Here is a 103959-nt window from a genome sequence, read left to right on the forward strand (position 1 = left end):
ATTCTATTGATAAAATAATGTGAATAATTCAAGGGACGTTCTTGGTCTCTGCCTACTGCTACGGGAAAAAGACGCGATTTTATTTAAATATGTATAAGTAAAATATGATATGTAGAGCATAATATAATATTATGCTCTACATGTTAAAAAAATAGACATCTTGGATTAAATTTACTTAACGTTTAAGGCAAACTAACAGGAGAAGCAATAAAAGTAGTCTGTGATAGCAGTCGACAAAAAAATAAGGCTGTACAGTAATCGTAACGTAAAATTTTGGGTCTACAACTACTACTTTTGAATAAGTATTGGTTAACTTTTCAGCTGGAATTTTGACACTAATCAACACTAGTCAGTTTACTTATTGGACAGGTCTAGATCTAGAACTTACACATATTAACAAACTAGCGAAATTAGCCCTAGATAATAAAGATGTGCTATGAGTTTAGTTGCTGTCATGTTTAATACAAAAAGTTTTACTAACGGTGAATAGAACCTATAAATGAGCAAAGAACTAAAGTAATAAGACAACGGTCCTTAATAATTAACCCTTTACTTACAAATATAATATCACGCCTGATATACCTGAAGGTATGGACAAAGGTGTATGAATACACCTTTTGCCATTAACAATCTCAGTTTGGTAACGTTCCCGGTATATAGCAATTGAGCCTATTGCCATATACCAGGCACCAAACTCCGGGCTACTGTTGAGAAAAATCATCAAATTAGAAAGATCAATAGCACTTTGCCCAGGAATCGAACCCGAGACCTCATGATCAGCAGTTTAACACTACCGACCAACATAGAGGCAGTTAAGCTCATTAATTTTATTAAATGTTAGGTACTACACTCAGCGTAGTTTTTAATTTTCACTCATTTATTTTTCTAATTAAAAGACAACTCCCGCACTTACTTTTGTGTCGCGCGGACTTTTTCAAACATACAAACAACAGGCACAAAGTACAATGAGGCCTAAAACAAATATGTGTATATTGTACAAATAGAGGGTTGTTGGAATCGAACCCACGACCTCCCGACGCACTGGCGTGGCGTGACCACCATCTTAACTACTGTGCCACGAAGGCCGTCAATCTACATTTGTTAAAATTATTTATTAAAATTAATTGCAAACTATTTCAGCTATCCATTCAACTGCAACACTACTAAAAGAATGTGACCAACCGTTAATGATGAACAGAGAAATGATTAATGAACTGACCACAAACCTTCTTAATAGTTCAAACTAACTAACTAAGCTCTACTTTCACATTTAAGACGTTCAAACACGTTACATTATTGGTACAAGCAGAAGTACGTGGTTATGTACCGATGTCGGACAGATAACACTGCCACGATTTGAGAAATCAACATTTTTTGAATACTTTTGTTCTTGATAATCATCTACATGCATATATTCTAGTTTCGTTATTTAACAAGGTTAGAGTACGTTTTTTATAGTTTTACTTTGGTCTTTATATAATGTTAGTTATTATTCGCTTTGTGAATGTATAAAGTTAAGTAACTAGTCTAAGTATTGTGGCTTATGGGTTGTTTTAATGTTCATATATCATTAAGAGTATGTAAATATTGTGAAGAATTGTCTTAGTTCAAATTCTATGCCATCAAAAACATTCTGTAAAAACCTCAAGTCTCGCCGTAAAAAGTTGTGAGATCTATATAAAACCAAGTCGATTAATCTATTTAGTCTCTACTTAAAGGACCTTCTGTCTTAAGTTATTACGTATGTTATCATGCCAATAAAAAAAAAAATACCTTTAAAACAAATAGACCGACCTGGTCATCGCATGGTTTGATTATTAGTATATATCACACTACACAGCACGACAAGAAGTTCATTAACTTCTTGTCGTGTCGCTCCTGAAATGTTAATGGCGAATTTGTGTTTTCTTGCGATGACCAAGTCGATCTATTTGTTTTAAAGGTATTTTTTTTTATTGGCATGATAACATACGTAATAACTTAAGACAGAAGGTCCTTTAAGTAGAGACTAAATAGATTAATCGACTTGGTTTTATATAGATCTCACAACTTTTTACGGCGAGACTTGAGGTTTTTACAGAATGTTTTTGATGGCATCTCACTTCTTTTTGTAGAGCGAACATAAGTCCAATTTGTATGGAAAGACGTTTTTTTTTCATAATTCAACATATTTTCCTATGGGAATGTTGTTCAGTTTCATGCGCTAAACACCCTTACCCACCTTATACCCCCTCCTGTTATGCCTCATATAGTAGGTACCTATTTACACCTATTTATTTTATTTTCTACAGTAATAATAATTCATTAACTGCAAATGTAACCTTGTAATCTTATACATTTATATAGGATTACAAAGTTATTGTTGCAGTTAATGTATTTAGAAAACTGGACCGAAATTAGAAAATATAGAAATTTTCCCATGATTAAGACACTAAACCCTATTTGTATTCTAAATTTTAAGCTTCTAAGTCTGCTAGAAGTACCTTAGACTTTTGATGATCGGTGAGTCAGTGAGTCAGTGAGTCAGTGAATCAGTGAGTGACAAAATTCAAAATTTTAACAAGTTGTCATTCTTAAACTACTGGTTCAAATTGACTGAAATTTTAAATATACCGTGTTTATACAATGACTGATTAGTTGCTGAAAATCCAGGCTTCTTGTTTTATCCACAACGAAATTATAGGGGTGTCAAAAATAGCCCGAATTGCTTCGAGAAAAGGATGTTACGGCCGTGCCGCTTTTTTTTGCTCGACTTGCGGGGGCACTTCCGTGCCCCCAGATCTAATTTTCAAAGTTTTTCAGTTGCTGTAAGGTTTTGCAGTAATGAATAACTTTTTTACAGATTTATGCCTTCAACTAGATTTATTGCCTAATTTTTCAATAAATATTTACTTTAGTGTGACCAAATAAATTTAACCATATTATCCAAACTATAGCTATAATTTAGATCACAATATTTAGATAGTACGGCAAGTAAAGGCTGTTACGTTACTCCCACACATCGTTACTTACATGTACGACTAATGTACAAGGCGGAGGCGCGCAAAACATGGCGTCTTATAAAATATAGTTAATGCAATGTTAACGAGATCTTGGTTATGTAAAGCTGCAATATTTTGCATTTAATAAGGGCCGTACATAGCGGGGCCGCGTGGCCGTCGGCGAGAGATGGATCCGAAGATACTAAGGCACTTCGATCGAGACTCGTTCACTATGAAATTATTGGGAAACTCGATTCGTGCTCGATGCATCTGCCCGCGAAGAAGGCGCGCGCCTTGCTAATGTTCCTTGAAAACGATCCGAGAAAGCCGAGTAGGTTTTAAAGATAAATCTGAGAGATAGGAAAAAGACTTTCTTACTTCTCCGTTGCATATACTTAGGAAGTTTTGCCGAGATATTTATTTGAATTTTAAAAGTTAAGTTTTTATTCGAAGACTTGTTTCTAAATGCGAATGTTTTTGTAATAAGTACATGGGATCCATAAATTAATAAAAGAGTATTGAAGGTAACATTGGGGCTGACACGTAAGTGTGTAGGCCTGCGGGTGGGGCGGGCCGTGGCACCTGTACCGATCGTTTGAATATTCCTCCCAAATCGATATTTCATGTGATCGCGGCTCATCTGTAATTAACGTTTGGATTAAAGTCCGATTCTCGAGTGGCCGCGGCTAGGCGTTATTATCGTCACTTTTGAATACGATTGTGTTGTTTGTTTTTTACACAGTGACAACTTAAATTCTGGGTGGTAGTGTCTATCGGTTTATAATACGCTGTTTATTTTAGTTGTCAATAAACAATTGATAAAAACAAGATAAATATACAAAACTTTTACGCTCTGTTTATTATCCAGTGGCTTACGGAATATGTAAGAAATTAAAATTAACATACTGAACCTTGGGCTTCAGCTTTAACAACATAACGATATTTCTCCAGCAGCAAAAACTTTTGAAAATACCTTTATATGTGAAACAGCGCTGAAACACAGGCCACAGGAATGGCAGAGGCACGTCGCATACAATAAACATTCTCATAAATAAATAAATAAGGCCGAATTTAATAACAAGCCTGGACCTAAGTAATGACCGCCAGAAGGCAACGGTACATATATTATGACCCACCATTTTATAACTTTTACGCACATTTCTTAGCGATGTATTAAAATGTTTGAACACTATAATTTGGGAACGAAGGCTTAACAACTTTTTTTAGACGAATCAAATATTTGGGGAGTTTGTGAGACGATCGATAAGAGTTGGCGTTTTAAAGTAAATATAGAATAACATGAATCTTATGATCTCTATTGCTAAGGTTTATTATAAAAGAAAAACCTCCGTAAATATTTAAGCTTCTAGAAAAAGGTATGCATATTTAATTTTTTCAGCGGCAAAAATGCATGCATATCCCGAAAAAAGGATTTGACGTTTTTCAATTAATAGTGACAGAGAATTAAAAGAACTGACCGATTACGCAAACTTCGATAAGGTGGCAATTGTTCCAAGGTATCGGCAGTGTATCGAAACACCATACGTGTTAAGCCCCCTGTTGCGTTAAACTCAAATTTATACGATAAAGAATTCACATCAATTTGGAAATTCGTGTAAACATAAACGGAGAATTCACACTAAACAGCTTCATAATGAAAGCACACAAGAAATCGATCTTTAAGCAGATACATCGATTCGACAAATTGCTTATCCGCGAATACGAATCGATAAAATTACAATACAGTCGCATGCTATGCGTACAGCGTTTAACAGCAGGATGTGTGGGAGAAAAACGAGGAATGTCTTAGCACTGGCCATCTTGTGCCATATTCGACACGTCTGGTGACGAATCCTGGCCAAATTAAAAACGGTTATAGCATTCCGATGGAAACAATTGGACTTCTTACCGTTGTGGAGCCGTTTGGGAATAATTTTAGAGCATCGTGTAACCCTGAATGCTTTCTTTACACAGATAAAATGTTGTAGGTTGTACGTGAGAGAAATGAATGAGAGCCGCGAGAAGTGTGAGAAAAACTTATACCAGTGTTATATGAACGATTGTTTGATTATGATTAAAGTTTTAAACGTGTTACGTAATTGTTGCTAATGGATTTAAGCTCGTGTTAGCATTTCAGGCCCGCTAAAGGAATGTAATTTTAATCCTACAGCTCGCTTAGTTTTAGTTGTGTTCGGGTTATACGTGTAATGTTAAGGAGAAATATTTTTAGGAAATCCTGTTTTGCAAAATAGGCTTCAAGGATGGCACAAAACATAAAGATATTAAAATGTCATTGTAATTTTTTATCATAGCAATATAATACATATTGGTATAGTCGTTTATATTTCTTCAGACTATACGGTTTCGTATGGGAATAAACTGAATTAACACAAAACGCAGTAATAATATTGTAAGTTTAACTTAAACTTTCGTCACAAGAACAATATATTGTAACGCTAAGATCAAAAGGTGTTTTCTATTCCCACGGAGAGGTTGTCGCAATGATTACAAATCTAACATGCTTTATTACCGTATCAAGGCGCGTTCGAGTAAAACAAATGCGGTGTGCAGTAAATTAAGCCATCGACAGTGTCGCGATCTCACTAGGATGCCATCACGAGCGCTGCGCTGAATAGTTTGCGATTGCGCTGCGTTTTTCAAAGGCATACCTGGCGCGGGTGCGTATGTCGCATGTGACGACTTTATCCGTCGAGTGCACGTCTTTGGTGTGCGGACGCCGCGATCTAGATCCCCGGCGCCGGCGACCGGCGGCACGATGGTATCGCAAAACACTCGCGACAATTGCTAACACCGGCGCCGTAGAACAACGCGAATTATTCAAGCCGATGAGGCATCCCTGTGTGTCGCCGACTGACCCGCCGCACCATTGTTGACATACCGATTTCTAAGAACGCATTATTTACCGCTTCACTCGCGTACACGTTTCATTGGCGTTCTTCTATATGATGTATGATTTATTGAGCTCTGAAACCATTTGCAGCTGGTTCTATCATACTAACTTTAAATTAACTGTTGCCTAGTGTTGTGCGTATAAGAATGCCAAAGACAGGGTTCATTTTCCATGTCATAAAAATCCTAATGATGTTGATCTTACTTTTTTATTGTTGATTGTTGAGCTTATCTATTCGTTTCAGTGTAGGCAGGCTGTATATGGAAAAGCAAATCTGCACCTAACCCAAACAAATCATCACAGCCAATTCTAGAATAGATTTGTTCTTTCGGCGGATATTCGATGCTGCTACGATTTTCTTTTGGTTTTGCACACTAACGGTCCACAGTAATCGTCAACTCGCCAAGTCTCCACCAAAACCAAGTCAACTCATAGTATGTGGATAGTTTAAGACTACAATCTGCATGTATACAACTATTATACAAGTAAAGACAAAACATTCATATTCCAGCTCCAATTGTCGACCTCCCAACAAGGCAAGCTTTTATCCAACAGGTATATTTGATAAACCTTATTAAGCTTATTCACGGAATAGCTCGTAAAAATGCCAACAGTCACATCTAGGCGAGATAAAGTAGAACCGCTCGGAACGACTCACGCACGAACCATTGCCGGCCAACGTTAGACTTGAATTAGACGTGGAGACACGCAGCCGGAGACGACTAGATACCGGAGATGCTGTTTGACTGTTCTCTGAAGCTGTATTTCGTGGAAGGAGGGTGTTAGAGGGGTGTGGTAGGGTTGTGCGGGTTGCGGGGCGAGGGGGAGGAGGGGAGCGGGATGCCGTCACGTGCGCATTCGCATCAGATAGAGCGACGCCGCCGCAGGGAATGTTGCACGTTCGCGGACAAGCCCCGACACGCAAATGCTGTGCCGACTGCTCAGATCTTTTAGTTGCGAAATTGTAATACCTACTCTAAGAGATCTAGGGACTAATACATAGAAAGCTCTCGGTTAGTGAACTGTTGAGGAATTTAGAAAGGATGGTACTGGTCACGTCTTCTTTGATGTGAGGATGGGAATGTTAAATGCTGCTATAAAGTTACCTTGGAATAAAGGAAAATATAAGACGAAATAGATCTCTTTATCAACAATGCTGTATGCGCTTTTGCAATACGAAATTTTGACTGCAGGTGGAGTTTATATCCATCATAAATTAACATAGTTTTACAGGTTCGCTAATGAATTAAGATAGGAATCTTAAGATCTGCACCAAAAAGTTTCTTCGACACTCAATTATCCCGGTGATCATAATTTAACATTACGTTGGAAAACTGCAAAATCGTATTATAACAATACTATTATACAAAAGAAAATAGAAAGGCATCAAAATATGAGTGGAGTGATGGAAAAAGTTAGAAGACATGGTGCACGCATGCGCAGACCGCCGGGCGCGCTCGCGACACATTCCCAAGTTTTTACCCTTCATCGCCAGACGTATTTATTGCAACATTGATTATTATAATGAGGGACGAATTTTAGATATTGACAATATACGAATATCAGCAGTTAAACGGTTCAACGATATGAATATCATATAGTTGGATAATCAGATAGTATAGGTCTTCTACACGTTAAAAGTTTACTTTAAAATTAAGTTCTATAAAAATAAGGACCAAAAAATAAACTTAATTGTAGATTTTTTAAGTTCTTCCAATTGTATCTAATAGATTTTATCTTTCTTAATGTTCTCAAGTAGACTTCAGATTTAGTCCTGTATTATACCTAATTATAACTTAAAAAAAAAGTTTTTAAAAATATAGTTTTTTTGAAGTACTTTTGACATCAATCAAAAGGGAGGCTGTTGAATAATCTACTTACACGCGCACATGTAATCTAAGCTTTAAGCATCTTATCATAAAACATTCTCAAAAGCTAACAGCTTACAATTTTTTCAAAGACACAATACCATAATAATATCCAACACAAATCCTTTGAACATAAAGCTCGCGAGCTCAACCTGTCATCCCAAAACCGTCCAGTGGCGGAGAGCCTCAATATGAATAAATTGCATAAATATTTATCGGCGCGGTTTATGCCATCGGCGGCGTCTACAAGGGACACACACAATACAAAACGAAGCCTTAGAATAACATAATTGTTTTTGCAGATTGCTCGGGAATGTTATCAGGTTGGTGGACACCGTTAGTGCCATTTCTGAGACGTATAGATTCATATCTCGTTAGCTTTTAGATGGACGACATTTTTTTGGTTTTAGGCTACTCTTATGAATATGAAATGTGTAGTGTTTTTTTAGTTTTCTATTATGTTGAGTGTAAGCAATTCTGTAGTACCTAGTAGTATTTAGCTGTAGTATTTAGTTAAAGCTTAATGCATTTATTTACAGCAAAACAACTGTAAGTAAGTATAAGTACGATTTTTACTGTTGACTAAAATGTTTACCAGACATCTTACTAGGAATATATGAATGTTTTTTTCCGTAGTTTATTTATATTTTGTTACTATTGTTTGTGGAAAGCGTCGAAGGGGATGTTAATGAAGGCTAGACAACCGATCAAGCCGCTAAATATAAAAACCGAAGATAAACAGACTATTACCCATATTCCCAATCATTGAAATATGAAAGTCCATAAGTCAATGCAAACAATCGTCATGATTGTCATGTGTTGAGAGGAACAAATACATCAGGTGCGTCATGTTCAGCGTGCTTATTTCAATAAATCAGTTGTTCTATGCGCTTGCGCCGTCCTTCAGCCTCAATACGGCGTCCTGCTGTTAAACCTCACAAATTTACGATCGCTCCTACCACTACAGATGCCAATCGTTCTCTCAGCGTTATTTCAACAAAATGTGCGTGATTTATATGAAACTGTGCGCGTACGAAGCGCTTGTATATCTTTTATGACGTAAAATTCGAATTGCGCGCAACTGAAGTGGACTGTGTTCGCAGATCTGCGGAAAGGCTTTTATTTATAGAGCATATTAAACTGAGCAACCATTAATTTATACAGAATTTAAGTTGTATCCATCTTCATAGTAGTTTGGTGTCAGGGAACTTTTGGTATGTAAAGAAGAGATTGCTGAAAAAAACTGCATTATCAGTTTTATTACTAAACGCAAGGAAACAAATAGTACCTACGATATATAATATATTATGTGAGTGTTTATATTAGCGTGGTGAACATGCAACAAAAGGTCAGTGTCGTGTCTACCTTGCGTCTACAGAATACGTGAATATATCAAGGAATCGCAAAATCCCCACGTCAAGGCCCCACGATTTCCAACACGAATAAATATTCCTTTTATTCCAATTTGTCAGCTAAGCCACTCTCAGCGGCGACTTATCTCCGTATTCAACGGTAAGCTCCCGCCAAAACAATACGGCAGTATCGTTAAAAAACGTGCTTGAATACAGCATTTATCATCGTTGATTAAATACCATTGTTTTGTATCGGCAGAGTCGGGCTCCCCGTGCGTCGTGCTCCTTTTGCGTCTCCCTCCGTGTCTCGCATTGTAGCCGCACGGAGACAATAAGTCTGTTAAATTGGCCTCCTATACTCGTTATATTATGTGCCCGGCCAGTTCGTATTTATGTTCGCAGCGGACGCGTGCGAGCCGGCTCGCTCGCCTGCGTCTTGTAAATTCTTGCGAACCGACAAAATTTGTTTTCGCTGCAATTTTATTATGATTTGTTCTAATATCGCGAGCTTCGAGCATTTTTTACGACACATAACCGTCGTATCTTTGTTGCTCCCTAGAATACAGGAGGTATTAACTTTACTCTGTACAATTTGCTTATCATATTAGACGCGAGTATAAAAAGTTCTCAGAAGACAAAGACGGTATCAAAATAGTCGTACGCCCACACAGCGTCGCAGTCGCTGAATCACGTACTGCAATTTCCAAATCTAGATTTAGGAAGGAACGAGCCGTGTCGTGTTCTTGAAAATGAATGCATTTCGAAGAAAAAACATTAGTCCAATACGTGACGACTTACTCGGTGGCGGCAAGCTTCAATGGTCGACGCGCGTGCCACTCCGTTTTTCCAGTTTTTCCAGCGACCACTGTACATGTCGTATTATATGTCACTATACTACACATCCACGCGTACTTCACATAAAAAATACTTGAAACACTATTAAGACATGTAACTACTCTTCCGGACGAAGGAATCGCAGCAAGAAGACGTTCCACAGAGCCTCTTTGCTTATCTTAACGACGCAACTCTATGGAACTCAGTACAAAACCTCGTCAGCGACGCGTCTCTCATTAATTATTGTGAAAACAAATGAGAAAATATGACATAAATTATGATCAAATGCCGCACCGGTTCAATCATTAAAACATGAATGACTGTCATAACAGGCTCCTTATAAGGAGCGCGTGGTTCATGGCGAAGCACATACCTAATTAATTTCAATAAATTAATATCGAAATATGAACATGGTCACATAACGAGATCGTGCCGTATCGAGAGCGTCTAACATAACAAAAAGGGAGAACGTTGTGGTCGCAATAAAAATGAACCTCGGACAAATGCGAACGTGGCACATGAAAAACTGGAATCTCTCAAGCGTAGTATTAACATGGTTAATTAATTTATTAATTAGCATCAATTAATCTGTAATACGGCGGCAAGACGGACCCCTGGACACGCCCGGATAGCTTTTCCGGCGAAGTTTAGTTTTTAGACGACTATTAGCATGATGTCTACGTAATAATAAACGCCGGTTCCCGTAGTTGCCGACAACTTTGTTATGAAATGTTAATGTTATTGACTATTCCATAGGAAAAACTCAATGCGACCGATACGAGCAAAGAAACCAGCGGGATTTCGTTTGATTTTCTTACTGTGAACTTCTATGAACAATAATGGGTGTACGCTACTTCGAGCCGAAGTTGTGAAAGCGAAGCGTGTGCTCATTGAATACTAATTCAAATATTTGCATCGGATGATGCCTGGGCCCGAGTCAAGTAGACATTGATAAATAAACAGCTGTCAATAGTCTGTCCGGGCGGCGGCGAAATTCGAAAATGGTTCGAGTTCATTAATAACCGGAATGGATCGTAAGTCGCGAGCGAGATGATGGTGATACGCTACCTGTGTTCGTGATTAGCCGCCGATACCCGCCACCATACTTATGTAACGAATGCATCAATAATATGTGATTGTACCGAATATGTTACAAAATCTACTCTGTAGGTAGATGTGTAGCGATTAATGAATTCTATTCGCGTATCATGTTTCATGTTTAAGGAAGGCGATAAATCAATAGGGCGACTCGCTCATGCGGTGTCAAATTCTCAACGATTTATGTGTCGTTTAACTCACGATGACAGATTTTAGGAGTCATGTAGGCATACATTGTGTGGTTAAGAACAGCACCTCCAGTAACTGGCTGGCAGGAACGCGACGCGTCCACCAAGGTCACACTTTTATTATATTTTTAGTGCCGATTAGCATAAACTTTTGCGTCGACGCATTTCGTTTTATTGTGGTATTTTATGTTTAGCCTTATAAATATTGGCAGTTTCTTCCTCGTGGGTATTTGCACGGCCGATTAGGGTTTCAGCGCCGCCACTTGTCGACTCATTTATGGATCGTATACTTGGTTTACAGACGCCGTTCTAGATAACGGTATATTGATGGCTTTCGGATTAGCCCTTCAGCGTAACGTCTTAAGGCGCTGTCTCGTCATAAAATTAGCGCAGCGTGTTTGCTTTGTCGCGGGAGGCTCGTATACGCTTTTATATGTGAATCGAATTGTTCTGGCGGGCCGAGATGTCGATCGGTCATTAGAATGGAATTCAATAAAGTAAATGTTGTATGGTATGAGTGAGTGTTCGGCGGGCTACCGTGGCGTATCAGATTCGGTAGCGGCCGCTCTATCTCGGCCATTACTTTATCATCTGTTATCGGCGCAGCGGCAATGTTCCGAGCGTCCCAGATGTATCTGTCGATACTTAAATATCATAGGCGGTTATGGTAGTTTTATGTGACCAAAAAAAGTTAAACAACGCCTATCTCATGATCTGTTTGAGTCTGTAACTAGAGGTTAGAATTCGAAGATTCCGTATAAAAAATAAGAGATCGTTAAAGAAATACTTTGCATGTTTCGTCTGAGATATGAACACCAAGTGTTTTGGGCAGGTAACCTTCATTAGAGCTTCTAAGTATACTGATAATAAAGCTCATTTTACAATAGTTTGCCAATGTTCTAAGTTTTCAATGATATTTTATTACAATCTCTACCATTGACCTGTTAAACATTGTTTAACCAAATGATTTATTTTCTATAAAACCATTAACATTTTTTATACTTGATACATTATGGAGTTCTAAGATGAATGTCACCATTAATGATGTTTTGACCTTACCAACCGACAACAATAACAATATGATATACCTACTGCTGATTAACAAACTATTCATATTTGCAAACTTATTATTCTCATAATATTTGTAAATAACTCGTAATGTGTACTTCTCTACGAAAAAACTAAAAGGCGTGAAACAATATTACCGAAAACAAACCGTATCCTTGCTCATAACTCCGAAACCCCAAATCTGGGTATAAATTAATTTATAATAATTACAACTAATCATAATTAAATATTAGTGTGGTAAGTGGCAAGCCGGCGGGGTGCTCCGCTGGCGCTACCGCAGTCCCCGGCCCCCAGGGAGCACCCGACGTGACCAACTGTCCCACGGTCCTTCGTAGCCTCAAAAATTCCTGTATTGGATGAAAATAAAATATTTTTTGCTTCGAATTCCGAACGGAAGTGAGGCAAAGATTTTTATCATAGTTTTATGGGACGATATCTGTTATTGGTTTGTTTTAAATATATTTATGTTTTTGGAAACAAAAGATTTTGTTTTTAATTTGCTAGATAAGATAACATTTAAGATGGTGGAAAAAAATAAAACAGACAAGGTGGATTGCAAAATATTGGGCACCTGCAAAATGTATCATGAAAAAATCGACTCTACAAATACCATACAAACATTTAATTCAAATATTGCAAGATCGAGCTAATTATAGTATAGTACTATGTCTATATGTAAGGGTATGTGTATAACACGTGAAAACGCTACATAGCGTCTATTACCACAAACTCTACAACCAAACTCAAAACAAATAGATGCCTCAATTTTCCTAGAAGCGCCTCCCATAACGAGCGTACTCAAAGACGATCAGTCACAGCTTTTCACTTATAATGATGTTAAAACGTTACCTAACAGGCTCTTGTCCACCCATTGTACTCAATAACAAACAAAAAAACCTCCCGAAATGACTCCCAATTTATTTGGAGTATAAAAAGTCACATTTCCCATGATACGGTCTTAGCGTCGTGCTCTCCCATCGTTCTTACATGTTTCTTTCTCGTTTTTTATATGAAACGCTTTGACATTTGGAAGTCGGGTCACTTATTAAATTAGTCTTTGTATTTAAATGAACGATTAATTTGTGTCCAAGTGCTTCTGGTTTGTCTTTTAGGTGATTGTTCTTTTCTGAATGTGATGTTATCTGTTTATGTAGCTGGTCTATGTCTAACGCGTTACCATATTGTGTCTAGAGTGAAAATAGGAAAAGTTATTTTGTTTATACTGTACCTTATGATTTGGATGATTCCATCATCCCCAAATAATAGTACTAAATACAGTTTAGTTTGAGTAGGTTTAGCAGTTTTTTTAGTTTTAGTACAGTTTGTGGTTCCCTAGGAAGTCGACATAACTTTTCGTTGACTAAAGTCCTTGCCAATAAATTGAAAAAAAAACTACAGCTTTTAGATGCATTTCATTTAATTAATTTACTCGTTTCATGTATTCTTTTTTTTTGCTGCGAACGTTTAGCTAAAATGTAACAACTTATTTTTAAGAATGTTGATAAACAGCTACACCTTATATTAAGGTTAGTTTAGTCACACAAAGTCACACTCAGGACAAACACATAAAAGGCTAGGCTGTATAATTTTGTATAAAAGGTTGTTAACATTTAATACGATACTTGGACATGTGTCATGCAACAATATTGGTATAATTTAAAGGTATTTTTTATTTCTTCACAACTGCCCGTAACAATAAACTTACAGATATATTTGTTAAGGAATTATTGCTACAAATCACGCGATTTCAACCAGTGTTTTGTTACGTGGTATAATTTAAAAATTACCACTAAGTACTCGAATTTTGATCAAATGACTTACGGAGCATGAAACTGTATGAAAAGATTTTAGTTTTTGCTGTCGGTAATATGGAACGTATGTTATATTGTTAAATATGTTGTTTTTTATTTTTTTATCGATCGTCGCTGATGTTATATGGCATACTAATAGTAGATGTTTACAACAAATAACTAACGGAACACAGCAAAAATCAATATTGCAAGTATGATTAAGTAGAGATTGAACTGGATAAGCTGCAATCCGTAGTTTTTATCTTCGTCTTTAAAAAGAGTAAAGCTATAAATGGACAAACAAACAGCCAGATCCATCACAAAAAGATACAGTAGCCGTAATGGAAATAAGATCCAAATGAACCTCATATTTTTCAAAGCGAACATTACAGCGTAACAATGGACATTCTATACAAAATCGCGTGAGAACAATTGTACATACAGGCATACATTCAAAATTCTCGGTAACAGTACCTACTTGTTAAATAAGTGATGTCCAACATTAATCCTAATGTACGTATCTAAACGTCGTTTGATCTCGACAAAAATATTTGAATGCGCCCAATAAAACTACGGTGTGGAGAAAAAAGTCAGTTCGAATGTGGCACGGAGCTCGTAAGGTACCAGGCCACTTCTGGGAAACCACCGTCCGCTGTCATATCACGACTGTAGGGATGCTCGACGCATTTCGTAATCGATATCGATGTTATTGTGATGCATTTGTGCATTTGAAAGTTTGGTAGAGATGTAATTGTACCGGTAAATACGATCTCGATGGCTGCTTGTATTTTGCGAAGTAATTGCTATCTCGTATTCGTCTAACCGGAATCTACCAAAGGTTCGATTCATACCTGCCTCAATTCCTGCCTATATATTTTTCAAAGTAATCGAATAGGTGTACTATGCCTATTTTGATTAATATTTCTCGTATTTTATGCATAAAAAAAGCATTGGAATATCGACAGGCACGTGAGCGATCACCTCTTCCATCACTAAACGGGCATAGAGGCGCAGGCGCACGACAGATGATCAGTCATGCGCGAGATGCTGCGCGATAAGCCAGCGGTAGCCGCTCATTAATCTACCCACTCCCCCCTCCGCGGATGCCCACCACTTTACCAATTAACCGGACACGACGATACATAGGTAGTTCCTAGAACCAACAAACAGTTATCCTAAAATATCTCAGTCGATGTGACAATATTAATAACATTCAAAGATTTATTACATCTATTAACTCACTAATATTTCAAGCGACATTTCGGACAAAAAATTGCTACTTGAATTATAATCATAAAACATGAAATGTTCGTATATTTGCTTAAGATATTGCACAGATCTAGCCTCTAAAGAATGCGCGATACATTTCGCGTTAAAGGTCACAGTTGATATGATTGATAGTATGCATGCAAATGTAAACCCAAAATTAAATAAGAAAGAAATACCATCTCGGTAGTAGGTACTACCGGCGATTTATTATTTCTGATATCATAAACATATTTTATTGACTTTCGTCACTTGTGTTCAAGACGGCAATAAAGTAAAATTATGACCTCGTATTACGTAAAATGGTCATACGATATTATTGATATGGTACGAGAGGAACGTTGAAAAGGCTCTGACACGTAACGGTACTGCAGTGGTACTTGCGGCGTGAATTCCCTGTAAGCAGTACCTAATGAATATAAGCGTCCGCTCGTTCGGAAGCTATAAGCCTTCATAACATTCGCAACTTACTGATATTGCCAAGTTTAAGTGGCCTACTTTATATTATAACTATGTTGGTGCATTACATGCTCGCTGCGATTTTAATGTCGTTCGGTAGCCATCATAACCCGGCCGACGCTCCGGCAGTTACTGAAGAGAATTTATCAATCAAGTGGCGAGTTTACGAGTACTGTCGACTTAATGTCTCAGCAGTAAAACTCAGCGTTTGTTTAATGGAATTCATTCGGGGCATAATTGAGGGAGTAAGCCTCACTGCGGGCGGCCGCTGCCGAATTTGAACCTACAACTGTTTTATGTCCTTTGTTGACTACCGAATGCATAAATTTATGAATATTCACAATGATAATTAGATGCAAAATTGAGTATGATTTGGCGGAATCGGAAACATGGAAAGACGTCACATGTACAATGCAAACAAACGCACCTTAGCTTCAAATAAAAGTTGGTCGATATAACTTTAAATTATGATAATCTCTGTAACTTTCTAGACTATCGTAAAATGCTATGCTGTTTACAAATATATTCTGGTAATAGAAAAAGTACTTAGTTTTACTTTTGTATTCCACACGAGATTCATACAGCGGGCTATGATTTATTAAAAGAACACCAATCCATCACTCTTCACGCTAGCACGAGTAGAATGAAATGTTATTTAGTAGGTTGTTACAATGGTTACTACAGATTGGTTAGTTTTTACAATGATTTAGCAAGTTATATAGCTACGAATTATTTATCTACGAAAAAAGGTAATTATATTGATTTATTGCAATTAAAACTCACTTATTGTGATTACTTCTTGTAGGAATATATATTTTTTTTGCTAGAAGAAGCTTTGCTTTAAGCTTAGCGTAAAAAGTCTAATTCATATAATGATTTATTTTCAAAAAAAATTGTTCGCTTTTTCTTTTTCATTTTTTTATTATTTAATATACTGATCCCAACAATATAGAGTATGTAATCCCTAAATACAATTAATGCAACTTTTTTATAACAATAACTTCTGTTCCGCCAAAAATGATTTTACGAGAAAATAGAGCTGTTAGTAAAACCTATCCGGTAAAAACAGAAAAAAGATATATGAGTACTTTGAATAGTTTTGCTATTTAAGTATGTCATTTCCTTAAGAAAATGTAGAGTAGGAAGTTCAATAACCTCTCACATTATCATAATAAATTAACATAGCATCACATTTATATTTTACATAATCCGCCCACGTTACGCCAGTTACGTTAGGTCCAATGTAATCGGAGATCAGTCTATTGCCATTTACCGGGCACGCTTCCAAACTCCGGGTTGCTACTGAGAATTTGTAATATACATAAACGTTTAAATAATGCATTATGCAATGTCACCGCCCTATCCTTTTCATAATCAAATGTAGATACGATCCAGTCAAACCACCAATTAACACAAGATCTTTCAACTCCTTTCCATAATTATCATTAAATATAAAAAGGTCCACAATAAAACATGGCGGGGCTAACACAAATTAATACACATCTCATATTAATAAATACAAGTCAGGCATGGTCACAATGTACTTAATTTAGACGATTTACCGTTTTTAGGATAGCGTCGTGGACACTCGGGTACCTTCGGTGTTTCTCGGAAGTCGTAAACGGCCGGCGTGGCTGCGCAGGCGCTTCGTTTGTACATATCATCCAGCTTTCTACGTATATTATGTCGTTGGATGTTGACATTTTGGTCGTTTACCCGAAAATCTGGGTGGAAAATGATTATTTATGGTTTCATTTGTTTTTATGTAGGAGCTGCAACTTGTGGTGCTGATTAAAAGATGATGAATTCCTGAAGAATAAACGGTTTTAATCTGCATGTAGTTAACAAATTGTATAACACCATTATGTTTTACTTACCTTCAATCGGTATGATGATTGATAAATTAAAATGAAGATACTTGAATCATAGGCTATTGGTATTTCTACATGTTTTATATTAAAAACAAAGTAGCATATCCGTTTTAATTTACTCATATTATTACTTCATTCGGCATCAGTGAGTTCTAACATACCAACATTCTTTTACATGTGAAGCTTTTAAGCAAACATTAAAAGTATGTTTTCTTGTAATACCCATTTCATGAATACTTACTTTTTCCACTTACTTCTAGTTAAAAGAATGCCGCAGTAATTCATTCGATCTAAATAATAACTGGACTCATACGTGCTCAGTGTCTTAGTGTACGATTAGAATTACAATTGCAAGAAAAGAAAATAATTGTGTTCCGAGTACTATCAACAGTTTCATTGCCAATAAAATCGCATACCACGAATCGGTTTAATGGACTATGGTGGAAATCAATATCCTAATAAGGAAGTGAACTTTAGAATACAATATCCAGACAAAGTAAGGTAAATCTATGTAGGTAAGTACTTATATAAAACTCTTCCGTTACTGAGTGACTGATGGACAACGCACAGCCAAAACTATTAAGCGAAGAAATTTGTAATTTGGTATAAAGATTCCTTAGGTGTAGAGAAGCACTAAGAAAGGATTTTTGGAAATTCGCCTCCCGAAGAGGGTGGAATTCTACGCATGCAAAGATGCGGGCGGAAAACTTGCAATGATAATTTTATGTGTGACGAACCTTGGCATACCTATTAGAATAGAATTTATTCAACAGCCCGGTCCCAGTGAGACAACCGCGTGAAGTAAGTGTCTATCAATTTCATTTTTAAAGATTGAATGTAGTGGCAATATAATAAAAAAAAATACAGACTAGTTAGAACTGTAATTTAGACGTAAGTATACTTATAGGTACTTACATCTTACTAAGACATTTTTGGTGTATTTTCATGTTGCAAGTTAAGCATTTTTCAGGCATTTCCCTTCAGAGTTCTATGTAGGTACATCATAACGACTTGTAACGATTATTATTCAACAATGAGTAAATATGCCTCACACGAAAAAGAATGACATAGCCAAGCTATTTCTCAAAATGACAGATTTATAGAATGGTTAGGCACATTCCAACATTGGGTAAAGTACACAAGAATTATGTTTTATTCATAAGCCACAATAATGTACCTACGTCGCGAATGTTTGCGCAATGTTGCGAAAATGTTATAAATCTTACGATGGCAACAATAATAAGCTCATATTTGACTATCTAGTGGCCGAGACATTATGAGACATTGCATTATAAGCTTATGCCGATGTACGTTCCAACATTTGTCATGGTACTAGAAATATATCTAAAGTATACGGGGTCATGTTCTTGTATGGATTTACTGTTGACGTTTTTACCAGATCTTGATATTTTGCATTGAACACAAACTTAGGACTAAAAACAAAATTCTAACTCCTATATTCCCACGGCAGAAAAGAACCTTTATTTTCCAAGCACAGACAAGTGTACTTTCCTACGCTCGATTAATTCTAAGCAGACTCCACCGAGTAGAACTACTTAGTTTAAATACAAAGCTGTAGAGCGCCCAAACATACAATACTGTCCATTCAAATAAACGATGTCAGAAATCAATGGAGTCAACGAGGGCTTACGGCCGAGTCTATCTCCATGTCATTAAAGCGAGCGAGCGAGTGTCGAACAACTCTTATTAATATCGTACAGCGGTCAAAAGTTAATCGGGTTTAAGTCGTTCGCATCGCCCACGAAGATTCATCACAATCGTCATTATTCACACACAAATTATGTAATTTCAATAAATGGAGCTTATTGAATAGTGATGAGCGTCGGTAGGCCCAAGTGGAACCCCTGTGGAGCGCCTCCACAACGAGCCACAGTGCTCACTGCACCGTATCACGTATCAACAATGGTGTAACTTCCAATGCTGCTTTTCTTAAACTATTAAAACGATTGACTATTAAAATACAGCAGTGTATTAATATCCTATATGATTGTCGATGTATGAGGATGGTGTATGTAGATAACTTTCCCAATAAACACTTAGATCCTCATTGTCTAAAATAAATGCATTTTGTTTGAACGTATCGTGCGGTCGTATTGAGGTCGTCGCTAGTGTTAATGAATCTCTATACGTGGTCGAAAAAAGCGACTTAAATGGAGAAGAATATGATGATTCAGGGGTCAGGTGCATAGAACTTGTAACTGAAGTTCATGCGGTTTAATGTGCAAAGCTGATGTATGTACCTATCTAGCTATCGGTATGACGTAATTGTTGCAATCGGTTGTTGTATTGATTTCACTATTGAAGGAAAACAACATTTAGGAAGCTGGTTGACGAAATTATAAACAAAATATTACATTCAAACAACATTTAATGAACACAATCAAACTTATTTTTCAAAGATAACATTTCAGTAACACACTAGCCTCAGACTGTACAAGTGTTCAGCCTATAGGTAGAGCAAAAACCATTTGAACACCACAACAGTACACAACTAATTGTAAAGCGATCAAGTAATTTATCATAGAGTCGTTTAAGAGAGCACAATAATAGAGCGTTAAATGGTAAGCGACTCCCCACACGTAAGTAATTGATTTATAGGCAAATATTAAATCTGTTCTCACCGAGGAACTATGACTAATGACCAACGTACAGACAGCTAGAGTTTTGTTTTTCACCTTTCATCTCTTCACTCGTGTCAAGATTTGATTGACGCACTATTCTGTGCCAGGTTAGTATGAATGTAAGCCTAGATGTTGCTATTAATGGATTTCAAGTAGGGCTGCAAAGATCTTGTTTATAATATGGTTTAATTTATCTTCAGTAGTGTCCTACAATATTTAATTTGCGCTGCAGCAAAGCTAAAGCTAACTCAAAAGCTGTTATGATTAAAATAAAGTACTTTCGGCAATGAAACGGTTCGAATTCCAAAGAGCACAACATGAAAAAATAACCACTTGCCAAGCTGCAAGCTTTACGTAACCTAAATAAGAAGAATGCAGTATAAAAGTGAGCGCAATTAATTTTGACAGAGACTTATCAATCACATGTGTATGGAGAATATAAAATGTCAACAAAACGTCGCAGCGCAAGCGCATCACACTTATCAAAACAATACAAAACGCGGGTTGTTGTCGATAATGATCGCGGCCACGACAACCCTCTAACTCCATTTTTTGTGGGTTGACATCGCGCTAATAATACTCATGAGAAAAATGCGCGCCGGACCCCCGTCATCTTCCTTTTGTTTTTAATTTCTACCTCAGTGGCACCGATTTAATTGGGCTCAACTCGAGCGAGCGCACCTTCGTATTTCACCTCGGCTCGCTTCATTTGAATATTTAAAGCATTTCGGGTCCCCGCCGTATTATTTTCTTTATTTACACAATATTTATATATTTATTTCAGTGCCGGCGTCATTTATTCGGTGACGTGACTTACCGATGTCGCGTCCTTCCCAGTATCGACATAGTTAACGCGGTGAATTCTCTCGCGTTCCATTTAAAAGTTTGGAGTTCTTTCTTTGGTTTGTCTTTTTGTGAGCGAGCGTCGCAGCCGCGTGTGGCGAGCGCTGCTCTTCGTTGTTTTCTCGCCAGCCCTTATCTCCGACAAGATTGCTCGTTTTTAAATGAAGTTATATCGTCCCGATTGAACACCGGACCACGAAGGCGAGGCGAATTTTTAATTAGTTTCCGAAGATAGAGAATTTTAAGGAGGAATGCGGGAGCCGTGTTGGCAGTGCGCGCGGATATCTTAATTGAGACGAACGCACCGTTTCGAACACCGACTGGCGATTTGTTAAATACTGCGAGATTAATTATGAATTAAAGACTTAAATCGACGTCCGTGCAGCGGAGTACGCTAACTGAATGTGCCGGTATTCGCTAATGAAGAGAATTAATGAACACCATTTTTCGTAGTGCCATATTGAAGGATCGCGTGTTGCCGCTGCGCACTCTGCGCGAGCGCGTCACGTCACTGCTACGCGATTATTTCATTAGCGATGATACTCGTAGCAAAAAGAATATGACTCACATTAACTCTACATGTCCGTAAACGACCGTCTGACAATGTAATTAATATGTATTTAAAATAAACGAATTGAGAGGCTCAATTAGATAAATGGGAAAATATTACTGGGCAGGAACAAGAGCCACTACATTGAAGCCGATGTTATCTGGTTCTCTAGCGATAAATTCACGGCACACCTTCGCCGCATCTTCGAGGAGACGTTCAGGAGAGGTAGGGCCATGGTTTATGGGGAATGCCTTGCGTCCGTCCAACTCGAACAACACTCCATCCTTGTGGATAAAAGTGACAAAGTGATTGTTCACGATCTCTTCGGCTTCGGTGGCTTCTTGACCTCCCGAGCGGACTATTTCTCTATATGCTTCCAAGATGGCGGAAGAGTTTTCAAGGAGCGCTCCTTTTGCAGCAGCGTCAAGACCCTTGGCGTCATGCAAATATTTCTTGAGAAGTCCATCATCAATTTCAATACTGTTCATGTTATTAGCAATGCTGTGTACCAAGGCTATAGTTCCACATACATTGCTTAGGACTTGTTTTAGATGAAATACATCCTTGGGAGGTTGTAGACCTTTACGCTCGAGTTCCTGTTCTTGGTCGGAGCGGTGCTTTTCATAAGCGTCGGAAAGAGGGAAAAGCAGGACAACAGCTAAGACAGGACGGGGCACCCAGTTCAAAGCATCCTCTTCTAATCCCACGACGTCAGCCATGCGCCATTTATCCGACACACCGAGTTTTTGCAAGTACTTGTTCATAGTTTCTGGGTTGGACTCCATGGGTAAAGCGACTGCCATTTTGAGATATTATTCGTTATTATTTCACGTTTAAAGCAAAATGTAACAACAATTCTTTCACAAATCGCCTTTCGACATTGATGTATGACAGTTCTTTATTCTTTTTTGTGTATATTTTTTAAATCATAGAAAAGTTATGATATGAATAATATTCACAGGTGGATAGTCATACGAAAGCGTGCCAGGTATATGATAAAACAGGAGATTGAATCAAATTAAATTACAACAATGCATTGTAATAAAAGGGAAAAATTTACTTTACCAACCTACTTTTCTAAGATTTTTTTATAAACAGCCCAATAAACGTAATTAATTAATGACTTCCCCACGTACTTAACTAAAAGAACAACAGCTATCTGCTAATACATCGTACTCGCTATAAACACATACTTGAATACAAGTACAACTCCATTACATCCATGCACATTAACGTGCATTTTAAGTTAATCCGTGGTACAAAAAGTTCCCCTTGCGTTACTTAAGCTATGGAGTGTATAATTACGTTACTATTGTATTTAATTGCACTAATAGTTGGCAGACTATCTTTAATAATTTAAACGAGCTTCACACTTCACTTAGGTATTTGTGATTATCGTTTATCGATGTATATGTTATGGATGATACCTGCTATAAGCTTCAACAGCTGTTCGGTCTAATAAAGAGTAAAGAAAACAAGATACTTAGGTCATAATAAGCATGTATTGAACTTTTCATGGTTTTTATTATGTAGTTTTAAATTACTTTTGGCATCATGTATATTTTTTATTGCGTACTAGTTTTTGCTGTGCTGCTTTGTTTGAACTCCGTTTGAAAAAGTAGGGATTTTAAAAAACTGGTGTTTGTCAAACTAAAATTTCCATTTGGCCTAAGGTCAATGAAGCCGGACTCTCTGTACCTGGAAATAGACTCGTGCCTAACAATGGGATAGTAGTAAACAAGTTGTTATTCTAGAAAAGTATAATTAAAGCATTATGTAGAGTTACTCTCTGTTAACTCAATCGCTCTCTCGAAGCAGATTAAGTTTTTCTATAAGGAAATTATCCATCTAGCGGGAATTAAAGAAAAAAAAATAGACTTTCTCTTTCACAACCGTATGCACTCATCAATTAATTATACATAGAACTAACGGTAAAGTACTAACAACTGTTCGATTTGACACTACATACATTGTATGATAAGCAGTCATCATTAAGTCATTATTTTATACATATTCCGTCCTTACAATTCTTCACAATGGACATTTCATAACTGCCTACATAATTTTATTAAGTCCATAATATTGCATCAGTATTGAATGCATTCGCAACGAGTTGAATGGGTGTCGTAACGCGGGTCAGATGTACGTTCCCTCTTATTAAGGTGTCAAATTTTGTCAAATATACCGGCGTCCATTAAGAGTAGGCGGTCCTATTGAGAAGTTATCGGTTGTGGTTTACGTGGTGTTTGTGTAGTGGCGATAGGTCTTAAGACATAGCTTGGAATAAACAAATATCAAACGATTTGCTAGGTAACTCCTCTTTAAAAACTCAGGTGATTGTTGAATAGAAATTTTAAAGACTACTTATTTGAATAGGTATCTCTCTTCAGGTGCAAAGATATTATGAACCATCAAATTATATCAACAGTATAAAATTATTTGCATTATTTACTTTAGATTTCTTCGAATCGAATTGTTTTTTGTTAAGATTCCAGTAGCTGTTGTACCTATACTAGAAGCTTAAACAAAAACTATACCTCTTAAAGTATACATATTATAATCTACATACTTATAAGTACATTCAACTGTACCGACCATCGCCACACCCATGTATCTATAAACAATTCGCATAAACGATCTTTGACAAGGCGCACATTATCTCGGAAATCTTCGGATTTGTCTGCGGTCGGTCACCGTGTGTATAGCCGGTGGGGCGGTGACCGTATTGACTACCTTCAATTATTGGCCTAAGAGCACTCATTATGAAGAAAATCGGTAAATACAATAATCGTTTCGCATGACAACGCGTAGCCGACGGTGCTGAAACCACTCTTAGTTTTATTGTGAGTTAATTGCGTAAATAAGGATTAATAGGCCATAAAATAGGCGAGTCCAGATAGTCGGTGAATAGTTACTTCTTAGGGCGTTTTGTTAAGTGCTATTAACGCACTCGGCCACGTTATTTTTATATCCCTGAATTAAATAAGAACTTTTGCTATTTTTTATTTTGATGATCAGCTTAGGCATTGCAGCATAAAATATAACATGGATATAACATTTTGAAATCATATTACTTTAGGTTAAAATATAATAAGTTCTTGTAATTCGTTTCTATCACTGAGTTGCTGGTATTTAGCTTAGTCAATAAGTAAAGTCTATTGTACATAGGTATTGTTAAATAAAAAACAAATTCATGCATCCAACTAAATATTTATTCCGCCCATTTACATATAAATCGATAAGAAATGGCTACGTTTCATCACTAGTCAGCGCATTTCGCTCACAAATCATAACTACGCTTTGTACTGATTAATTTCATTTGGCGATCTCTTCTACACACCTAATTATATTGTATTCGATTCCTATACCAATTCACGAACAGTACAATCGTATGTTACAAAATAAAACATAATAAATACCAATGCGTAGACATTAAATTATTTATAAAAATATCTGAAAGTTTTTTTTGGTACGATACAAATGAGTTTTTCTACAATTAGTTTTTAAATACGAATCTAAGCTACTGAGAAAAATATGTAACATTAACATAAGGAATATAAATCACACATAACCGTATATACTGTAACTAGTTGCACATCAGTCGACAAACATTCAGCTTAGGTAACTCAATACTTGTTTTACATAACTATAATAGAAACATGAATATTCGAAGTATATGTATTCGAAAATGTCTGCTTTTCGCGTTTCACAACTCCGAGGGAATATCCTGTATTAGTATAAAAATTGACGATGATTTATGATATTAATCAGGGTGGTGAAACGTGATAATAACTGTATATTTATTAATAAGATTGTATAAAACTTAAAGTAACATTGAACATTATTGCATTGTAAGAGAACTAACCGTTATAAGTTTTAAGCTATCGCGTTGCATGGACAACACGTCACGAGAATAAAAGCGATCAATACATTATGCCGGGTACAGACGAATAAAATGCGTAATGTAACGTGAATTCTGCGTGTGGTCGGCACTGAGTGCGTTACATGGAACGTTCGTAGTGCCGTCTACACGTAGAATTCACGTTACATTACACGGTGCATTTCACTCTACGTTAATCTCGCCATGGCCCGGTTTTACGTAGTTATAGACTTCTATAGTTCGGTCTCACTGACTAAAACTTTAAGTAAATCTAATCATAATTACTTTTGTTCCCGTGACGTATTACTAATCCTTAAAGATTGTGCGGATTTTTTTCTATAATCATCAACATTATAAAAGTTAGGCTTATTTAGGCAGTATTCTTTTCGAGACCTTCTAAATACTATTACGCCGACGCAACAAAACTGCTACATATGAAATGATGCAATTAGGTTCAACTTTTTATCATAAGTTGTTTGTCAAAGCTGTGAATACAATATCAAACTAGAAAACGATTGTCCTTGCATATCCCAAATATTTTCTTTTGTAAATCGAACTCTGACATCCAGTACAATGTTAGTGTCTTAGCAATCGCTAACAATTGAATGGATGTTACGTTTACACCTTCCATTAAAGATAAAATATAATATTGATGATTACAGAAAAAAATAATTCAACAGTATTGCCGTAAAACTAGATAATACAATAGTAAAATATAAATTGAACAATACACGATTACACGAGTAAACACATTAACAGATGTAAAAACCTTTATGAAATTGTTCGTTGGAAATATAAACCTTATGTACTAAAACTTAGAGGCTATATTTTAAAAAATCTAGCGCGTATAAAGTATGAAAAATATCACTTGGTTATCGGAAAGACTTGTAGAAGACTTGTTTTGGAATAAAAGTTGCGATTTTTATGTACTTATTCATTTTTTTGGTATTAATATTGCGTATATGGTAAGTATGTATGTTTTATAAATTGTATTAAAGTACAAAAGTAGTAATTGCAGACAGTATAATAATGTAATGCGAAATTGTCGTTAGATTGATTAAGAAATTAACTTGCATTGCTTAAACCATTACTTAATTATTATTTGTGTTAAGAATTTTATTAATTTTAAGTAAATATTTCGGACCACTTGACTCTTCAAACAACTTGCGGAATCAGTTCAAATAATTAGTAGGTTGCATATTTGTTTGATAAAGGTCCAAGTTATAAGCATTGAGAACTATTTTGAATGCAAGTATTTTTGAAAATAGCCTGTATTTCTGCACACAATTACATACATACTTAAATTAGTAATAAAAAGTTGATACAAACGTCCGTGATTTTATAAAAAAATCAGAGATCAAATATATTTAAAGCATTATAATAATAATCCATACAGTATCAAAATCACAATAATAATTATTTAAAAAGATTAATTTCACGATTATAAATGTATAAGAAGAAAAAAGTAGTATAATAATTTATAATTTTGTTTTTTTTTTAAATAGCATATGAAATCTTATTTATCAAAATACATTATAAAGAGACTAAAAGAAAATTGCACCGTTTGGGAAAATAATTGCATTCGCGCGGTTGCATCAAATTTATAGGACGTGGAAATCGGGCGTACAAAATTTAAGAATTTCAAAATACATTTTACTCATTACATAATTTCAAAATACTTTAGAAATTGTAAATGTTATATGAATTGATACTTCGATTTGACGGTATTGGTAAAAATTTAATTATATTTTTTAAATATATTTTATAAAGACGGACTACATGAAATTAACTACTTATTGAGCAAATGAATAATAGAATCGAAATTGTTATAATCTAAGGAAATAGCTGCTCATAATGAGCTTTCATAAATATATGAAAAAATGAGAAATAATTAGGTTCCTTTTTATGAATATTTTGCGTTAAAAAGTAAATACCAAAGATTTGCTGCAATTGCATTAATAAGTGTAAGTAAACTTAAAGCCAAAATTTATCTGAAATCTTACATATACTGTAGATGACACTTGTGCAAAAGCAATACTGTATTATGGCTCACCTACGATAAATAACTCAAAAAAATACCATACAAAAATAATATTTTACTAAAATACGTAAATTGTTATTCATTACATAGTCCGGTCAAATTAGACCAAAAAATCAGTAAACCCACGACAAATTCAGGGGAAGCTGAAAATTCTTAAAATTGTTTAAATTATAATTATAAACATTGTCTTAAAAGTCCCAACCGATCCCATGTAAGGAAAAAATTTTAGCGGGGTAATAAGGTCCAAAAAATGAGTTTTTCGCGATGTTCTTGAAAACGGTAAGTTTTATCGCAAAATTACCCCAGACATAATTTGTAGATCATGTCCATAATTTCCTATAAAAAAGGTATCAATAATTTTTTCCCTAAAAGCCACCGCTTCTGAGATATAACGATGCAAAAAATTGCGAGCGTCATAATACACTCATACACTACTTCAACTTGCTTTAGCAATTATAATATTAAAAGAAGTTGAAATCGATGACATCATGGATGCTGATTTAATAATTAATATCGAAAATATAGTAGATAAAATTTTTTCATACAATGAGAAAATACAATATTGAAAATGATGAAATATCTGGAGCTTTACTTAATAAACTGAATCAAAAACTTAAGGATTATGAGGAACGAGGACCAATAGCGAAACTTTGGATTCAATATTTTTATATGGTTTCAATTCTTAAAGAGTTTTTAAGAGCTGAACGTATGGGGGATTGGAAAGCTCATTTAAACTGCGTCAAAGAAATGCTTCCTTACTTTCACGCGTCTGGACATTTTCCGTATGCTAAGTCTGCACACCTATACTTGCAGGATATGCTACAATTAGAGAATTTCATAGATCCTGAAGTCTATAAAAAAATTTCAGAAGGATTCTTCACTGTGAGACGTTCAGACAAATTAAGCTGTGGCACTTCAACGGACATGGTAATTGAGCAGTCTATGATGAAAGCTATGAAGACAGATGGAGGTATTGCTCGAGGAAGAAGCACAAAACAGAGTGTCATAAGTAAATGGGTTTATAGTATGCATGCAATGAATACAGTTTGTGAAAAATTAAAAGATCTGGCTAATGTTAGGATGGATACGACCGAGTAGCATGTTGATGCAAGTGATTCACGAGTAAAAAAAGATGCTAAAGACTTACGAAAACTTTTGGAATGGTTCTCAATACATAATCCTTTTCCAGAGGTTTTGCATCGTTATATCTCAGAAGCGGTGGCTTTTAGGGAAAAAATTATTGATACCTTTTTTATAGGAAATTCCCTGATCTACAAATTATGTCTGGGGTAATTTTGCGATAAAACTTACCGTTTTCAAGAACATCGCGAAAAACTCATTTTTTGGACCTTATTACCCCGCTAAAATTTTTTCCTTACATTGGACCGGTTGGGACTTTTAAGACAATGTTTATAATTATAATTTAAACAATTTTAAGAATTTTCAGCTTCCCCTGAATTTGTCGTGGGTCAAATGTCTAAATTGACCGGAGTATACAATAATGTTTTCTAACTGCGCCAAATAATACTTTTTTTAGGAATTTTCATCGAAAAATAATCACAATAATTTAACGTTATCTGATGAGAATAAGTCAAAATTTCATTAAAACGTTTAAGGAATTTTACATTAGACACTACCATATAAAAATAATAAACATTTGATTAATTATAATTTGCTTGTAATAAAAAATTGTCAAGTACTTATTATAAATTGCATTTTTTCTGCATATTTAATATTCAAAAGAAAAACTGACCATTCTATTACAGTAGGTTTATAAGCTGTAAAATAATAATAAAATATATCACCTGTTATATGGCCCCGACATATAAAACTAAATGCATTGTGTCAAAGCAAAATAAACGTATTAATCACATGAAATTATAATTAAGTCTAATAATTTTATTCCACACGAGGAATGATATGCATATAATATAATAACATATTAAATTAATCAATAATATGCTTACTTGCATTGTATTGCCGCTCCTAAGCAATGAACGAGAGCAATAGGATCGAGAATAATGTGCTATGAATATTTTCGCAGGCGTTATTATTTTTTATTCAACAGCAACTAGCCTGATTATTTTCGTCATAGAAAAACGTATGTTTTCTATTAATACAAGTACTAATCTCGAGCCATTAGCGTATAATAAAAGAATTAAATGAATTTATCAAAAAATCCGATATTCTCGCGTACGTTGTCAATACTTTCTAATATAATTTCAGCCAGCTTATTTTGAGACCTTGAACCGCCTCGGTCTAAGCTGCTATTTATTTACGAATACCCTTTTGTGATAGACGATAGAGAACATGTCTAATATGTATCTGCCGCAATGCGATATACGAAAGATGAAACGACGATGAGAATACACTTTCTTAGTAAATGTTCTTCAGTATATCAATTCCTTATTTTAGGCGAACTATTCCCGTTCTGTACTTTATTATAGTTCCCAATCATTAAAAAGTTATCTCTTTATTTCATAGTAATACAATTTCTCGTATCTTCTCTGTCGCCTATCACTGTAATACTCGAAAGATGTATAAAATTGCTTTAACAATGTGACTCGCCGTTCTCGTGGTGTCCCGAGTCAAAGGAGCTGAGGTGTCCGAGGCCCTTGGGCGGGATCGGCGGAGGCTTCTCACCTTCGTCCACGCGCAGCGGCTCCGACATCATTGAGATTATTTCCTCGTATCTTAGTGAGTCTACTGTTAAGTCGAGATCTGGAAAGTTAGAGCAGGAAATTAGTGATTACCCAACAGCATAAATAAACCATAATGTTTATAATGTTTAATCATATTCTTATTCTATTTTGTCGACCTTTTCCCTTCTCTTTGCTAGGTAAGGTATAAGTTTGCTGACGTATCTCGCTTATAACACCGGATAATACTTCAAAGGGAAACTTCGAACGCTTGAGTTCTTTAAAACAGTTCTATCTGTTTCGGAATCCATCTCTTTAACAAAGGGAGCCTAACCTTTATTTAGTCCAAACCTAATACAAAATAAGTAGGTTAACAGTAATGGCTGTAAGACTTGTAGGTAACATACCTTTGTGCATATGCCTATGATCATCAGCATTAGTATAGGCGTGTACGTCTACGCTAACACCGGAATCACGTGCATCGTCTGCTGTTTCAATAGAACGGGCGCCGCGACGCGGGATCGCAGGAGGAGCTTCTATCCATGATCGCTTGTCACCTGAGAATGGAATATATAGATAAAATTGCAATCTTGTGTTTGTCTCTTACTGAGGTAAAACTTAAGAGTAAATTACTCATTAAAAAGTTTGCAACCAGTTGCCAAATTTTGGCCTGATTTATCTTCAAGCTGCCAATTTTGTAAATTTGTTAAGCCCGATAGCACGAGCTTTGATTTTTTAACTCAACCGCACATTGCTTGACACCTCGTGATCAGCAGTCATATGCATTAGCTCCCAGACCACAAACGCAGTATTTTATATGAGCAACTCTGTATTTAATAATATCTACCTGAAACTCGAGGAGGTAGTGGCGGTGCATCGCCTGGTTCACTCCAAGACGCTCGGCTGTTGTGACGGCATGCTTCAACTAAATCACCATCGATCGAATCCCTGAAACGAAATAACGTTACAAAGCGCTGCACAACACGCATGTTTACAGCTACTTCCTCAAAAATGGTAGTCAAGATAAAGGTTTAGAAAAACATGTCATTATTTTGCTTTATATGCATTTCCGTAATGAGACTTCAATAAATTACAACAAATTGTAAACTACACAATAATGTTAGCAAATGTTACTCTTTCAATTTTTTTTTATGTAATTTTACTTACCGATATTTCTCCAGTGGAGGTCTTGTAGGACTCCTAGGGTCTCCCGACTTAGGTCTGATAGGTAGCGGTGGCGCTGACTTGATCATGGAGTTATCATCGGGACAGTCGCGGTTGTCTATCGGCATGCTACACGACATTATGCTTTGTTGCTCCAGTGGATCTTCTACCGATTGCTGTAAGGTGACAATAGGTGGCGTTGTTATAAATAAAGGTTTTAATAGAAGCTCATAGATGGCGTTATTAGTATGTAATGATGATATTGACTGTATTCTTTCCGCTACTTTCAACAACTTATTTTTTAGAAGGCTATATGCATTTATAATTTTATACTGAAAATATTAATTGAATTGAATGCAATAGAAATGATTACAAGATAAATCAGACAACTCAACTATGTTAGAAGACAAGTTTACTGGTAAATTTTAACAACTCACCGGTTTATCGTAAAGGTGTCCATCATCATAATAGTTATCACTTTGTTGAATACTCTGAGATCGTTTATCTAAAGCTGGTACTGGAGGTAATGGCGTGCTGAAAATATAATTATTATCTCTATTAACACAGTCATGTTTTTCTTATCTTTGGTATAATTTAATAAATGTCTATAGGATTACTTACTTGACAATGCTTTCAGACAGTTGTCGGCGAGCACGAGCAAGTCCTGGTCCGAGATTTTGACGAAGTTGATTGAACCGCTCAACGAGTCGCCTGAAGGGACATAATATGAGTTAGTTTCACAACGAACAGTAAAGTTAGAACCAATTTTATAGTATAACACAAGATTTTCAGAGGGGGCTTCTTGCGCCAAGTACTAATGCTTATAGCAATACTTCTAAGGCTTCTTTCGACACCATTTCAAAATGAGTTGTAAAAAGTCAATAACAGCCCAATTTCGTAAGAATCAGTGCGACACAGCAACATAGGAACATTGATATTAACTGAATGTAAGTATTTATAATAGTTTGTTGCAAATCTGTAGTTTCCGTGTCCTAAAATTGTTCACCCAAGATTTAAAATCTCAAAATAGTGCTCACCTATGCAACGGCTTCACCTCCTCAGGAGCTAATCTTCCATGCAGCGTGAGTCCAGCATCGACCACAGCCAACTGCGAGGCCACAAGTCTCCTCAACTTGGCCGCAGCGGCCGCCTCTCTCGGGCCCGCGTTCCTCGCGAACTCCGCCGAAAGGAACGCCTGTTCATACTTAGTGATACCACCTTGTACGTTCGCATCGATCGTGCCTTGTAGACGCATAGAGAATGGGTTGATGTTTAACGTGGGGTCGGCTGTGTACTGAGATATTAGGCTGCGGAGTTCCCGTTCTGTTGATTCCATTGTTTCGCACGCGTACTGGAAAGTAGAATATTGTTAGTAAATAGTACTATAGTGCAAGTATTTGAATAGTATTTATAAGTCAAAACTTAAGTTAGTAACACCTGATTGGATGTCTTTGGTGTAATTTTGTTAATGAAATTCTAAACTTCAGTGTAAGAAACCTCAATATAACATGGTTATCTATTAGTTCAATTAAGAATGATTGGAGTCATTGAACTTACTTCAACGGGCGGAATTTCTTCGACTGATCTGGATACTACTTCAGACCATCGTAATATACCGGGTAGTGCATTTTCTGTTACTAGCGTTGTCCTTTCAATCCAGAGGCTCTGTAAACATAAAAATAAGTTTCAAAACATACCGCATTGTACCAAAATCAACACAATCTAATTGCTTTTAATTAATTATAATGTAAAAGATACCTACTATAAAATTGTGTTCGTACCTTGAACTCATTGTCTTTGTCAATGGGTGGTTTCTGTAGTGGCCGGTCACATAGGAAGGTGTCAACTTCATTGCATGCGTAGAAACGTTTCACTTGCTCCGGAGTACCCGACGGCCAAACACGACGTGACGCCACGGGTTTTACGTTGCAGATTTGTATGTCTGTTAACAAGATTATACATTTACATTGTAAGAATACTAATGAACATCAAAACTTTCAACAATATTAATGTTTGAAGATTGCGATGGTCTTATGTTTATTTGTTAAAAGATGGTTCCTTTTTTTATAAAATTCCTTTTCAGCCAGAGTTACATTTAATAATTTGGTATTTTTGACATTAAATTGTAAAAAAAAAGGCAGGAGATATAGAGTTATTCTCTATTCTCTATTCCAACTTCTTTTGAATACTGGATAGATAGTCTAAGTTTACTAGCACATATCGAAGAGGTAATCGATAGTAACAAATGAATGTCATGAGTTAACACGTACACTGTCCGTCGTTGGCGATGATGGAGTCGTCGGGCGGCGTGTTCCGCATGAGGATGTGCGCGGCCACGTACTCGGCCTGCAGGCGCTGCGTGAACGCGCCGATGCGCTCGTAGTCGTGCCCGCGGTACACGAACTGCTTGTTCTGGACCACACTCACGCACCGTTAGTATTATACTTTTACATTATATCACTTACATAGAGGAACAAATAGTTAAAGAAGTGTATGATTGGATTGAATTGTTAAAGACGTGTCAAATATAAGTGGAGTCTTGTTTATGTGATATATTTTTGGATCGTTCTTTGCTGACCAACAAACCAAATAAAGTCTTGCAAGATTCATAACAAGAACATATAAACCTAGATTTTATATTGCGTAACAAGTAAGTACTACTTACCCTAACAAACAACGGACATCCTTTCCCGTAGAAGCCGACTCTGAAGTATTCCGGCTCCGGTCTGAGCTGTTCCATCACAGAGTCGAGGAACGTTGCGTGTGTGCGTAGACAGTGAGCAAGACGCGGGTAGTCGCATAACTTCACTTCGTACAAAGTTGCTAGCTCACGAAGTAGGGGAAGACCTTTCTCCCAACACTAGAAAATAACAACGAACTCTATTGAATTAAATAGAGGGATTAACCGTAGAATTGACATCGTGAACTATTTGATATCTTTTCGGAACTTTAAAAGTAACTCAGACTCAGCTTCTTCGTTCGTACAACGAATAATATATTAAAATACATGGAAAATGAGATACTTCAGTATCATATAAATATTGTCTCATAATAAGAAAAATACTACATGAAAAAATTAATCGATACGTTAAATAATTGGAAGAAGAAGTGTGTACCTTCCCGCGATCAAAATACTGCAACACTTGATTGTATATCGCTTCTTTACGTTTCCACTCCGGTGTTTCTGGATGTTCGGGGTCTACGCCCACTAGGTCACTTTCCCAGCTTAACGTTTCTGCGTACAGCTGAAAAGACAAGAAAAACGCTATAAACTTGTACCGATCTTGTTTTACTACTAGAAGATGGAATTATAAGACTTTTCTGACAAACTTACCAACAGAGTACAACCTGCTTCGATGAAGTTGTCGGACGCAATATGCAGATCGTGTAGTTTGTATACGTATCTCAGGTACATTTCCTTACGGTCAATCTCATTCTTGTAGAAGTTCTGAAATAAAAATTGTTTAAATAGTACTTAGCTTTAACAAAATAAACTGTTAAATCAACATAAAGTCGTAACCGACTTTAAATATGCAAATCCGAGAACACCTACGTTCCCAGATACACTTAGATATATTTTTGTGCGAAAATTATTTGTTTTCACAGGTTGGCGTATTATTCAACGCATATATCACCCTCTTTATACTAAAGATAGCCAAAGAAAAATACTCACAAGTAAATTGACAGTGGCCGCCATTCTTTTATCCCTATGCTCGGCTCCTTGCATCACAGCTCTATAGTCCAACAGTCTTTCTAACAACCGAGTAACACACGCCACGAAAGCAGCACCCGCTTCACGCCATCCTTCCGTTGATACGCGTTCCATTAACCTATATCAAAAGAAAACAATATAGAAATACGTCGAAAAATGTAACTAAAATTATAATTTAGTTTCCAAAATACTTAATTCCATATGGATGAAAATATATCGTTAATAAGGTTATGTAAATTGATACAAGAAATCATTTTCTGTATACTGATCCATGCAGTATTTACAATAATGAAGTTGTCAATATCAATTAGTTGTTCCAATAAATGTAACAGTGAAGAAACAAGTTTTTCTTGATTGTGGTTTTAGTGATTATACTTTATTTTATATTGGTAGTGTTGGTAATTGATTAATTAGTTTGTTACTTACACTGAGCTCAAATGTTCCCTGAGTAGCGTGAACAGTAGAATAGGTTGTAAAATTGGCAATACATATTATACAGATAAATATAATAAAAGGCAGGTTAGTAGAAAAAGATTTAGCAGTAACTAGTTACTGTTTAGTTTGATTCAGATTTTTCTGTGACCAAAATGTTTGTGATCATAATGCTACGTTTTGTAGGGCGAATCGGTAAGAGTGGATCCTCCTAGTTGTTTGGGAGGAAACAGTGGGATGGTAATGGACAAAATTATTTAAATTCAGGCTCACACACTGAGAGGGCAGAGGCAGCGGAGCTGCGAGCACTTTCAGTGTTAAATAGTTCTATACATTGTCGACATCATATTACAGAGACCAAATCGCTTGAGGAGCACGAGGTGGGCACGCGGCTATCCGCGTCTTTGATCAGTACTAACCTGCCCGCTGTTGTTGGTCTTTACATTTTTTGTATGAATTGAAATTTGTTTTTGATAAAAAAAAAAATTTTTCTTAAGTGCGTGCATTTCGCCCGTTCGCGTGTTCTCGTGACTGCCATTGGCGCCACCAGCGTGATAGTTGTAGGATGGTATAGACGATGTACGTACACAGTGTCGAACAGTCTCCGGTAGTGGTCGTCGGCCTTGTTGTCGGCGACGAGCGAGTCCAGCTTGTCGACGAGCGCGGCCTCGGTGCGGCGCGCCTCGCCCGTGTGAGCGCGCTCGGCCGCCATCAGCGCCACCAGCGTGATACTTGTAGGATGATATACGTACACAGTGTCGAACAGTCTCCGGTAGTGGTCGTCGGCCTTGTTGTCGGCGACGAGCGAGTCCAGCTTGTCGACGAGCGCGGCCTCGGTGCGGCGCGCCTCGCCCGTGTGAGCGCGCTCGGCCGCCATCAGCGCCACCAGCGTGATACTTGTAGGATGATATACGTACACAGTGTCGAACAGTCTCCGGTAGTGGTCGTCGGCCTTGTTGTCGGCGACGAGCGAGTCCAGCTTGTCGACGAGCGCGGCCTCGGTGCGGCGCGCCTCGCCCGTGTGAGCGCGCTCGGCCGCCATCAGCGCCACCAGCGTGATACTTGTAGGATGATATACGTACACAGTGTCGAACAGTCTCCGGTAGTGGTCGTCGGCCTTGTTGTCGGCGACGAGCGAGTCCAGCTTGTCGACGAGCGCGGCCTCGGTGCGGCGCGCCTCGCCCGTGTGAGCGCGCTCGGCCGCCATCAGCGCCACCAGCGTGATACTTGTAGGATGATATACGTACACAGTGTCGAACAGTCTCCGGTAGTGGTCGTCGGCCTTGTTGTCGGCGACGAGCGAGTCCAGCTTGTCGACGAGCGCGGCCTCGGTGCGGCGCGCCTCGCCCGTGTGAGCGCGCTCGGCCGCCATCAGCGCCACCAGCGTGATACTTGTAGGATGATATACGTACACAGTGTCGAACAGTCTCCGGTAGTGGTCGTCGGCCTTGTTGTCGGCGACGAGCGAGTCCAGCTTGTCGACGAGCGCGGCCTCGGTGCGGCGCGCCTCGCCCGTGTGAGCGCGCTCGGCCGCCATCAGCGCCACCAGCGTGATACTTGTAGGATGATATACGTACACAGTGTCGAACAGTCTCCGGTAGTGGTCGTCGGCCTTGTTGTCGGCGACGAGCGAGTCCAGCTTGTCGACGAGCGCGGCCTCGGTGCGGCGCGCCTCGCCCGTGTGAGCGCGCTCGGCCGCCATCAGCGCCACCAGCGTGATACTTGTAGGATGATATACGTACACAGTGTCGAACAGTCTCCGGTAGTGGTCGTCGGCCTTGTTGTCGGCGACGAGCGAGTCCAGCTTGTCGACGAGCGCGGCCTCGGTGCGGCGCGCCTCGCCCGTGTGAGCGCGCTCGGCCGCCATCAGCGCCACCAGCGTGATACTTGTAGGATGATATACGTACACAGTGTCGAACAGTCTCCGGTAGTGGTCGTCGGCCTTGTTGTCGGCGACGAGCGAGTCCAGCTTGTCGACGAGCGCGGCCTCGGTGCGGCGCGCCTCGCCCGTGTGAGCGCGCTCGGCCGCCATCAGCGCCACCAGCGTGATACTTGTAGGATGATATACGTACACAGTGTCGAACAGTCTCCGGTAGTGGTCGTCGGCCTTGTTGTCGGCGACGAGCGAGTCCAGCTTGTCGACGAGCGCGGCCTCGGTGCGGCGCGCCTCGCCCGTGTGAGCGCGCTCGGCCGCCATCAGCGCCACCAGCGTGATACTTGTAGGATGATATACGTACACAGTGTCGAACAGTCTCCGGTAGTGGTCGTCGGCCTTGTTGTCGGCGACGAGCGAGTCCAGCTTGTCGACGAGCGCGGCCTCGGTGCGGCGCGCCTCGCCCGTGTGAGCGCGCTCGGCCGCCATCAGCGCCACCAGCGTGATACTTGTAGGATGATATACGTACACAGTGTCGAACAGTCTCCGGTAGTGGTCGTCGGCCTTGTTGTCGGCGACGAGCGAGTCCAGCTTGTCGACGAGCGCGGCCTCGGTGCGGCGCGCCTCGCCCGTGTGAGCGCGCTCGGCCGCCATCAGCGCCACCAGCGTGATACTTGTAGGATGATATACGTACACAGTGTCGAACAGTCTCCGGTAGTGGTCGTCGGCCTTGTTGTCGGCGACGAGCGAGTCCAGCTTGTCGACGAGCGCGGCCTCGGTGCGGCGCGCCTCGCCCGTGTGAGCGCGCTCGGCCGCCATCAGCGCCACCAGCGTGATACTTGTAGGATGATATACGTACACAGTGTCGAACAGTCTCCGGTAGTGGTCGTCGGCCTTGTTGTCGGCGACGAGCGAGTCCAGCTTGTCGACGAGCGCGGCCTCGGTGCGGCGCGCCTCGCCCGTGTGAGCGCGCTCGGCCGCCATCAGCGCCACCAGCGTGATACTTGTAGGATGATATACGTACACAGTGTCGAACAGTCTCCGGTAGTGGTCGTCGGCCTTGTTGTCGGCGACGAGCGAGTCCAGCTTGTCGACGAGCGCGGCCTCGGTGCGGCGCGCCTCGCCCGTGTGAGCGCGCTCGGCCGCCATCAGCGCCACCAGCGTGATACTTGTAGGATGATATACGTACACAGTGTCGAACAGTCTCCGGTAGTGGTCGTCGGCCTTGTTGTCGGCGACGAGCGAGTCCAGCTTGTCGACGAGCGCGGCCTCGGTGCGGCGCGCCTCGCCCGTGTGAGCGCGCTCGGCCGCCATCAGCGCCACCAGCGTGATACTTGTAGGATGATATACGTACACAGTGTCGAACAGTCTCCGGTAGTGGTCGTCGGCCTTGTTGTCGGCGACGAGCGAGTCCAGCTTGTCGACGAGCGCGGCCTCGGTGCGGCGCGCCTCGCCCGTGTGAGCGCGCTCGGCCGCCATCAGCGCCACCAGCGTGATACTTGTAGGATGATATACGTACACAGTGTCGAACAGTCTCCGGTAGTGGTCGTCGGCCTTGTTGTCGGCGACGAGCGAGTCCAGCTTGTCGACGAGCGCGGCCTCGGTGCGGCGCGCCTCGCCCGTGTGAGCGCGCTCGGCCGCCATCAGCGCCACCAGCGTGATACTTGTAGGATGATATACGTACACAGTGTCGAACAGTCTCCGGTAGTGGTCGTCGGCCTTGTTGTCGGCGACGAGCGAGTCCAGCTTGTCGACGAGCGCGGCCTCGGTGCGGCGCGCCTCGCCCGTGTGAGCGCGCTCGGCCGCCATCAGCGCCACCAGCGTGATACTTGTAGGATGATATACGTACACAGTGTCGAACAGTCTCCGGTAGTGGTCGTCGGCCTTGTTGTCGGCGACGAGCGAGTCCAGCTTGTCGACGAGCGCGGCCTCGGTGCGGCGCGCCTCGCCCGTGTGAGCGCGCTCGGCCGCCATCAGCGCCACCAGCGTGATACTTGTAGGATGATATACGTACACAGTGTCGAACAGTCTCCGGTAGTGGTCGTCGGCCTTGTTGTCGGCGACGAGCGAGTCCAGCTTGTCGACGAGCGCGGCCTCGGTGCGGCGCGCCTCGCCCGTGTGAGCGCGCTCGGCCGCCATCAGCGCCACCAGCGTGATACTTGTAGGATGATATACGTACACAGTGTCGAACAGTCTCCGGTAGTGGTCGTCGGCCTTGTTGTCGGCGACGAGCGAGTCCAGCTTGTCGACGAGCGCGGCCTCGGTGCGGCGCGCCTCGCCCGTGTGAGCGCGCTCGGCCGCCATCAGCGCCACCAGCGTGATACTTGTAGGATGATATACGTACACAGTGTCGAACAGTCTCCGGTAGTGGTCGTCGGCCTTGTTGTCGGCGACGAGCGAGTCCAGCTTGTCGACGAGCGCGGCCTCGGTGCGGCGCGCCTCGCCCGTGTGAGCGCGCTCGGCCGCCATCAGCGCCACCAGGGCGCCCAGCGCCGCGCGACGGAGAGAGCTCACTAGGGTGATCTCTAGTAGCGCGCCCACTGCACCCGGCACTAGGTGCAGCTGGGCCGGACCTGGGGGGAAAAATTGGATCATTTAATGTATAGTTCAACAAGAAGTGCGTGTTTCTCGGGCGTGTGCGAAGATCAGATGTCGCGTTTTGCTGCCACGTCACATGCGTGGAGATGGAGAGTGCACACGGCGCAGGCGTCTCGCACACGTCATAGGGCGCCAACGACGCTTTAGCAGCGTGCTTGTGACGCTTTGAAACGGGAATGCCTAACGTGAGGTGTGGAAGAGGCATATAGCCGAACTAGGAGAAGACTGATACTATGGTCGAAGATGGGTGCGATGCGAGCACAAGTAACGAACTTACGACGACAACCGCGTCTGGCGTGACTAGTGGCTCTATGCGCAGACGCTTTGTCACTACACTTAATACAACAAATAAAATTATGCGATAAAGACATTGCACAAACATCTTAACATGCTACATTACCTAACATATTCCAAGTGGCGAGTACTCTCATCCCAGCGGCAGCACGCATACGCGGACGATCAGGCCCACGTCCTGACCAACGCTCAGGTTGAAGAGCGCTTGAAGTCACTAGAGCCACACCTAATTCCATGTAACCCGACCAGAGCTGTTCAAAACAAATAGGACACTTGTAATCATACACATATTAAATTTTCATGTAGTATTTAAATAGGTAACACCAAACTTTGAACTATTTGTACACTTTAATAATTTAACACATAAGTAATATAGATCGAAAATAATGAGATAGCGACATACCTGTGAGTCAAACTGAGGTGGTTCATCACCCAGGAATCTTTCAAGAAGCGGTTGCGCGAGATCTTGCAGCGCAGATAACAATACTTTACAGCTTTGCACTCGTAATACCATCCAGTCAGATGGGAATACCTATAAAAATACAAATTGCTTCAATACATTTGGAAAGTGTTGTTACAGTCTACAATGGACATTAACGTAGTCATAAAACACATTGTAATATGCCGCAATGTCATCTAGCAGCTCACAACTATTTAATTTTTTACACATGAAATTGAAATGGCTTTATTAGCATAACATATCACGTTATTTATGTGGAATGGTGATTACATATAAAATTAGTCACATATTATGATCAGTACTTACATCTTGTTCAATGAGGTGTCTGAATACAAGGAATGCTCGCATAAGGAAGTCTTTTAGCGGCTTGCGGTCGTGTGGATGCGGGGCGAGGTGACTCCACAGTCGTTGGTAGTGCACTGGTTTTAGCAGTTCCATAACGCCAAGTAAGCCTGCTACCATTGAGCCCTGTAGAATTAAAGAAAAGTTTTCAGTTTCAGTTAGTAATTACTTAATTTACCAGATGACGGAATGTATTAAAATTAAATCTAGATAGAAGAGTGTTAAATTAGGTGCGCCAAGTTTTATAAGGAATAGATTCACGGCGAATTTAAGCACAATAGTAAACAAACTTAAAGTCAACAAACATCTGAGTCTTTAGGCGCTCAGGAACTACTGCACTTAAAACTACGTTATAATTCAAAGAAACAGACATGCTGATCCCTAAGACAAGGGATAATGTAGAGTATAAAAACTACACGAACTAAACTACAAATCGTTACAAAAAGTAGAGCTAAACCTGAAAAAAACGCTATCAATGATTGAATTACTCACAAGTACTGGAGAATTCCCTCCAATCAAATGCAGCACAGTCTCCACCAGTACATCTAAAGTGTTCAAACACAGAACATCAACATCTGGGTCTAGTTCGTCATCGTCTATGGGACTATCGTTGTCCTGCTTCTTCCACAGTAGAGTGACGAGTTCGCCGATCATTTCAGCGCATTGGGCGAGCTCGTCGCGACGGGCGAGGTGGATGCGGAGGTGGTGACATGCGGTCGTGAGGATTATGTTTCTTGCCTCTGGAATATAAAAAGAAACAATGAGGTTTAGGACATAACGATGAGTTATTAATGTCAACGAAATATAACTTAGTGCGTTACGTAATAAGAATACTCATACAGCTGAGAACAATATGGCGCAGCTGTCGTTGTAACTGATTTAGCATTACAAAAATACATTTTTTTACACGAGTTTATGACCAATATAACCGTTTATATTGTAAAGCAATGAGCCTAAGTATGAGTATTTTTAGGACGTCTTCGGTCCCCCAAAAGTATAATATTCATTAACGCATTCAGTGCCCCCGATGCGTCTGTGCGTTTCGTAATGCGATTACACTAGGTGTTAAGTAGCATTTATGGATTTTATAGCCATTCATATAACGTTTTTCTATATGGTTCATTGAACTAAGTTTAGTGAGGGACGGTTTAAGTCTTGAACTAACGTTTGCGTTTTTTTTTTAAATTAATGCTTGTCACGAGTAAGTAAAGATGTAATGCTTAGTTACCCGGATCTTCTCCCAACGGTCCTTTAAGTATATCCTGCGCAGCATTTAACCTCGCTCTTGCTAACGGCGGGTGTTGATGTGGATGATGGTGCGGCGCGTCCAGTACATGTGCGGCGGCACGAGCTGCCTCAGCCGCCCCCAGCGCTAGGCACACTTCACGAGTCACTTCAGCCCAGGACGACATCAACGCCACCTAGAGGAGTAAACAAGTTATATTTTAGTGTTGCTAGAGTAGTTGTGTTTTGGTCATAATTCGATTAGCAGTACGTAAGTCCGTATGTGAGACTTTTAAGTTAAGATTAAATTGTAATGATATGGTGGTAGTTATTTTCTTGTCTTCGGGCGTTAGTTATGTATCTTAGGATTACGTTTTTATGACAAATATAAACAACTTATTAAGATACTTTAACAACGAAGCAATCTTTTCACAAGTAAATACTACTAACAACTCAAACAAAACTACCAATAAAATCAAAAACTTTTCAATTACCTGCGCAGGCGCCAAATGTTCCTTATACGGGTGTTGTGCAAACGACTTCAGGGCATGTAACGCAGCCCTAACATCTCTCCTAAAGCTGTCTTCGTACTGTCCGCCCGTCGCTCGCGCGAACAATCGTCGCGAACGTACGGCCAGGCGGAACACGGCGCCGAGGGAACGGAGACATTTGCGGATCGCTTCTTGGCCTTCCGCACTAGCTGCCCATTCGGCACAGTGTTGGACTGATGATAATAGGCCCCTGGGAAATAAATTGTTAGTTGGAAATTAACTTAAGCGGTAAATAAATACCAAAAACTGGTTTTTAGTAGAAATTAACTCTTTTTTTGCAATCTGTTTACTTTGATATAAAAAGAATTTTGTTACTTTATTGTAGTCAAAGATTGTTTATTAGATATATTGATCATTACGTTGTAAATTGGGTTCAATACTAATCACCTCGCTGAGAATGCATATATGCAACGCGGGTCGTTCAAATAATCACAATAATAACTTACTTGTAGACTAACGCAGCTGAGAAATGTTCTTCAATATACACGTCAAGTACCGGCCGGAAATGTTGGAAGCGACTTTCGTCTAGCAAGCTGCATATCGATATGAGGACTAGGAACACCGTGCCCGAATGTGGAGTGCTAAAATAAATTATCATATTAAAATGACAATTAAGTGAAAACATTGTCTGGCTACTGACCATAAATCTCACTGCGTTATGGTATTATTACTTTTAATACAAACACTCTATAGTACGCAAAATTACCATAAAAAAATCATACAAACTGCGAAATAACTATAAAAAATCAGGTTGCCTTGAGCTGGACTTATGCGTGTGTCCATAAATCTTTATACAAAATTCTCAACCTTTACCTGTTGCCATCTTCAGTAGAGAACAAAGCGAATAATGCATCCAGCACATCTCTAAGGAACTTGATGAGCTCTTCACAGCTCAATCCGTCACCCAGTCTTAGCACACGTAGTAACGTTTCTTGAACTTTCTCCGGGTGAGCGCGCCATTGAAGTAAAGCTAGGAGATCCTCTGCGGACGGACATGAATGTGAATAAATGTTGGTAAATATAAATATCAATCTAAATAGGAACCTAAGAAAATGCTATAAATAAGAAAGGTAGTGTCGCAAATGACCAATCACGGCGCCTTGATCGGCGACTAGGCGACACGTACCTACGTCATAATACGTACATAAATTGTATTTAGATCAATATAGATTCAGGTCAGAGGTTGTCAGTCTCGTTACGTTTCTTTTTAGGTAATGTGTAATGAGAATAATACGTCGTCAATTTTGACATCTAAGTACATCACATCGGACCCACCCACATTTCATACCAGCAAAAGTTTTCGAATACCTAATAGTATAAAATAGCTCTTAATAACGAGGTTAACTTACCGTTTTGTGTTAATTTAGTAGAACATAACAAGGTACTAATAGTACAATTTTCTTTGGAACTTCTTTGGAAGGTTGGCACGATGCCGTTTGCAGGCGCCGAGCGAACATCGTTGGCGCATGATGGTAAAGACAAGTAGCTAGCTGCAGTCAATCTGAAAACAAGATTTACATTAATGTGTGGTTCTTTACAGATATTATAACGAGGAAAGAAGTGCATGAAATAAATATTATTATTATTTTATCATAAAAATATTATTATTTTATTTTTATTCACATATATGTGTCACTCTTTCACGCAAAAAGTAGTTAACGGATTTTCTTACATAGATTTACCCCGGGGATGTACTCACACGGACGAAGTCGCTGGCAGAAGCTTGTATTGTTTAATTTAACAAAAAAAATTGTATTAGAATAGATAAAGTTTAGACTTACTTGGCAGGATCGTCGCACTTATAAACATACAGTTCGTGTGCACCGTCCCGCAAGGTGGCGCCACTTGCCTCCATCAGTCGGGCGAAAGCGAAACCGAATAGCTTTCGTTCTGTTTTGTCTCTTGCTGCAATTGAAAAATAAGACCTATGAATAAATGTAAATTAAAATGAAATACTCGACTCGTATTATCAACTCAAGGGTAAACCCCTCCCTAGTTGGGGTGGAGATACTTGACTAGCATTGGGACAACCAAGGGTAAAAAAGAAATATATTACCAAGTGATTGTAAAAACAAGTTGTAAGAAGCGCGTCGTGACATCTCGAACTTTGTCATGCGGCTAACAAAGATACTCTAAAGCTAAGCATACAGAAATTATTTATTTATTTAGCTCTTAGACGTAGACTTTTAGACTCCTCGAATGACTTGAAATATTCTCGTAGCAGATAAAGTAATTAAAGGTGTACTTACACGAACAATGTCTGAACTCCAGTCGTACGTGTGCATTAGTAAAAGTCTCTAGAGGTACAGTGAGTCGAAGGTGTTCGCCCCACGCGGGACTGTTGTTGTGGTACAGCACTAGAGACTCGTATGACGTTGAACCTGTACCGCTTGCACCCCACACGCACTCCTGTAAAACAATAATACGGTAATATTCTAGAATGTTTAAAGATCATTATTGAGTAAACTTTTGATAAGAATATGTTTAAGAAATTAATCTATTGGTAGATCTTAAGGAATGTATGTCCTGCATTTAAAAAAAAAATCTGGTTATATCGACAAGGACATCGACAATGACAAACATAAAAAAACAACACATGTTCCACCGAAGGTCTCGAAAAAAGTAAGTATATGTGTATTTTTTAAAACAAAAACGATGAGTTAAACAAGTGACAAAGGAACGGACTTTATAACTCATAATGATAAAAGTGGAACATACTATGCCTCGAAAGAACCCCATCTGATATATCTGTGTAAATTCTACTTTATTTTTTAAAAACTGTACTGGGAGAACTACAAAACACGTAGTTCCTAAAATGACACTCACATTAATAACTTGTCCCGTACTATCATGTACAGTGACAGTCGCGAGTACATTCTTCGCAGTACTCTTGCCGCCTCGTTCGAACTCTGCTTTCTCTAGCGTGAGATAGAGGTCGTTGCGCACGTCTCCGGGCATGATGACGTCAGGGAAGCCTCTCTTAGCTGTGACTGTGGCACCGGAGGCCACTGCTTCCGTGATGCTCCCCGCGTTTGAGAGGAGACGGAGAGCTACTACAATACCTGGAAAAGATAAAGCATTTTTGAGGAAAATGTCGAGTAAATGTCTGATATATGTATTTTGTTTGCTCTATCTGGTTGCGATATAATTTGATTTGTCGGAATTTTGTGTTCAGTTTCCTTTTAGTTTATTGTAGGTGAAAAAGGAAAAAATAAAATGTTTTGTCTTAATGAGGAAGAAGAAACAATTAATTGCAGCTAAAAGTGCCTAACTACAGTTTTTGACATCAATGTCTTAAAAGGTTATTGACTGAATGATATAGGCACGCAAAAACATAGAAAAAAACATCATCTAGCCTTCTAGTCTCACCGGATGCATCTGAATACCAATATGTTACATGGAGCAACTACCTATTGGGCCTCCACAACCCAGTTGCCTGGGTTATAGCCCACAGAATAAATAAATAAGACAATATTATCTTCAATATATTTTCAATTGAACTTGACTTATATAAAAGGGGCGAGTGTTGATATCAATGTAAATAAGATTTAATGAGACATGCATAATTGCATCGTTTACGACATTATCATATTGAAGAGGAGGGTGGGCTTAGAGCGTAAAATGTTCCTGTCATTGACCTCAACGACCTTGTACAGGTGGAAAGAAATATAGGGGACACCTGGCTTGTTCCTCGAAGCATATAAATGCGAAGAGCAGTTCGTCTTTGATCAGTGCTATTGTTTTAGATGAAAATATTATAACCTTACTAGGTGACCCGGCAAACGTTGCTTTGCCATAGAAAAAAATTGTTTCACTTAGGTGTATGAAAAATAGATGTTAGCCGAATCTCAGACCTAGTCAATATGCTCACAAAATTTCATGAGAATCGGTCAAGCCGTTTCGGAGGAGTATGGCAACGAAAACTGTGACGCGAGAATTTTATATATTAGATTAGAGAACTATGAAATGGGGGAAACGTTGTTTTTTGCATTTAATGGACAAATATGGTATTTTGTCTGTTACGTTGCTGTTTTAATAAAACTGACATATTACTGAGAAATATTTTCTATCATTAGGAGAATTAGCTGTCATTATTATTATTTTGTTTTTAATAGAGACAGTAGCTGATGATGCTGTACATAATGCTGATGAAGAAGGCATGATTTTATTTATGTATGTACGTATGTAGCTGATGGTTTAAAAATAGAAATGACTTCTACACTTCGAACGACGACTTAAAAAATAAATGACGATACATTTATGGCTGACTACTAAAAGTAACAAAAAATAATAGTATAACAGCTGCCATAGAGCAAAAACCAGATAATAATAATCGGTATTGGTAATCAAGTGTCATTATTAAATCACCGGCTAAATGTTAATATTAGACAACGATTACGCCTATAACCGGTCTTACACTGAATATGTAGACAAGTGAATGTTATATGAATATTTATTGCTAATATCATTTTGTTCGTCTTGCGGTGTTATTACTAATATTTTGGAACTCCTTATTTTTTATTTTTTTAACAAAACATAAAGTCTTTTTAATAAAATATAAAGTTAACCTAGAAGATTTGAGACGCAAATTGTAGCAGATATAAAGGCAATCGTTATCCTACTGGTCAATAAAAGAAAATTGTGTGTTTTTGGCGTAGGTGGTTTTGATGGTCAAATGTTGGTATTTCGACAAATTCGCCTAGCCAAAACTATATTATCGAGTATTATAGTTCCGTATAATCCTTATTTTTAAGACTTTCTTGTAAAGTTTAAACAAACTTACGTACCCACTAGGGACAACACACTATTTGCTTTTTACAATTCCAATGTACCTTATTAATTAAAACAATAGGAGGCAAGAACATGTTTTAGATTACTATCGTTACAGCCGTTAGGTGCAAAAGACTTACCGTAATTAGGTTGTCCAGGTAGAATATTGCATTTGTTTGTTTGCTTTCTTATTAGCATGTCGGGTAGTTGATGGAAGTCCTTCTCTTCACATTGATAAACCTGTAACCAAAACGTATTTAGTATGATTCATCGAACTTGAGCCAAAACCACAAAAAAGACATGAAAGATGATGGAATGTCGAAACGGACATTGCATATTGAAAAACAAGTAGGATGGTTTCTCCAAATCGTTTTAATAAATATTATTTCGACTGCCGAGGTAACCTGATTAAGTAAGGCTACTATTGCGTCAGGAGGTCGTGGGTTCAATTCCCATAGAATAGTTCGGGTCTGGTAGTACTTTGTGCCCGTAGTTTATATGTTTGTAAAAGTCCCCGCGACACAATAGCAATTCTTAGCGCGCGAGTTATTCTTTATATGAAAAAAAAGTGTTGCATAACCTGGAGGTAAAAAAAAAGTAATATATTTATCGATGCAACTGAAGGCGCGTATGAAACAATTGTTAGATTAGCGGTAACCTTTATTCCGCTATATATACCAAAATCTTTATTTCCAACAAATTATTTACAATAATTCGTCTCTTGTATTAGTAAAATTCCCTATTCGTAACCATTACAATCAAAAATAAGTTTTTTGTTTTGCCTGTCATATAATTCGCGTCATTTTGAGGTTAACAAAAACATGTCATCGGATTTCCATATAATACTTGTTTTCCTTGGCTAAAGGACCTAGGTTACTCTCTATTTAGGTCATTTGCATCTATACTTGAGCGTAGATTAAACATTTTCCTACATTATGATGTTATTCACATTATTTACATCACAATATTAATAATCTCTAATCTCAGTTGACTCAAAAAATATAGGTACAGTTAGCTGACAGAAAGTATAACCAAACCCGAAACAAACTATAAACCTCATATCAGTCTTGTTAAATAAACTAAGCATAAGAGTCTCTGTTGTGAAATTCTCCCGCAGCTTATGAGATGGAATTTTAACAGTATTTTAAAACATTTGCTGTAGCCTTTATCAACCTATCTGGTTGTACTTATTTATAGGCTGTGAAACTGGCCCACAGTATAATAACAGCCCCTTACTAAATTGGCTGTATGTTTCTTGCTAGCTCTTTTCATAAGGCTCTACCCCGTTTCTGAGCTAATGGTAGATACAGTAATAGTAACGACTACTTTATTTGTCTACCTTGAACGTGTACTCCTTCTCTCCAGGATGCTGTCCAGGTTGCCTTAGGAACTCAGCTAAAGGTAGGACTCCGGCGCCTAGTGGCCTCCTCGCTACAGGACCTTTACGTTCGCCAGTACCGGTGCCGCTGCTGCCTGCGCCCGCCCATCGACCGACGCGTATCACCCACGCGACCAGCCATAGTTCACGGGTTAAGTCTGTTGTGGAGAGGTCCTGAAATTGGAGGCATTAATAAGATTAATTGCTTTTTAATGGAGTATCATCTGGCTGCTTAGCTTATTCTTTTGTTATATTTTGAATAAACGTTGATTAAGATCTTCTTACATACTAGTTTTTATATGAAGAATGTAACAATATATGAAATTCTAGCATCAGCTGCCATAACCCACTCTGAAGGACGATGCAAACCGTCCACTGTGTCACCGAATACTATAAAATATAGCACTGCTTTAACAAGATTCGGCTATATTATATTTTCATTTCCTTAAAAATAAACATCTAATAAAACAAATAAAGTGTTTAATTCGCCTTATCCAATATTAAATACATAAATAAAATATTTGTTTCATGAATTGCATCTATTGACAGAGTGTTTGACGCCAGTTGCAGTTTCTTGTTTGGAACTGCAATATTTGTCTTCAAAGTTACTAACTATGTGTTCAAACGTTACGATAGGTGAGGATAATACTCAAGAGTGTTCAACCACTTAGAGGAAATTACTTCGGAAGACTTGTTTGTGTAATTAACTGTTACTATGTATCTAATTGTTCGGAGCATTTATCGAAAGCGGCAATCTTATGTTAAAATTTCTACAGATATTTAGTTAGTAGGTAAAAAAAATAACTCCCCGTTAAATTATACTATCAATTATTTTTTGAGTGCAAATAATTAACTTGAACAGTCACGGATAAAAAAAGTTTGTCCTATTCAGTTAGAACAAGTGATAATTGATATGAGATGAGTCTGTATGTCTGTCTAAACAGTCTTCATCTACGTATGGGTCTCATCTCAGAATGACATAGGCCTAAGTCCATAACACAAACAAATTGATGGTGATTTCAAGAAGTCTTAAAATATCTCAGACAATATTTCCTCAAAATGGTTTCCTTTGCTTTGTGGTGATACCTAATTAATTTATACATGAATATTATTGGTTTATTGTAGCTTGCTACTAATTATTATAATATTAAACAATGCCTTTACCGTTGCTGTATTAGGCCAATAGAACAATAGAGGCATTGAATTGAATTTACTTTATTAATCATATTAATTTAGCATTAACTATTCATTGGATTTTACATCGCAGTTTAAGGTGAATAAATAAGATTAAAATATTTATTTTATTTAGATTTCATGCTAGCATAAAATATTATTTCCAAGGCCGATGGTTGACGTTAGGCGGCCGGTTTTAAAAACATCAGCCAAATACCCCAAATAACAGCAAGTTTTGAATCAAAGCATGTTAAGTCGATCACACGGAATAAGGACAAAGAAAAAAAAGAGTAATAAAAATGATTATTTTTATTAGTCTTTTTTTGCTTACTGGTTTTGTACTCGTGCGTCGATACGGAGAATTTCTTAAAATTTAATTTTATTACGTAGTACTTGCAAACATAGGTCTTTTTTTGATAACTATGTAGGGGTTTCTCACTTTCTGTGTTTGGAAATTTCGCCTAGATTTAGGTTAGGTAGGTATTTAGTGAGAAACCCCTACATAGTTAACAAAAAAAAAGACCTATGTTTGCAAGTACTACGTAATAACATTTAAGTTTAAGATAACAATATTCTCGGTACCGAAGTACAAAACCAGTAACTTTTACCTTAACCCAAATGACGTATAATAACAGATCGAGTTACAATAAAAAAGAAAACGAGAGCGTTGTTTACATTAAAGGGGACTAAGAATGACAAGTCAGCGGTCTCTTGACAACTAATTGAGGCTAAAACGATGACCGTATATAGACAAGATTATGTAGCCGATATCGTTTTATATTTATCATTTACTAGCAACCGCCCGCGACTTCGTCAGCGTGGACTTTAGTTTTCTCGAATTCGGAACACTTTTCATTGATGCAATTTGATATTATTAGTCATAGCGTAGTGTTAAACAGCGTTTAGCCGTCAACAATAAATGGACTTCAACACAAAAATATTTCTTCAATTCGAACCAGTTGTTCCTGAGATTTTTGCATTCAAACAAACAAACTCTTCAGCCTTATATTATTAGTATAGATATAGCATGTTCTACAATCATCTAGTTTACAGTAAAAACTTAAAGAACACATTTATCAAAACTTTTATGTTGCATGATTATAATTTACGCGATCATCTTTATTTATGACGTTGTGATTGACGTTTCGATAAAACTGGTAAATCATCTCACTCAAGCACGTTATTGCAATAATTAATATGATTTAGTACAAAGATCGAAAAGAGGGGAACACGACAAGGGATGCAGCAGCACATGACAGGGGGAATGAAGCGCAATGCAGTAATTATCTACAATTGGTGTAGATTCTGATAAATTAATTCAATCAAGACTTTATTTTTTCATATACCTCGCCTGCCCGCAAGAAGAAGCTAATAAAAGCTTTAAACAAGCGTGTGAAGGATATAGATACAACTATCGTTATTGTTTATAGGGAATAAGCGATTATGAACTCAATTCAAAACGTAGAATATTCTTTAAGCTTAACTGTATCCTTAGGTTAGTGGCAAATTTTTATACGATACTGTATTCATCTGGACAGGCGATCAGTTTGTTATTTACTACAAACATTTATTAGTATTATGAAACACCCCGTATGTTTAAGATGCAATGATACAGAGATCAAAGATTACGGTCACGGCGTATCGGTAACGCGTTGCATTCGTCGTTTCATAACATCGATTCTTTATGAAAGTTTCTTATGGACAGTGACGTCTATATCTGCAGAATGTTATTGCTATTGATAAAGTCGTATGATTACTTTGCCGTATAAGACTTTCTTTTTTGCTTCCTGTTTTATGGGCTTAGGTTGAATATAGGTCTCAAATTGTTGTACCTACTTTTATTTAATAGTTAAAAATGAACTACATTAGTCGTAAATACTTCTTAGTGTCGTTTGTAGTTAATTACGAGTATTTTACTCAGTTCAAAGATGCTTTACTAGACCATTCTTAGGCAGGATTATTTTTATGAACCTAGTGCTCATTTATGATTAAAGTTAAAATCCTTTTATAGACGCTCCTTTAATAGAAAAGAAAGACGAGAATACTTACCGCGAATAAAGTACTATTGGCATGTAATCGATCCACATAATTCGAGAACCCGTCTCTTGCTATCCGTATCCTGAACCTTTCGGAAAGTGGTTGAGCTCTTCTCGCATCGTGAAGCCAGAGCAGGAGTTCTGCTTCGTCGCCTCCCGCTGTATGTCCGAAGTCTCTCATACTGCACATGAGATGGTGAGATTGGACGGTAGTAGTGGCTGTGGTGGAACTATTGGACAATGTGCCTGAGTTGAAGCTGCTCCCGGAGCCGCCAGCACGACGTAGTGTGCCCCGCCACTGTGAAACAACAATTGTTTAATATAAATGTTGCTGTAATCATGTGTTTTGCTGTGTAGTTATTATAACATCTCGATAATACAGATTTCTACTGGCTGCGATTAAACGCGTTGGAGACGCAAAAAGGAATGAGTTTTACTTTCTTAGTTAAAGTATTGCAATAACATAAGATACTGGTTTAAAGCGAGGTAGCCACTAACATTAGAAGTCTTCTGGAAATCTAAACCATTTTATGAATTGATGTTAAGTACCATAGTTTTGGAAAACGTAGCTTTAGAGAGATTAGTGTTTTGAACACCTAGTCGGTTTATCAATTTACTTCGAAAACTTAGAAAAGATACTTCATGTGTTTCGATTCAACATTACATAAGTATCTAAAGACACATAAATGCGACATACGCGCAAGTGCAACTCGACCCGTTCAATTACTCAGCAAAGTCCGGTCCATGTAAGGACAGTTTATACTTAACGAGAGGTTCGCAAGCACAGATTTGCTGAGCTTGTATAAAAAGATACCAGACCGTATTTGAGATATTAATATGTTCTTGTACCTACGCGGTAAGGTACTGTAAGTCTGTGATTTCTAAAGCGGTTTTCCTGCCAGTACTCCAGACATCAATTTCTTAGAATATAGAGCAGACTTTACCTTATTTACATCATCTTAAACATGACTTTTGTTTATTGCAGGTAGCGTAACAGCCAGGAGTTTAAAGCTAGTTTTCCTTACGACTTTTTCCATGTACTCGGGGGACTTTTGTGTATCAGAATTGACAGCTGTTTGATAGCCAGTGGTCTACACATTGTTTTTTTCTAAAATGATAGTGTGAAACACCTATATATTTATGTAAAAATGTATTGTTTGCGTAGGTACTATAAATTGACGTACACTTGTTGCTAACTGAGATACACAATACGCATGCAGGACAGGATAGGTATAGGTAGGTATTCACTATTGAATTATTGGTGATTCGAATTTTATTTCGAAACCACATTTGACGTCAAATTAAATACGGAAATTTCTTAGTAATGCGTAAGCTAGTGATAATGTGAAACAATGTAATATAATGACTAATATAAGTTAATATGAACTAACCTATATATAATTTTGTAACTATAAATAATATGTGTAAAAATTGTTAGGTAATAAATCAAATATAGGTACTAATATACATACACGCGTATAATACAAAATTTGTGGTTTACGCTATATTAAGTCAAATATTTCAAATTAGTGGTTATTTTTGTGGCTTCATTCAATTCTTACTATAAATACAAGGTTAAATCGGATTCCACAATAATCAGTACAGGTACCGCCATTATGTATTACTGCCACTAACATTATGTGAAAGTGAATATGATTATTATTTTTCCTTCTTCTTTCACACCAAGATCGCTAAACGGATTTCGTAACAATTCAGTGATAGATGACAGGTAGGGCTACTTAAAAAAAATCAAAAGAGATGAAAAACCTTATGATCGTCTGTAGTGATAATAAAAACATTAAAAAAATACGTGAACCCTTACAGTTTCCTTTAGTACTTGAAGTGCGATAATAACTCGAAGTGCTTAATTTGCAAGTCGTAAGTGTCATTACTTAGGATCGAGATTTGATTTCACGTTTTGCAGTGTCATGTAATATGCATAGGTTCTTATCTGCCATAATAAACATAGCCTCCTGTGGGAAGCTTGGGTTTCTAGGCAATAGAATGTACTATTTGAAATATATAGCTGTCTGACAATACACAGCAGGAACTGCCTTATCTCTGCCCTTCATTATAAACATTGAAAGAGACATTTCATTCTAGGATGTGGAGTTAAAATATAATTATAATATAAAATTAAGGCTTAAAACCATAAATATCAATGTACACAGTAGTTACACCTGCTTATACATACAACTAACACAAATAGTTATTTGTAAAGATATAATCACTATATATTTAGAAAAAAATACAAAACAGAGAGAAATTGTCCGTTTACGCTAAAAACTATAACTATCCCTAGTACAAAATTGAATAATACATGAATAATATATTGTCTCGCGAAAAGGTGGACAGGTGGTACATTTAATTAAGTTTTTCACAACGACAAGTGTCACTTATCCTATCATAGATTATTGTAACTACTATCTGGTTCAACCAGTAGAACCTGAATGAAGCCCTTATAATTACAACTGTGGATGGATCTCGTTTATGAACAGTTGACTTACGCTATTTAAAACTAAACAGATGTGTTGTATTGATAGTATTGTATCTATCTCTACTTATAGTTTATCGAAATGAGGGTAAATTGAATTAGGTGTACAATGCTCATATATTTGCCAGGGTGTAAAGAACCTATGTACTGATCCACATAGTCCCGTATCACACCGCAAAGTTCAAATAAAATATTTTGTAACGCAGTTTTTTTTTGTAGACAAAGGCCAAAAATCATGTGGGTACACATACATTTACCTTATTTTAGTTTCAAAAACATGTCATGTAGTATAAAGGAGAAAAGATAAACTTAAATTGGTCGGAGTGAACAATTGGAAAGATATCGTAGCAATTGTGACCCGAGTAACAAGTGGGAAGAAAAATCCCAGTTTATATTCCGGTGGCAATGCAAGAGGGGACAACTGGGAAAATACTAAGGGACTAATGGGAATATACGTTATTTAATATCTGAGTAGCAAATTTTATCAACATCCGTTCAGAAGTTTTGCGCTCGATTGAGTACCAAACCTCCAAACATTCACATTTATAATATAAATAAATGTAAATACTATATTAATAAAAAAATATAGCACTAATTGAGGTGTTTTAAAATCAATCAGCAATACTCAATAGTAGCTTAAACCAGTACTTTCTTGTAACAACATCGACAGGAGAGAAAACAGCTTTCTTATTCATATTATTAGACGAAGACAGAACACATAACTAGGGAACTAATTACACTCATTCAAGATGATAGAGACGTTTATGAACAAACCTGAATAGAAACAAGCATCTATACAAAACTGTTTATGTATCACCTACACATGAGCACCATAGCTGATACATAAGATTCGCGATTCTATACCACTATTGACCTTAGCTACCGAAAAATGTTGTATGAAAATCTAATCAGCGCCGCTAGCGAGTGTCGTAGCAACTATTTTTGGAGTACATTTTAAATGTCAACTCTTGATATTTTTGTACCGACTGTAGAGAGGTGCGCTATAAGTGATAATGGTCAAAAACTAAAGGGAATTCTAGTTTGTTTACATAAACTATTTACTTGATAAGACGACCTAGAAAGCAACGGGGTTAAACCACGAGATTGTCGCAGATTATAGAATAATGGAACAAAAGGAAGTTGATTATTACTGCAGCCACAGAGCATATTGTTACGTCTGACGTTACGTCATTGCGAATCCTGCACTCCCTCGGAAATGTCAATGCATGAACAGTCATACTTGACACCACGTGTTGTTGATCAGGAAAGTTGTTATCTCATCATTTTATACCTACTTATGTGTGTAAAGGTCGGATATTCCGTCAGAAGTTAAAACGCAAATTGTATTTCTATTCCGAATTTAGTTTGTGTCTGTGCTTGATGTTAAGACGTTCATATTTAAAGATAGACAAAATACGGTGTCCTATCAACAAAATAAAACATAGGTTAATTGGACCCCGCTAGCATAAGCAATATTGGCAAAATATTTACTGAAAAACTTCAGAAATGGACATAATATTTCAGAACACGCTTATCTATATCTTTAAGCTTATCTAAATATAGTTTTGATCTTTGCAAATCGTGTAGTGGTTGTGATCTGACGGTCAACGTGTCCCCTCCCGTACGGAACTCGTGCGCATTGATAGCGCGAACGGAACGCAGATACGGAAATTGCGATAAGCGACAATCACTTGCACAGTGAAATGATTTTGTTATATCTGTTTGAACTCATCTGTACGTCTGATTGACTGAAGAGCAATATATGAAAGGTATATCGGAAATCCAAATGGGACGGATCTTTCGGGGATTCTGGGTGAAGAAAAATGTCTCAGGCTTTTTAAACTGAAAACTGGAAAAAAGGAGTATGAAATCAAAGGGGGTAAATTAATGTTCTCAAATAATCGTAGGATATTATTATGTATCTACTCAATGTAAACGTGAGGACAATAAGGTGTCCACATACTAGACGATTCATACTATTGAATTGATAGTATTCAAATTCGTGTACCTACGCACGATTTACCCGTGTTTGTCGCAAATATGCTCCCAATTCCATCATCAATATTTTAAAATAAATTACGTGCGGTTTAGCTGGTATGTAACAAACACTTCAATAAACAGGACAATTGATTGTAGGTAAATAATTTAGAAGAAAATGGTCTGAGGAATTACCGCTATATTTTACGATTCATCGAACGGTCATGTCAATGTACTAAGGTTCTTGTAATGAATATTGTAAATCCAGGATACCTAAGTATTTGGTTTTACCGGTGACAAACTATTTTTCACTGCTGTTTACCTATTCACCCGCGTGAAGCCTAAACTAATGTTTAAATCCGATCAGTTGTACTTTGTGTCCGTTGTTTGTTTGTTTGTAAAAGTCATTGCAACACAAGAGCAATTCTCAGAGATTTAAAATAAACTAAACTTATGCAGCGTTCATATTGAATCTTTTATTATTATTTTTCTTAGATATACAAGTTTATATGTCAATATTCAACCGTAAGAAGCAATTGATCATAAAGATCATCGGCTGGAGTACAGTCTTATTATGCAAAAGCAAGTGGGCGCCATTAGAATTAACGTAATGCTGCAGTAGCTGATATTATTCTTCACCCGCCTCCTGTAACACCCACTAGAATAACTCCAGTTTTAGCTGAATACGTAACACTAATTTTACAATAAACGTGCCGTTATACATTATTTTTTTTTTTTAAAAGTCAACTCCCGCTCTAGGAACTCCTCTTGTGTCGCGGGGACTTTAACAAACATACAAACAACGGACACAATACAACCAGACCCGAAACAATTATTTGCGGCAGGCGAGTAAACTGTTGAGTAAAAATCCAAAGAAACGAAAATAGTACTAACGTATACTTATGTCAAGAAATTTTACGTAGGATATGCTGGTGTTCTCATTTAAGTACGAAGTCTTTTCTCTATACTTACCGCTGCAGCCCTTTCTGCGCTTTCAACGTGTACTCTATACAGTTGTACGAGGCTCATATCTTCAGGGTCTACTGCTTCAGCCCCGCGACGAGGCACCAGCTCCAAGCCTAGCTTCCTGAAAAGAGAAACAAGAAATTTTGTACAATAATTTAGTTTTGGGTACATTTACATAGGATTAGTTTGTTGAATAGTAGATACTAAGAAGACCGGGAATATAAAAGTATATTTTCTTCTAATATACTTAATATTATTTGCCAGCGTGGTGGACTCAAGGCCTAACACCTTCCTCATTTCGGGAGGAGATCTTTGCCCAGCATTTGGAAATTAATGAGTTACATTTATTATTATAATATTATATAAATTCAGCATAGAATTTGGCATAAAAAAGTACTGGTCAATTAAACATAATTAAAATTAAGTTAATGTCCGGAAAATATTAATTATCATATGTTACGCAACAGCCGGCCGCAGATTAACCGAGTCTCCAATGTATCTCATAGTATCACACCTACAATATTATCAAGATCATGGCCACTGAGATGACGTAGGAGTCAGGTAATATATTTTTCTTTAATATTTGATAACAGCTGGTATTTTAGGTATAGACCTATAAGTAATTCGGAAAACTAAAGGTCACCCGCGACTTCTTCTGCGTGGAAACCCTTCCCGTGTAAATCCCGATCCCACGGGAATTCCGGGATAAAAAGCCTATGTGTTATTCTGGGTCTTCAGCTACCTATATACCAAATTTCATCGTAATCGGTAAAGTAGTATTTGCGTGAAAGAGTAACAATCATCCATACTTCGGACAGTGTATTTCTGTTTTAGATAAACGTGCTCAGCTTCAGAATTATTACGGTCATAAATATTCACATGTATATGACAAGATGTATATCTTAACGAGATACGCCTCATGGTCTCTGCCGACCCTTATGGGGAAAAGGCGTGATTTTATGTATGTTATCATATCAACAATGCAGCAACATGTACTCCACGTGGTCAGTTATCACCATTCCTAACACCTATGATTTATACAATAAACCTAATAAACCAATAAACAATCATAAGTACAATCGACACGCAATATTTGGACCATAACGATTATAAAATACCAACAACAGGTATTTGTCCAGCCATTTCAATATAAAATAATAAACCAGCCGCCTAAGTCTAAATGCCTACAAAAGTATGCAAATATCGATTGAATGACGACACCATAATAAGAAACCGGTACGGCGAAACCAATTTCCTCTTATAAAAACCCCTGTACGTGCATTCTCCGACGTGCGAACAATATGAATCACCGAAAAGGGACTCTTTGAATTCAAATAAGGCTTTTAAGTAAGTCAAAAACAAAATGTAGTTACAACTGTTTAAATAATGCTGTATCCTTTTTTGTTAAGCTTATTGTTATTAAAATTTCATACAAACATGATCCACTTGTCAATTTGTTTGTGCCTTTCTGAGCGATTTCCCGTTTGAGAGGGCCTTGATAGTGTCTGATGGCGTCAAATATCTTCAATTAATAACTAATTGAACTACAGCTCCACTGGTACTGTGACCTAAATACTCGTATTTTATTACTGTAATAGGACTAAAAAATTAGGAACGAGATTGACAATGTGCAAAGGGTATATAAAAGTGATGCAACATGAACGAATGTTGAAAGATTTTTGTACAATTCTTCAAAACTAGTAAAGAGCTATTAAAATTTAACCACACGTGAACACGGATCTTCTCTTGGAAGAGGGAAGGAGTTTAGGTTTCTATTAAAAGCATAAAATCCAAAGAAATATTAAACAAAGTCATCTGAAAATCAGGCATACAATGAAGACGTTGAACCAATTTAAAGAGTAACGGTATTAGTGATTAAGATTTTAAAGGCCAATTTTATTTAAACGTCTCTAATTCGAATGGCCGTGCAGTTAATTGGAGCGACGGAGATTGCAAATAAATAATTATATGTTTAGGAAGAAAAACAATTTTAAAAGGCAAATCAGACGCGCGAAAAAACGATCTCGTATCAGCTTTGAAACTTTGAGCTTTCAATTAAATCACGTATGTGTATCAATATGGTTATAGTATAATGTTACAACTGTTCTCTGTTAACGTCTTAAGATCTTACATAATCGTATTAATTTTACAAATTATCCTGTTAAGACGATCTTGGGTTTTACAAAGATACAACAATTTGAAAACTCGTTTAAAGGTTAAGAGGAATATTTGAGTCCGAGCTCCTCTGTTTATGTGTAAGTTTTTTTTTTTTATTTGTGTGCTAGGCATATATATTGACTAGTACTACTATAAAGGTAGAAAAAATGTTATACTTACCTATATAGCTATTCAATATACCTTTGCATATTATAATATGTAAAGGTAAATTGTTTTGCAATAACATTTAAGCATGACACACTTAATTGTATACGCATAGTTTTAAGTCAATGCGTAATATAGTTGTGAAATCCCTGCGTGTAAGAAAAATAGGGAAAAACAAATAAATAGGACCAGTTTAACCGGTATATCTTACACTCAAGAAGTAGATTTGTTTAAGATGCAATGTAACTTTACAATACATTACTCGTATGATTATTTCCGAACTGCGTAATTTCGCAAGCTTTCAGGATTATTAAATAAACAGGCGTTTTTCATAATCTGTTGAATGTATATTCTGGGAAATTAAACGCTTGCTTGCTACTTAAACAATACAAAACTGGTAAATATGATCTTTACCTCCATAATCGAAGAAATGTGAAATTTAAACCGACATTGTGTAATTTTCATATTCAATAACCTGACTTGGCCGGAACACAAAGAAAAAACCGATAAGCAAATTTTTAAACAAGGTTTTTATTAGGTGATGATTGCCTAAATAAATCCCTGGTACGGGTGTGTTCGATATGCAATACAGAAAGGTCACCAAACCAGTTATTCAAGCGACACTGGCTGATGTCTGGCTCTGGAGGAGGCTGGCACGCCGCCTCCCATGCGCGTGCGACGAACGCTAAAATTTAAATTTCGGCGACTAACTGTACTTTAACCGATTCTTAATAACCAAAAATCAAGATCGGCTCTTTTTTTTCCGATATTTTATTTTGCATAAATTAAACTTATTCTAAGTAACAAATATATCTTTAACGAGTAGATGAGATGATTCCCCATTCGTTAGATCCACGTATTAGTGATATTTTCGAGGGTCTATGGGGTCAACGCCAATTAAAGACGTTAAGACTCAGTCGACAAATGCTGGGACATTTTCTTATTCAGCAAACATTTTCCCTCAAAAGAAGGAAAGGTCTTCCTCATAATAATTGCAACTTAGCTATTGGGCAAATCGGAAAACGTATTTCATTTCATAAGGCAGATCGCAGGAAAACCTCATTGAATTCAAGTTCAGAACTATTACCGAGATTTATTGAATCGTTAACACACATTTCTGCATAAATTACGCTGTTTCTCGGCGTATTCAATTTGATTCCAATGCTTTAACGCATGAATTCACTATTAAGAATTGAATGTACGAGCAAATATCAACTAAAACTAAGCTAAACAATTATCTCATGAAGAAGACAAAAAGGTTTTAGGAAGCTGCGCACCTGACGGGTAGAGTAAATCGATAGAGTGTACATATATTATATTTCCTCATACTCATGGTCAACGACCAATTGACATAGCATGCCACCTACTTAAATATTCAAAGTTGAATGACCCTAATAGACTCTTGATATAAGAGCATCAAATTATCTATCGGCTTACTGCATATTAACATATTGTGACGTATTAGAATTTCAATACTTCCAGTTTTTCCTAGTACCTTCGGCAATGACGTCAGACCACGATATAATTACGCCATAATATTTTACGCAGTTGTTTGTGTAAATATGACTAGTTAAATGTCTATTATGTAGACGTGTCTGCCAAATATAGGCCTATTGTAACTGTTTTAATGTATTTTAAACCGGTTATATAACAATACAAACACAAATTAACCTTCAACTGATTGTTACTAACTCTGCAAATGTAAGGGCAAGCCAGAGCTTGTTGATTCACCTTTTCTAAATAATAATTAGTGATCTCAACTCTAGTGGTAGTTTTGTAAGCTGAGCCTAAATGACTGGTTAGTCATCGTCCAGGTAATTAAAGACAGGTTACACTCTTATCCTAATTATTTTGACGCTATTTCTCGTACACATAATGGGAATGGATAATTTAATTACTCAGATAGGAAGAAAGCGTGTTTAATACGTCTAGATTCTAGTCTCTTATCTGGATCTATTTTATCCCGGAAACGTGCAAGTTCAAAGAAGACAGCAAAACGGGTTCTTGATAGACGTTTTCATAGTTATAAAAAGTGGATAGCCAGTTGAACTACTCGATCCGACGATCGACTGACATTCTTGGACGTAGACCTTAGATGTTAGTAAGTATACTAGCTTAGTTGACAGGAAAGCATGATCCAAAAGACATACCCTCTTATTCATAAAAATATATGAAGTTATGAAAGGCTTATAAAGTGTTTTGTTGCTTTCACTCCTTAGCGAAATGAAAGGGTGAAAAGATGTTATAGTAGCTTTTTAACTAAAATAGGTTTATAGTGTGTTTATGAATAAGACTGATATTATTAACACTAACTCAGTACTTGCATTTTAGATTACAGGCTATCATAGCCAGGAAACTTGCCTTACCTGGATCGAAAAGTAATTGTTCTTTTCTGATGTTCAGTATTGTTAGATGGAATACTATAATTATGTAGATAACTGTAGACTGATTGACCTATGTGGTCAAGCAATGACCGCAACCAGACCTTGAAGAGGAACCATTCACATATCCTTAGTTTTTTCTTCCTTGATTCTACATTATAATCCCCAAGCCGCATAAGTATCTTAAGAAAAATATAGAAAGAAATCAAATAGATTTTTTTAAATAATAATAATTTCTGATTAGACACTCCACATGCAATTTGATCAAATTGCGATGAATGAATGAAAAGTTAGCAGTTTGTAAAAAATAGAATCCCACAAAAAACATTTTCATGTAAAATTTTACCCAGAGGAACTCCGGCACTTTATAATTCAGCAGTCAGTTACACTGACCACCACGCAACCGTAGTCTAGAAATGCATGCTTCACCATGTTACCTCATTCTCATTCAAATCAAACGCACTACGCAAACAATAGTAACGGATCATAAAAGCTTTCAAACTTTCTAGGAACTTCTTGACTACATGTGACTGTTTTGTTCTATTTGAGCTAATAAATATTTTAACTGGTTTATTCCAGAAGTCATCATCAGCCTAGCCTTTCTTACAAATATGTTGGAGTCGGCTTCCAGTCTCACCGAATGCAGCTGAATACCAGTATTTTACATGGAGCGACTGTTTATTGGACCTCCACGTCCCAGTTGCCTGGGTTATCACACGATACCCTTCGGCACGGGTTGTCACACTTTCAAGCTACTGACTATTGGTAACGCCTGCTAAAGGTTTATTATTGAAGTATAAAACGTATAAAAGTAAAAGCGTCAAATATGGACCCATAATCAGACTCCAGGCTGGCTCGAATCATTATTTATGGGTCAGCAGGAGAACGCATCTTCACAAGTCTTAAACAAAGTAAGTATCTAATATTCAAATAATTTAATATGCGATTGCTATCCTCACGGTATGCAAATTCTGTCCGCCATCAGATTAGAACATAAAGAATTAGGGAAAAGGCTAGGCATATTCTGTGGGTAATAATGTTTTACAAGACGTGTCCATAATACTAAGTAGTTACAATTTGTATGTCGTGTTTCACTTTTGGGTGCTTCATGCTTTAAGAGATCTTAATAAACTCACTTCAAATTATATTATGAGTATATTTTTGCGTTAACTAAACCTGTTATTAATATATCACTAAACCCACGTAAGATCGTAATGCTCACTTTGATTTGAGATAAGTGTTTGGTTCCTTCTATTGACCTGGTACAAATTTTCTCTCAAATTGAAGAACTGGGCCTTAAAAAATATACCCACTTGATATCAGTCAATACATATCAGCTTCGATTCCATAGAAATTAAAATACGGGCTGTTCTGCACCCTCAGCATAGCCTCAGCATAGTTAAGTCAATGAAAACGTAAAACCATCAGCCTTCCCATGAAATAGTGGTTTGTCAAATTAAATTCATTTTATTCTGAGAACCATATCAATTTCCACATATTCTGCGGTTTTCATACAAACACTCCGTATTCGTATTATTAAATGTTTGAGGAAATCAGCGTTGTAACAATTTGTCTCGACTATTTTAATTTATGAGGTCAAGCTTCGGAATTTTCGCGGTCACGAGTAAAGATGACCAAATATGTGTGTCTATTTTAGGTGTAATAGATGCAATAAAAACTTTATTTAATATTAGAATGAAATAGGGTTAAAACTGATTTAAAATGTTTTGTTAAATATATCGACACCTCCAGCGCATAAGGTCGTAACACATTTTTAGTTAGAGGTTTGTTACCCAATGCAATCCAAATTCATTAATACGTTATCGAACTAAAAACTAAATGATCTGAATATTTTCCAAATTATTACAAGATAATATGGAAGCAATTTCCATAGAACTATTAACAACAAGATGTATTACTAAAGTGGACACGTCATTGTGTTAGCGTATATTGTGCCTAATCTTTATTGCTGTGCCCGAATATGTATGTGCATAAGCAAAAACTTCCTTAATTATTCCACTAGCGTGCTGGAAATATTCCTAGCTAAAAAGCGAGTATCATTTAGTCCAACCAGTCGAAAATAAACGAGAGAATGTGGCTAGATTTCGTCGTGACAGACGAGAACAGGTAAATCAAGTTTTGCAGAGCTTGGCGCATCGAACTTATCACGTTACGTCGTTTCATTAGACAATAATTTCGTAATCTTTTATATAAACTCTGTTATTGCGTTTGTGAATGTTTTGTCTTAATTGGGCCTTTTGTAACTTTTAGATAATTATTCAACCAACCGATCTATACTGTTCAGATAAAGGCAAATTTAAAAAGTAATCAAATATGTTTCATGCCATACCTTACCTACTTCATATTGGAAAAGTAATTAGAAAATTACTACAAATCTTTTATGCGGTTTAATTTCACAATTATAAGTTAATAATTAAAATGCCATGCCCATTATAAAAGTAATTATGGTTATTGGTTATGTGGTTAAATGAACTATGAAGGAATATGGGTGTGGCGCTTGTCATTTTAGGATTTTCCTCCTTCCGAAGACTTTGACGTACATACACAAAGTATTTCCCAGATACCTTGTTACATATTATTAAAGAAAAACTTTGGATGACTCACATAATTTATATGTATACGATAAAGATCTTTTATACTGATAGATGTATATTAATTGTAGTTAGGTATGTAGAAAATGTGATACAACTATAAACTGAAGACATAGAATATCTACTAGGTTTTTTTTAATTAATAAGTTCATAATCATAGTATTATTTACCAAATTATACAAGCTTTGAATTGGTATAATATTATTGAGAATGCATTGGTGTCGAAATATTTAATTTGTTTCTATTGAGTTTAAAAGGTGAAAAATGATATCACAAAACTAGCACGCGAAGTATTAAAAATTTTCAAAAATAATACCCCGCACGTGAGCTTTTGGGAATGAGGGAGCTTTAACTGGTAAATTGACTTATGATATAATATAACTAGTTTTATCCCTAGTATTTTTATTCTGTAATTATTAACTTCCTTCAAGATCAAACATTAACCACATCTTGGAAGAAAGATTAACTTTTATAGTTAAATATTTTCGTTTGATGTGTAAGTAGTTTAAAGATTGGTACGAAGATGATCAGTTAAACAAAATAAGTAGGTGTAAGTTATAGTTAAATCAGGCAACGACCGAAAGATTAATAAATCACCACGCTGCGTTCAAAGGAATGAGACGCAAACATTTTTGTACGCGAAGCGAAAAGTAGCGAGCAAAAATACCGCTTTCGTAAATTTTATACTGCAAGATAACTTGCAAAGGAAAGTATGACAGACTGTAGCAAACCTCGCTATAAAGTCCATTACATAATCACGTGCAAAAGCACTGAATATGGGCAATCGGGTAAATCCACATCTCAGCTGTACTAGGTTGTTTCTTTTTTTTTATCGGAGCGGGCAACAGGTAGACAGTCGCATGCCTGTCGAATGAGAACGCCGCTTGAGTCGACCGCCAGCGCTTTACAGCTGGACCGGACAAGCAATTACTGAGACGTATAATCGCCTCTTTATTAGATAATATGAAGGAGGTATTAATGTGTTGTCTTATATTGTTATAGCTGTGTGTAAGCAGCAAAAAATGTTACCATTGTATCAAAGTGAATACATTGAACATCGACACAATTGTGTTTACTCAATTCTTCTCTAGATGAATGACAAAAGTTTGATAAATCATCAAAATAAATTACTTACCTACCATTAATACAAAAAAACTGTTTGAATGATAATAATATATTGTAAGAGACTCAGTGTTATATTTATTTGTAATGAGAAAACTCATTAAACAGAGATACTGTTACGTATGATTGTCAAAAGACGTTAGTACAATATTTGTAGCACAAGTGTATTATGCTAGAAGAAACTAAGTGGGTACACACAAAATATAAAGATTTTATTTCTTTATCACCCATGATACTTCATTTTCATTAAAATTTAATATTCGAAATACATATCAGTTTTCTTTAAACCCGACAATATCTTAATTAACTACAGCCAGCAACGGACCCGTTGAGACCGGTCATCAAAATCTCGATGAAAAAATCGACACATGAGAGATCAAAGTGTATATCACGGAGAAACCTCACGAAGCCGAGAGCTCGATTCGAACTCGGGTACTCGGGCTACCGGCTACTGTGCATTTCAACTTTAAGAGCGAGACAGCAAACAATAGCGGTATGGAGGTGAGCGAGACAGAAACCGATGCGCACACGCAGACTGTTCGGTAGTTATACCCGCGCGACTCACCGTCGTGTGCGAGGCCGATCGAATCGGCCGCAGTTCTTTCAGTTGTGTTTCCGACCCACGGGCAGCTGGTGCGCTGAGCTGCGGGCCCCCAGTTGCCACTCGTATTACTCTAACGGCTTCATTATATTGTATGACATATCCCTTGTAATACAATGACGTTGTACTATTGTAACAAAGTATTTTTAGACATATTATAAGTGAGGCTGTGATCAGTGTTTGTGTACAAAAAGAACGAGAGACTTGCGAGCATAAAAATTTAGAGACCGAAGTGGTGGAAAAGTAACAGTTAGGTTTAAAAGGTAAGTGAGTTGTGTCACAAAAGCTTAGAATGGATTGAGTCGAGCTTAACTCATATCGACGACGCGAGGAATGTTGTTTGACAGCATACATGTGCGGGAACAAAAGCCTTGTGCATAGTCATCCCGTTTCTTTTTTATTCTGCCCGCTGTCTCGTGAGGTAAAAACGGCGGGTAAGTGATCAACGAACGATTAATTGACACAAATTAAGGAAATGATGTTATGAATTAAAGACACCGCAATGTGTCAGTGTCGAGTTTCTCGTGGCCACAGGTAGCGAGTGTGTCCCCGTTTACCTGAGCGACGAGCAGGGGGAAAAGGACGCCGTCCTATTTACCGGGAACTACATTTGAATAGAATGGACAAGCATGCTAGGTTTAAGGGATAAACAGATTTTAACAACGTGTCTAAATAAATAATTACCACGTTGCTATTTGAAACAACATCAGGATCGAGTTTAATTTTGAGTTTGTTAATAAGAAACGGTAAAATATGTACCTGTACACGCGAATTTCACGGTCCACGAAACTTCATTGAAGATGTGCCGACCAAGGACACGGTGAATAAAGAAATAAAAACAATCAAACCACAGCCCGACTAATTTAGTTACAACCCGGACATGTTCGTGTACCGAACAAAATAACAATTACATAGTGAGTGACTGTAGAAAATAATTTCCTACTGTAGCGAATAATAGCAACACCTTCAATAACAGTGTTATATCTGGTGTACAGATACATTTAGTGATAGCTGAAGTTAATTTAAAGTCTATTATTAACAATCAATTGCCTTGTAATCACTTGATCGTGGAAGTTTGACGTAAAATATACAGTGTTGTGACATTATTGTAATTACAGCTGTCATTATCTAAGGGGCTGGGGCAAAAAGGTCATCACATGTGCATAAGTTTCATAACTTTTACCGTTTAACATTTAAATTTCAAATCACGCGTGTAAGTACAAGACTAGGAAATTATCGGTCCCCCATTAGGTACCGTGTGAGAGTTTCTTTGGTATGACGCCACAAAAGGGGGCATCTTTAACCGGTCTCACATATTATTCTTGTCACGCCACACGCGCTACGGCACCTGCATCCATGATGACGCTCAAGCGCCTGGCGATACCCTCAAAAAATGCCTTGAACTTGCAAACTCGTTTAGTATTCTTGTTTATCATACAAAATAGTAGCAGACTAATTCTTTCTCGTATTCCAAAGTTAAATAGGACCTAATATATAAATACGAGAACATTATTGCGGGAATGATGTATACATTTTTTTTATTGACTTCGAACTAATAACTCTAAAGAGAGAGAGAGAGTCAAGAAATGAAGATAAATCAGACACTAGTTCGAAAGTCTATTAAATCCCCTCATTGCGTATGCAGCACATGCACACGCGCTATCAATTAGCCCGCATAACATTTTATAAAGCGAGGTTTTGTTTATCATGTCATCAAGCCTTCAAACTGTATCTTTGACCGAACAGAGATAAAATAATAATTATCTGTGGTATGTGGCCATTTCTCTGCAATGCGATCAATAAATATATTGGAGAATTTTATCAGAGCGTGTAGTTTAAAGGTCTATGAAACTTGAGTTGAACCGCACTAACGCAACCGCAGGTCCGCTTTAGAGGCGCATTTCCGTATCAATAAACGTAAACCATGACGAAAGGCAGGCATACAGTCACCGCGGATGTTGTGACCGATGGGCAAGCTTATCTTTCGACAGTCGCACACCCATATTGCAACGTTTCCTTCAATGTGTAAATAATACCACGTGTTTTCGTAACGTTTTTATCAATGTAAACAATGCATGGAAGGAATGCTACCACTGACAATCAACGCAGTCAATGAGAGTTAATTATATCGGGCACGAGACGACAGCAGCCGGCGTCTTAACTGAATCAGACCATTCCTTCGCCGCGAGCGTGGTTAGAAACGGCGTAAATTACAACAGAAGCGACAAGCTGAGCCATTCACTTGCACTGCAAAACTCAAACGTTACCTAATATTGGGATCGATCGTTTCATGTCATTGGTCACGCTTTCTTATGAAATGCTTATTGTCCGACCGAGGCGTCGATACGAAAACTCGAAGATTCTTTCCCACGAGCTGTGCCGGTATTGTGTGGAGTTTAAACGTGTGTTGTGCAGGTTGAAGCGACTCACATCTACCGCAATTAGTGACCATTCAGTTGTGAGCCGACGCGTGCCATTTGAACAAAATAAGAACGGCAGCTGTGTGTAATATAGCTCATTATCACGCACTTGGTTATTAGATCTAAAGGTTGAGACTAGAAATTGCCATATACTTAGTGGACTTAATTTACGGGACGAGCATATAATATAAATGCCAAAGTAATTTACAACGAAAGATAATAAAACCGAGTTAGCAGCACAAAGTGCCGGTGATAAATAGTCTGCGGTAACGAGTGGAACAAGGATATGCAGTTAAGAGCGGCACAAAAGGTTCAGGGACGGAGCTCACCCGCCAGTGCCTATGCGCCTGTGCATGTCATAAACGACGGAATGTACGCCTCGCGTCTTCCCCCTCCGCGGCCCTATTATCAGTCACGGCTTTAGCAAACAACGGGTTCCTCAAAATATTTATCAAGTAGAAGTAGGCAATGTATTGACGTATAACCGAATACATAAAGGGTACGAGTAAATATTTACGATAGGATGAGACCAATCTACAAATCATAAAACTAAAGGTAAACTCGTTCTAGAAAGAATGTTGAGCCAGGCAATTTAGTAAAGATATCAAATGAAAATGCTCCATGACGAAAACACCTTCCAAAACTAATCGATTGTTGAAATCGCGACGTGCAAAGTTGGCAACGATTGTCGCCGCTCAAACTGGTTTCCGCGTAAAATTCGCGTTGCCAAGCGATGCATCAGCCAGGGTCGGTTGAGGTAAAGCAGCGAGAGGCACGGAGGAGGAGGGAGGTTAAAAACGCAGGAGGCGCACGAACAGCGGCCGGTCGACGACCCGCCACATGCCCTGCGCCGGCGCACCATTCGCCTCCACCGCAGACGATCCTAACACGATTACGATTATGTTAGCAAAATAGTTAAAAATGAACGATTTAAGGCATAACCAACTGTCATGTTACATTTATATTGAGAGCTTTCGGAAATCCTGCGTAAACTGACATAAACAAGTACGACATATTAATTATACTACTGCTATACGGTCCACATGGCGCATTAAATGTCTAATTATGTCTTTAACTCAAAACGTCATAATTACATTTAATAAAATTGTGGTAGTTATAAGGTCTAGGGAATTAAAACATATTATCTTAGTTCGAAATGCAAATGATTCAAGTAATGATATAGATTTTGAATATGACGTCTTGAGAACGATTTCATAACTTTCAATGATGAATTAACGTCACCCCATGCGTGCGACCCAAATAGCACATGTTAGAGGCGACACCGCTTAGGAACGGGATCAAGAAGTTGTCAAGGTTGGATCCATTTATCATGAGTTGTCTACTAGACTGTGTACCTTCTCATTAATTTGTTCACATCCTACGGCAATAGACCAAAGCGAACACAGGCATAGTTAGTAAGGTATAAAAAGTCAATATGACACGACTGTACGTATTTACACGTGGAGGTGAGCTGTGAAGAAAAAATATTGGTTTATAAAAAGCAATGGACCCGACTGGTCAAGGCGTGGGCGAGAGGTAGCTACTCGTTTGAATTATGTCTGAGGTCATTGATTGAGTAGACTAGGCCTAGTGAATATCTCATCACTTAACGGTTTATCGTTTTAGGGAGTAAATAAACATATTAAAGCGTATGATAATGAAGACATGTGAACGAGGAGGTTACGCAGCTGTTACACACATTTGTCGTATCAAAACACCAATAAAGTTTACAGTACCAGTTCTAATTTCGTATGTATGGCGTATGGCACTTGTCACGGGGCCGTTTAGGACGCGTCGATTTATTTAAAGAAATCTTTTGTCGATGTCCTATTGTAGAAACAAAGGGTTATTTCACGGAGAACATTGACTATTAAAGTAAAACAGTAGATTTACAATGCACTTGACTAAGTTGTATAGCCAATAATACTGAGAATGCAAATGTATCATAAATTTCCGGCTAGCTGGCAGCTATATTGTACTTTAGGACCATGTATGATTGTAAATGTAAGGGATTCACAAATTCTTACACTGTTCTTATTTGTTTCAGACAACGAAAGTAGACAAATAAATTCAAGATGGCAGTGTTTGGCTTGGTATCGTCGGTGGCGGGCTTCGTGAAGGTCCGCTACCTGATCGACAAGGCTGTGATCGACAACATGGTGTTCAGAATGCACTACCGCATCACCTCAGCCATATTGTTCCTGTGTTGTATACTCGTCACCGCCAATAATCTCATTGGTAAGTGTCTTAATGTAAAAATCTATTGTTCTAAAAGCTATAATGGGTTGTATCAGTAGATGATCTTCTCACGGTCGTTGAAAAGGGGATACAAGTCGTTGTTGCGCTGATTTAACTAGATAGACAAGCAATTTGCGGCTAGACAGAATCACAGACCAGTGATATAGCTCATTATAGATAATATTGTCAAATGACGTTGTTAGTATTGTTGCTTTTAACACATGCGTCGTTTATTATATTCAGGAAGTAAGTGACGATGATTAAGTGTATAGTTTCCGCCCTTTGTATACACGGTCAAAAAAAATATACACGGTCTAATTGTGTCAACAATTTATAAGGTCAATGTAATTTTTTCACGCTTCGGTGACATTTTAGTGTTTTTATAACACTGTTCGAATCCATTGAACAACTAAGTGCATACGTTTCCCTTAACATAATGATTTGGTTAGTACACATCACATGTTCTCAGAAATACAGAATTTATGATAACGAAATATGAATAATGGTGCTACATTAATAATAAATCTAAGTACAGAATACATACATTTTGTAAAGAATCTATCTAAAGTTTCTGTACTTAGCTGTTATTGAAGTAAGAAATTGTGTTCTGTTTTTTTGTATGATTATGCTAATTTTTGCTTCACCAAATAGTACAGAATCAAACATGAATAAATAATACGCGTATGCAATAATAGAAGTACATTATTGTTCTATCAAGTCCAATGTTTATAACTGATTCATCCATATTAGGGATGTTTCCTTGATTCAATAAGTACATGTTGGTCATCGTCAGATGTTGATGACAAATAAAGCCTATTCTTTGTCATCAATCGGCAATACTAAAGTTTGTTTGAGCGATAAACTGTATCTATACGGGCGATAAGCTAAACAGTAGTAAAACGCATCATGTGCGATGCATTAACCCTTATTACGTGTCGATTGACATGCTAACGAGGTTATTACACCCTGTGATTAGTGAGTCTTAGTTAATGTTCGTAATATACGATCAACTGGTGCTAACTTTGGTATAACAACTATAACTAGTTTGACACGTGGCATTTATCAGTGAATAAGTAGCGTATCATCCTTATTGTGTTTTTAGACAAAGCAGGAATGTTTTTCGAAGGATCAGTAACTAAGTAATTTATAGTTCCCACTCTCAAATACTGACACATTTCTGAACAAATATAGTATCACATCACCAAGAGATTGCATATGACCGGTCTCTGGAATATTCTCGAAGATACTCCAACAGAACAAATGACGGAAGAAGATAGCTTTTCTTTCTGAGAAAGACATGAGTAAATGAAGCACAATAATGACCTAATAATGCATACTTAGGAAGTATTTGAACGAGCATACACAGGTGGTCGTACGCTGTTTACGATCGTGTTATCGCGTGCTCCCCATTCGAACTCACAAACAAACGACTACTTAACAGTGCACTTGTAACTTATACTTATTAACTATTAAGAATATTATGTTGTCAAGATATTTAAAATAATTTTATCTTATGTTCGGTATAAGATCGTGAGATGAAATTTGCATATGCACCGTACAAAGCTTTTGTTTTGACTATAACAGAATAGGAGTATTATCTTCTGAATTCTACTCGGATTCGCACGATTCGCGAAACACAATCTTCTTTTGTGTATCAGATCTAAATAGCTTGTCTTATTCAACAATTCAGTTTATTTTTAATACTAAACTTCATAATTCCATATAAACCGGACATTGACTTTTGACTTTCAGTTTTTATTCATAAAACGACGACATAAAATTAAGCCAATTTTCACTTTAACCATTCTACTTAGAGACGAATGGTTAACTTAGAAATCAGGTCTGACCGTTATATGAAATTTTTAGACAAACAATTAGTCATAAACATGCTTGGTATTTACTTAACAAACGGCTTAATGGGTCATTAGGCCGTACCTTTTAGTTTCCAAGAATATAATATTATACTGTTGCAAGTTGCAAGACTACGTTATACAATATTTTATATTTTGTTTATATTACATAGATATATATAATTATCTTAATAACCTCTTATTCAACTTGACTTGTGACCTATATTAGACCGATATCCAATAAGCTAGTTAATTACATTATTCCATATCTATATATCGAATGACAACTTGATAATTGCGTTGATACACACAGTATTATATGCTACCAATATTTTTTTTAGATTTCAGCAGTTTGAGTTTAGTACCAATAATTTCATTAAAACGATAAATTCTTTATAATATCAATTCAAAATAATACACGGCCTTACTGAAACGTTGTGGAAATTATGTCCTATTGTAGATAGATCTAGATCTCGGCAAAATAAGTTAATTCTGACTACATAACATTTCTAAGAAGAATCAAACCATGCATCATTTAATACCGCTTTCAACGTTTGCGTTAGGTCACGTACGTAACTCGTAGGTAGTTAGTCAGCAGGTTTATAGCATCGGTGCAACGTAGCACTTCGTGACATTATGCCCTAGATGCAGCATTCACAATCAGTTGTGCCTCAGGTGTTGGTAATCAAAACACCGTTGCTAACGATAACAATGATTGGTGTTACTATGCATCTAGTTAAACATTCTGATTACAATCCATTTGTATTCATGGCTTCGGTTTCTATGATTATAATTTGCAAGTCTATTAACTAAACGATATTTAAATATGGAAAGTCGTTTAATTGTTTTGTTGTTATAAGTCTAATTTATTATCATACTAACTTATTTTTACGTAGTAAACTGGCCTGTACAATAAATTAATGTTATTTAGAAGGAGGACAATTTAATTTAATATTATTTTATTTGTTAGCAAAACTAAAACTAAATGAGAATTAGAGGAAAAATGCAAATCTTCATGCAAAACCATTCTCTAGGTAGTAGGCATGGTCATTTGAAAAACAGTGATTTGAATACAACAGGAATACCTTCTTAGATTTTATAAAACCTTGTACTTAATTCCAAATAATAAGTCATTTGTATACTAAATCTGGCAACAAACTACCATATTTTGTAACATTGACATTATGATGAGCATTGTTTAACCGTTACGACCTAAATTGTTCAGTCCGTTCGTACATATTTTCGCAGAAACGACTAGTACCCAATGCATAAACTAACGATTTTGCGAGCTAATGATAGGAAAACGCGTTCTGCACCCATTTCGTCTTATGTAATAGGAAATGTCTTTAGCAATTCCTCACGCACGCACACTAATATTCAGAATTTCTTAGCAGTAGAATTATTACTTGGGAATTGAACCCTGGATGTTACATATGCGCGTCACGTTTGTGAATACTTAGCCAGCGAGAGGTACAGCCAACATAGCAACATAGTATTCGAGTGAGCATATGAGTACTATACGACAGCAAAGTTCATAAAGTGCTGTTCGCCCTGACCCACAATTAAAGTGGCAATCGCAGCAAAACGAGTCTCCTGGCTACCGCTGATAGAACTATATTCTCATTGTGGACTTTTAGTACATAGACAGAATTATTTTACGTAACAGGTGTAGAATTAGCATAACTAGAATAACTTGGCGATACAGACATTGCACAGTAAAGTCGTTGTGAATTATTAATGCTGTCTGATTGTTTATATTTAGGAAAACGGAACGGTAATTAAATCTCTATTAGTGCTTCATTAGATGATATATGTTTAAAATGGATCAATATTTCTTAATAGTTAATTCCAACTACCGTTTTTTCTTATTTAAACGAAGGCCAGCTGTATAAATGAAAATATAAAGGTGAACTGCAACATCATTTAAATCTTAAGTGTTTTCAATGCTTTTCTAGGTTCTAAAACTTGTTCAATAGTAGCCGCTAACATAAAATTTTAAGTACTCATCTTGTATAACTAAAAGCAGATTCGAGTAGTATTTGTCGTAAAATACTAGACATAGACCAACTCATTGACTAAACACGCGGTTATATCATAGATCGTATCCTTAATCGACTGCGACGTAAATGCAAGTGCAACATACTTACAATCATTATAAAGACTTGCATCACTATCGACATGTTATTAAGAAATACATTTTTATATACGTTATTTACCTTATATAAAGCAAAGCTGTTTTATAGGTACTTTTTGTAACTTTGTATAAAAGAGTTTGGCATTTTTATGTTACAAGATGGAAATCAAAACTAAAGGATCTTATATGGGTACGAGAAATTGTAATGAAATAATTAGCAAGCATGTGACTCTCAATTTGATACTTAACGCGCTGAGTCAGACATAGCGGTACTCACGATACAACGTGGTGAAATATTTGAATATCATTGAACAATATTGATTGTACTTTAACCTCCAGTAGTCAATGAGAGCTGCATCAGCAATTTATGTTTGGAGAGTGACGTAAATCTAGCGCGATTATGCAATAGTAGCAAAGCGTAATTTTCAGGAGTGTGCCCGTATCACATCCGTTATTTGGCAAGCCGGTCACTCCTCACATTGTCACTCGTACACTAGCCACGGTATTTACATATTATTGTGTGCTTCAATGTTATTCGAGCCAGAAAATACAGGTTTAATTAAATGAGATCATATGACTGGATATAACAAGAATTAAATTCAGTCACTGCATATGCATACCATGAAACTTACAAAACAATTGGATCCAATTACTAATAACAATTAATTGTGCAATTCAAGGAAATTGATAATTATACTTCATTCTTAGAGTATATCGAGTTCTTCGTTATCTTGGGACCTCTATCGGATCAATAGGTTAAATTCCATGGTAGTTTGTATATCATAGCCCTCACATGGTCCAAGGTGATTTAAATCACGGTCGTCAATTGCGACAGGTTGAGGGGCAGTTGCACTATTACAGACAATATTAGCGTCATCCGCAATTGCTTGTTGCAATGTCAGGGACGTACGGCGAATAATATTAATCTAAATATAATCCTACGTACGAGAAGGGATATTTGCACGAACCTGTTCTACAGAGACCTGTTGTGACTAATAAATGAGCATGATAATGCGATGTACTTTACCCGCACATTGGAAATACTCGCGTTAATGAACTCTTATGTGGTCATGAAACGACTCATTAACTATCTCTTTTATCATAGTTGGTAGACAAAAAATGTAGTCAGAATAAAAGCTTTTATAATAAAAGAATGTTCAGCACGACATTGCAATATAATGACGCATCACGACTTACATTTAATCCACGTCAGGTAAAAACCACAAAAACAGGCTTTGCCTACGTGCCTCGTCAGGGTTCGACTTACTTTCGCAACTAAGCTTGTGGTTTCGGCTTGGCACTTTATTAAATTATATTTTCACATTTGCAAATGATTCAGACGAGAGATCATTCACAGAAAATGGGTGTGGTAATATTTGTGGTGTTTGTTTCCAGGTGACCCGATCTCGTGTATTAGTGACGGAGCGATTCCCGGTCACGTACTAAACACCTATTGCTGGATCACATACACGTTCACACTTCCCAATGCCAAGGCCATCGCGCATCCTGGTCTCGGAACCGAAACCGATGATGACGAGAGACATATCCATGCCTACTACCAGTGGGTGCCGTTTATGCTATTCTTCCAGGTAATAAAATGTTATGTTTTATCATTAGCATACATTTGCATTTTTTATTAAACTAGGCTAATTATGGTCCAGAACATAATCAATATCAAGTTTCACAACTAGAGCTATTTGAAGCTAAGTTCAAAGTTCATTATAAGGTCAATAACTTCTGTCGTTATCTTTTTAGGGTCTGCTCTTCTACGTTCCTCACTGGGTATGGAAGAACTGGGAGGAAGGCAAGGTGCGCATGATCTCAGACGGCATGCGTGGTACTGCTGCTACCATCGCCGATGACAAGAACAACCGCTTGGTACGTACAATCTATAAATTACCATTTACGCAGTAATATAAGAACAGGCAGATAATAGAACAATAATAAGGACAGTATAGGTATCTTGTTTCTTAATAAAGTGGCACAATTGAGATAAGTCGTCTTGATGAATGTCCTTAATAAGACAAATTAAACGGGCCTGGGCAGCCTATTATGTCACATACTGAGTTAGGTCTTAGGAAGTCTATTCTACATGGATTAATTATTGTTTACAGAACCGTCTGGTCCAGTACCTGGTTGATACTAGACATATGCACAACACTTACTCGTTCGGCTATTTCTTCTGTGAGGTGTTGAACTTCGCTAACGTGGTAAGTAGACTAACACATTTATTTAAATTGACCGTTTGATGTCATCACGATCTCCAATTTCATTATAATATACATCATGTATAGTTGTCCGTATTTGATTGGATTAATTTATGCGCGAACAAATCTAGTTGCTTTTTTGTATTGACCAAAGTTTAAATAAAATGCAAGGTGTGATTGTGACATCGTTATTTTTAACACAAAACTTGTTTGCATGAATATCGAAAATATTATATTATCTTCTACAAAACTTCCATTTGACCTTTAGAGGCGCTAAACTAATCGAATATGCTTGTAATTTTCAGGTTGGAAACATTTTCTTCCTAGATACATTCCTCGGTGGTGCCTTCTTGACATATGGTTCCGACGTAGTTAAGTTCTCAAATATGAACCAGGAACAACGAACTGATCCTATGGTAAGTCACTACTATAAAAATAATAATATAGTAATAGAAAATGTATGTTAAAGTCTTTAAAAATCCGTAACATGGTACAAAAGCACCCTATATCGTCCATGGCAGCAGATCTCTCCTGTGCCTATGAAAACTCTACTTACAATTTCTTACAATTGTTTTCCCTTTTCAGATTGAAGTATTCCCTAGAGTAACCAAGTGTACATTCCACAAATTCGGTGCTTCCGGATCGATTCAGAAGCACGACGCCCTCTGCGTCCTTGCGTTGAACATTCTCAATGAGAAGATCTTCATCTTCCTGTGGTTCTGGTAAGTCCCCTTATTTTCGAAACTTTATACACAATGTAAATAGCATGTGACGTGTAATCTTGGGAATTAATTACCCACAATAAAATGCAATACTATGAGTACTGAGCTTGGTATCTATCGTTATGTAACGCATATCTTTTTATGGTCCAAACAAAACATGTATCTATTCCCACAACGCGGCTGTTCAAAGCATTATTTCCAACATATCTATAACTGCTTTCATCGCAATTTCAGGTTTATTATCCTGTCCGTGGTCTCCGGCTTGGCTCTATTGTACTCTGCAGCAGTGGTTCTATTGCCAAGCACCCGCGAGACTATCCTCAAGCGACGATTCCGTTTCGGAACACCTGCAGGAGTCGAATCTCTTGTCAGGAAAACTCAGGTGAGTTACAAAGAGATAAAAAAGACTAAAATATAAAAAAGACATTCTATAGAGCAGTTTTTGATGCCAATATACATTTTCAGGTGGGAGACTTCTTACTTCTGCATCTCCTCGGCCAGAATATGTCCCTGCGCGTATTTGGAGAAGTTCTAGACGAGTTGTCGCGACGACTTCACATGAACTCCAACGCACCTTCGGCCCCCTCCACCCTAGAGATGGCACCGATATATCCCAATATCGATAAGTACGCCAAGGAAACAGAGACGTAAGTGCTGAGACTGAGCTAGAGCATTACACTAAACAATCGATTCGACCTCTCAGTTGTGACTGTCTCGAATACGACGCCTGAGAAAGTTCAAACAATACGATTCCTTTACAATCCGTTTGTCACTTAATCTCAAGTCTTGTGTTAGAGACTATATGACAGGACGTGGTGTATTGCTCCCTATAAAAAAATCGTAACGCTCATTCGCAGTGATGTTAGAAATTCAGTTTCAACGACATGATTGACCATGACATTCCTTATTTTACCTGTTTATGTAAGACGACAAAATGCCTTTTCGCCTTGAGCTTTAAATTTAGTGAATCACTATACGAATTATATTTAGTATAAAAAAAATTGTTGATACATTTCGTATAACATACTATGCATTTTTACTTGTTATGATGTGAAATTAACCGTGGTACTACAACTTTGCGAATAAGCAAATAGTTTTTAATAACTGACTATACGATTGTGTCCATTTATGGAACATAGTTTTATTATTTCGATACGACTCGCAGAAAATGCACTTGATAATATTTAAAAGTACATATTATAAAGACAACTTTTGATTCTATTATAAGCTATAGTTAGCGTATATTTTGTATTAGGATGTTATAAAATGATATTTTTTGGACGAGCGCGGTATGAGCAAGTTTCAACTTGGTCTCATATGTATTTCCAACGTTTAAGTAATTATACGATTAGATAACTTGCCCGTATCACGCTTTTTACTCCTCTAGAACTACTAGAAAACATTTAATTTCATTTATTTTTCTTTTGTATAGATAGGATATTATTATACATAATTATATAGACGTATACACGGCTGCAAACAGTAAAATAGTTTTAAAAATTACTTGTAGTAAGACAATCCATATTCATGTGAACATTTATGGATGTAGTGATCCTATTATAATGAAATCAATGCAGTGAGTTATTTTGTAGTAGATGTAAAACTATAACAATGCTTCAGAATACACATATCGACTATACAATTAAGTCTTTCAACAATATTATTAAGTAGATATTAACGATTAGTTTATTTTATGTGCTTTTCTTTTGTTCCATTGATATTAGTAGACGTTATATGGATTATTTTGCATGTAATTAGGGCTGCCATCAATAAGATAATTAAATCAAAGTCATGAAGCTCAAAAGCCAAGAGTTTCGAGATTACAACTGACAGGAAAATATATAAAAAAGACATTATCAGTTCCAAATCCACGGTTTTTTATAAACTAGTGGGTGAGTAGCTAATAGTTTTATAACTAATTATTGTGTATGAGTATCTAAATAAGAGAGAATCTGCTGTTAGTCAAATTTTATGTAATGTTACATCAATTTCGTGATTGTTATAAAAATATATTTGGTACTATTCAATGGGAGATAATCATCAGGTGAATTTGAAGCGTGAATGGAAGTAAAATTGTCGATTGTATCGTTTGTAAGTTCGATGAATACATTATACTCATAAATTGTTCCAAATGTGCCATGAAATAAGATGTTCAGATGAGAAAAGTTCATGATTCTCAAGTATCTCGTTTTGATAGTTTAAGATTTTGAGTCATGCATTATTGTAATAGTTATAAAAGACTTTCCTGGAATCTCGAATAGCTGTCTTCCATCGGCCCATAGCGGCGTGAAATGGAGGTCGTATTTTGCCTTATTAATTACTTTAGTTTAATCATTCCTATATGTTCTGTAGTTGATAAAATATTGCCTTCCTACGAGTCTCTGTTCGCAGGGACTATTATTTCAATGTGTCACATGTTTACATTATATTTGGTAATAAATGACTTCAAATAATACTGGATCTTTTTATTTAATTGTCCAATATTTGTAATAAAAGTGAATTGCTACCTTGACATCCTTTCGTTGTATATTTGCATGTTTTTAATTTAAGATTTCTCTCGCGCTGGCCAGTTATAACACTGCAAGTTGCATTTTGTAACCTTCAAGTATAGGTACCGAATGAGAGCTACTTTTTTACGTAGAAGAGAACTCGCCAATTATTTGAAATAACGTTTTTCCTTTTCGATGCGGAGGTTTCACAACAGTTGTTGGGTAGAAAAATAATTATGCATTCGTATGGTAAATGTATGCGGGTCTTATCTTAGTGGGGAATAAAGCTAGGGTAAGCAGTAAGTAAGAGAATAACTACGATGAAAAAGTAATATAATATGTCGTCAAATATAACTAACCGTCCAAATTGAACGTAAAAGTTCGATCTGCGCCGAAGAAACGACTAGAAAACATTATTGAGGGAAGTAAAAAAATGTTGTTGCTCGATGGCTTCCTGTTGAAATTATTCATGCAATCCACACATTACAATATAGCAAATTTGATTATGCACAAGCAAGTCTACTTTATTTTACTATAATGAGTCTTTAAAAATGTTCCTATTAATGTCGTCCGCTGGCCAAGTCGGGTCTTTATTTACGTAAAAATGTTTTCACACGCATTATAAAGCAACATTTTCAGGTTGTTAACAAGATTTTAACTCAAGCAAATCGCATAATCAAATTAGTTTTACTGCAATGCAACGAATCTGGCTGTCAATAGAATTTATATAAATAAATGTATTAATTATCTAAGAATAATCTAGTAAATACTGAAAGGACTTCTTACGAGACGAGTCATGATAATTAATGTTAGCGGACATGTGAGAAAATAGTGTAGAGGAAGACCGAAATATAAGTTGGGTGGATTGGGCGAAGACAGAGTTCACGACTGTCGGAGAAGAGTGGAGGATTCAAATGTGTTGTGCCGACTCCAACCAGTAAGTAACTCAGTAGATAAGTAGAAAAATCTTACACAGAGACAGTTTGCAACCTAGGCCAACACAATAATTAGGAATACTTCTATAGCCCTACAATTCAGTAGAGAGATTTGTATGCAAGGTTCACGGGTGGAGGCACACAAATTCAGAATCTAGTAATTCTATGACCCGTAGGCTACTTTATTTGGGTTATACCGGAATTTGGGATTCATAACTTACTACCTACTTACAATCTAGATTAACCGCGCATGCTAAGGCTCTACTAATTTGTCAGACTATAGCGAAAAACTAAGGTAATAAATCAAAGTTCGCGTTGAAAACTCCAGCATTATTATACGTTATAATTTCAAATTCTATTGACACCATTTCCTAACTCTACTCACTCACCTATTCCCCCAGTCTAGTTTGGCGACGAGTTTTAACTTCAACGCTCTAGTCTGGTCTTGAGTGAGCGTGCCCGCAAGAAGTGCACGTCGCCCGCTCAGTAGTTCACGCATCACCTTCGCTACGGCACTGAACCTGTACGTCTCGCGTTCCTGGAATTAATTGGTGCAACATCAATATACTGACAATGATGGTCGAAATAAGATAGGTGGTCGGTTGTAAAAACATCAGGCGAATCCTTTTTATAGCGTGTTTTTGAGAAGACATATTGTGTCGACCCCGCGTGAGGTGGAATAAGGACAAAACAAAGGAAGAAAGTCAGTATAAACGGCGATAAAAGAAATTCGATTGCATGAATTTGTCTGACTGCACCAGAATAATAGTAGAGCAATTGATTCTCTCTGACTATGATAGAACTAGTGAAATACTAGGTTAAATGTATTACAGGTATGATGAAGTTGATAAGAATCAGCTGATATGATAATGAGGCAAGTAAAGTTAATATTTTGGTCCGTGATATATTTACAAACAACACCCTAAATACGAACAGATCCAAAACAATTGTCTGTGGATTGCAAGCATCGGTATTTATATCGTTAGAAAATTTTAGTCGCTACATCCGGCACATTGATACCTCCACTGCACCCTATATGCATTTAAATAAAACGGGATAAATTACACACATAGAAATTACTGAGAAGTAAGTAAAAAGTACAATATGTAAGAAGGTCAGTTAACGAGAAAACTTAAACACGGAACACGCCACACAATGACTCATGAATAACTGAAAACACACAAAGGCTAAGATTGTAATGTTTAAGCTGTTTAACATGTCAAATACACATGTTTGTGACGAAGATGCCTGGCTGGAGAACACCATTAGAAAACAATAAAACGCATAATTAGTCTCTGAGTAACTATGACTAATAATAGGAAACAGGTGTCTTATTTTCTTAATGAAAATACGGTAAAAATATTTACGAGATGATTAACTTCCACATTCAAAGAAGTACGCAATTTGTACAATTTATTTTCTGTTTTAGTAGCGCTTTTATAAACTATAAGACTGCTCGAAATATTAAACGTTTAAAGGCTATAAGGCTCGCCCCCCTGTTATATGAGACTAACATTGTTAAAGGCAAAACGCTGGTCTATTTCATACACCTTTGCCTACACCTTCGAGTATAAGACCTCAGGCGTGATATTATGTATGTATTACAGTTATTGAAATAAAATTTAGAAATTTAAACACCCACAACCATTCTCACAATACATTTAGATTTGGACTCAAAGCCTGCTTCAATTTCTTATTCATATTGTTAGATGAGTCACAACTTCCCAGAAAGAGTCATAATAAATAACGGAAATTATTGAACAACAATAAAATAAAATATTAATTAAACCTTTATATGTTGTTCTCATGATTCGCTTCCTGTCATGAGATATTTGTGGCATACTTTGTTATGAGTATGGTGACAATTAGCTTTGTTATTTGTCTGCCTACATAATAACATTATGCACATATTACACATATTGTTTGGTTTGATTCATCTCTTTTCTAAATTAAATGTACTTAGGTTAGTTTTATAGTTAGATATAAATAGTTGCATCTTCTGAATATTATCAAGCTATTAAAAAGAGTGGCTGAACTTTTCTTGGCAGTAAGGTTTAATAATAATAATAATACTCCTTGCTTAAATTGATCGACTAGGGTATCAGTATAGTAGTAGGTATAAAGAATATTTTCTGAAGGATCTTTTGTTTCATAGACTAGATATTGGAATTATTGACCCATTTGTTGTGCCATTTGTCAAAAAAACGGCAACACGGTACAATATTTGTATACAGGCCTGTCAAATCATAACAAATATTATGCAATGATTACTATACAATGCCAAGTTGAAAAACTGATATCGTAGATTATGAATGTAAAACCGCAAATTGTACAATTATAAATAACGAACGTAAAAACAGTTACACAATAATTGTACTTTAGGAATTTTTCGATAAGACTTGTATTTATACAACAATAGTATAATACAATAGTATCGGAAATCATCCGAAACAAGCGAAATTAGAAAATGAGTTGGATTAACAATGAAAATCGGTCATACTGCAATGATTAACAGTTTCTACTACTGTAGAAGCATCAAATTGTTTATATTGAAATTGAGTTTTTGACTTTAATCGAATAGCCGTTAAAAGGGAGTTTAAGCTTATTTTAGCTCATATAATACAATTCATCAGGGTTATAATATTTTGCTTAGTTTTTACGAATTTTCATTGAATGATTGATAACCACATTACCACTGACAGAGAGTAAATCTTTGATTGACATATTTTACTACTCATCTGTTTGGCTTTAACACATACCGTAAACCTTGAAATGTATATCAAATGAAAACTGCTGATACACCATCCAATCTCCAATATTGGATAACTTGTTTATTGTGATAAAGATAAGATATTAAAATGTATACCTACTATAAAATGTAGTAAATCCAATATACAATGTGTTAAATTAGGTAAAACAATTGATGAGCTTGAAAATATAAAATTTATAATTATAAACATAGTTCCGAGGGTAAACCAATGTTCTCGTTTATTAATTAAACACATTTACTTTTTATTTAATAAAATATAACAAGCCCTGACAGACAGATTATAGTATATTTTGCTTGTAAGGTCAATTTCTACCAAGTAAAGCTACAACTTAAGTCTCCTCCCTCATTCTGGGAGGAAAACCATAGCCAGCAGTAGGACTTTATAGGAATAAATTAATTTATAATATTTTAAAGGTACTATGTAGAACTTATTAAAGATACTTACAACATATAACTTCTTCCACAACCTTGCCCATTCTCTGAGTACGCAAGCGATCTCGCGGACCAACGGATCATCCTTCAGTTCAGCTATAGCCGTGGCGCCGCTTCCTTTCACGATACATGGCCGGATGGACACCACGCATGAAGGGAATATACCCCATGCTGAGCGGTTCTTGGAGCTGAAGCCTCGGTACCAGCCTGGAAAATACAGTATTTAATATAAGTATGTTTTTGATATAGTGATCACTTGCTCTGACAGTAAAGGAAAAACATTTTTACAGGCCTAAAAATTGCACATTTCTTGAAAGCAATGCAACAAAGTCCCCAACCTGCACTTGGCCAGAATGGAGGATGCAATGCTTAACATATCCCTTGCTTAGGAAGAGATCCTTGGCTAGCAGTAGGACAGCTATGGGTTAATAGAATGGTTGTGAGCAGTAAGACAGCTATGAGTTAAAATAAGTTTTTGAATTTATTACTTTGAGAGCTTAAAGTACTGATTTCATTTAAAAGAAAAGAGTAGGTATAAAATTAACACTATTCATTCGAAAATATACATAAAAACAACCAGTTTGGCAGTTTTGATGAGATTCTAAAAATTAACTGGCTATTGTTTATAAAAGTAGGTAGTTAAGTGTGAATTTCTAGCATAATGATGCAATAGTAACTGTTTGAATATACAGATCAGATGTAGCTATTAAGGACATAGTGGTAGTTCATAGCAGTCATACATTTGACTAAACAAATATGCCTTTTGGTTATCAAATAATTTTGTTACTTTGATTTCTACTATTGACTATTGTATTATCTAATCTTAATATTAAAGGTATATTAAACTAAACATAAAGTAACTTTATATGTCTGTCTATTACATTTTTCCACTTAAGCAACTGAACTATTTTTAAGACATTTTGTACAGAGATAGTATGAGACCTGAGAAAGAAATTGGATAGTTTGTTTCCCAGAAATCTCACAAGAACATAAACTACATGAGTAATAAGCCATATATCTATAGACTACATGGACAGAGTAGCTGGCAATAGCTGGTTTGTGTATAAATTACAATAGCAATTTCAGCAGCACATAATTTTTATTTTAGGTTTCTAATAACACAGAAACCTAGTACTCTTATTATGATAATTTAGTACTAAACTGTAACAATTATATAGGTCAGCTCCGAGAGCTGTATGTGCAGATTGTGTGGGATGATGATAGATAATAACAGTCCATGCACTCAGATAATTGTTCTAATAGCTATAGCAACACTATACTAGATAGTTACAAATTAGATTATATAACTAGTCAATAATTACAGTTGGTTTTGTTACAACTTAATTTATTGTAGATCATATTTCTGTTATACTCAATTACTGATCGAGGGTATAGGGTCAAATAGCTGGGCCAAAATGGTGTATGTAAAGCTACCTTATTCTGAAATGAATGATTTCAGAAGCCATGCTTAATGCTTAATAAGTAGCAGAAGTCATGATACCTTTGAATGCAATATTTGTTTTCAAACAATAGCACAATATTTTAAAACCAAGCCAAAGTTGGCCATATCTAGTCTAGTAGGTACATAAGTCATAAAAAAACTCTTACCTCCATTTTCCTCTAAGATCTGCACAGTCTCTCCTATCTCAAGAGGTAGTCCAGATCTCACATCTCCCTTCCAATTGTAAACAGCTGGAAATAATAATATTCAAGTTCTGAATGCTAATTTAAAGTTATGTAAACATTACAAGGACATTTCACCTCATAAATATTTAAATTTTGTTTTCACTTCTTCTAGTTTTTTAGCCAATTAAAATTCATATTTTGTAATGACATTTCTTATGTTATCTACAGCAAAAATTGTAACACTTTTATTTATGATATCCAAAGGATTTGTGCATGATAACATTTATACAGATAAAAGTGTAAATGAATATTTTATTCTAAATTTTTAAATTTTTAACAAGATAAGTATTATTTTATGGTATATTTTCTGAAATAAGGTGAATATTATTTTAATGTATGCTGTCAAAAACTTTTTGCTGTTTCTAGAAAACATCATAAAAAAACAAGACAAGGCCGAGAAGAATCAGACACTGAGTCTAATAAACAATGGGTTTAGGGATGAAGAAACAAGTGCATAAAAAAACTAGATAGGGCTATGTTAGCATCGTTAAATAGGCCTCTATTTCTTCCTATATGAACAGGTAAGAAATAGTTAAAATTCATATCATGTTATTACGTTTCCGCTGTAATTGGCAGGATGTATCCGTACCGCGTAATGCTGATTGATTAAAAAATGACAACTTACCGACGGCTAGTTTAGGGGATTTCGATGGAATCCACATTTTTGCACCCAACACTGCCGGCTTCTGCGAATTTTTTGTTTGGCGTTCACTGAATCATTATAGACGAATTGTTATTTTCATCCTAAAATAGATAATCAATTCCGAACAAAAACCTGCGTTCGATCAAAATTTTTTGACAAGATACTAGTGCGGCACTATTGTATACAACTGCAGAAGATTTAGTCTGCACCAATATACGGTTCTTTGTAGTTCTACAATGAAGAACAACTAAAATTACTTAAAATGGGTTAAAACTTGTCAAAAGCTTAATAACACACTGCGACATAATTTGTATTATTGAATTACTCTTCATATTGTTATGATCGAAGTCGAAAACTTTGATATAGTTTAAGTTCGAAGTAGAAAACTGGATTGTGATCGATACTATCAATATATTGAACAATAGCAGAACTGTTATTAAAAAATAAAACAACATTATGTTATTATTCTCTTTGTGTGCATAATTTATTTATGAACTAATCAATTAATTCATGTTTTTGTTAACTTATATTTTGTGGCATGGAATAATTCCATGTTTTTGTTCATGTTATTTGACATGGTCTATAATACACACTTTATCGATTTTTATTTGCGAGTCAAAAATACCCTTAACCTGCAAATAAACTCGGTGTAAACACTAGGTGTAAACGTGTAAAAAATAGTGTAGGTATATTCTAATTAATTTAATTTATTTTTCCTATAAACCGTTTATTGCTATAGCGCAGAAGTTTACTTGTGTGGTACGACACTACCAAACGACTGACAGATTTGACTTAAACTAACACAAGTTGACACAACTTTGACGTTTATTGTAGAAGTTATCAAGTTACACAAAAACATCAACAACACGAGTTGTTTGATAAATACGCTAAAAAAGGAATAATCACTAAACTTTAAAAATGTCCGATGACTTCATACCTTTGAATCAAAGCACTCCCGTGCAACAGAAGTGGCAACCAGCGAGAAATCACCATCAACGATTCAATAATCAGAATCAAAATTCAAGTGGTCAATGGGGTCCCAAGCGGCATAATAACAAATGGGGTAAAAATAATTCACGGAGTAGTTTTGAGGTGAGCAATTGATTTGATCTCGTATTCTATGTTATTAAATTGTTTTTTACTCGTAAGAGATGTTCGAACATTACGACTGGTAAAATTAGTATGAGACGGGACAGAGAGATAAAAACAAAGAGCTGAGCAAAAAACAATTAAAAATAGACAAAAAAACATGTTAGTAACTTATTAATTATTTATTTAACTGCACGTTTGGCGCTGTGGTTTAAGCGGTCACCTCGCCGCAACAACCGGAGCGCCGCGTGTGGTGGGTTCGAATCCCACCCGGGACAAATCTTTGTGTGATGAGCACGAGTATTTGTTCTGAGCCTGGATGTTAATGTATCTATATAAGTATGTATTTAGAAGTATATAAGTATGTTTATCAGTTATTTGGTTACCATAGTAGGTACAAGCTCTGCTTAGTTTGGAATCAAATGACCATGTGTGAGTTGTCCAATCATATTTATTTATTTATTATCAGTACTTTAACAACCTTTAAATTAACTATGTTATTAAACATTCTGATTTCAGGGTAACACAAGCAACTCTATCAACATAGATGACTATCTAAATCCCAGTATGTTGGAAGATCCATGGGCGCGCTTACGACAGCAAAATCAAGCTAATACCAGTAAATAATTGTGAAGTAGCTACAGTCAAATGTTGAATACACTGCCCTAAGAAGTATTTATTGATACTATCTACCATTTCAGATTCATCACATGTAATGAAATCTCTTGCTATGCCTATACATGTATACATAGCAAGGGATTTCATTATATGTTTGTTTATGTTGAGAGATGTTTTAATATTTGGCTGATAGTCTTAGGTCCTTATTAATTGTTAGTAAAATAAGTAGTATTTATTAGTACTGATAATAATTTTTTGATGCAGTTTTCGAATGATGCAGTTTTATTACTAACTTTTTTAGTAAACATGAAATCAAATAGGTACTTTGTACCCAGTTGTATGATCTTAGTATGAAATGTAAACAGCTGCATTGCAAGCATTGATTCATCAAAAATCTGTAAAAACTGGAAACTTAATGCATAAGAGTGATGATAGGAAACCTAGCCTTATATAATTACCTTAGTGGTGGAGCACAATCAAGCAATCATGGAATTAAGCAAATATTGTAATTTTTTATTGTAGACTGTGGATTAAAAATATTCTATGCTTTTTTAGCTAAATGCAGAAATTAATTTAATAAGAATAAATATCATATATGAATTAATATTATAAATTTAGAAGCTTTAGCTTTAGCTCTTAGGAAAATTATGCCATCTTTATTACATTAATGTGTATTCAAGCGATATTTATGAGCATCACTTTACAGTGAATGATGTTTCTGCATTTGGCTGTTTATAACATAGGTATATTCCAATCCGGCAGAACTAGTAACTATCAGTTAATATAACTTGAAAAATAAATTCAGTAAAATATTTAGTATATAAATGTTGATACTTTAGCCGAAGCTAGCAAATAACTGTCTTACTAAAAAGAAGTATGTAAGATTTTCAATCACTTTAGAAGTTAAATAACTGTAGTGTAAGAGATTGATGTTTCAATCTATGCTAATATTATAAAGCTGAAGAGTTTATTTGTTTGTTTGTTTGTTTCTTAGAACGCGCTAATCTCAGGAACTACTGGTCTGATTTGAAAAAATCTTTCAGTGTTAGATAGTCTATTTATCGAGGAAGGCTATAGGCTATATAACATCACGCTACGACCATTAAGAGCGGAGAAGCAACGAAAAATGTTACAAAAACGGGGAAAATTGTGACCCATTCTCTCTTCGGTGACGCAAGCGAAATTGCGTGGGTCAGCTAGTACTGTACAAAGGACAGTTGGTTTGACAAAAAAATCTTGTAGGTAACAGTGTTTACATTATAGGTTCCTCATTGAAAAATTGTTATTAAATGATGGATTGAGAGATGGTTCTATGATACTTACACTGAATCAATTTTATACCACTTATTAAGCGAAATTATGTTTATTCGAACTATTTACATGTAGCTAGATAAAATAAATAATCTTTTTATACAAGAGCTGTATTTTACTGTTTGGTCATAAGATTATCGAAATTAACTCCAAGACTAGCTAAGGGTAAGAACTTCTCTAGGGCCATGGTGTCCTTTGCAATGATCAAATCTAAAATTAAACAACTTGATGGTTTTGGTTAGGCTAATGGTTCCTTGAATTCCCATTGTTACTATAAGTTAATATCAAAGGTAGGTATCTGCCTAAAGTTGTACCTAAACTGCATGTAAGGGCACTTGCTGTAACAGTCACTACAAAAAATACCTTGAGATATTTGAAGATATATGTGTATAATATGAAACTGGCCCTTTAAAATATCCCTTAACCTGTAATTTTGTGTGTACTAAGTACACAAAAGGTCCCTTTGACACAAGACTGGTTCTCTCATTATATCTGAGGAGATAAGTAGACCTCGTTTGACCGTTAGTCCACAATAAAAACTTGTACCCACTGTTAATAATGTACCCATTATGTAAGGATCCATGACTTAAGAAACAAACAATGTGTAAGGAAAGGTCATTCTTAAATCCTTTGCTTTTGAAAACAAACAACAAAGAATTGGTTCTTATGTCCCCTTTACATGCTAGACCGGTATTTCTTGATATCTTGTTAAGTTGGAATATAAAAGCGATAATTTGAACTGCACTTATAGAATAAATATAAACGAAGATGAGGTCCGGGACAGTTGTCGTGTTCGTATTTTAACAATATTGGCGCATACGACGGGTAAGTTGATATTTTATATCAAACAAAATAATATATTTTTTATATGATAACCGGAGATGTAACGATAGCTGAAATAAACTATGTCTAATGCAAGCTATCAAGGTACGAGACGAATTTTCTAAAATACACGTACCTACGTGTATTTTAGAAAATTAACAATAAATACATAACAATAAAATTAACAAAAATATACAACGAGCCTTAAGCCATAGCCATCTTACATAGATATATTGAAGTTAACTCTTAATCAAACTTCCTATAGTTTGTGTCAATGAAATTCACTTAAGAAACGCAAGATTTGGGATTCGAACCTGAGACTCTTTAGGTGAACACCAAAACATCATTAATGAAGCCCGTTAGTGTGTAGGAATGTTAAACTGATCCTCACGTAAAAGGTACCGTCAGAAAATCAACGAAATAGCTTAAGCATAATATACATTTAAAAGTAATTGAAATAAATAATCATTCGACCAGAATAGATATGTTTATCTTGGACAAACGGACGTAAGTACAAGAGCATTGATGTACCTACTTACTGCATCCAGAAGATAGGGTCAACAATGATACCGCGGTGTTCCCATTATCGTTTTATATTTATTTTAAAATAAGACAATCTTGAGTTTCGACGTGTTGTGAACGAACCGGTCTTCATTAAATTAGTGAAGGTACATTGAATAGGTATAAAAAGGGCATCGTTTTGTATTTGAATACTAGAAACTGATAGTGATTCAAGATGAAGCTTTGGATCATAGTGCTGGTTGTGGTTTTGGCGGGACTAGCGTTTACTTCAGGTGAGTTACATTTAGATAACCCCTTACCAGTCTCAATAGATACATCTATCTATATATCGGTTGTGCATCGGACTAAGTACACCCTATTAACGTAATTTCATTAATGAATTGAGATCGTAATTGCGTGTTTTAATTACACGAAATTAAACCCATCGAAATCTTATAGTTGTTTCAAAATAAATTGTAGATGCACCAACACGTCATTTCATTGGATAGTGTGCCATCGTCACACAATTATAGGTACATTTCTTACTTATCTTAAATTATCTTGGTTGACGGTCGCTTTCTTAACTGACCTATTAACGTTTAATGTCTCGGAGTTTTAATGTTGCGTAGCATAGGTAGGTACCTACCTACATATGTACATTAAAAGTCCATAAAATCCTATAGGAATCTATTCTACATGATATTTAAAAAGGAATAGGTACCTAGTAGGTAATTACTCGTAACTTGCTAACTGAGAGAAACTTCGAGATATGCACACAACTTCGCTTTACTACTTCTTGGACAATAGGCGGGCATAATTCTGCAATCAGAACTAAAGAAAACTAACTACCTGATAGACTTCAAACATTTCCAACTGGTCGACAATTGCTTTATGCGGCTTACTTAGTTTTAACTACATTTGTAAAGTTGCTTCAGAACTTATAACTGTTACTGAGTTATAGTTGGAAGAAAACGAAGTTTCGTTGTGTGCCGTGCGCCTCGCGTTATTGTACCGCAAGGTGCCTATTGCAAGTATTGCAACTTTTGATAGATAGCTTTATGTCATTGTTTAGTACTTTTGCCGTAGTTTGTACACCGTTTTTGTTGGTTGTTTCGTTTAGAGCTCGTTGTATTTATCTCGATTCTGCTAAAAAGGTAATTCAAAACTATTCCCCGTTTATTTTTGAGCTATCGTTGCAGAGTGCATTGTTATCATCTATACTAATATTATAAAGCTGAAGAGTTTGTTTGTTTGATTGTTTGTTTGTTTGAACGCGCTAATTTCAGAAACTACTGATCCGCTTTGAAAAATTCTTTCAGTGTTAGATAGCCTATTTATTGAGGAAGGCTATAGGCTATAGGTATATCATTACGCTACGACCAATAGGCGCGGAGTAGCAACGAATTGTTACAAAAACGGGGAAAATTATGACGTCTATACTATAATCTATACTAATATTATAAAGCTGAAGAGTTTGTTTGTTTGATTGTTTATTTGTTTGTTTGAACGCGCTAATCTCAGAAACTACTGATCCGCTTTGAAAAATTATTTCAGTGTTAGATAGCCTATTTATTGAGGAAGGCTATAGGCTATAGCTATATCATTACGCTACGACCAATAGGCGCGGAGTGGCAACGAGAATTGTTACAAAAACGGGGAAAATTATAACGCATTCTCTCTTATGTGACGCAAGCGAAGTTGCGCGGGTTAGCTAGTATGTTATATGGCGATGGGACTACTTCCTGCATCGTAGTTTCTTAAACCTGATTACATGTTCAAAAAACCATTGGTTATATTTGCAGTCTATCTCCAAATAAGTACTAAGTACCTCATTACTTACCATAGGTCTATATTTATATCTAAGCATCATGGATTAACCACTTCACGATGTAGCACCGGTCTCAGCCAGCCGGATGCGAAATGTAAAGTGACAGTTTACTTCATATGAATTTTTAATTCGTTGAGTAATTACAACCTGACCTCATTTCATCGTATTTAAAACATTTCTTCTTAGCTATGTTGGGATATTCATCTTCAAGCAATTAATATCTATATTTATAACTGTCGTGGCTCGTTTTAAGTACCTACTTACCGATATCTTTACAATTAGGTAGCTATTTTTTGAGATGTTACTATTTTCATGTTCTTATTTGTATTTGATTCTTTCTGATCGTGTGATGTAAAAATAAGGTGATGGTGGTTTGATTCTCAGTATCTTGAAGTACAAAAAAAATTTGACTTCATATTGCATAAAACTTTAAAATAATTGAAGATTTGATTGAGTATTGAGCCTACAATAATAACGAACTCCACGAAATGCCGAAGTTGTTGCGAAGATGTTCTGCTTCGAATGCTCCATAGTGCATTTACCTAGAGCTCCTGATAATTTTGACTGACGATTAAGGCAAAATTTTAATATGATAAGATTTAGTCCAAATATCATATCCTGGAGTACAATACTGATACTGCAAGCCTACGTCATCTCACTGCTGGCACCTCTCTCCACGTTATCCATTCTTCTTGATATTTTACGATCGTATTCTTGTAATAAAATACAATACCTACGATACAGTACGTTTATGTTACCCTATTGGCTATTTTATTTAATTTTATGTTGGTATTTAATTGTTTATTGCCAATTTGTCAGAGGATTTTATATTTATTACCAACCATCTGTATGTAAGTATTATTATTGTTTTCCTTAAAATATAATAACACCTTTCTGCACTGTTCAAGATTATTTTTTAATTTACAGCGGAGTGTCCATCAGGTGAATATAACCCGGGTCCAGACTGTGGGTTGGAGCCATCTTGCGCCTCAAGGAGCTCCCACTCTTACCCCAAGCATACGTGCGACTGCTGGTGTCTACCAGGCACCTACCGAAGAATAGAGACCAACACCTGCGTCACGCTTAGCGGCTGTAATTAATGACTAATAAATTATAATTTAAAGGAAACATGTGTTTTTTGTATTTTTTTTACTGAAATATGAATATTCAAATTGTCTTACTTGGCGATAATATTGAAAACATATTAATTAATACGAAGTCTTACTATGTATAATATAATTATTATGAACATAAATTACTTGTAAAAAAATATTCGTCTAAGCTGTTATAGCTAAAAAAAAAGTGAATAATTCTTAAGGAAACGTCAAAGCCTAATCCTCTCTAATTACGCAATGTGGGGCCCTTGCACAGAAGGCATTTAATTTATTGTGTGTGCATAAATTTATTAATCAAAAGGCGTGACACTATTTCTGATTAATATAATATGTTACTTAGATCTTTCGATCTGAGATTCCAGTCAACGAATCACGGGAAATCTTTCCACGTGGACGATTCCAGGGCACCTTCGAGCTAATATAATATGACTATCAATCACAACAGTAGTTACAAATCGTAACAAAGTAACTGCCAGAAATAATTGGCTTATAAAAATATTGTTCATAAAAATATCCGATGCGCAAATGAGATCATAATGAAGTCACAAACCGTGATGATGTTTATCGCAGACGCTTGTTTTAATGACTTATTAAGTATTATTAGGTAAAGTAACAAAGATGTACGATATTATCCTCGTGTTGTACTTCACAACAGATGCATAATGCATCATTATCATAAATATTAATGATTAATGAATAGACTTAGGATATTAATTATAAAAAATAACCATACTAATCGATTGTCTTTTTCTATAACTTCTCCCCATGTCGGTTTTCATGTAGGTAAAAAGGCAACGGGGAAGTGCTAACACTTTTCGTACATTTTCGGTTTTCGACGCGGGAATCGGACAAGATCCTGGGCAGATATAAGTAGCATTACTTGGACATCTTAAGTACGACTTCGTTTATCGCAACATTAAGGTAAGGAATGCAACAAGGACATAAGAATATTACTTATCAGCAATTATAATTCATCGATCAAATAATAGTAATCTACCATAAAAGGTAGGTACCTACTTACCTACTTACATTTTTTAAATAAAACGTGGTGTTTGTTGGCTCTGCTTGTTCAAGTGGAGAAAATGTAAACATATTTTTTTGCAAATTTTAACGAATCACTAATACGGCAGGAATTTTGTTATACTTCCTTCTTAATAACATTGTCTCTATTTTCCTAAACAGATTTATTTAATGATGCCAATCAAAATAATGACGTATTGAAAACCATTGTTCTGTATTCATAGCGATGGATTAATTGTCCTGCTATTGTATATTTGGACAATAGCAAAAGGGATGTTTGATTCAGTGGTAATGTCAACAAAATACCGCCAGCGATTCGTGAGTCGTGAAGTTTTCGTTAAGATTTTCCCAGAATCGTGATTCGTACGTTGACTATTCTGAAAAATCCTATTCTTTACCTTTCGTGATTTCAAAGCATTTATAATTCGCGATATAGCAAACAAATTTTAAATGCGATTGTGACGAATTATAGGAAAGACGTGTTCTATTGTGGAAAGATTTTCGTATTTACATTTTATACGGATATTATTTTACAGTTAAGACAATTCGTTCCACGTGTTTTAGTATAGTTAAAAACGTGTTATTATACGAATTAATACTTACTTGTGATACGTAGGTGAAGAAGTTATATAAACAGTGATGGTTGTGTGATAAATTGCATTCGTGTTTGTGTGTGATGAGCGTCAACATGAGGCTCTGGACAGTTGTTTTGTTTGTGTTTTTTGTTTATTTCCAACATTCTTACGGTGAGTTTATTTATTTACATATTAGATACTTGAAGTTAATTATTTTTTAACATTGATTGTTATTGTTATAAAGTAACTTTAGGCATTGTAGTGATTTTTCTCGTATTTAGGTTAAACAAGACTATTGTATAAATAAAATCATCCTTCTGTAGGTACATCCTATTGTATAATTATTCATTAAAAGTTTGTTAAGGTAAACTTCTATAGTATGTGATCTTATGGTGCATATTGGATACTTATGAGAGACTCGTGTGGGTATATTATATCTGCTGAAGATGTTTTCGATTGAATAATAGTGCCTTCAATCCGCTGTTTGTGTGTGTTGTGTGGTCTCTGTCAACTACCGGTACCGATATTTTACTTGCGCATCCATGTATGGAGTAACAGATATTATTAAAGCTTCTAAATCTAATATGAATTTAATCCAGTCGCATGGCACGGTTGATAAACGAGCCAGTGTATCACGCATTGAGGAAGTACAGAACTTACTCTTGCACGTATTGTTTTACCTGACTTATGATTATAATCGAATGACTGAGACATAAATCTCCGTATTATGCATTTACCTACTTGTCTGTTGTGTTAGCATTGTTAACATCCAATAGTTAAATAAACATTGTATTCATAGAAATTTTCAACTGTTTTCAGCGGAGTGTCCAGCAGGGGAATACGACCCAGGTCCTGACTGCTCCTTCGAAGTGATCTGCGGGACCCGCAGTGCTCACTCAGCGAGAAAACATTACTGTGACTGTTGGTGCATACCACCGCTTGTAAGAGACTCGGAAACCCACACTTGCGTAGAAGTGTGCCCTTGAAATGTTTTTACTCACAAGCGGATTCTATTGTTAAGTTATTTCTAGAACATCATCGGTTTTTGTGATTATGACGTTGATAGATCACGTGTATTTTATGTGTGAGGTCAGTGATCTGCCGGCGACGTTTAACCAATAATGGAGAACATTAAACTCCAATTACCCATCTGTTGGTCCAACGATTTTGATGACCGTTCGACGTTGCGGTCAACGGATAGGTATTAAGAATTTTATGGACTGTTGATATCACTGTAGTGGAAAATCGTGTTCGGTTTTTTGCATTGGTACTGTAAAATGCAAGTTTTATCGAAGTCTGGTTTATTGTACTACAGTGTAAAGTTGCAAAACCAAATTGTTAACAATGACTAATATAGTTTGAACGTAAGTATCAATATTTTAAATAATGTATTCCTTAATTGTGTGTATATTTATAAAAATAAAATAGATTGTTAATGAACATTTTTAAATGAATACCACATGAGAATACCTTACCTTAGACATATCTTAGACGTCCTAAGCTATATCTAGTCTATTGAGTTGCTTTTCCTTCACGATCTTGTTCAAGAATTTCAGTCTTGCCTGAAATGACCAAAGTCCCATCTTACAATTTCATACAAAACATTATCGTTGTTTAAAAGTGGTAACAATTCATATTATTAATTGACCATAGGTACTAATGTGAATGAAGCAAGGGAAGTTTGTAAGGATCTTACCGTTGGTATCATTCTTAACTATCGATCGTAGGTGTTCTCTGGTCTCTGCCTAACCCTATGGGAAAAAGGCATGATTTAATGTATGTTTACGATACGGTAAAGATATTATTAACTTAACCAAGTTTTTTTTCTTGATCAACAATGAGGTTAATTTGCATCACATCTCTTATCACTGGCCTAGTTATTTAAATATGTCATCGTATAAACATTAATATAATATAGCTTGATTATGCACTTGTCTTATATATTTTACATTTTCCTGTTCGTCATTAAAGGCTTGCCCTACTTAATAATTGGAGTAGGTTCCGGCACTTTGATGCTACAAATAGATTCATTTCTGTTGCAACTGAGAATTTTCGTCGTGTCATTACGCTAAAATGTAATAAGTAAAGGTTTAATTCATTATTTTCGTAAAAATAGTCATGTAGCGTTATTTTCTATATTTGCATATTTATTTCCAATTTGATTCATGTTCGTCAGTTCGATGAATGGTTTGCTTTTATATAGCACTCTTCGTACATATTTTTGTGTCATATAGGTATGCGTAATATAAAATGTTTTTAAACATATAGAGCTAAGCATTGAAATAACAAATTAATGTAAAACGAGAATAATATAATCTAATTTGTATTTTAACTTGTAAATTGTGAAGAAACGTTATATTTTAATTTATTAAATACTTTTATTTAATTTAACCTTATTAACGCGAAAGTCATACAAATATGACTTTAAAACTTCAAAAACCGAACTTATACGAAAATAAGTCTATGATTATAAAGTTTATTTTTTAACAAAAGTTCACAACTCTATTAAAAAGTCAATCAACAGTTATCAAGATGGATGAAACGAAATTGGTTCGAAATTGGCCAATTATGGAGACACACCTAGACTTAATGGATCAATCGCAAGGGTGCCAAATGTACCGTTTTATTGTACGTAAGTAATTTACTTACGAATTTCTTATTTCATATTTGTGTTTAGTTTAATGTACACTTCATTGAATCTGTAAATACGATTGAGAAAAATTGCTGTCTGGCTGGCTTTTAAATGGCTTTTAGGATTAAATCATAGCGAGACTTAATGTTAAAAAATATACCTGAGACTTTGCTTTTAAAGGGATTTAGTATGTCCAATAGGTGTTAAGTTATTATAAATCATATTGCAAACTTTAATACCATTAAAAGTCTCTTTCATGATAATATAGTTTCAAACGTTTTAAAACTAAAATTAGTATACAACTTCGTTACAAAGTTGATATAGAATACATTGTTTTGAGCACGTAGAGGCCAATGTAACAGAGAAACTGAAATAAATATAATTTACCAAATTACCCCAATCAATTCTGTGTTGGACCACGCCATTTCGAAATTAGAGTCTCGCTACCCTGTTATGCAGATTCTAACACCTTTTTTCGTAGAAAAGGTTTATTTTATTACTGACTGGCAATGCTATATTGGTATAATATTTTCATGCGAATGTAGAGTGTACTTATATAGCTTTTACGCACAGTTAACTTCAGAAAATGTGTATTTATGGTTGAAAAATAATTCCTGCCTTAAAAATTAATTCAATAGGTATATTTTTTGAGCATAGTCCTCAACTTGAACTTGACCATCTTAGCGAACGCTTGTCCTTCCTCGATTGGGAGGAGACCCTTGCCAAGCTGTGGGACAGTCACTACTCACTAGTTAAAAAATCCAAACATAGTATTCGTCTATCTAATCACGCTCAATTCAAAACCATCACAAAGACGGTCAAAGTTCAAACTTTGGCATAAATAATATTATATTTGGTTTCGTACAAACAAACATCACAAATTGCCGAACTTCAAAATATTTCCCAACAAAAGTGTTGTGTTGTTTTTTGTTAGCAAAAAGTCATTTTTTGATATCTCTGCCGGGCAGCGAGGTCATCATAAAGCACTCGACGTCAATTTTGCCTAAACGATGTTCGGGGTTTGATGGTTTGGATAGCCCTCAGGGCTACAACGAATCCAATCAGCGTGGCCACCTACTGGGCAGAATAATCTAAATAGATATAGGCAGCTTTGTTTTAAAAGCCATTTAGCATATACGATGTGAGAAATTATCTTTTCTTCTACACTACATCAAATAAATATATAAAATTCTCGCGTCACAGTTTTCGTTGCCATACTCCTCCGAAACGGCTTGACCGATTCGCATGAAACTTCAGTTTTCGTTGATTTCGTTTCGATTTTGTTTCGATTCTCATGAAATTTTGTGAGCATATTGAGTAGGTATGAGAATCGGCCAACATCTATTTTTCATACCCCTAGGTGACACTTTTTTATTTAGGTATATGGCATAACAACGTTTGCCGGGTCAGCTAGTCTATCTATAATAATATAAATAAAAATGAATCACCAAAATGTACGCACATAACTTTTAAACAATTAAACTAAATTGGATAATTCTTCTTCAATATGTTTGTAACTGTCACGATAGGGTTTGTATGGGATCGATGGGATAAAAAATTTCCACGGGAATGGAACCAACGGGATGAAATTGTCGAAACCCGGACAATGTCAGGCCAGTCCGCAAGTTTAGAATAAAACAGATTTAGAACAAGAAACAAAGAATTTTTTGCCTAAAATTGTTTAGCTGCGCCAAAACCTAAAATAAGGTTGAAACACCCACTCCTCATTTTTTTATTTTTGTATGTAACATCTCTCAATGACAACCCGCGAATATTATTCGTGTACACATACGTAACGTGGCGTATCGCGTCATGTGTGACGTAACATTGCCTCCAAATTACGTGGAATGCAATTATTTTTATTGAATAAATAATAATTGCATTGTGTCGTACCGTACTCGCGTTCAGCGACATGTGTCGACAATATTGCTTCAATTCAAGGAGACTAATACGTACAAAGGAAATACTTTTAACACACTTTTGTTATTTTGTGCGGAATGGCTTTTTTACTCCTTGTTGTAGCTGCTGGTGATACATGCAAAATAAACTGATATTCATCGGCGAGCTTCACAAGTTTGGATTGTTTTTTCAGAAAGTGCAGTTGAAAATTATTGAAACATGTTATTTGCGGCAGTTAACACTGGATAGCACCTATTAAAATAATTATGTCGTTCCTTTGCCTCTGCAAATAGGTATACCAAATACCTTGTTGCACGAAAGTTTTTGGCCTACCTCAAGAATTGTTAGCTGAATTAACACGACCGACAAACAAAATTCAATGAGAAACATAGGCGATCAATAGTTAGCAAAGTAAATACCAATTCTTATATATTATAATGGATTTGTAGTTCTATACTAATTTTAAGTTTCACCAAAATATCTTTCATAAAACATGCACTTCGTAAAACCTTCAAAGAAAGTTCACTATCAAATAAAATCCGTACGTTAACTCTTCATCGATCTAAGTACAGCTTAAATTGACAAATTATTGTGAATATGAATGAGACTGGGGTCGGTAAAGGACAGGTCAGTGACCACATTAGTGACCTCTCAGTGACGGCCGTGATAGACGGCACTTGTGACCGTCAAGTATCAAAAGGTTCATGAATGTAAAAGGATTTCTACGCGGAGCAGGTACCTGTATATAGTTTTTGTGAAACCAAATGAGATTCATTACTAAGATAGCTGAGTAATTAAATGTCTATGTTGATAGTTTGTAAATGACATTTTAATGTGATATTTAATTAATTGATAAGTCTTAAGATAGTAAATAGAGCTATTAGAAGTAATCTGTATATTGCATATCGTTAGTCATAAGTACTTCGTGTTTATACAATATTTATTGACATTAATTGCTTTAGAAATACGAGAAAGATCTACACATGATTCAAGACCGGTGAAGACCGTTTATGGTATCTATTGATAAAATAGTAATTTATACTTAATTTGATGAGGTGAATAAAATCGTGGGATGCGTAAAATCTCAATTTCAACTCTTAGGTTAATTGCTGTCAGGCTGCAGCGGTGAGTCCAATTTGAGCCCACTTTCTTGATCATGAACTGTATTCATAGAAACAACACACATCAACGTGGTCCCACGAGGTACTATCACGTATTTGATCCTAGTCTCAGATAGATGTTCTGATAATTTTACTTGGTGTAAGTATGGTCGCTGGTCACTTGCTTGACAGAGGGTTTGTCGCCAAGAGTTGAAGTTCCAAGTAATATCGTCAGCAGAAGAGTGGTTCTAAACAATTACAGATACTACTATGGCATCGAGGAGCTATCCCGGTTTTTATGTAGAATTTTAGAACACATCTTTCAAACTTCCAAACAGAGAGTTAATAGAAACTTTGTGTCAAGATAATCTTACGCGAAAGACCATTTTGGTATGTAAGTATATAGTCCCAGTAACAAACTACTCATGATGAATGCCTTATAAAGTTGACCGTGAAAAGCTCTTTTATTAAGCTTTTAACGGATAAGTAAGTGGGTACACTTAATCAAGTATTGGTTATTAGGGTGTGCACTCAATAACCACGTAGCGGCTATAGATCATAGCGACTTGACAAGTGGCGCTCCCTATCGTCGTTTGCAGAGCATTACACATGAAACATATTAATATAATGTGTGCTTCCTTTACGGGGTTTTGTAATGTTTGATAACATGAAGCTTTGATGACTGCTTCTGTGGTGAAAGCGCTGGTGTAGCCGACTGCTGACGAGTCTCGTGTTCGTTTCTCGGGTAAGGAAAAGTTCAGGTGGGAGTTTCAAGTTTCTGGTAGAATATTGTCAATAGAAGCTGGGAGGTTATGTGGCAATGAACTTTCCTCCTAATATACGGGACCAACAATACTGATGGCACAGGGCGTGTGAATTGCATACGTATCTCTACCAAAAACCCAACTAGGTATAATTGGTATTGGTCACACTTTGATGAATTATTTTGACCCTTGGCTTGAATTTTGAGTTAATTCTTAGTAATATGGATGTAAATAAAAGGGTTGTTTGTGATTTCTGTAGATTGACAAACAAACGAAACTGAAAGTTGTAATTAACTTTTCGAACATACCAGTGGTGGACACAGGCACAGTGATTATGCCCAACGATTTGTGGAAAATACCTTACCGGCTATCGGCAATTAATGAAAATTACACTCAATTATTGGAACGGCGCGGCGATGGACTACAACTACTTATTAGATTCTACTATACTGTTTATTGAAGGCTTCATTCCTATGACACGAGATACCCAAAAATGATATGAATTATCGTTATCTTTGTATCAATTTTATTGTGTAGTCGTTGTCTGTAGTAGGTACCGAGGATTTGATACATAAAAATAAAAGTAAATAAAAATCCTATGTATCCTGCCGAAGCGTGATTTGAGAAGCAAATACCCATGGATACACCCAAACTTTGGAATTTATAAAATAACTAGGATCATGCTTATTACATCGTACAGGACAAAAAATACGTGTATCTCCCGATATTGAATACGTGACGTTACAATATTGGCATCTCTTATCAGAAAATCTGTGACATTCGTCTCTTAACGTTTTCATCAGAGTTCCCTAATACTAATCAAATAACATTTATTTTGCTTAACAGACAACATTGAAAGCTATCAAATAATTTGCCGCCGACTTTTCCTCGTAAAAACATTTTCAAAAGGAATAGCTCCTAGAGATAACGTATCTGTGAAGTACGAGGCTGCGTGTACGCGGAAAACTCCGGAAAATGTTAGTAAAAATTCATTAATTTGGTTGTAAGTAGAAAAGTGATCCGGTCGGGGATACAAAGCCCGCTTTCGGGAGCCTGCATCCCTTCTCGTGTGGTTTTGACCGGGTCTTTGTGCGGTCGCCGGATATAACCCTCACCGTACCATTGTAGCTTATTATCGCCCGAAATACGTTTGACTTTTAGCCCTTGTTCGTAATTATTACGACACCCGTAATCATTGGTGCCTTACATCATTTTTGCTTTGAATAAACTTTGTTAAATTGGGTTGGTTTTATTTACAGTTCCGCGATTATGATATTTGCTACGGAATTTATGATTTCATGTTGCTCTAAGCTTTTAATTAAAGAGGGGTTGGAGTTTATGGATTAATTTATAAGCCACTGTCTGATCATACATATAAAACGTTCTTGAGTATGTA

At 36.6% G+C, this 103959-nt stretch overlaps 4 protein-coding genes across 5 annotated transcripts; 2 read left to right on the forward strand and 2 right to left on the reverse strand.

Moving 5' to 3' along the window:
• Positions 1 to 21837: 21837 nt before the first annotated feature.
• On the reverse strand, positions 21838 to 22524 carry LOC142972729 (ubiquitin carboxyl-terminal hydrolase-like). Its single transcript, XM_076113983.1, has one exon. The coding sequence runs from the start codon at positions 22522 to 22524 to the stop codon at positions 21838 to 21840; it is 687 nt and encodes a 228-aa protein (XP_075970098.1).
• A 2387-nt stretch (positions 22525 to 24911) lies between these two features.
• On the reverse strand, positions 24912 to 87442 carry spg (dedicator of cytokinesis spg). Of its 2 annotated transcripts, XM_076114707.1 has the most exons (36): positions 87272 to 87442; positions 86569 to 86652; positions 84974 to 85167; positions 82148 to 82296; positions 57732 to 57846; positions 52302 to 52586; positions 49041 to 49253; positions 47842 to 47941; positions 45758 to 45993; positions 45181 to 45340; positions 44713 to 44836; positions 44281 to 44432; positions 43745 to 43913; positions 43378 to 43512; positions 42875 to 43121; positions 42385 to 42577; positions 41649 to 41896; positions 41121 to 41282; positions 40758 to 40886; positions 40461 to 40605; positions 36177 to 40035; positions 35584 to 35601; positions 35119 to 35275; positions 34780 to 34893; positions 34562 to 34690; positions 34111 to 34305; positions 33716 to 33857; positions 33227 to 33387; positions 33003 to 33110; positions 32483 to 32796; positions 32067 to 32156; positions 31883 to 31979; positions 31449 to 31621; positions 31129 to 31229; positions 30689 to 30838; positions 24912 to 30363 (listed from the first exon to the last, which is right to left on the reverse strand). In XM_076114707.1, the coding sequence occupies exons 1-36, from the start codon at positions 87306 to 87308 to the stop codon at positions 30194 to 30196; spliced, it is 9255 nt and encodes a 3084-aa protein (XP_075970822.1). In that variant the 5' UTR covers positions 87309 to 87442; the 3' UTR covers positions 24912 to 30193. The 2 variants fall into 2 exon arrangements, with proteins under 2 accessions (XP_075970822.1, XP_075970823.1); XM_076114708.1 differs by lacking the exon at positions 35584 to 35601.
• On the forward strand, positions 66730 to 80789 carry Inx3 (innexin 3). The gene is made up of 9 exons (XM_076114709.1): positions 66730 to 67026; positions 71231 to 71421; positions 76801 to 76994; positions 77161 to 77283; positions 77520 to 77615; positions 77918 to 78028; positions 78198 to 78334; positions 78569 to 78716; positions 78800 to 80789. The coding sequence occupies exons 2-9, from the start codon at positions 71259 to 71261 to the stop codon at positions 78983 to 78985; spliced, it is 1158 nt and encodes a 385-aa protein (XP_075970824.1). The 5' UTR covers positions 66730 to 67026; positions 71231 to 71258; the 3' UTR covers positions 78986 to 80789.
• Positions 87443 to 88100: 658 nt separating the features above from the next.
• On the forward strand, positions 88101 to 90412 carry LOC142973387 (uncharacterized). Its single transcript, XM_076115054.1, has 2 exons — positions 88101 to 88381; positions 88898 to 90412. Exons 1-2 carry the CDS (start codon positions 88208 to 88210, stop codon positions 89003 to 89005), a joined length of 282 nt encoding a protein of 93 aa, XP_075971169.1. The 5' UTR covers positions 88101 to 88207; the 3' UTR covers positions 89006 to 90412.
• Positions 90413 to 103959: the final 13547 nt, after the last annotated feature.

Source organism: Anticarsia gemmatalis, chromosome 5 (assembly GCF_050436995.1).
Source record: "Anticarsia gemmatalis isolate Benzon Research Colony breed Stoneville strain chromosome 5, ilAntGemm2 primary, whole genome shotgun sequence".
Lineage (NCBI taxonomy): Eukaryota > Metazoa > Arthropoda > Insecta > Lepidoptera > Erebidae > Anticarsia > Anticarsia gemmatalis.

Bases quoted from the DNA above. Each gene is read 5' to 3' on its own strand.
- LOC142972729 (XM_076113983.1), bottom strand. From the start codon at position 22,524: ATGGCAGTCGCTTTACCCATGGAGTCCAACCCAGAAACTATGAACAAG.
- Inx3 (XM_076114709.1), top strand. From the start codon at position 71,259: ATGGCAGTGTTTGGCTTGGTATCGTCGGTGGCGGGCTTCGTGAAGGTC. The intron at 71,422-76,800 runs GTAAGTGTCTTA...GTTTGTTTCCAG, and splicing joins CACCGCCAATAATCTCATTG to GTGACCCGATCTCGTGTATT. The intron at 77,616-77,917 runs GTAAGTAGACTA...TGTAATTTTCAG, and splicing joins TGTTGAACTTCGCTAACGTG to GTTGGAAACATTTTCTTCCT.
- spg (XM_076114707.1), bottom strand. From the start codon at position 87,308: ATGTGGATTCCATCGAAATCCCCTAAACTAGCCGTCG. The intron at 42,578-42,874 runs GTAATTGAAAAG...TTACTCCTCTAG, and splicing joins AACATTTGGCGCCTGCGCAG to GTGGCGTTGATGTCGTCCTG. The intron at 40,606-40,757 runs GTATGTCGCTAT...TGTTTTGAACAG, and splicing joins CACCTCAGTTTGACTCACAG to CTCTGGTCGGGTTACATGGA.
- LOC142973387 (XM_076115054.1), top strand. From the start codon at position 88,208: ATGTCCGATGACTTCATACCTTTGAATCAAAGCACTCCCGTGCAACAG. The intron at 88,382-88,897 runs GTGAGCAATTGA...TTCTGATTTCAG, and splicing joins ATTCACGGAGTAGTTTTGAG to GGTAACACAAGCAACTCTAT.